This window comes from Panthera tigris, chromosome E1, assembly GCF_018350195.1.
Source record: "Panthera tigris isolate Pti1 chromosome E1, P.tigris_Pti1_mat1.1, whole genome shotgun sequence".
Classification (NCBI taxonomy): domain Eukaryota; kingdom Metazoa; phylum Chordata; class Mammalia; order Carnivora; family Felidae; genus Panthera; species Panthera tigris.
The window spans coordinates 35,822,908-35,949,662 of NC_056673.1; the positions used below are offsets into that span (position 1 = coordinate 35,822,908).

The 126,755-nt window shown below is 50.1% G+C and overlaps 4 protein-coding genes and 2 long non-coding RNA genes across 21 annotated transcripts; 3 read left to right on the plus strand and 3 right to left on the minus strand.

The window, feature by feature from the left end:
• The first annotated feature begins 7,861 nt into the window (after positions 1-7,861).
• ZNF652 (zinc finger protein 652) lies at positions 7,862-60,632 on the plus strand. Its single transcript, XM_042965774.1, has 6 exons — positions 7,862-8,088; positions 46,036-47,201; positions 49,662-49,809; positions 50,188-50,303; positions 50,669-50,813; positions 59,847-60,632. Exons 2-6 carry the CDS (start codon positions 46,293-46,295, stop codon positions 60,356-60,358), a joined length of 1,830 nt encoding a protein of 609 aa, XP_042821708.1. The 5' UTR covers positions 7,862-8,088; positions 46,036-46,292; the 3' UTR covers positions 60,359-60,632.
• Positions 60,633-77,243: 16,611 nt separating this feature from the next.
• On the minus strand, positions 77,244-88,101 carry LOC122233619. 2 transcript variants are annotated; one of them, XR_006211258.1, is made up of 3 exons: positions 87,675-88,101; positions 78,401-78,486; positions 77,244-78,306 (listed from the first exon to the last, which is right to left on the minus strand). It is a non-coding gene; the product is annotated as an uncharacterized LOC122233619 (long non-coding RNA). The 2 variants fall into 2 exon arrangements; XR_006211257.1 differs by lacking the exon at positions 87,675-88,101 and adding an exon at positions 79,665-80,090.
• A 6,097-nt stretch (positions 88,102-94,198) lies between these two features.
• LOC122233618 lies at positions 94,199-98,287 on the minus strand. 2 transcript variants are annotated; one of them, XR_006211256.1, is made up of 5 exons: positions 98,260-98,287; positions 97,382-98,020; positions 95,517-96,720; positions 95,215-95,354; positions 94,199-94,918 (listed from the first exon to the last, which is right to left on the minus strand). It is a non-coding gene; the product is annotated as an uncharacterized LOC122233618 (long non-coding RNA). The 2 variants fall into 2 exon arrangements; XR_006211255.1 differs by lacking the exon at positions 98,260-98,287 and having other exon boundaries at positions 97,382-98,219.
• A 197-nt stretch (positions 98,288-98,484) lies between these two features.
• PHOSPHO1 (phosphoethanolamine/phosphocholine phosphatase 1) lies at positions 98,485-105,349 on the plus strand. 10 transcript variants are annotated; one of them, XM_042966242.1, is made up of 7 exons: positions 98,485-98,613; positions 99,101-99,234; positions 99,888-99,986; positions 101,377-101,503; positions 101,754-101,884; positions 102,717-102,838; positions 103,530-105,349. In XM_042966242.1, exons 5-7 carry the CDS (start codon positions 101,840-101,842, stop codon positions 104,416-104,418), a joined length of 1,056 nt encoding a protein of 351 aa, XP_042822176.1. In that variant the 5' UTR covers positions 98,485-98,613; positions 99,101-99,234; positions 99,888-99,986; positions 101,377-101,503; positions 101,754-101,839; the 3' UTR covers positions 104,419-105,349. The 10 variants fall into 10 exon arrangements, with proteins under 10 accessions (XP_042822176.1, XP_042822174.1, XP_042822182.1 ...); XM_042966240.1 differs by having other exon boundaries at positions 101,772-101,884; XM_042966244.1 differs by lacking the exon at positions 98,485-98,613 and adding an exon at positions 98,620-98,724 and having other exon boundaries at positions 101,772-101,884.
• A 299-nt stretch (positions 105,350-105,648) lies between these two features.
• Positions 105,649-115,615, minus strand: ABI3 (ABI family member 3). Of its 3 annotated transcripts, none has more exons than XM_042966239.1 (8): positions 115,421-115,615; positions 110,459-110,626; positions 109,192-109,368; positions 107,724-107,809; positions 107,501-107,596; positions 107,154-107,239; positions 106,532-106,663; positions 105,649-106,159 (listed from the first exon to the last, which is right to left on the minus strand). In XM_042966239.1, the coding sequence occupies exons 1-8, from the start codon at positions 115,535-115,537 to the stop codon at positions 105,996-105,998; spliced, it is 1,026 nt and encodes a 341-aa protein (XP_042822173.1). In that variant the 5' UTR covers positions 115,538-115,615; the 3' UTR covers positions 105,649-105,995. The 3 variants fall into 3 exon arrangements, with proteins under 3 accessions (XP_042822173.1, XP_042822172.1, XP_042822170.1); XM_042966238.1 differs by having other exon boundaries at positions 107,154-107,308; XM_042966236.1 differs by having other exon boundaries at positions 107,154-107,311.
• A 45-nt stretch (positions 115,616-115,660) lies between these two features.
• On the plus strand, positions 115,661-118,894 carry GNGT2 (G protein subunit gamma transducin 2). 3 transcript variants are annotated; one of them, XM_042966251.1, is made up of 6 exons: positions 115,661-115,711; positions 116,089-116,380; positions 116,892-116,976; positions 117,271-117,374; positions 117,754-117,854; positions 118,232-118,894. In XM_042966251.1, exons 5-6 carry the CDS (start codon positions 117,771-117,773, stop codon positions 118,355-118,357), a joined length of 210 nt encoding a protein of 69 aa, XP_042822185.1. In that variant the 5' UTR covers positions 115,661-115,711; positions 116,089-116,380; positions 116,892-116,976; positions 117,271-117,374; positions 117,754-117,770; the 3' UTR covers positions 118,358-118,894. The 3 variants fall into 3 exon arrangements, with proteins under 3 accessions (XP_042822185.1, XP_042822184.1, XP_007085777.1); XM_042966250.1 differs by lacking the exon at positions 115,661-115,711 and adding an exon at positions 115,719-115,826; XM_007085715.3 differs by lacking the exons at positions 115,661-115,711; positions 116,892-116,976 and having other exon boundaries at positions 115,985-116,380.
• The last annotated feature ends 7,861 nt before the right edge of the window (positions 118,895-126,755 follow it).

The window sequence follows — 126,755 nt, forward strand, 5'->3', positions numbered from 1 at the left end:
TCCTACCACTCCATGACGGAAGGACCCCCAGGATACCTTGCTTAAATAACTTGAGATTTTTTGTGTTTAAAACGTGCTTCTGTGTCCTGCTCACACTCTGTCTCTCTCTCTCTCAAAAATAAACATTAAATTTTTTGTTTAAAAAGGTGGGGGCGCCTGGGTGGCTCAGTTGGTTAAGCGTCGGACTTCAGCTTAAGTCATGATCTCATGGTACGTGAGTTCCAGCCCCATGTTGGGTCTGTGCTGATGGCTCAGAGCCTGGAGCCTGCTTTGGATTCTGTGTCTCCCTCTCTCTCTCTGCCCCTCCCCTGCTCGCACTGTGTGTGTCTCTCTCTAAAAAATAAACATTAAAAAAAGTTTTTTTAATGTGCCATACATTGCATGCTCTATATCCTTATCTTTGATCTTGACTAGGATAAGGAGGAGGACTCTCACCATCTATGGGATGCGATCGAAAGCTTGTCATTGCATTGGGTGCATAAAATCTGTGGTGCTCACTGTTATGGGAAACACACAAACAACGTGAAACAACAGTTGAAATCTACAAAGCTGGTCAGGGATGGCACTCAGGTTTGCTCAAGGCTTTTGGCGCCCAGGCTCCATCCCACGTGATTTCCGCAACGTAGAATAATCCTCCTCCTCTTACTTGCCTTGAGTCTTCACTCTAAATTCCCCTCCTCGGCCTGAAGTCCTCCGATTTACCTCGTTTGCAGCAGACGCTCAGCCTTGCCACTAGCTAGGGCTACACAGATGGTGGCTGTTCACTTCCAAGTCACTTCCGGGTCACCCCCAGGTCACTCTCCACTGTAGCACATTGTTCAACCTGGTGCTCTTTTGGGGCGGGGGGGGGGGGGTGACTGGAGCTTCCGCATCAAAGTTGTTCGGGCATCTGTGGTGACCGATTTCTACATTCCCCTACTCATCCCGTTTAAACATCACTTGTAAAGAAATGCAACAGCGTATAACAGTTTATGAAACCTTGAAGAACCTTGCGTGTTCTCCCTCCGTAAATGAACCAACCCTCCCAGCCACCAGCAGCGGGCCTCACTGCCCAAGGATCGTCTGCGTCCTCTTGCACCCGCGTTACTTCCAGAAAAAGGTGGCCCGAGGGGCCGGGGGAATTAATGACTTAATGCCTACAAAGCTCTAGGAACAACTTGCTGCAGATAAGGTCTCATTATCCGTTAATTGTTATTATTATTGTTATTATTGTTATTAGCTCGACTCATATGAAAAGCTGCCCTGGCTTTGCTCACCACCTCAGGTCAGGGGTTTAATTAATACCTCCTCTGAATGCCAGAGGCCCCAGGCGCCCTGCTCCCGCCCCCACATCCGGGCTCCACCTCCTGTGAGCTCCACCCACAGGGTCCTCTCCACCCCCAATCTCCGTGGTCCTTACCTGAGCAGGTCTGTCTTGCTTGGTTCCTGCCAACAGTTCCCCCTCACATCCCCCCCCCCCAGCCCCAAGCATCCTCTTGCCCCTTGACTGCCGCGCCCCCAAATCTCACATACCTCCTTGGACCTTGCCTTCCCTCTCCTGCAATTTCCTAGCGCCCAACACACTTCTATGGTACCCAACAGTTCTCAAGAGCCAAGATTCTGGGGTGTTAGGAAAGTTAAGAGAGCGTCCCCTGACCACCCCCCCCTCCCAACTTCCCCGTTGCAGCCCTCCCTTTCTGCTTCTGCACTGAGTCCTGGGTCTCCCAACCCACCTCCGTGAGAACCTCAGGATTGTTCCTCAGGTGGTGAGGCCGGTTGGGTGGGTTGGCTGGTTTAGGGTTACGGAGTTTGGCACTAACTCACAGCCCAGGACAGCTGCCTTCTTTAATTAATTAATTCCAATTTAAACAAACAAACAAACAAAAAAAAAACCCATCACTTTCAGTTGGACCTCAGTGTGTGCCTCCAAGGCATATGTCACATCAATTACAGACAACAATTAAGCGTGCTGCCTAAAAGAATCTGTGAGCCTCTTTAAAGACTCTAACACAATTTGGACCTAACTGCCTTAGATCACTCTGCTGGAGATAGTCCTCCAGGCAGAACCCCCAGGGGAGGAAGCAGGCTGCTACCAACTATTGGAGATAGGAGGACGTTCTCCTGCTGGATCCCTGCCCTCAGCTGTCCACGTTGTTCCCTAACGCTAGGGTCGCCTCTGCCTTTGCTCAGGATACACAGGAACTGAGCTGTTGTAGGTGGGGCCTGGCCTCGCTTCTCTGATACCAATGTCCCTCAAATTCCAAGCCCACTGCTGCACTGTCCTAACTGGCCGTCTTGCGTGGATAAGGATGAATCTCAGGCCCTGTGACAATAGGACGGCCACGGAGTTGATCTGTCCTTTTCCTCTCAGCAGAGATGGTGGAGGCGGGGTGCATCGAAGCTTGGACAGCAGTTAGCTTTAGGAAAATGGTTGAAGACGTTGCTCAAGGGCAGACGTGATTTCATGATGGTTCTTGATTCCCACCTTGGGTGACACTTGGTAGATGTTCACAGAAAGTTGATACAATGTTGACGACAAAGAGGGGAAACAGTGTGGAAACACCCACAGTATTTTTCCATATACAAAGCAAGTAGGCAAAGAGGGGACTGGCTAAGACCTTAGCCTCATTAACAATGTCCTCTTTACCTTCTCTACTAATAAATGGGGGGGGGGGACCAACAATATATTTTTTTTAACGTTTATTTATGAGGCAGGGAGAGACACAGCATGAACAGGGGAGGGTCAGAGAGAGGGAGACACAGAATCTGAAGCAGGCTCCAGGCTCCGAGCTGTCAGCACAGAGCCCAACGCGGGGCTAGAACTCACGGACCGCGCGATCATGACCTGAGCCGAAGTCGCCCGCTTAACCGACTGAGCCACCCAGGCGCCCCCAACAATATTAATAGAGCAGGTAAACATGGCTTTCCTTATCGATTTAACTCATTTATTTATTGGCAGATGCGGGTTGGCTGTAATCACTTTGTCCTTTTATGTTTGCCAGAATTGTCCACCTGAGTCCAAACTTCCAGAGAGCAGAGACCACATCTGTCCATTTTGCTTTGTAGGGTATCCAGCAAAGGGCTGCAGCGCAGTATCACAGAGAAGTCCCGGACTTGAATCCTGGAGACCCACATTGTAGCTCTGGCCGTGTGGCCCTTCAAATCCAGGCCTCGTTTTTATTTGCTGTTGGAAAAAAAAAAAAAATGAAAACAGCATTTTCTGCCCTTCCTACCTGCCAACGACGAGGGAAGGATGAAACGATGTGATGTAGACTACAGATTTGTAGAAATTGTCACATGAACATGAACATGAACATGAACACATGTCACATTTTTTTTTAAATTATAAAATGCATTTTCATGTACAGAGACCATGGCTTCGGGGGGTGGGGGGACTGTAAGCCAGATGATGACCCAAGGCCATGTTGCAGCCGGAAACCAAGCTTTGACCGAAGGGACACTGACCATCCCCATAGCTTCCCTCATCTCTGCCCCCAACGCAAAACAAATGTATTCGTGGGTCTGGCCTTTGAGGGTATCCTCTCTTCTTCTTCTAGGACACCCTGGCATTTAGCTTACCTTTTTTTTTTAATAATTTTTTTTTAATTTATTTTTGAAGGAGAGAGAGACAGAGCATGAGCCGGGGAGGAACAGAGAGAGAGAGGGAGACACAGAATTTGAACCAGGCTCCAGGCTCTAAGCTGTCAGCATAGAGCCCGATGCGGGGCTCGAACTCACGAACTGCGAGATCATGACCTGAGCCGAAGTCGGACACTTAACCGACTGAGCCCCCAGGTGCCCCTAGCTTACCTTTTTAAAACAAGTAGGGGTGGGGGGAGGTGAGGGGGCACTGAGTGAAAGTGCCCTTGGCTCACATCCCTGTAAGATTGGACATAAACACAGACCTGTGCGCGACACCTCCTACACACGCAAGCCTTATGGCAGAAACGCAAAAGCCCAGCTTTCTGACTTGTCTCTAAACACCGTCACTTGGAGATACAAGAAAAAGTGAGTAAAAAAAGGAGAGCCCGGGCCAGCTTTATCCATTCTGCAAAGGGGGCAGCTTCTTGTACCGAGGGCTTCGAGATAGGAACCGGATAGTGCTTCTCAGCAAAGGAAGGGCATTGTAAGATATTAACGAACAAAGTCAACTTTCTCGAATAGAATTCCGGGCATCACATCTGGAAGACTCGTAAGAACCGGGTAACGGCCGGCTGTTACAAAGCCTATTTGTAGGCTTTTACAAAGTCTAATAGGTGAAAGGATTGAGCGAGGGTTGCGGCACCACGAGAATGAGAATCTAAGGGACTATGACCAGGCCCCCGGTTCCAAGTCTGGTAGAACCGTCAAAGTGTGCAGAACTTCATACTAAAACCTTTTATTGTTTATTTATCGTCGGAGTAGAGTCGACATGCAACCCACGTTCCTTTCAGTGCCACGACAGGGATTCAGCCTCTACCGTATGCTGGGCTCACCTCCAGCGTGGTCACCACCCGCCACCATATCATGCTATTACCGTATCATTAACTATACGATTCTCTATGCTGCGCCTTTCATTCCTGCGATATATTCATCCCGGGACAGGAAATCTGCATCTCCCACTCCCCTCCTTCCCTTTCGCCCAACCCCACACTTTTTTCCGCTCTGGCCACCACCACTGTGTTCTGTGCCTTCGTAGGTCTGATTCTGCTTTTGCTCGGTCAACTCATTGTTTTGCTTTGTAGATTCCACTTCTAAGTGACAGCATATGTTATTTGTCTTTCTCTTAGTTCACTTAGCATAGTGCCCTCCAGATCCATCCCTGTTTATTGTAAGTGGCAAGATCTCATCTGCTTTTATGGCTAATATTCCTGTGTGTGTGTGTGTGTGTGTGTGTGTGTGTGTATGTGTGTGTGTGTGTGTACTAAACTTTTTTTTGTTTTTGTTTTTGTTTTTTTAGTGGCTTGTACTGGGTTTTGTCCACTCTCCCACTCTCTTTTTTTTTTATTCCTAATTTATTTTATTATGGAAGTATAATTGGTATACAATGTTATGTTAGTTTCAGGTATACAGGATTGATTCAATACTTCTTTTTTTTAAGATGAAATTTATTGTCACATTGGTTTCCATACAACACCCAGTGCTCATCTGCACAGGTGCCCTCCTCAAGGCCCATCACCCACTTTCCCCTCCCTCTCACCCCCCATCAGCCCTCAGTTTACTTTCAGTTTTTAAGAGTCTCTTACGGTTTGCCTTTGTCCACTCTCTTAATGAAGAAATTAGTGAAGGACTATCCAAGGCCAGGAAACCAGGGTGAAAGAAGCCTGATCTTCCAGTAAGGCCAGATGTGGGTGCTAAATGTTGTCTGTAATGCCTGCTGAGCTATAATGCCAGCAGCTGAAGAAGGGAGGCATGGAATGAGGGAGTCTGGCTGAGAGCAAATGCTCCTTCTTGTGACATGTTGAGCGAGGACACTGGTCGGTAGCCCTCTTCTGTGGGTCGATGCATGAAAGGGAAAAGTTAAGGGACAGCAGAGAAACCGGGATCTCCTTGCTAGCCCAAGACCCAACGCCTTCCAAAGTACCAGTCACCAAGGCCTCGAATACACGGGGACGAGTCCTAGGGTCCTGGATTGAAAAAAGGGGGGTGAGGGAAGGAAATGTGAAATAAAGGAGATGCTAATGTAGAATTGAATATTAAAATTATTCTCTCTCACTTGCCAAGGCTACCTGTTTTTACTCCACAGGAACATGTAGCAGTTTTTCGGAGTCAAACCCTCCATTGTTTTCTGGGGTGAGTGATTGACTGAGCCATTAAACATTCCTTGGCCCAAATTTCCTTCACTGGGAATAATTCCTGTCTTGCCTGCCTCACAGGATTGTTGGAAGATCTGATGAGATAATGGACGTAACCTCTCTGCAGAAACCATAAAGCACTCCTCAAATAGAAAGTAATAATATGACTATTCTAACTACTAGGAGCCCTTCAGAGGGTTGGCCTGTGAGTGGAGAGTCATAGAAGCTTGGAAGGTTACCTCTCTAGCCTTTGCTCTGCACTTCCCTCTTCCAAGCTGGATTGCCCTGATCGGCAGAGTAGGGCATTGATCAAATGTCCTAGAAGGCAAAACTAGACCTCCCAGTCAGATATTCTGGGCTCACCACCCCCCATGGATGCCAAGTTCTTTTTTACATTAAATCTGAGTCTTCCCTTTTTTTTTTTTTTTTTAAGATTTTCTTTTTTTAAGTAATCTCCACACCCAGCACGGGGCTTGAACTGACAACCCGAGATCAAGAGTCGCACGCTCCACCAACTAAGCCAACCAGGTGCCCCTAAGTCTAACGCATGGTTATTTCCTCCTGCTCTGCCCTGAAGATTTTCTCTCTACCTGCTGAATTAGGACATCATTTTTTCGTGTTTATCCACTGAAGACACTCACTACTGAGGAACACGACCCAAAGGTGCCAAATTACACTCTCTGGAGTGTGGAGTCCAAGTGTAATAAAAAAAACCTGTTTTCAGAAGGGCCCAAGGACAGAGCTAGGCCTTGTGTATCAAGTTTCAATCTCTTCCCTAACCCTATGCCAGATTCGGGTCCTTTCACTTGCTGTAGGACTAGTTTTGAGGGGCGCGGGTGGCTATTTTGGCGCGAAGTAGCTGCACCATGTTGAAAATGTATAGAGAGGTAGGTCTTAATGCCAGGACATTTGTTAAGCGTGCTTTTCATAACGGAAGTTGGATGAGGAGTTCCAATGGAGGGAAGATTTGGGAAACATCAGGGGGGTTTGGTTTATGGTGGGGAAAGGTCAACCTCCCCCTCCAAGCTGCCCTCTTGGGTCCTCTCCTCCTTGGGCCTTCGCCTCACCTGCTTTACTCCCCCTCTCTGTACTCCAAGCACTTGTAATTATGATCACCCGCTCTTGGCTCTGAACTTGGATAAATGCTACCTTGTTAGCTAATAGTACCATTAATTATATTAATGATTAATAGCTAATTAGTCATAATGCTGTAATCCTTTCAATGGAGGGCTCCTTTCTTATAGCAGTTCTATGCCTCAAGCACACATGCATCCCCTTCCCTATTCCTGGCCGCAGAACAAACGTGGCTCTAAGTTGGTGTTTCTGACCACTCCGGCAATCTCTAAATTTCTCCAGTGTTTACTAGCTGTCCCATCTATCTAGTGAACGACCACTACTGCTTATATTTTTACCTGCTTTATTTCTGTCCTCTGTCACTCACACTACCCTCCAGGAACAGAGGCCGCAGTCAAGATTTTTTTTTTTTTTTTTTTTAATTTCATAAGCCAAGGGCTCTCTTACTTCCGAGTCTCCCTTGGGCCCGCTTTCCTACTTTGGTCCCCCTTCTTCACTTTACCTTCCCCTGAATCCTCACCCGCCCCTACTTCAGGGAGGCTCCCACCCTCTGCCCCAAGCTCCCTCCCACTCTGCGACTTGGCTTCCTTTCAGCAACCACGCCCCCAGACCCCGGGAGGGCGGCGCGCACGCGCAGTCCACGCCTTTACCTGGGCGCTCGGCAGTGGGCGGAGTGGGGGAGGGCGGGGGTGGAGCGGGAGCCGGCGGTTATCTGGGCGGCGGGGCGCTCACATTGTGGCAGCGGGGAGAAAAGGTGCGCCGGGGCCGGCCCGAGGGGGCTGCGCATGCGCGCCGCCGCGCCCAGCGGCCGGGATGCCAGGGGGGCGGGCGGAGGGAGGTGTCGGCTCCCCGTTGGGCGGGGGGGCGGGCGAGGGACGGGGCCGCGGGCGCGCGCGCGCTCTCGCCGCCGCTCGCCCTCCCTCCCTGCCCCCGGCTCCGCACACACAACCACACACGCACACCCCCTCCCCTGCCTCCCTCCCCGCGCGCCGCCCGCCCCGCCGGCCCCGCTCGCCCTCGCGCGCTCGGAAGGGAGTCGCGAGACGTCGGAGCGGCGGCCACGTAGCGCTGCGGCGGCGGCGGCGGCGGCGGCGGCCGAGGCCGGGTCTGCGGAGCGGCCCTGAGGACAGACGTTGGGCGGGGGGGAGGGGCCGGCCCGGCCGGCGGTTGTTACTCGAGCGCCGCGGCTACAGGCCCCCCGCCGCAGGATGGACCGCCGAGGCGGCGGTCGGGGCGGCGGAGGCGGAGGCGGCCGGCCAGGGTGAGTAGGGGCCCCTGCCCCCCACGCACACGCCACAGTCGCGGCTGCGCCCCTTGCAGCAGCCCTTCCTCTCCGCCGCCCGCCGGGCCGGCCGGGGCTCGGGCGCCGGGTTAACCCTTCGCCGAGGCAGCTGCGTGCGCTAGGCCGGAGCAGCCCCCATCCGGCGGGGAGGCCCGGGGCGCTGCGCTCCTCCGGCCGCGAGCTCGGGCCGGGGGCGCCCGCTCCTGCTCCTTCGCCCCCTCGCTCCCGGACCCGGGCCGGGCTCCAGTTTTGCAGAGAGCCCGCTCGCCCCGAGGCCCGAGGGGAGGCTGGGGTTGCCTGGGTTAGCGGGCCGAGGGAGGTTTGCACCGGTCCTCCTGCGAGCCTTCCCCTGCCCTGCAGCTGGTGGCTTGCACCCACTGCCTCCCCGGCCCTGCGGCTGCGCCCAAACCTCCAACCCCCGGAGTATTGTGCCGCCTGAGATAAAATGCATCCAGTGTATACCCGCCCAGCACTCACCCCAGAGGGTAATGCAGACCTTTCTCCTCCCCCACCTCCTCCACCCCTCCAATCAGGCTCTACTTAAGATTCTTAGATGGGAGACAGTAAAGGTAGTGACACCCCCGTTACATCTGCGCCGAACATGTTCATTGTCGAGGGATGTCTCCTGTAGAAATGATAAATGCCCCTGCCTCACCCTCGAAGTCTGTCTTCACGATTTGAGATCCCATATGCTGTTCTTTGAAGAGGGCCAGTCTTTGATCACATCTAGTACATCCCTCCCCCACAACACACACACACACACACATACACACACACACACGCGCGCGCACACACACACTTCCTGATTGCCAGAGCAGCCCCTGTCATCGCGGATCCATTGTCAGGAATGGCTTGTGCCAATCAAAGGAATGTGCTCTTGCCTTTGGAAAAGGATTCTTTCCACAACCATGTCCTCAGGATGTTCCTGCGTGAGTCTGTCTCTGATTGTCCCCATGTTCAAGCGTCGTTATCAGAGTGTTTTGCTGATAGGCATCTCCTGTGTACCCTCAGTAATCACTGAGTGGTGCTTTTTTCCTCAGTTGATGAGATACATAGGGTGTGTGGGTATTTCGTTTATTTTGTGATGAGGTTTAACATCAGTCGTCAAGGTGCAGTAAATAAATAGGGTAATAATTTGGGGAAGAATGTGTATTTTTTTCCAGAGATGGCCAGGCCTGTATTGTTCTGGGAATGGCAACTAGCACATGCTTTGTTGACAACATGTGTATGTGTAAGGAATGAGGGGCTGGCGTGTGTGTGTGTGTGTGTGTGTGTGTGTGTGTGTGTGTGTGTTGAATGCAGGTGATGTTCCCGCCTCGGGCTGATTTGAGAGTGGTCAACTGAACCGTGATGGTCGGGACTGGCAGGGCATCTTGGTTGTCTGTATCAGGACTGTGCACATGTATTCAGATAGATACTACCTTTAGTATACTTTTGTTTAAAATGTGCACCTCTGAGTTGTAGGGATTCTGGAAATGTCTGCTTCAGCGGTTCTTAACCTTTCTGTGGGGTCACCGAAGCCTTTAGGGGCTGTCTTCTTAGTGAAAGAGACACGCACAATTTTGTATGCAATTACAGTCCCCTTGAAGCTAGTGCTGGGACCTCAGGTTAAGATCTATATTATGCAAAAGTGAAAGGAACTTGAGTTCTGTGTTTTGTTTCCCAAGGTTTGGCATTACAGTACTTTGGTTCTGAGCAGCAAGCTCAGATAACAAAGTGGATTATATATGTATCCTTGTGTTTTGTTCCTTGATTACAGTGGGTCACGTATTTGTAAGGCATCATTCCCTGTCTTCCTGTAAGAAGGAGATGTGCGAATTTCAGAAAAAGTTAAAACTGGACTCAAAACAATTTGTCCCAATTTGACCAATGGATGATGCATGCTCCTTGCACCGTATTCTAAATGCAGCACATTTCAGCATCAAAGTCGGTGGTCTGTTTCATGATGACTATCCGGAATGTTTATGTGTTGATTGAGGTTGATTTGGTTTCTTAAAAGAAGGCTTTATCATTCCCATAATAGAGCACCTTCTCCGTGCAGAGTTTTTCCACCTTTATTAAATATGATTTCATGTCTTCATTCAGGGTGGCACTGCCATCAGAATCATCTTCTTTTCAAGTTTTGGTTTAATGGAAAGATCTGAACTGCAGTTAGGGAATTCGGTCTCCATGTTTAGAACTTAGAACTGGACAGTAACGTTGCACCATCCTGGGATAAATATCAGCTATTCTTGTTTAAATCACTCTGCATCCAGCTTTTGCCTTCTGATTATATTTCAACCAAGAGAGATTTATTCCAGCTTGTGATGGTGCTGTGATGGGCAGTGACATTAAAGAAACACAGGCCCCGGCTTTCTGGGAGCTTACATTTCCAACAATATTTTTTCCATAAAGAATCCTTTGAGACCTTCATATTTTTTGCGTTTTTTTGGGGGGTTCTGAGAGGCCGAGGAATTCATGGTATTAACAGCTTTTTGGAAGGCAAGGGAGCCTTGGAATCTTGCAAAGAACCTGTTCCACACACCTAAAGAATAGCATTTATTCTAATAATTATGCCGTGTACCCTATGAAGTTTGAAAGCATGCTGAGATTGCAAATATTGCACTTTTTATTATCTCATAAACATGCTTGAAGTGGCTTGTATTACAGGCTTGTTTTATATTTTTTTGTTCATGTCATGCCTGAAGTTTTACTGTCGGAAATTATTTGCCTATCCTAAGCCCAGACCATCTCAGAGTTGCAAATATGTTACTTTTCTTTGTCAGCCTAGTGTGGTGCCAGATCGTTAAAATCTCAGGGGGGCAGTGTGCTTCCTTGATTGAATATTGCTGCACAGCTTCTAACTAGTCGCTTACCTAGTTAAACACCCACACACCGCAGAGCAGCTGATCCTGTAACACCTATGGCTGTGAGACCAGAGTTCTGACTGCCAGATTCAGAGCTTGGAAGGGTGGAAAACAGTCGCCTAGCAGTGGAACACTTAAGGAGTAGTAGCGCCAGCAGGTCACTCATTAATACAAACAGCTTGCTTTAGCTTCTTTAACACCCTTCTTCAGACACCCTTCCCTTAGGACGTTTCAGATCAGCAGCTCCTACTCAAGGGAGACAGCACCTACTTTCCGCAACTGTGGCCTCAAGATCCGAGTCGCGACGCCCAGAGCTGTTTCCATTTCTGCTCTGAGTATGGGAAGTAATCTTGTAGTGTGGTAAGACGATACTTTTCAAGTCTGTAGAAAAAAGTTGATCAGCAGCGCTACTGATGGGATTTTGCTTTTGAATTGTCTGGAGCCTGTTGAAGAAGTAAACTGTGAAAGCGAACGGTTTAAAAAAAAAAAAAATCACCCTTCACTCCAGGGTTTTAGCAGTTACTGGCTGTATGGCAACGGGCGTATCACCTTGATCTCTCTGGCCTCAGTTACCTCACCAGGAGAATGGGATTTGTTATGAAGATTAGAGATGCTGTGTGCAAGCTTCTGGCAGTTCCTGGCACATGTACCTGTTAAGGAGGCAGTAAATGGCAGGAATGGCTGATGTGGGAAAATGCAGATCATTCTGGTTTGCAAGAGGTCCGGTGTTTCACTTGTGCAGATTTGGGAGGGAAAAATTGCAAATATTTGACTTGGAGCGCACCGAAGTCTTGCAGGTGCAGTGTGCTTATTGGAACTTTGATTAGTTGCTCTATGGCTGGCTGAATGTGGTGGAGACCGTAAGACTTAGCTCCAGTTCCTACAGCGCTTACCCGCAGGCTGTGCTTGTTTTAAGCGTGTTCAGAGCTTCTGTGGTGAAAGGGGTGTTTCGGGACGTTAACGTATCTCGGTGCGTTCTGTGTCCAGAGCTGAATCATGTGCAAAGCCTTGTGTAAATTGTCACGGCTAACGTAAGCCATAAAGTGCTCGGTAGAATCAGTGAAGACATCAGACGCTTATTTTAGTTAATCTGTTTGTTTATAGAGCAGTTAGGTTTGATTTTAAGAAACACTTAGGGACATTCTCGCCTAAAGAATTCCCACTGCTCATCTGAGGTTTTGATCATAAACTGTCATTAGGGTTATAAGTCTGACTGCCTTAGGCATTTTTGCTTCGGTGGGTGAAGGAAAGAACAGTCAAGTCGCCTTACCTGGCAGATTTTATCAACTCTCTACTTTTGGCCTGTACCTACAGATTGTGTGTGTGTATCCCTAGCCTTGTTTTTAGCCCCAAAGGTGGTTTTGTAAAAATATGACATTTTTTTTTCCTCTTTAAAACATAGGGTAAGAGATTGATTACTTCGAAAAGTAGATTCGAGGGCATGTGTACGGTTCTATTCAGTGCATGGAGCTTTTAAAATAGAATTTCTTGGGTTCCATAGAATTAAATTATTCTGTCATTTTTGCCGGATATCGTTGTGATAAGCCAGCGAACCCGCAAGAGTTACGTAGAGACTTTTCAGATAAGGTAGACACATCAGTAATGCATTAGGATTTACCTCAAGGGAATCTGTTAATCCCTGTTTTCTTGTATTATTGAGCCACCTAGGGGCTTTCCCATCAATGGAAATCAGTCACTAGTATTGGATTGCTGATAAAGAGGGATTGGCAAATAATGGCCTTAGATTTGCCTTAGGTTTTGCAGAACACTTGAAAAAATTTAATCTTGGCCAGATGTATCATAAAAATAAGAGGACTTGAGCCAGGTGAGCCCAGACTGACTAAACAAATAAAATTGGGATGATTGAGCTACGTGTTTTTTTCTCAACCAGACTACATTTTGCTAAGTAAACTTTCTCTGGGGACGAGGGTGCTATTTTTCTTTTTTTCTTTTTAGTTGTTTTAAATGTTCTATTTGATTTTTTAAGAGACAGAGAGGGACAGTTCATGAGCAGGGGAGGGGCAGAGAGAGAGAGAGAGGGAGACACAGAATCAGAAGCAGGCTCCAGGCCCTGAGCTGTCAGCACAGAGCCCGACGCGGGGCTCGAACTCGTGAACTGGGAGATCGTGACCTGAGCTGAAGTTGGACGCTCGACCGACTGAGCCACCCCAGGCGCGCCTGTTTTTCTTTTAACTGTTATTTTTTCTGGTGTACTGGCGTCACGGGGCCTAGTGGAGAGCGAGGTGCTTCTGAATGTTTCTTGGTAAACCAGTCCGTGTGGTGAGAAGGGATTGTTGGAACAGAAATAGAAACGAGGCAGGGTGCGGCTCCATTGCCTGACTTCGGGGCCTTGCTCTGCATGTGGCATCCGAGGGTCAGTACTCTCAGCCGGATTTGTTTCATAAGGGTAAACCGTGTTGGGTGATTCCCTTTTGTCTTGGATGCTAGTCGTGGATATAGTCGTGAAGAGCTTTGGCATTTAGACTTTTTCAGCTTTGGAATTTTGATTCGGTTTTGGGGATTCAGTGGCATATAACTTCTTAATTACCCTGTGTGGCCTACGAAATGAGTATAAGTAGGCCCTCATGAATTGTTTTCGTCCTTTCAAATGTGCCATTTTAACGTGTCTCAAGTCACATCAGTGGCCTGTGGACATTGACACATATGATAAAGTGTTGGGTTTTTGGAGGGGGTGAGGAGTGTGTGTGTGTGTGTGTGTGTGTATGTGTGTGTGTGTGTGAGAGATGTTTCAGTTGTACGGATAAATCTGTGTTTTTTTTTACCCAGTTCCTCCTAAGAGGAGGGGATTTGAAGTTCCCTTGCCTGAAAGATCCTTATTAGAGAGCCGGGCAGTTTTCTTTGTAGCCTCCAGAGCAGACAGAGTCCTCCAGATAAACTCAACAAAAGTTTGGAAAAAACCTAAATGTCCATCTGTATAGAAATTGGGTAAATAAACTAGGGTATGTTCACGCAGCAGGATAAATTTTATAGCCGTAAAAAAGAATGAGAAAACCACGTATGGCTGTGGAAAATCTCTAAGCGGTGTATAAGTGGAGTACAGGATTGCTCATTTGATTTGTGTGTGGTGTCTTTCACTCAAAATTATGTTTATAACATTCACTCTTACTTTCGCGTGTAATAACTCATTTTGCCTCATGTAATATTCAGTTGCATATACTGTAATAATTTATTTGTCCATTCTCCCATTGATGGGCATTTGGGTTATTTCTGGTCTTGGCTGTCGTGAGTAGTGGTGCTCTATCCGCTATACTTTCTTCTTAAAATGTTTGATCCATGTGGATGTATACCTAATAATAATTTTTTTTTTTTTTTAATTTAGAAAAGTGTCCCTCACCTCTCCGGAGGGAAATGATAATGCCCTATTTTAAATTACATTTTGAAATATTTAGTGGGAATGATTTCAAACCATTTTTTAAATGGTTTGAAATTTTCAAACCTAGCTTGGAGTTGTACCATATTAAGAGAATTCTGAAGTCAATCTACAAGCAAACCCTATGTATTTTCATCCCAAAAGAGGGGCTTAATGTGACAGAATAGGTCTTAAAAATAGTTACATCTCTTGAAAGGTTTGTCTTTGTAACTGCTAAATATTTCTTTTACTGCTTCATTTCAGAATATTCATATAATAATCCTTCTTGCATTGGTAGTTATTAAAAGCGTTTAGTTAATATTTTTATAACCGTGGTATAATTGAACTTTTTGGAAACTCGGGGTTTTAAACACATAGCAACAGGAGAAATTTACTGAAACACAGTCAACCTGGTGTTGAATATTTTGAAATTTGGTCGCCCTGCCGGGTTGGTCGGTGGAATGTAATTGTATGTGCCCACGAACCATAATAACTGCTGAGGCGTCGTCATTTCCATTGAAAACTGCATTTGATCACATTTTTTTTTTTGCTGTAATTGCAGTATTGCCATTTTCTCCCTCTTACTGCCCAAACGTGGAAATCGCGATTAAAATACAAATTTATAAAGCAGTAGTTCAACCAAGGGCGATTTTACCTCCGGGAGATAGTCGGCAAGGTCTGGAGATAGCTCTGATTTGACACAAGGAGGCCCTGGGCCGGGGGGGGGGCGGGGGGGTGTGGTGGGGCTACCGGCCAGAGATGTGGCTAAACATGCTACAGGGCCCAGGACGGCCCCTCATAACAAAGGATGATCTCTCTGCTCTAACACGTCAGCCGCGCTGAAGTTGAGAAACACTGCTATGAGGCACCTCACTGGGCTGATGCTACGAGGCAGGTAGCAATTGTAGCATTGACTTTGTTGGATTTAGCACACTGAAGTCACATTTAGTTTATTTAGTCTACAGAAGAAATAAGCTAGGTAGTTTTCTAAACTGTAATAAGGTTTTATTATTTATTTATTTATTTGTTTGTTTATTTATTTATTTATTTTTAGTTTATTATTTTGAGAGACCGTGCACGCGCGCATGAGCAGGGGAGAGGCAGAGAGAGAATCCCAAGCAGGCTCCGAGCTGTCAGCCTGGAGTCCAGTGCAGGGCTTGAACTTAGGAGCCTTGAGACCATTGACCTGAGCCGAAATCCAAGAGTGCCACGCGTCACCAATTGAACCACCCAGGCGCCCCCAAGGCAGACACATTTTAACTTTTCTGATCCTAATGGGCATCTCCTTCTGCTCCAAAAGAAAATATTTGCTTGTTTGACATAAGGTATTTAAAAAAAATTTTTTTTCAATGTTTATTTATTTTGGAGAGAGAGTGAGAGCGTGAGAGAGGGAGACCCAGAATCCACAGCAGGCTCCAGGCTCTGAGCTGTCAGCGCAGAGCCCGACGCGGGGCTTGAACTCACAGACCGCGAGATCACGACCTGAGCCGAAGTCGGACGCCTAACCGACTGGGCCACCCAGGCGCCCCTACATAAAATATATTTAAATCTTGTAAGTTAAACTTAATGTTGCTCAGTGACAACAATGTTCAAATTAAATTTGGAAAATACATGCATAGTATAAAAATTTTCTACTTCCATGTGGCTGGTTTCTTCCTGTCAGGTCGTGGTAAAGGACGTATACACTCGTGCCCCTGTTCCACCTTGTCGGGTATTGTAACGATGTCCAAGAGGTAGTTTGTTCTGCCTCCCATTCTCTCTCTGACCTTTTCATCAGCTCCAGTGGAAAGTTAGATTTTTTTCTTTGAGGATGACTTCTAAGGTCAGGTGGTGAACAGGTTTTAGTGAACACTAAAAAGATTTGTCCACAGAGGCCAGATGTTGCAGAATGGGACCGTTCTCCGTCTAAAACTGTTTATTGAGTTCTCCATAGCGCTCTTTCTCAAACTTTCTGACCGTGACCCACAGTAAAAAGCAGCGCATGTGTGGTCATGGGTGTTCTCTCACATCAAGTACCCCTACCCGCAGCTGAGGCAAGACTTCATGAAACAGTGCTCACCTTGCCCTTACCATTTGTGAAGCATTCTGTTGTGTTTTGGTTTTTTTTTTTAAATTCTATTTCATTTAAAAAAATTGGGTTGGGTCGGGCAGTTTGAAAATCACCTCCCTATATCATCCTTAACAAAAAGCATTTTTTTTTAAATGTTTACTTATTATTGACAGACCGAGCATGAGCAGGGGAGGGGCAGAGAGAGGGGGAGACACAGAATCAGAGGAAGCAGGCTCCAGGCTCGAACTGTCTGCACAGAGCCCGACGCGGGGCTCGAACCCCCAAACTGCGAGATCGTGACCTGAGCCGAAGTCAGACACTTGACCCACTGAGCCCCCCCCAGGCGCCCCATATAGAAAGATATTTTTAACTGTATAGTATAACTTTCTTTAACACAGAGCCTGGTTTAGACAATCATTTGCTTATGTAGAATGAGTACAGAATAAACGTATAGCAAGGACTCAGTGGTGAATGTTTACTTCTGTGTGAAAATCAGACTCCAGGGTCGAACTGTGTTTCAGAGACCGCCCTATCAGAAAAGCACTTATCAGAACCTCGTTCTCCAGAAGGATAAAAACTTAAAAGTTACATGGTTGGCATTGTCTTTCACTTCTGTACCCAAAGTTATATATAGTGTCTGTATTTTTGCTACTTATCAACCTGTACAAAGCACTTGCCATTTAATCCTCATATAACCCTTTGAGGTAGTGTATTATTACCCCATTTTACCAGCAGGGAAATTGAGACAAAGTGAGGTTATGTAACTTGCCAAGTTAAATATGTTCTTTTCTTGGCAATGAGATTTTATAAGAAAGGACCCATTAAATCATTTTATTTTGCTAATTAAAAACTGAAGTTTAAAAAAACCGAATTTAAAAGCCCAGAAATATTTCTGACTTTCAGAACCCAGAGACTGCGTAAGGCATTCGTTTTAATTTTTAAGTTAATGTACAGTGAAATTGACACTTTGGTACGTGTGCAGTTCTGTGAACATCAGTACATGTTACGGACTCGTGTAACCGCCGCCACAGTCAGGAGACAGAACGGTTCCATTGTCTGGAAACACTCCTGCCACAGTGCACTCCCCCACCCTCCGAACCTGGCAGCCGTTGATCCGTTGTTCATCATGAGTGTTTTCTCTTGTGGAGAATGTTACCTAAATGGGATCATACCGCGTGTAACCCTTTGAGACTGCTTTCAGCATAATACCTTTGAGATTCGTCCTAGTTTTTGTAGGTATCAACATTGTGTTCCTTTTTATTGCCAAGTAATATTCTGTCCTATTCTGTGGATGGATCGCACTGTTTTTCCATTCACCTGTTGAAGGCCATTTGGATTGTTTCCAGTTTTTGGTGATTCTAAGCAAAGCCTCCGTAAATGCTCACGGACGGCTTTCAGAGCGACTGTAAGTTTTCATTTCTCTAGAGTGCATACCTAGGAACAGGGTTGCTGGGTCATGTAGTGTGTATGTCAGGTGTGTTTTCCAGGGTCAACGTGCTCCTTTGCATCCCCACCAGAAACCTGAGAGTTCCAGTTCTGCATCTCTGTCAGCACCTAATAATGGTCAACATTTTTTTGATTTTAGTCATCATTTGGAGCCTTATGACCAGAATCTGGGTGGTAGGCCCAGCTCTACCGTCAACCAGCTGTTGACCTTTAAAGGAGCCATTTAACTTTTCTGAGCCTCTGTTTCCTTGTCTCTCTTATAACCGAGAATATCGAATGTGTTGTAAGTTCTCCTGCAGTTCCCAAATCCATTGATTTGGAATGAGAAGTCCTTGACAAGAGGACAGATTTGTGTTTGCTTGTGCAGAAAAAGCCTACTGACCCGTCTTCTAAGCTAAAGTAAGAACACTGTAAGCAGTATACATATTTATAAATAGAATCCATATGAAATTACTTGATATTTATAACTATAGTTAGTCGTTTGGAGCTAAACGTGACATTGTGATGGTGTGTGTCACATCTATAAGCAACAGTCATGCAGCTAATGTTACAGTTAACGTTGGCAGCCTATAATCTTTTGGCTAATGTTGGATATTTTTATATTGTAATTATTCCTTAGCTCTCTAGGGTTACAGTTTGCGAAATTTAATAGCAAATACTTTGCCATTTTCTTTTTCTTTTCTTTTTTTTTTTTTGAGAGAGCATGTGAGTGTGAGCAGGGCTGGGGCAGAGGGAGAGGAAGAGAGGCAGGGAAGGAGAGAATCTTAAGCAGGCCCCATGCCCAGCGCAGAGCCCAACTCGGGGCTCGATCCCAGGAAGATGAGATCATGACTTGAGCTGAAATCAAGAGTCAGGCACTTAACCAGCTGAGCCACCCAGGTGCCCAGAGGATCACATTTTAAAAAAGATTACGTATTTAGCTACTTGTCCTTAATGACTTTTTTTGAGTAGCAGACAAGTTGCCTCAATATAGCATTAAAAAAATAGCTTTATTATTTTTCTAAAGAATTATACATGCTTATTTAAAACTAGGTAAGGATTTCCGAAAAATACAAAGAAAAGTATCTCCTTCCCCATCCTTACTCTATCCTGAGACATCTCTCGGTATGACTGTACAAGACATACTTGTAAGGACATGGTTTTACATTAATGAGATGACATGAGCTGGCTATTTAGTCTTTTTTTTTTTTTTTCCTGATGTGGACATACTTCAGTGTTAAATAATATAAATCCATATCACATCTGGATGGCTACGTAGTATGCTGGTGTCTGTGTGTACCATTATTTATGTTTCAAGTTTTTTGTTATAATAAATAATGCTACAGTGAATGCCCTTGTATACACATCTTTTTATGCTTGTGGCATTATCTTCTCCTGGTGAATTCCTTGATGGCTAGGTCCAAAAGAATGCACACTTCACACTTAGGAAAATAGCACTGAACCCCTCTAAGGAAGGTTACTCCCTACTTAGATAATCTGTGTGCCAGGCAATGTCATACATCAGGCTATTTTGGCATTAGCCAGTTTGGGATTAAAGCCATAAAACATATGTACACATGTTTGTACATGGGTCCTGCTGAAAAAAACCAGCCCATTCGCTAATTGATAGTCTTTGCCAAGTAAACCCGAGAATGTGTAAAAACATCAAAGCCTTAAAAAACAAAGTTTAAAAATTACTTTGGAGAAAAGTTAACTGATAAAGCAACCTGCTTCTTTAATTCAAAGGGAATCTTTTAATTAAAGTGATTATAAATAATTCAATTTGTGTTATTCCAATAAGTTCTGTTAAACATTTTTTTTAAATAATTTTTAAATTTTGGAATAATTTTAGGCTTTCAGAAAAATTGTAGAAAGAGTATTTGTCTACTCCTCATCCAGTTCCCCTTACTGTTAAGTTCTTACATAACCTTGTTAAAGTCTTACATAAACTAAGGAAACAACATTGGTATATTACTATCAACTCCATATTTAACCCAGAGTTCACTAGTTCATCAACAACTATCCTTTCTCTATTTGGAAACATCCTAAATCAGGCTTTTAAACTCCGTGCTTAAATGAACTTGAATATCTGTTCATAGATTAATTTTAGTCATACATTGTATGTACCATATGTAATGTGTCTGGGTCTGTATTTAGACAAATATAACTCGTCTTTAGCACTAGTATCTCTGAAAGTTATCTTTTGACATTTACAGGCAGTTTTGCCCAAGGCCATTTTAGGGTAAACTTGAAGATTTTTTTCTCTACCCGTCTGTGTTCCATATAGAAATACGGGGTGTCTGGGTGGCTCAGTTGGTTAAGCATCTGACTCTTGATTTCGGCTCAGGTCATGATCATGCGGTTCGTGAGTTCGAGCCCCACTTCGGGCTTGCACTAACGGTGTGGATCCTGTTGGGGATTCTCTCTCTCCCTCTCTGCTCTTACCCCACTCATGCTTTCTCTGTCTCTCTGTCTCTCTGTCTCTCTCTCTCTCTAACTTTTAAAATAAAAGTAAGAAAAATACAATCTATAACATGGATGAGTGTAACTTGCACAGGGGCACCCTTTCCCATATAGTTACGAGTTGCTGTCTCCAGGACCACGTGAAAAATAGCCATCTTTTATTTACTGGGAAATTAACTTGTCTCTTAATCACAGGTAGTGGTCACCAGTCTACTCTGCCTATAACGTCTGTAATGACTGGCTCTGAGAGAATTTTAAGTATTAGGTGGTTCTTTAAAAGTTTTTTTTTTTTTAATGTTGATTTATTTTTGAGAGAGACAGAGACAGAATGCGAGTGGGGTAGGGGCAGAGAGAGAGGGAGACACGGACACAGAAGCAGGCTCCAGGCTCTGAGCTGTCAGTACAGAGCCCGACGCGGGGCTCGAACTCGAGGACTGTGAGATCATGACCTGAGCCAAAGTCGGACGCTCAACTGACTGAGGCACCCAGGCACTCCAAGTATTAGGTGGTTCTTGAGGGAGAAACAGGTGCTGGCCTTGAGAAAGAACACCATTATACTTGGGTGTCTTTGACTCTACGCTTTCTAATGCAGAGAATCCTTCCCGAGGTAAACCATGGCATCTAAACTCATATTAATTTGAATCACTCCTGGAAACTGTTTGGTTTATGGGAGAGGAGGAAGGAATTGGGAACATTAAAATAGATGTGGATTTATTATTTTTTTAATATGTATTTTTGAGAGAGAGAGAGACAGAGTGCGAGCAGGAGAGGGGCAGAGAGAGGGGGAGACAGAATCTGAAGTGAGCTCCAGGCTCTGAGCTGTCAGCGCAGAGCCCGACGTGGGGCTTGAACTCACAAACCACGAGATCATGACCTGAGCCGCAGTCGGTCGCTTAACCGACTGAGCCACCCAGGCACCCCAAAATAGATGTGGATTTTAAAAAAATCACTTTTCTTCCTGAATAAGTGGGACTCCTTGAGTGTTCCCTCCATCAACACGCCACATTTTTTTTTTTTTTAATGAAAAAAAAATCCTCTTAAGCATTCTAGGAAACAAAAATGTGATCCAGAAAAGCTTCAAGAAGAAGGTGCATTTGAGCTAGGTCTTAAGACATGGCCAGGATTTTATAATTGGATGATGGGGGAGCAGCCATGTTTTAGGTAGATGGAAAAAATGGCATAGTCAAAGATTTCGAGGTAGAAACAGTCAAGGTGTGTTTGAGAGAGGGCACAAGGATGTTAGACGGGAGAGGAGGCCCTTGGGAGCTAAAACTGAAAACGTCAGTTTGGCTCAAAACTTTTGGAATGCTCTGCTGAGGAGTGGTAGCTTATTCCAAGGCTTTAGAAACCAATAAAGATTTTGTAGCTGGGGAGTTACATGATCCACATTCTTTAGGAAACTGGGGTTTAGAAGATCTGTGTGTAATGTGGTTTGAAAGAGGGAGTCAGACAGACCGTTACAACCTGTGTACGAGGTGATTAGGGCCTGAACCGGGAGGTCGTGTTAGCAGTCGGAACAGAGAGGACAGGGCACTTGGTTAAACGAGCACTTGCCGGCTCGTGAGAGAGAGGAGTGAGGCGGAGGGAAGAGCCAAAAAGGAACACGAGGTTTGGAGCCTCGGTCAGAGGCTGCAGCTGATTCACTGGGACCTTCGGCGGACTTGACCGTAAAATAAAAACCAAGAGGCAATAGCGTCCTGGAATCGGGGTCAGACACGTAGCGTTGTGCTTTTCGAAACAGAAAACAAACGTGCCGCGTAGACTTGAGGACACGTGGTATTTGCTGACCTAGGACGGAGGGAGCACACCAGGAATGGAAGGAGGTAGGTTTTTATGTAACGGCTGAGAGCCGCGGTTCTCTCCCGACCGGCTTTTGTGCGGTGAAATGCTTCAGACCGTTGTGCCCGCGGTAACCCCACCACCGCCACGCTGACTGAACAAGAAGAGAATCCTGGTCCCCTCACAGGACACCAAGTTTTACGCAACGGTCTTTCCGTTGGACCCGTGTATGCAAAGTGACAGGCCCTGCTATGTCGTGTATCAGCCAGAGAATGCGCAGGAGGCCGTTTGAACGCCAGTCCCTACGGAAACCTCGGCTGTGGCCTTGAGCAGTGTAGGTCTGAAACCTTACCTGCAGCCAGATGTCCATAGTTCCACGTAAAGGCAAAAGAAGGTTGTGGTGTTACCGTTCTGTCCTTGAAAACTTTAAAAGCAAAACCCAGCAGCGGCTGCTGCCTAGAAGGTTGGATTCCAGTCTTGACCGAGCGGTGACCTTCCCAGGCAGTTGTTTTACTCCTATCACGTTTAATTTTTCCTTTATTTTTGATCATTGTGTGTGAACGTATTCGGGATTATAGTCTTATTAAGGCAGAAATACACCGTATTGCCCACATTATAGTTTTTAGAGATAACGAGTTTTGAGTTGGATAAAGAGAAAATGAAGTAGTGGTCCTAATGTGAAGGAATTTTCACACAATATTTTACTTTCTCTTTAATTCCGTAGATCAGAATGTCAATTTAGATTTAATTGTAGTTGTTGTTATATTTTTTCTACGTTGTCAGATTAGGGTTCTGTATGTTTCTAAGTTATGATCCTGGTTTTTGGTCTTTTTAAAAGGAGGTAAGGCTGCTTTTGAGTAAAGCCTTTTTATGTTACAGAAATTCTCCAATATAGGGACGCCTGAGTGGTTCAGTCCGTTGAGCATCCGACTTCGGCTCAGGTCATGATCTCACAGTTCGTGGGTTCAAGCCCCGCGTCGGGCTCTGTGCTGACAGCTCAGAGCCTGGAGTCTGCTTTGGATTCTGTGTCTCCCTCCCCTGCTCTCTCGCTCTCTCTCTCTCAAAAATAAATAAAAAATTAAAAAAAGAAACTCTCAAATATAAAAAAGAAAAAAGAGAGAAATGTGATAAATCTAATATGTCCATCTCCCAGCTTCAACAGTTATCTCTACATGGCCAATTTTGTTTCATGCATATATATATTTGCCCTCACTATACTCCCTTTTCCAGTTCCTTTGAAGCAACTCTAGGGGCATCTGGCTGACTCAGTTGGCAGAGCATCTAACTCTTGATCTCTAGTTTGTGAGTTCGAGCCCCATGTTGGGTACGGAGATTACTTTAAAAAAATTCTAGACATCATATCTTATTATTTATAAATCTAAGAATTCTTTCTGAAAAAGACAACTGCAATACCATTATTACATTTAAAAACTTTCTGAACATCATTAAGTATTCAATCGGCGTTTATATTTTTCAATGAACTCATAATTGTTTTTCCAATTTGTTTTTTCAACAGACATAGGCTAGAATGTTGAATTAGGGTCCAAAGAAGAGTGATTAGTTAATTATGTCTGTTAAGTCTCTTTAATCTATAGGTGTGATCCTTCCTTCCTTTCTTTTTTTTTTTTCTTTTTTTTTCTTTTTCTTTTTTTTTCTTTGCAGTTTTAGTTGAAGGATCTGGATCATTTGTTGTGTAGTTTCTCATAGTCTGGATTTTGCTAATTGCATCCATGTGGTGTCATTTAACATGTTCCCCAGTCCCTTTTACCTTTTATAAATTTGTTCTTAGATCTACAAGCTTTCTTTTTCCTTTTCTTTTTTTATTAAGAAATTTTTTCATGTTTCTTTACTTTTGAAGGAGAGAGAGAAGGAGTATGAGCAGGGGAGGGGCAGAGAGAGAGGGAGACACAGAATCTGAAGCAGGCTCCAGGCTCTGAGCCATCAGCACAGAGCCCAACGCGGGGCTCGAACTCATGGACCGCGAGATCATGACCTTAGCCGAAGTCGGACGCCCAACTGACTGAGCCACCCAGGCGCCCCTCACCTACCAGTTTTCAAAAGAATGAGTTGGTTCTCTTAGCAAGCTCTAAATGTGACTTTAAATGGATTTAAGCATATTTGATGTGTGTCAGTCCACTAATGTTGTCAATCCTCGTTGATACTGAATTGCCTCTGACTTTGTCCATTAGGTGCTTATCAGGCTGTCTCCTGAGTCTTTTGACCCAGCCCTGGTAGCCTTTGATAGTTTCCTTGCTTTTCATTATGACAAGAAGTTCCAGATTTATGCATTTCCTGTCCTCTTTCCTTTTAGTAGGAAATACCTCAAAACCACAGTGGCTTCTTAGTACTGAGTTCAACACAGGTTAGAATGTTGAAGTAGTGTTTCGAGAAGAACTGCCTGCCCTCAAGGGGTTTATAGTCTTTAAAGGTTTTTTTTTTTTTTTTTCATTTTACTTACTTGCATACATTTTTTGAGGTGATAAAATCAGATTTTGATTTCTTCTTACTTGATTAAAGCAAGTTGTGGATTTCATTGTATACCAGGTGAAATCATACAGCAAAGCGAGATGAATGTCTAAAACAAGTTACATTTTATCATTTAAGAAAATGCAAACTAAAAAGGAATGAAATGAATTTAAAAAGCGAAAACCTTGAAATGATCTACATTTTACAGACCTGTTGCCCTGTAGGAAGAATCGTTTTGTTTTTGCATAAATAGGCAACCGTATAATTTATTGGCCAGCCTGGGAGATGTGTGAGAGGGGCATTATTAACAATTACTTTGAGAGAAACAAGTAAACCAGGGCTTTGCCCAGCAAAGTAGAATATAAACAAATTGACAGTATCCATAAGCCTCCTGAGATCAGGGAACATACCTGTTATGTTCACAGTTATGTCTGTGGCACCTGACGCGTAGTTGGTGCTCAGTAAGTATTTGTTGACTGGTAGTAAAAGCCTGCTCATATTTGGAGGGGTGGTGTAGATTTTAAGTGTTTGTTAGGCTTAGTTAAATTATGATTGCGCCTTTTCCCCAACTTTCTCTCATTAACACTTGCATCTGAATGATCCGACACGTTGAATCTGAATGGGTGTGGTGAATTCATTCATTTATTTGTTAAAATTTTTTTTTAATGTGTGTGTATTTTTGAGAGAGAGAGCGAGAGCGGGGGAGACACAGAATCTGAAGCAGGCTCCAGGCTCCAAGCAGTCTGCACAGAGTCGGACTTGGAGCTCGAACTCACAAACCGTGAGCTCATGACCTGAGCCGAAGCCGGACGCTCAACAGACTGAGCCCCCCAGGAGCCCCAAATTCATTTATTTTTTTTTAAGTTTGGAACTAGTTGTTTTGTTTATTATAGAATTAATCCATGTTCATTATAAAAATATCAGAAAATCTAGATAATCTGCTTACCACCACCCCTCGCCTCTTAAAAAAAAAAAAAAAAGTCATCTGGCTTCTGGTTGGATTTTAAAGGGAGAAGAGAGCCTAGCAGTTATATATTCAACTAGTTCTTGCTCTTTCAGAATCCCTCGGACTCACCTTTTAGCCACTGGGCCTTAGTTTTTTCCATTTATGAGAGACGAGTAATTATCTGACAGGAACTTTGTCGAGGCTTAGATAAATGTGGTTTTTAGTGGGGAGGAGCTGAGGAAGGAGGGAGTGATTACTTGAACAACGTTTCTGTGATCAGAACTATCTTGGGTCTCTCTAGCCACATGTCTTAAAGATATTGCCAAAAGCAGTGCCAGAAAATTTGCATTGATGTGAACTTCTGTGAAAATTCTTTGATGGTGGTAAAGGAAGTCTATGTGCAAAGTCCACCTTACTAACTAAGATCTTTTCCTTCCACATAAACAGATGAAGGGGAATTACATGCAGTCCTGTGTCCTCAGGCCTCTGACTGGGCACCCTGCTCGGTCCCGTTGGCTTGGTTATCTTGACCACTCAAGACAAAAGTTATTTAAAAAAACCAAAGAAGCAGGCAAATACAGATTTATTCAGTTTTTTATTAACATCTATTTATAGTACACGTGTTGTGAAGAGCTGCGGTTTTCTTTAGGTTAAGAAACATTGTATAAAAAAAAAAAATCACTTGAATGTTCCCTCCACCTACTCATTTGTCTGCAAAGCCAGGAGTCTGTTCACTTCCTCTTGAGCTCTGGGCCTTTGCTCATAGGCTCATGTTTTTAAGACATTCCAGTGCAGTTAAAATATAAATCTCAAAAGTGTGTATTGTTACTAATTAATTTATTTTATACCTTAAAAGTAACTTCTCTGGAGCTCCAGAGCAAATCGTGTCTTAAAATAGGCTGTTCATTCAGAAACTTGGACATTTGGGATTTTTGTCCTCCTGAAACATGTGTAGTCATTACCAGTTCAATGTGGAGAATCCTATTCTGGGAAAAGGTAATTAAGACTTCCATGTGGAAAAATAACTTTTGTATTTGAACATCTCCCATCTGCTTTCCCTGCTCAGGTTGTTACTGACCAGTTGTTGGGCCAGGGAGCAAAGAGCTGAGAGCAATTTTGTGTGTTGCTGAGGGCTCCCCCCGCCAAGTAGATTGTTAAATTACTAGCTGTTCTATAGCTTAGCCTAGAGTTAAAATCTTAGTGTTATGTCACCAGTAACTAACAGAGGTTTGTCAATTTTGTGTGTGTGTGTGTGTGTGTGTGTGTGTGCGCGCGCGCGCACGCGCGCATAACGATTGGGTCTTTCTTTCCTTAACCTGAAGAGTTGAGATGTGTTGAAGCCTGAAGATGTGTTGAAAAAATTCCCCCTACACTTTACCTTTTATCTGGCATTTAATGAAAAAATCTTGCTCGAAAGTTGCAGGTCCCTTGAGGGCAGCAAACGCTATACTCAAAATGAAACTAGGTTACTGTTTCTGTAACATGCAGTGGTTTGTATCAAAAGCTGTTTTGGTCTTAACTTTGAGATTATCCCTTCTTCTTTGAAGTGGTCCTATTTTAACTTGGAGTGGTTTTAAATTTTCGAAATCTCCTGAAGTGAACATAAAAATGTTTTAATATTTTCTTATGTGGTTGTTGTACACAAGCTTATAGAAAGCTTATCTCGAGACGACGTATTTCTTCAGTAAGACCAAAAGAAAAAAAAAATACTTAGGATTTGAGAAAGGATGGCAGACGGACAGCGTTTTAGGTGGGTATTCCAAACGGGTTTTTGGTAGCTCTGTTACAGGTGTCCTTAGCTTTTAGCTGTCAGGACTTTCATGGTTTAGTATTTTGAGTTTGGGTTTCAGGGTGCGGACCGTCTTTATGGCGGGAACCAAGAGAACTGAGCACTTTTCATGTGCTGTTTACTCTTACTGCTTTTTATAAGGCGCCGTCTTTTTTCTTCTGTTGACACGTTCTGAAGGGAGGCGGAGCTCAGCGCTTGAGGCTTTATCCTATTTTTCTCCTGTGTCTAATGTTTGAAAGCTTAACGAACTAACCTCCCACTGTAATGAATTGCAAGATGGTTTCTTGTAATGGATCCTTTGCGGTGAGAGGTGTTCCTTCCCACTGGCGTTCGGACACAGTCAGGTCTCCCCCACCCTTAAAAACCCAACTCAGACCTTCTCCCCGGGCCCACTCCCACCCCCAGCTTCCGTTCCTCAGCCCCCATGCCCCTCGCATCACACCTTAGCCAGCTGGTTGAGGAGGCCCCACGGCCAGGGGGTGAGAGCTCCAGAACCCAGCCCAAGCCTCAGCCCTGAGCCAGTATACTCATTAACTCAACACTGCTGTTTGTCCAGGGAGGAGGGGGGAGGCTCGCGGAAGGACGGGGGGCCCTTTGGCTTAGGGAATGACTTCAGCCCCTAAATTTGGTGGTCAGTTTTCTCTCCTACTCCGTGCTTTAGCCGCACTGGATACAGCTGACCAGTCCTTTCTTGAGGAAAATGTGTTTATCTCGTGGCTTCGGTGCTCTGCACTTTTTAGTGTTTCCTTTCACCTCCGCGTGAGTTTTTCCTCCCCTCTTGGTTGGCTCTTTCTCCTCTGCCCCGAGGTGCCGCGGTGTTTTCTTTTCTCTGTTTATCCCGTCTTCCCAGCCCCCAAATTTAAATTCTTTCTGTGTGCTGATGTCTCCCAAATGTTCAGCCCCAGGCCTGACACCACCCCGCCCCCCACCGCCCATCCCCACACTCTTTTGGCCAGCTGGCCACTTGACTTGTGTCCTTAGTTGTCTCGTTTGCATCTTAAACATGACTGTGTCAGGTAGGGTGCTTTGGGTTTCAACTGATAGAAAATCTAATTCAAAGTGATTTTAAAATAGGGAAAATGCATCATTACAAGTAACAAGATGCCTCAGCCTCGGATCGGTTTAGGACTGTGGTTCAGAGACATCATCAAGGACCCACATTCTTTCCGTCTTTCTGCTCTGCCGTCTCGGAAATGTCTTTGTCCCTCATCCATCTCCCACCGTGGGTGCAAGATGGGCACCTCCGCTCCAGGCATCATATCCAGACAAGAGAACATCGAGCAAGGGGTGGTTAATACTTTCTTTCGCTTTTTAAGAGCTTGGCAGTCTTTCTCAGAAGCCGCCCAGCTGGCCCTTCACTCACAGCTCACTAATCAAAACTTGGCCATGGGCCTGCCCCTAAACCAGCCACTGGCAATGGGAATGTGGACATATAAGCAATTTTTGGACAAAATAGAATGAATAAGTATGTTAGAAGTGGTAGTGGTAGAGTATAGATACAGGGGAAGTGATGGGGCTGGGGAATTTCAGGAAGAGTAAGTGGTGTTTGAACCGAATACTAAAAAATTCGCAAGATTCGGTTGTTAGGGAGGGAGATAAGGCGCTCTTGGCTGAGGCGGCAGGATACACTGATGCCTGGCCTGGAGAAATTCTGCGATGCTCAGGGAACGTTGGACCCTGAAGCTGATGCATAGGTTTGTGGAGGGACGTGGAGGGAAGTGAGAGTCGCGCAGTAAGGTGAGGGGTCTGATCTGGAGGGAAGTTTGGACGTAATTTTTTGGCAGTGGTTGTCACCGTAAAAGAATTTTAGCGATATGCCACGAACGACTTCTCTAGTTACTGTGTGAGAGAGATGCCCTCTCTGAATTTGAGGCTGATGATCTTACTTACATTTTTTATTTTGCCTCTCCCACCTGTGTTTTCCTGTTAGCTGTAAAGGATGGACATTCACACTGTCTGAATCATCTTTGATCGTGTTCTTTCTTTATCCATCACGCCTGATCAGCATATTCTGTTGATTTCTCCCTTTTCAGCCCTCTCTGCCACCTTTGGTCATGCATGTATTTCCCAGCTCTGCAATCAGAACCCTCCGTGTTCTGTCCCTGCTCCTGTATTTATTAACCCCATCACTTCTTGGTTCCCAGCAAGACTCCTTTGGCTAGGTCTGTGTCTTCATCGCCTCTGGAATATACTGTTCTTATTCCTGATGGCAGCTTCACTTGCATAGCCCTCTCCTCCACCTGTCTTTTCATTTCCTCTCTGCCTTTTCATGCCCCTCCCATTTGTCAGGACCTGGCTCAGATCTCATGCTCTGCACAGGGCCCTCCATAGCCCATGCATTCTACATCTTTCTTGCCCTTTTAAATAATTGTATGGCACCTCTAAAAGAAATACCATCGGGACACCTGGGTGGCTCAGTCAGTTAAGCATCCGACTCTTGATTTGGGTTCAGGGTATGATCTCACGGTTTGTGGGTTCGAGCTCCACCCTGGGTTCTGTGCTGACGGCTCGGAGCCTGCTTGGGATTCTCTTTGTCTCCCTCTCTCCCTGCCCCCCCCCCCCACATGCTCATGTTCTCTCTCTCTATCTCAAAGTAAATAAACTCAAAAAAAGAAAATACCATTTGTTTTCTTTGGCAATTGTGACTTATTTTTTGTGTATAGTTCTTGCTCTCAAACAAATTTTAAGCTTGTGATGGTTAGGGCCAACACAGTAATTATTTGAAGGAATGAGTAAAAAATATATCTTCACCTTATATTAGGCTCTTCGCGCTTTGCATGTAGATGATAGTCACAGCTTGTAAACAGAGTAGAGTGAGAATTGCACAGAAAATGCTTAGTGTGTAAACCCTTTTGAACTATAAACGTCACCTTTTTAATCAGAAAAAAAATCAAAAAGCTATTTCTCTCTTTGGAGGAAAAAAAGGAGATCTGGGCACCTATAAATAAACCTGTGTTTGAGTAACAGTTGTAGTAAACAGAGTCCCATCTCTTCCAAGCCTGTGATATGCTGGGTACACTGTCTTGTGAAGATTCAAAACCATAACTCAGTGTGGCGAGGGTAGAAACCCGAATCGAACCCTAGTAATCCACTTCTCTGTGTTCAACCGTGCTTCCCCAGAGGGAGGGAAGATCTCTTGGGTCAGTGTGCCAGCCTCCAATGTAGAAACACCTCTACCAAGTCAAGTTGTACTGTCCTTTACCTCTGGAGTGGTTGGGCCCTTTTGCCTTTAATTTTGACATAGTCGTGGCATTGTTACCTGGTTTTGTTTCACTCAGCCTACAACTTACGTTGAAAAACAAACACCGGGGCGCCTGGGTGGCTCAGTCGGTTGAGGGTCCGACTTCAGCTCAGGTCACGATCTCACGGTTCGTGAGTTCGAGCCCCGCGTCAGACTCTGGGCTGACGGCTCAGAGCCTGGAGCCTGCTTCCGATTCTGTGTTTCCCTCTCTCTCTGCCCCTCCCCCATTCATGCTCTGTCTCTCTCTGTCTCAAAAATAAATAAACATTAAAGAAAAAAATTAAAAAAAAAGAAAAACAAATACCAACAAAAGGGACCATTAACATAAAGGAAAAAGGCTTCTGAATTTCTGAGGTATCTGAGGCTTCCTGGATTCCTTCCACAACCTGTTTGGCATACTGCCTTAAATGCTTTCTTACTAAGGCAGAGGACTGAATAGAATAATCCAAGGAAGGGTGTTAAGTGTGGTCGTGACTGTTTCCACACTGAGAAAGCGTGGTGGACCCAGTTTTGGAAAAACCTAACCTATACCACAGGCCAGCTTGTGGGCTTGATCTCATTTAGTATCATACTTATTTCAAGACCATAGATAATATATTCCCTTAACAGGTGTCCCCAACCTGAGATTCGTAAGCCAATTTTAACGTTCAAAACTCAAATGGAAATTACGGTAAAGCTGGACAGTCCGACCGAGAAATTATGATAGGCTCTTTTTTTATATTTGGTTGTTAAGACATTTTTTAAAAAGTACGATCTAAATGCAGATTCTGAGACACAATATTTAAAAAGCAGTGCTCTGTGGGAACGTGGCTGGGGAACGGGGGGTGGAGAGAGGAGCGTACGACAGCCCTTCATGTTCAAACGGTTGGGAGTGACGTGGCAGTGGGCGACCAGAGGAATTAGGCAAAAGAATGGAAACACGTGATCAACACAATGTGAGTGAATGTGAGTGTTGGAAGGGAATCCCTTATTTTCATGGTTGAGGAAACTGAGGGCTGGAAAGGCAGAGTAGCCTGCCCAGCGGTACGGAAGAACCCGGCAGAGCCCTGCCTTAATTTCCCCGGTCTCACTGCACTCTGCTGTCCGAGCCCGGCTCTTAGCTGATGGCCCAGCCACTCATCCAGCAGTGTCATTTTTATGTAAGCTGTCATAATTTTCAGGTAATCTTATTTTCTCAGACCACCTTTGGACTATTCGTGTCCAGGTAGCCTGTTTCATTTTATTTATTTTTATGGAGATAATAATTCGTCCACCATGTATAACTCGCCGTTTAAACATGTACGGTCTCAGTGGTTTCCGGTATATTCACAAGGTTGTGCAGCCGTCACTAGTATCGGACTCCCGAACATTTGCATCACCCGAAAAGAAACCTGGAACCCGTGCGCAGTCCTCCCTGCTCCTCCCTACCCCCAAGCTCCTGTCAGTCACTCATTTACTTTCCGTCTCCCTGGATTTGCTTACTCTGACCACTTCATGTAAACGGAATCCTATGGTGATTCCCTTTTGTGTGAGGCGTCTTTCGCTTAGCGTAACCTTTTCAGGATTCGTCCATGTTCCACTGTGTCTCAGTATTCCATTCCTTGCTTTGATAATAGTCCACCGTGCGGATGTGCATTTTCTTCGTGCATTCATCAGTTCATATATCTGTGGATGGTTTGCGCTTTGGGGCTACTCGGAGTAATGCCGTGAACATTTATGTGCAAGTTTTTATATGAACATTCATTTTCAGTTCTCTCGAGCATATACCTAAGAGTGAAATTGCCGGGTCATACGGTAACTCTGGTGTTCAGCTTTCTGAGGAACCGTCCAACTGTTTTCCAAAGTGGCTGCTGCACTTTGTATTCCCGTCAACAGCACATGAGGGTTCTTTTCACTCCACACCCTCACCGACCCTTGTTGCTGCCGGTGGGTTTTGGTTTTGTTTTTTGGTTTGTTTTTTTTTTTTTAGTTTTTTTGTTTGTTTGTTTTTGTTTGCTTTTTGCTTGTTTTTTAGGATTACAGATTTTATTCTAAATTTGCCACTTTGTAAATTTTTTGCATTTTCAAAGTTCATACAGTGCTACACATCTATATTATATTGTATTCTGTTATTATATTTAACACCAAAACATCATAGTTCTTGACTTTAGTCCTTTTGACAGGTGTGAGATGGGAGCTCATTGTAGTTTTGATTTGCCTTTTTCTGATGATGAGTATCTTTTCTTTCATGGGTCTGCTTAGCCCATTTCGTTTTTTGGTTTTTGTTGAGTTTATTTATTTATAACATTTTAGTCAGTTAACATACAGCGCAATATTGGTTTCAGGAGTAGAATTCAGTGGTTCATCACTTACATTCAAAACCCAGGGCTCATCACAACAGGTGCATCACCCGTCTAGGCCATCCCCCGCCCACCTCCCTCCATCAACCCGTAGTTTGTTCTCTGTCATTAAGAGTCTCTTGTGGTTTGTTTCCCTTCTCTCCCCACCCCCTTCCATATGTTCATTTGTTTTGTTTCTTAAATTCCACGTATGAGTGAAATCCTATAGTATTTTTCTTTCTGATTGACTTATTTCACTTAGCATAATACATTCTAGCTCCATCCACATCATTGCAAATGGTAAGGTTTCATTTTTCTTGATAGCTAATATTCCATTGTGTGTGTGGGGGGGTCTGTGTGTGTGTGTGTGTGTGTGTGTGTATAATATATATATATATATATTATATATATATACCACATTCTTTATCCATTCATCAGTCGATGGACATTTGAACTCTATCCATAGTTTGGTTATTGTTGATAATTAGCCCATTTCGTTTTTGAACCTTACTTTCCCTTCCCTATCTTTTGCATTTTTTTTCATCTTCATTACCTCATGTTCACTATGGAAAAATGTGTGCAACAAACTCTAAAATTACATAAATCTCTACTCTGTCACCTATAGTTTATAACTTCTTTGAGAAAGAGTTTCTCAACTGAGAAGGAGAAAGGAGCCAGCACTGAAAGCCCCCCATGTACTGGGAACTTTGCCTGTGTTACCAGATTATGTAGGTGTAGGCGCTCTTATTCTAGTCTTACGGGGGGATGCAGTGAGATTGAGTGACATCAGTTGCCTCGTCCAAAGTCACATGCCTGGTTAAGTAGTATATCGGTGTTCATACAAGATCTTTTATTCTATACTTAATGATGTCACTCATCAGTGTTCTTTCGTTCAGCTGTTAATTCGCTTCTGATCGTGGATACACTGTAGAGATGGAGAGAAAGGGTAGGAAGAGGAGAAAACATTAATTTATAAGCCTCACTACATATATGTTACAAAATCAGGAAAAGTAAAATCTGCTTATGATACGAGGTCTCTGCTTGGGGGTTTTGGACCTCTGAGGGTTCCGTGGATGGGTTTCTGGAAATGGGCAAACTCCTTGAAATGGCATGTGAAATTTTGTGTGTTCATTTTTCTCGGGGAGAAGATTTTTAATTTTCCAAAGATTCTCAGAAGTGTAAAAATTGCTGTGCCAACTAGAGCAACATACAGACCTTATGGGAGGGAAAAAGCAGGCAGTGTGAGAGCAGTTGTCTCTTCCCATTGGCCATGTTTTGGGTATGTTAGGGTTGGGTTAAACCTTCCCATCTGTCATCAGATATCTTTGTGTGAGACTGTTTATACCTGTTGGTTTAAGACTATTTCAGTTCAACTTTTTTTCCAAGTGTTAACTTTTTGAAGTGTGAACAGTTAATGAGAAAACAGTTAAGAGTCATTTGTCTTTTGGTAAATTCCAGCATTTCCTTGTTTACACGTCTGGAATATCTGCGATTTTTATTTCTGTGAAATATAGGAATGTAATGAGGGCCTTTCTCCATTATTTTCATTTTCTGAGTGAGTTTTTCATTCAAGTTCACAATGGTCTAGTCAGTTGACATACGTCTAAGCCTCTCATAATGGCTTACATTACAGGCAGCCACAGTGAGAACAAGAAAGATTTATAAGACCTTCTAAGTCTCTGAATTTTATATTGATCAGTGTACCGGGGCAACTGCGTGATTCAGTCAGTTAAGCGTCCAACTGTTGATTTTGGCTCAGGTAATCATCTCACAGTTCATGAGATTGAGCCCCGTGTAGGGCTCTCGGATGACAGCACAGAACCCGCTTAGGATTCTCTCCCCCTCTCTCTCTGCACCACCCCCTCAAAAATGAGAGAAATAAACTTTTAAAAAAATGATCAGGTCCTCACACAGATGGCCATTTTGAAAATGGACCAGTGCATTAAGTAGCTTCCTTCCATAAAGCAATTTGGGTCAAGGCTAGCCTGAGACTTTCCAAGATTCTGTATCTCGTGGATACGTTCTGGTTGTTTTTAAGGGCACAGAATTTTACTTGAGTATTCCTGCAGCCGGGACTTGGTCGGGTTTTAACGGAAGAGATAGCAGGAATACAAAAACTCTTACTCTTCTTTTTGAAAGAGCTCCTTCGTGGGGCACCTGGGTGGCTCAGTCGGTTAAGCGTCAGACTTCGGGTCAGGTCATGATCTCACGGTTTGTGGGTTCGAGTCCTGCGTCGGGCTCTGTGCTGACAGCTCAGAACCTGGAGCCTGTTTCAGATTCTGTGTCTCCCTCTCTCTGCCCCTCCCCCGCCCCGACCCCCACTCACACTCTGTCTCTCTCTCCTTCAAAAATAAATAAACTTTAAAAATTTTTTTAAAAAGAGCTCCTTCGTTTAAATTATATTCTCCTGTCTGTAGATGATGTTTGGGAGTTGAATAATGGAAAGATGTTTTGAATATAACTGTGATCATCCAGGCCCTACAGCGTAGCCTGCTTAGTATTTGATTTCTCCTTTGGCCCTCAGGGGTTATTGGTAAAAGTTAAGGTTGCCTAAGCCACCGTGATGAGTAATGCACGTAATGCACGTTAGTTTTTATTGTCTTGGATGGAAATGTGGAGACTGTGGATGTTTCGAAGGTAATTAGGGAGTCCCTTAGGAGGAGTACCTCCTCTTTGTCCTCTTTTTCCTAGCTTCTCCTGTGTGTTATTGAGGAAGCACAGTGGCAGTCTCATTTAAATGTAGGTGTAAAAAACTTCAGTGAAGTTTTATTTTTTGCAAAAGCTTTGTCTACAACTAAAGGTGACAAGCATTTCTCAATTCCGTTTCTTACGGACAACGGATTAGACGGACTGCTTAAAAAAGAATTGACATATGAAATCTTATTAGGTGAGATTACATTAAAATTAGTTGTAGGGACACCTGGGCGGCTCAGTTAAGCGTCTGACCCTTGGTTTCGGCTCAGGTCATAGTCTCACGGTTCGTGAGTTCAAACCTCCACCTCAGGCTCTGCTCTGACAGTGGGGAGCCTGCTTGGGATTCGCTGTCTCTCTCTCTCTCTCTCTCCATGTCTCTCTCTGCCCTTTCTCTGTTCGCTCTCACGTGTTCTCTCTCAAAATAAATGAACAGTAAAAAAATTTTAAATTAGTTGTATTTTTCACCTATATGAAATACAGGCATCTGAGAACACTTTATAATATTGATCTAAAATATGGCCCAGTAATCTATGTCATTTGAGGTTTTGCTTATTGTAAAGCTGATTTTTACATGTTGTGTCGGTAGCTTTTCTAGTGCGTCCCAGGTTTGTTCTGTGCCTACCCTTGGAAATGAAGGACATTTACAACGTGCTACTGATCTTGTGACTCAGAACGTTTTTTACTGTCAGTTTTGTATCTGTAACTCCCACTTTACACACCCAAGTTTAAAGTCTACAGATTTCTTAAGGTTTCATCTGCTGAAAACTTAACAGTATTGTTGCGAGAGAACGAACTGAACCACATTAAATTTTTACCTTGTCAGATTGGTCCCTGTGGAACACCCAGTGCAGGCGAGGCGTGCTGAGACCTGAGATGTGTCCCTGGGAAGTGACCCAACACTCGGGGCCTCGGGCAGGGAGGTGGGCATTCACTAGCGAAGGTTCACACTTGGACCCTTGAATAACATTTTATTTCTTTTACTTTGTCTCATTAGAGACTTTTTTGTTGTTGTTCAAGGCCTAGATACATCTTTTGGAATAATTGTCATAGCGCAACGAGAGGCCGTTGGTAAACGGGACTAGGAGTTAGAACACCAGAACTCCAGCCCTTGTTCCATCACGTATCCGGCAACCATAATGGGAAAGTTATCAAACTGAGCCTCAGCTGTGAAATAGGAACTTGCAGTCCAAGCCACTGCAGGGCAACGCTGCTTAACTAAGACAAACAAAACCCTATGTGGTTTCATTCCTGTCTTTTTCATGTGAGTTTCTTGCCTGTAACTTTGCCTACTTCCCTTCTCCATCTCTCTGACTTCTGCTTGTCCTTCAGAACCAGCTCCAGCTTTATCTCATCTCTGAAACTTCCCCTAACAGGTGACCCCCCCCCCTTTACACCAGTCAGTCACCTCCTTTTCCTGCACTGCCTCTGTACATTATAGGTATAGGTGAGTGTGTTTATTCAGGAAACACTTATAATAGTGCTTACTGTGGCTAAGTCCTCTCGTAAGCGTTTATATTTATTAACTCATTTAATCCCAGTAACATACCATGAGGTACACACAATAATTGTCTTCATTCTGCAGATGCAAAAACTGAGGCATAGAGAGGTTAAGTAATTTGACCAAAGCCACTTAGCTCTGGAATGTGTCAGGGCCAGATTTCTAATGCCTCGGAGTTTGTGCTCTTAACCACTGGGCTGTGCTGTCTTTTGCAATTGTCCTTATCACGCTGTACTGCGATGACTGGTTTTCACGTCCATCTCCCTGGTTAGACCTTTGCACACCTTGACGGCTCCAACGCCTGCAGCGCCTAACACATAGTAGGCACTTAATAAATGTGTAGCAAATGTATGATAAATATGCTATGTGCACATTGTAAAACATCGTATAAATGCAAATTATCACCACTCCCGTATGCGTTTTGTAAATCAGGGAGTAGACCTTACCGAGCTTTCCAGGTTTGCAGCTTGTTCTTGGTTCCCACTTTACAGGTCGACAGACTGAGGTACATAGACTGATCAAGTTTTAGACAGTACCAAAACTTGGGTTAAAAATGAACTGTAGTTATTGGTCCCATCATCAACCCTGTTGGGTCACGCATTCTTTGCCATAATAGTATAGCTTGTTTTGTATAAAATAACAAGATCAGAGAGGTCTCAATGACTCTTACCGCACTTGTTAAAATTACTTGGCAATTTAGGATCTGAAGTAGTCAGACTTCCAGTGTCCACCACAGGTATCTTGAAAGTTGTCTTACTCTTAGAGATTATTTTTAAGAAAAAAACAAGGACAGGAGCACCTGGCTGGCTCAGTCAGTTAAGTGTCTGACTCTTGATTTCGGCTCAGGTCACGATCTCACAGTTTGTGAGATCGAGCCTCACGTCAGGCTCTGTGCTGACAGTGTGGAGGCAGCTTGGGATGGCCTCTCTCCCTCTCTGTCTCTGCCCACCCCCCCTTCTCTCTCTCAAAAAGTAAATAAACATTAAAAAGAAAGAAAAAGACAAGGACTTGGTGAGATTTCTTTCATTTCAGACGAGTAGAACCTACTGTATTAAAAAAAAAATCAGCTTTTAGTGTGGACATGAATTTTAAACTCTACTTAATTACCAGGTAGAGAGATTAAATAATTATTTCATAAGGAACACATTCTTGTAAAACAGTATTTTGAATTGCAGTTCAGATATTTAAATTTTTATTTTTGTCAATACTGATAATTAGTATAAGGCGGTTTTTGCTTTTATTTTATCCTAATTCCAGGTATTATCTTTCCTACTTTTATTTTTTTCTACTTCAGCTTTTTAACTTTTTTTAAAACTTACTCTATCTTGCTTAACTGTGTATTGTTTTGTTATATGTAATATATAATAGAATATGCATATATATACCTGCCATTCAAACTTTTCCGAAATATATTATCCTTCACAGACTTTTCCAGTTTCTCCAACTTGGAGAAATCTTTCTCTCTTCTAAACTTTCAGATTTCTGCTTTTTTTTTTTTTTTTAACTCCAGTGTATATAGTAGTTGTTAAATAATTACTTGACTGTCCAGAGACTTCGAGATTAGTTGTTACTTGGCAAATGCATCACTAGCATACTTTCCTAATAAGAAAGAAGTGAATGGCCTTCTGCAAAAGCCACAGAGCTTTGAATAAAGTATCAGACAGTTATTGTCACAGACCCAGTTGTCATCCTGTCCCTTCTTCCTGGTGGACCTTTATTTGTTTGTTTGTTTGTTTGTTTGTTTGTTTGTTTGGAAGGATTTTGCCAATACACATTTCTCTTTCCCTCCTTGTTCCTTTCCATTTCTTGGTTGTTGTGGTCTTGGCCTTCTCCTCAATCGGTGTAGGTTCTGGAAACCTCCATCCAGCGGGACCACGGTTGGGCACCAGGTAGTTTGGCCTTGGAAACAGGCTGGAGGAAGCGGTTCCGCAAGAGGAGTCAGGGCGGGTGGCAGAGTGATACGCTTTACAAAGTTGCCCTTTCAACTTGCAGCGACTCGCCCCAAGTACACGTGAGGAGGATGTATAGTTGCGTATTTTAATAGGAAAAAAAAAAAAAACCTGTTGGGTTTGTCAAAAATTAACTATTAAAACTTTTCAGGGGACAAAGTGGTTTTTCTTTTAAAACTACATGTAAATACTCTCGAAGACTACGTAAGTGTGTTTTGTAATCCACTTGGGGGGAACATGGCATTGAGAAGCGTGCATGCTGGAAGTTGTACTTTGCTGTTTATAATAGGCTATCGCGTTCTCTAGTTTTTCTTTTAAAATTGTGTTTTCTTCCCAGTGGCTGGTCAAGCTCATAGAGTGCCAGGACTGCTTGCTTCTCAGTTTGTTTACCCCTTAGCGTACGTACCACATTTTTGCCCAAGTTGTGTACGTTAATTATGGCAGGACACGAAGGAATGACCTGCTTTAGTTTGGAATCTAAGAAGCAGTAGAAAACGATGTCTAAGAACTTGTGTTGTTGTAACACCAAAGAGAGATGAACTTAAACGGCTTTAAATATCAATGAGAGTTACTTCTTCGTTGCTGTTTCTGTCTACTTTCAGGTTCTTAGAGCTCCGTGTATTCACCTCGAGACCCTTCTAAAAAATGAAGCTAAGATGATTTGTAATAAGTGAGTTAGAACTGAGGATACACAGTAAGAGTTGGATAACGAAACATGGAATGTTCCGTTTCCCTCGTGTGCTTCTGGTCTTGCAAAGGTTACTCAGTTGTGCTCTCAGGACATAGTTTAAGTCTTCTGGAAAGAGAATAAAGGAAGATTATTACCAAAATTGAGTGAAGGGTAAAGGTGCCAAAATCAAATGAAGCAAGTAAAATGCGGGCAGAGAGCCCGTGTGTGTTTCAAAGCGGACAGTTACACTGCATCTTCCGATGCGACCGTGTGGTTTGTTGATGTTTCTGTGAGTGTCCCTGATTTTACGTAATAGTGGTGAGATGCCCCTCTCAGGTTCACGTGGGAAGGCGTTTATGCGTGTGTCATTTAAAATAGAATAAAGCGCTCTAACTAATTTTTTTTTTTAAAGAAAGAATAGTCTCATTTTCTAACCTACTAAGGAAAGAATTCCCCTGTGTATTAAGCCCTTTGTCTTTCGGATTTAACTTTTCACTTAGTAATTCTACTGTCTGTGCTGTCTAGCTGAGGACTGAGATAGCTGATCCGTGTGATATGTATAAGCGTACATATAAAGAACTACATTAGCTAGGTTATGCTGCCATAACAGATCACTGCCCACCCTTGGCTGAAATCAGTGAAGGGCTTCGCTCTCGCTGCGTGGCCATGGTAAATGAGCAGGGAAGCTCCGCTCACATCACTCAGGGATGCAGATTGATGGAGCAACCATCTTCTTGTACATTACTGGTCACCATGCCTAAGAGGGAAAAGCGGTCTGGAGGGCCTCTTCTTGGCAATGAACTACAGTAGCTCAGAAGTGATGCACAGGTCTTATTTCACACGATGCCCACAACTAGTCAGGTAGTCCCCGCATGGCTATGGTAGGGGCAGGAATTCAGCCCTGCCAGGGAGCCAGCTGAAAATACTTCATAAACAGCACCATGCTTTTGCTCATCAGATACTGTCTGGTCTCTCTCATAGGCAAATACACTCACTTCCTCTGCAAGGTAGGGAACCCCAAGGTCTAGCCAGTCATGGTGATGCGGTTTTGAAGTGGTGGGGGGGAGTTCTGGGGCCAATGGCCAAGAAAGAATTCTTGGTGCAAAAAAGGTGATTGACTTGTTAAAGTGCGGGGAGAGGACCCGCGGGCAGGAAGAGCTGCACTGGGTTGTGAGGAGTGGATTATATACTAGGGAGTTGGGGGGTGGGTGGGTAAGGAAGAATGGACATTTCCAAAAGGACTTTTATTGGCCAAAGAGGACTCATAAGATACTGGAGGCCTTGCTATTGTTGAGCTAAAGTTCTTTTTCCCTCCAGCAAAGCACTAACACTAAGACCGTAGGGGCTTCCTAGAGGACTATTATTCTCTGTATTTGCCTCAAGTATTTGTCAGTGGGCTGCAGGTTATAAAGAATTTTATCTACATTTTCTTCTTGCCGTTGTGCCCCGCATCACTGTGGAGGGGAGTGCCACACTCTAGGGCTCCAGGAAATTGAGTCTGTGCGTTTCTGGAGGCTAGGCTATTGATAAGATTGCCTTTCTTGCAATTTGCTGAGACATTTGTAAACTGATGGAGACTCACGTCCTGCATGACTGTGATCTCTATCAGTTAACCATTTGTTTTTCCCTTTCCTTTGTTCCGGGGCAGCCAGGAGTGCCTGAGGAATGTCACACGTATCCCATGGGGAGAAGGGGGGGAGCACTTGGGGAGGGAGGGCTGCAGGGTGTTAGCTTGTGCTTTGTCCTGAGCTTGCCTTTGGCCCCCTCGTCAAGGGCATCAAGCTTCAAGTCCAGGACCTCAGAGTGACTCAAGGGTATGATGATTGGTGGTCTCTTTGTGAGGAGATGACGCACAGTAGTCTCTACATTGGATCTAGATGTTGCCTTTCTTGATCTAGAGACTTGTGTGAAAGAAACTGACAGATGGTCACTGCCCCGACATACAAAGTGCAGCCATGACTATCTACTGGTCTCCCATTTGAAAGGGGGCAAGAATAGAACTGTAGCAGTCAGTGCACTATAGCAGATTCTAAAATCTCGGAGCAGTCATGGAGCGGGCCTCCTCCGGATGGGAGAATGTTCTTGAATAGACTCTGATTGGCTCCTTAGGAGTAACTCGAAGGTCTGTTTTCTCCTTGCTCCCTCGCTTCATCCTCTTTTTTTTTTTTAATTGTTAATTTTTATTTTTTTACATTTTGTTTATCTTTGAGAGAGAGGGAGAAGGAGACACAGAATCCAAAGCTGGCTCCAGGCTCTGAGCTGTTAGCACAGAGCCTGACGCAGGGCTCGAACCCACAAACCTGAGATCATGACCTGAGCTGAAGTCGGATGCTTAATCGACCGGGCCACCCAGGTGCCCCTTCTTTTCCTGTAGTCTTCTTAATTGTGTGTGGAGTGGACTCATGAAGAAGATGCCCCCTTAGGGGAATGATCAGCTTTCTTGGCCTGCCTCCTCCCATAGACGCCTGAGGACCCAGAGAGCATTTTAAGTCTTGAACAGTCATGGTCTCTTTTAATCCAGTCTGGAGGTTCTTTTGGCTGTATAACTCTTAAAAACTTAATTGGCTTTTTTAAAAAAGTTTATTTCCAGTCAGCCCTGTGGGCCTTAGCCACATCCACAGTTCTTTTCTAATCCTACTTAAATTTGCTACAGAGCTCTGTCTTATTGATCCCATACTTCTTCCTGGACTTAATTTTGAGGATAGGTATTTCTGCTATAATGCCATATATGTCTTCCTGGATTTTGCAGAATCATACATTAAAATGAATGAGGCTTATGGGAGAAATCAGTTCGGGGCAGACCACTCAAAATCTGTGAAACACTGTAACCGGTGTACCAATAAAAACAATAATTAAATGTATTATAATAAATATATTAAAAGATATGTTCCAAATGTAACTATACTAAATCGCCATAGGCATGTGCATCCAGCATCAGTCAGTCGAACCTCTACAAGACTTAATCCCCTGGGTAGTGGTTTCTTCCCCAGAGACTGGGGTCTTGAAGACATTCGCTTACGGTAGAGACCAGTTTCATTACAATTAAAATTTTGGTGTATGAGATGGGGTAGGCTTTGGCGCTCCAAAAAAAAAAAATTTTGTAACCCGGGAGGGGAACACATGCCTCAACTTGACGAGACATAAAGTGGAAAGTGTGGTGGTTCATGAAGCAGCTGAACCAGCCGCTCCTAGCATTCAAGGAAGGCACGGAAGTCGGATGCTCAGCTTTTTTCTTAAGGTCTTCGTAGGTTGCTAAGGCTCTGTCTTTAATTGTGAGAAAGCTTTCTCTTGATCACTTGAAACAGGAACTCGCAGGGGAACATCTCATAGAAACCAGCAGAAGAACCTGGGTGTTACACTGACATCATTTCCCCCATTTACTAATAGCATTTCAACTGATTCGCATTAGAGAACTAGGCTTTGTAGCTACGTACCCTAAGAAACTGCTTTCCTCATTAGTCTCTTTTTTTTTTTTTTTGCTGGGCCCCGCCTTAATCCAGTGGGAGGTTTTATCAGTAAGTAGTTCTTGATCCCGCCTCAGGACTGAATTCTAATCAGCGTCTGTGGCTCGAAGACTTTCCCTGTTTTTATTAAGCATCTGCTTCTTCTAACCTATAAACCGCTGGCTTTCTGGACTCCTTTAATCCTGACTGCAAACCGATCAATGCTTTTCTGCGTTCATCCTTTTCATGTCATGATTTGTCACGGACAGCCGATAGTAAGCAGCACACTCTCTGGACAGTCCCATTCTCCTGGTGGAGCGGTGAGTGCTCTCTCTTCGGAGACAAATCGGTGATAAGCCTCACCAGTAATTTCACCACTGCGTAATAAGAGTTGCTGTCCTTGTCGCCTCCCATAACCTCCCGTGCCCCCTTTCACCCGCTCCTGAGCCTTTGCCCTACGTGTTCGTTTTTATGGATGAGGCAGTACCCCGCTTGCGGATTCCGTCTGTAGCAGCTAGGCCAGGCCAGATGATGCGTGCAATAGTACTAAACAACACAAGATCTCAGAGGTCTTAAAAACCCACCCTGTGTAAAAGTAAATAAAAAATGAAAGTAAAATCCCCTGCGCCGCGCCTATCCTGTAGGTCATTCTAGTCACTCGGGGTCCCAGGTTGATACCAGTGATGGCAGTTGCCATCTTGAAGGTTGGTGGTCCCTGAGGCAGAGAGAAAAGGGGTGTGTGTGGGGGGGGGGGGGATGTCTCATTGGTCAGAAAATGCCCCATCCTGCATGTCACCTGTGCTCACGATGTGCGGTCCAGAAGTAGTCACAGTACCGCACCCACCGACAGGGGAGGGGGGGGCGGTTAGAACACGTGGTCCTGCCACACGCCTCCAAGGTTGAGGACCCACAGGTCTTTGGGAAGAACACATTAACGATGACCGCAGAGGATTTCCCCGCAATTATTGTTCTTTGTCTTCCCGGTTTTTGTTCAATTCTTAGCGTTTGCTGGTTAACTGAATTTTACTGTCTCTCCTCCCTTGCTAAATTTGAGATAATTAGCATAAGTTTAACGTGATTTGTAGTAGCTTACATTATTTCCCTGGGTCAGAAGTTTTGGCACATGCAAAATAAAGCTAAGTAGAATTAAAAGCTACTGGGATCTTCCTGCTTACCTTATGAGGTATGAAATTTTGAAATGGGCAAAAGGTACGCGGTTTTATAGGGACAACTGAGTTGAAATTATTTTGGAGCGTCATTTGTCCATGAGCCGTGGGGTCAGGCAGGCCTGGGTCAAACACTGCTTCTCTAATGTAATGGGTATGTGATCTTAGATTACTTAGCCTCTCACAGGCATAACTTCCTCATTTATAACTATAAAAACGTACAAATATATCTGTTCAGATGTCAAGTAAAACATTAGTGGTGTTTATCGCCAGGCGTTTCTGAAATTCCACTGAAATGAAAGTAAAATCACTTTTTTTAAAAGAATACTTCCATAAGGTCAAAGAAGACAGAAGATAGTCACAGAAGAATGACAGTAGTAGTTATGAGCCGCATATTATAGTCGTAATAACGTAAGAACAAATACTGATTTAACAAGCGGTGATCCAACTATTATTGATTGGGAAGATGGAGGGAAGGTTGGGAGCAATAAGGTAAGAAAACTATAGTGAGAGACAAATAGTAATGTCTCAAACTGAAAAAAATCAAAGAAATAGAAATCCAGTCATATTTACAAATACGGAAGCACATCCTGGGGGGAGGAGGGGCTAATGAAGTAGTTGAATGGTTTCGTCTGTGGGGGATGGGTTTCAGAGAGGACAGAGTAGGCAGAGGGCTGCTCTTTCCGTCATAAACCTTGCCATGTATTTGACTTGGGCAGCTGTGCGTGCTTTTCCTTTTTTAGTGATTTGATTTAAAAAAAAAAAAAAATTAAAAGCGAGTTTCAAAACCAGCCCCAAAGTCTTGTGGTGGCTTTCAAATAGAAATAATAACAAGCACCTTTACCTGCCGGCGCACAGAGGAGGCGAGGCGTTCAGCAAAGGCTAGTTTCCTTCCTTGTGTCGACTGGACAGGGTATGTGTTTGCAGTAATATTCATGATTCAGAGATTAGGTGGTTGACTAAACAGCAATGTGAGGTATGTCACAAAGCAAATTCTGTGCCCTTCTAATTTTTTTTTTTTTTTAATGGACGGTTTTATTTTTCTTGGAACCATATCAACCTGATGGTTACTGTTTCTTAGAATTTAGACCTCCGTGCAACTGACACAGGAAAAATTACCCAGCTCTTGAGCGCATCTAGTCCGTTCACCTAGAGGAGACTTAAAAATACGTAGCGACTTGGAAGTGGCTCCAGCAAACCTGAATCCAGTAACGTCTGTGCCTAGATTAGGCCGTATTGAAGGCCGAGGACATTTTCTGTCTCTTCTGGAGTTATGTCACTTAGCTGTTCTATCCTCCTAGCTCACTGCCAGCTTTGTTCTTTGAGCCCTCGCCGTGGTGGATGGTGGTGACCGAGGTTGTAAAGAAAGCCAGCCAGCATAAAGCTCTTGTGTGTTTCGCGTATGACACGTATTCTATAACAAGACTAAACGCCCTGTGGACAGAGACCGTATGTTCTGCCGTACCGTTATGTGCCGTAGCACCTAGCATAATGAACGCCATGCAAGCGTAGACACCCAGTTCGTCGTCCAACGTATACCCAACACCTACTAAGCGCCGGGCCCTGTGCGAAGCTCTAAAAATATCTCCGTGTACCGGACAGATGATGCCTCCCGCTGTCGTGGACTTTCCACTCTGACAAAATACGTGTCGGATTTAGTAAACCAGTAGCCCAGTAAAATAATGGCGCACGCGGAACCACTTAAGCAGGGTAAAGAATTGTATATATAAAGAGTCTAATCCTTTTCAGCTGTGTTTGTGGTATGATGTAAGCTCATGCTGTAAGAAGGAAATAGTGGTATCTGACCTTTTTTCCTCTTTGCTTTTCTTTGTAGATAAGATGCGCCAAGTCACTTGCAGCTGTCTGCAGAAGAAAATCCCTAGTGCTCTGCTCTTGCCATAATACCAAACCTTTCGACTTCTGCTTTGGTGCTGCGACACTGGAAGAATTGCACACGGGTCCCAGGAATACCCTTTTGCCATTTGAGTGGTTCTTCGTGGATGGAAAATTATTTGAGGCTTAACAGTTACCCTGTTTGAGCGCTCTCTCTCTCTCTAGTCTGAACTGCGTAATAAATCGGGCCACGTACCCATGAGCCACACAGCCAGTTCTGGTCAGGAGCTGGCTGAAAACTGTGCTGCGCGTGTAGCAGGAATGGCACAAGAAGAGAGCCGTCGTGGTCAAGCGCCATCTACCTTCTATCACGGTGCCAACCAAGAACTTGACCTGTCCACCAAAGTGTACAAAAGGGAAACAGGAAGTCCTTATTCTGTGTTAGTGGACACCAAGATGAGCAAACCACATCTCCACGAAACAGAGGAACAGCCGTATTTCAGGGAGACAAGGGCAGTGTCTGACGTGCATGCTGTTAAAGAAGACCGGGAGAATTCTGATGACACAGACGAGGAGGAGGAGGAGGAGGAGGAAGTCTCTTACAAAAGGGAGCAGATCATAGTGGAGGTAAACCTTAATAATCAAACATTAAATGTGTCTAAAGGGGAAAAGGGTGTCTCTTCCCAGTCCAAAGAGACTCCTGTTCTGAAGACAAGCAGTGAGGAGGAAGAGGAAGAGAGTGAGGAGGAGGCCACCGATGACAGCAATGACTACGGAGAGAACGGAAGGCAGAAGAAGAAGGAGAAGACGGTGGAGAAGGCCAGCGTCACACAAAGGAGAACCAGGAGGGCCAGCTCCGTGGCCGCAGCTACCGCTTCCCCGACCCCCAGGACTACCAGAGGGCGTAGGAAGAGTGGAGAGCCACCTAAGCGGAAGAAGCGGGCCGCGAGGGAGCCCAAAGCCCCAGTCCAGAAAGCTAAGTGCGAGGAGAAAGAGACTCTGACCTGTGAGAAGTGCCCCAGGGTGTTTAATACTCGCTGGTACCTGGAGAAGCACATGAACGTTACTCATAGGCGCATGCAGATCTGTGATAAGTGTGGCAAGAAGTTTGTCCTGGAAAGTGAGCTGTCCCTTCACCAGCAAACAGACTGTGAAAAAAATATTCAGGTAGGTTTCATCACCGAGAGGGCAAACCTTTCAGGATACAACCTGGCTGTTCAGACTCACCTGGTATCTGCCCAAGAGAATAAATACAGTAGAGGCTGAAGGGACAGTGGTCACCGATTTCTCTTTTTAAAAGCTCCTTCCTGCTTTGGTCTTTTCAAAACCCAGGCTTAACGTTTTCTTTCAAAAGCATTGCATTTAACTGACGCTGGACTAGTGGGAAGCCAGGTACGTGGAAGGGGGATCTGTTGTAGGTGATTGCCCAGGAGGTAGAGTCAACACCGACTTGGCACTGAGATTCGCTGTTGTAAGACATACGTAATGTGTCATTCGTTCTGGCATCTTCTCGGTCAAGGTGGGAGACACTGAGTCAAGGTCAGGAATAGAGAGAGGTCCCCTTCTGGGTTTGAAAGGATGCCAGATTCTAGTGCAGCTGATGGGGACAAAAGCCGTAATGACTCAGACCGGTGAAAATGGAAGATCTCCAGGAGTGAGTTTGCTTTTACCAGTGGAGAGATGACAACATTAAATTTATCAAGAGGCTGAGCCCATGGGAATATGCAAACTTTAAACAGAGGCTGAGCTGGTTGAAAGTGTCGCCCGCCTGGCCGTAGGGTTACATAATGCTCCCGTACGGTATCATTAAGGTAACAGAGTGTGGTATCCAAACCAGGCTGGTGTCTTGAAAGGACGGTATTGTGACAGGTTAAGAGGTATGCTGATTATATTATGTTGAGCCGTATATTGGTTTGTACATGTGAATGCATATCGATGAATATTCATAAAAGGTAAGTCTGTTAACGTCTCCGCAAGATATGTAAAATACACATAAGTGCTGTGCTGCATTCAAGCTAAACTTCTTTTGAAAAGTGAAATTGTTCTGTTTTGGTTTGTTTCTTGGAGCGTGCTTGATCTGGAGCCCTCCTTCGTCTTCACTTTCCCGCTTGCTTTTGATCAACAGTTGAGATCATTGCTTTACTCTCAACAGGTTTTTAAAATATAAGTTACATTTGCTAGACATTCACTGCTTTTGATTCGTCGGCTGTGACGTCACCTGTTTCGCGCTTGCGCTTGGTAATGAAAGAAGGCTGAGTGGTGGCGCCCCTGCCCTCCCGTAGCTACCGTTGCCGTTGCCCTTGCTGGGTTGTCAACTGGTTCAGACCAAAAGGGAGCGCGACGCGATGCTGCACCCTAGGGGTCGGACTTCGGCTCTGTGATGACCCTTGCTGAAAGGTGTATCTTGATGTTTATGCAGTTGTGGTTTTTTTGTCGCTACTCAAATTTTCTCTACGAAGTTACAGAAAGAAAGCATTTAGTACATCCTCCTTCTGTGACTTTCCTCGCTGTTGCTGACCATAAGGCATTTAAACTTGTGTTCAGGTTTTCTGGAATCCGCCGGAAGAGTTCTATTCACATTCCTGAAGGACACTGCTTCGTTCATACGTGTAGATCCTAATAATCCTGGCGACCCAGGAAGAAGTAAAAATCGAAACCCTGCCCTGCATGATGGCTTGGGGGTGGGGGGGGTCTGCCCTTTTCTCAAGCAGGTCCAAGCACAGGCTTATTTTTTACACTCAGAGTTCTTGTTTCCCGAAGTGATCGTGATGCTCAAGATCTTCATTTACAGTGAATAACTACTTGTTCCCTTAAATATCCCAGAGTCTGGTGGTTACCTAGAACATTCTAGGATTGTTTTGCTTTAACCAGAAATATTTTATTTTGATACGCTTTATGCGTGGTATTCTAGACTATCCATGATTCGTAATACGAGGAACTGAGCACTGTCGGCGCGTGTGTTTCCTATAGATGCGTGTACGAGAGATCTGGAGCTGGCCCTAAGGGGGAAGGAGGTTTAGGAGTTACAGAAAATTCTGCCAGAGGGAAATGTTTAGTAGAGTAAATGAGGTAATGGGAAGATACAATAAAATCTCAATAAATTGTGTGAATGGAGGCTCCAAATGCATTCTTTAAGGTACAGAAACATTGTTACGCTTCCACAGATCTATAACCTTTAATGTGTGTTTTATCTTGCTTTTATCTGTGCTGCTTTAAAATTAGTTTGTAATCTCTGGGAAGCACCTGTTACCTGCATGCTGACTTACGTGTAGGAGACAGATGCTCTTCGTAATTCATTTATTTTTAAAAACTTGGTTCTTCTCGTTGGTACTGTACTAATTTGCTAAAAGCAGTCGAGTCTTCTGTATGAGTGGAACTTCCCATTTCTTTCCGTCTTCCTTTTTGCCATTGTTTTTGTACTCCCGACGTGTGTCTAAAAGATGCGTCTTGGAGAATAGGACATACAGAGGTTGGTGTTGGCATCTGGACTCCTCGGAGGACTGGCTTCGGTTTGGACTCGGGCCCTGTGCCCCGAGTCTAAGGCACGGCTGTTTCGCGGGCCGGTAGGCAGCTATGGCTTTCTGCAGGCCCCCGTAAATAAAGATTATTTCTATTTATCCTGCTCAGTGTGTTTCCTGTAACAAGTCCTTCAAGAAACTCTGGTCCCTTCATGAACACATCAAGATCGTCCATGGGTATGCAGAAAAGAAGTTTTCCTGTGAAATTTGCGAGAAGAAATTCTACACCATGGCTCACGTGCGGAAACACATGGTTGGTAAGTTCTTCCTGCTGCTTTTCTCGCCACCCCCGTCATTTTCCCTCGTTCTTTGGTGTGTTTGACGCGTCGGATTGGGCAGGATCTGAGGAACGGCCTTGCCGTAATCGAAATCGGTTCTGACTCGCTGAAACTAAACGCGCCGTGTCCCCCATGAGCCCCCGCGGCGCAGCGTGCTCGGGGTAGGTAGCCTTCCGCACCCGGGCTTCTTTCCAACGTCGTGGCCTCTTCCTCTCTTGAGAACGTTGCTGCGAAGGCCTCACTAATTAAAGCGTGGAAGGTTAAGATGGCACGATTACCTCGCAGTAGGAGCGGGGCCTGGGCCACTTTGAGCGGCTTGGCGGGCCCGTCGTGAGTCCGGCGCCTTCTGTGTTCCAGCACACACGAAAGACATGCCGTTTACATGCGAAACCTGTGGAAAGTCGTTCAAACGCAGCATGTCCCTCAAGGTGCACTCCTTGCAGCATTCTGGAGAGAAGCCCTTCAGATGCGAGGTAAGGGCTGTGCTGGGCCCCGGCCCTGGGGCGGGGGGGGGGGGAGGCGGGGGGGGGAGGGGGGGGCGCGGTGAGGGAGGGGAGCGGGGGCCGCGGGCGCCAGGTGCCGCTTCTGACACCCCCGTAGCTCTCCCAGACTAGGGCAGCCCCGGGACTGACACAGAGCGAGTTGTTTCTCTTTCCTCAGTCATCCCGACAAGTCGGGTGTGCTTCGGGGATCATTCTGCAGAAGCCCTCCCTCTTGCTAATAACCGAGCTGCAGACATATAGCAGCGGCCGCAGAGGGAGCCTCAGCGACCTCGTGGGCTGGGCCCCAGCGAGGCCAGCGAGCGCGGCTCTCACGCGTCTCCCCGTGTCCGCTGCAGAACTGTGACGAGAGGTTCCAGTACAAGTACCAGCTGCGCTCGCACATGAGCATCCACATCGGGCACAAGCAGTTCATGTGCCAGTGGTGCGGCAAGGACTTCAACATGAAGCAGTACTTTGACGAGCACATGAAAACACACACTGGTAAGAGTTCCCGGGGACCGGTGGGTCACCACCTGGGCGTCTGTGCACGTAAAACCCGAGAGCACACGTTCGCGTTCTGAGTGCAGATCCTCCTTGAGATAAGCCCGGCACGTGGAAACACAGACGTGTGGTCCTGGGAGACTGGGCTCTCATTAACTCCGTTCGTTTAAAAAGGGAGTGTCTGCCAGTGCCTTTTACCCGTGGGTCCCTCCGAGGCATCGGACGCTTAGGGCACAGGATTCCTGAAATTGTACGCCACTTATTTTGTGTACGTGCGTTTGTGCTTTTTTAAGGAAAGGGTTCCGGACCCTTAAAACACGAAGGCCGCCAACTGCTTTAGATCGAATACTCTCTCAGCTCGCTTAAAGTCTGATTGGATTGGATTTCCCTAAACTGACCGCTTTTCAGGAACCTCTCCCGTCAAATGAGCTTAAGTCTTACTTTAACCATTCCGTGTTTCTAGGGGTGTATGCTTCCTAGCACGGATGTGAATCTTATAAGCACTTGACCACCCAGCCCGCAGGGACGCACGGCATCCGTGTATCTCAGCCTTGACCGGGTATTCTGGGGTTAGCAGTCTTTGCACCGATTGAACAGTGTGAACCACTTTCCGGGTTTCTAAATAGAATCTAGTCACAGGTTTCTCCGTTCTGTTAGTACAAAGTGACAGAGCTAGAAGGAACCACGGGATTAACTTGCTTAGCGCCCTGCTCGTTTGGCTCGGCCAGTGGTGAGGAAACTGTCCTGGCCGGATCACTGTAGTGCGCATTTTTCTGTCAAAGTCCGGAGAAGAATGCCTGCCTGGCTTCTTTCCCATTCAGAGCGACGCCTTCTGCGATTTTAAGGATTAGTCTAGATGAAGAGTCACGAGAGGATTTTCGTTAAATAAGTTACACCCCAAAGAGTAACTTTGAAGCCCAAGCGAATGGGTGGCAGGGTATATCAGAGTAGTTAACAAATTCTCCTCTTCTAATTTGGTGGCTCTCAGATAGGCTCCTAGTTGTAACTGAGTCACTTTTAGGATTCAGTTTTTTGTTGGAAAGCAGGAAACTGTGGAACTACGTGGAAAATAAGCTCTTGGGAAGGCAGAAGCTGTGTCACATTCACACACGATGCCTGGGACATAGCGGGGGCCCCATAAATGTCCCACGATTGGAAGGAACCTGGAGCCACCAGTGCCCTCTGCCTCGCGCCCCTGCTCTTCTCTTCGTGTCTTCTGGGCCCCTCTGTCCCGGTTCCGGACTCGCTCCTCCTTCTGCGGTTCTTCCTCTTTCTTCCTTCCCCTCCGTCCTTCCTCCTCTAGGCCCTTAAATGTCCGCAACACGAAACAGAGTGTGTATTTTGTGATTAACTTATTTGTTGAATAAAATTTTATGTTGAATGTTCTTTGACCAAATAGGCAAGTTCAACATTTCCTGTTTCTTCTAAAAAAAAAAAAAAATACAGCCACCTAAATTCACTTAAATTTTTATCCCTCTCATTAAAAGAGTAGTACATACTTCTTAAAGTGTATTAGAAAATGTGAAAGTTGAAAACAAAACAAAAATGATCATCACTGAAAGACCATGACTGTTAACATTTTGGCATACATTTAAAAAAATTCTTTACTTTCTTAACACACGTGTAGATAGATCCTGCGCATAAGTATTTATGTGTTCGTGTGTATAGTCATAAAACAAAAGTTGGGTCTTTATTGTAACCTACTTTGCCTTTTTACTGTGTTATGTCGTTACCAGTCATATCGTTTTAATGGTTGTGTAATATTCCTCCTGGTAAATTTGCTGTAATAATAGCCATCATTTGCTATGCACATATATGTCAGGCACCGTCTAAAGTGCTTTACATACGTTACCTCATACAATAAATACAACTTTTAACAATAGTCCCATAAAGTAAAAGATGTTGTTTTCTGTTTTTTTTAGCCAGTTCCCTATTGGACATTTAGATGATTTCTGTTTCCAACTTTTCTACTCTTCTAAATAATACAGTGATAAACAACTTTGTGGTTAACACATCCATGATTATTCACTTAGGGTAAATTCCCAGAAATGGGATTATCAGGGCAAAGAGACGTGCACGGTCTTAAGACGTGGTATGTGTTGGAAAATAGCCATCCACATACACTCTCACTGGCTGCGCCTGAAAACACCCATTTCCCCAACGCTTTCCAACGCTAAATAAAATCATCACTGATTTGATAGGTGGAAAATGGTTTCTTATTGTAATAATTTGCGTGTAATTAATTGCTAAGTAAGAGTGGACATTTTTTCATGCACTTGTTGAGAGTCAGTTTATTTTCTTTCCTGAATTGCTTGTGCCTCTTCTGTATTCACCTTTCCATTGCAGAGTTTGACTTTTTTTTTAATTGTTTATAATAGCCCTTTATATATATTTACATATACTGGACCTCGTTTAACACTAATATTAAAATACTCTTCCCTGGTTTGTCATCTGCCTTTTAATGTTGTTCGTGATACCCGAGCTGGGAGAGTAGCTGGTTGGTGGGGTGGGACAAACCTGGCTGTGCCGTTCACTCCCGTGGGGCCTTCCATGAATTATGCAACCTCAGTGGGTCTCTGCTTCCTTGGTATTAAGTAAGGATGACAGGAGTACCTGGAAAATACAAGGAGAAGGGTTAGCACTCAAGAAGAAAAGGGGTAGCTCTTTTAAGGCTGGGCAAAACCACATTTAGAGTGTGTTTTATTGGGGATTAAGGCCATTGCAGGCACGGACATTGCTTGGGCTGTTTCTTTGCAGTTAATGAGACTTGAGGCAGATCTTATCTAGGGAAGCTGGCCAGCCCTCAGGCAGGGTTTCCTAGGGTGGTGTGGACATGGGGTGATTTCAACATGGAATAATTGCTGATTCTCCTCGTACCAGGCGCAGCACTAAGTGCCTGGCGACACAGGGATGAGTTGAGACCCGGTTTGTGCCCTCAAGGAACTTCCAGTCCAGGGACAGTGCTGATGATTGTGGTGTAGTAGTAATAGTCGTAATAACAATATAATAGTAATAATAACAGTCCTAATGTGGCACTAAAACGCGTGGAGCGTCTGCTACGTGCTGGAGACTGTTCTAAGCTCTTTCCTTGTATTTCCAACTTATCTCAGTAACCTACTATTGTTACCTTCAGTTTTCAGATGAGGAAACTGAGGCTCGGAGATCACATAACTTGTCCAAGGCAGTCTGACTCCAGAGCCACATATTTAACGGTTCTGATATAATTTAACGTAGCAAGTGATCAAATGGGGGGGGGGGGTGTGCAGGGCCTCGTGAGGGCACACAGCACCATCCCAGAGTCTGGTTCTCAGCTTCCAGAATGTGCCCGTGTACTCCAGCAGATCAGGATCAGAGGAACTGATAGGTGCTAAATAGTGTTAATGATCTATAAACAAAACCGCTGATTTATTAATTCACAGTGAAAAAGCTGAGCGGCAGGTGGCTCAGAGCTCTTATTTCTTTGGCCGTCATGTTCTTTGCCTAAATAAAAATCTATATCGGAAGCTAAATTATCAGAAGATTGGTAGGGATGGGGAATTACAGGAGAGGAAGGTAATTGAAAGATCTTAATAGTGAGTACCATATGTCATTGAACCTGATTGCAGCCATCCCTCGTAAGACAGACTTCATTTGCACACTGCTAAGAAAATGTTGCCAAGTAAAAATGCCACACCGTTGATTGTCGGGTGTGTGTCCGTTTCTGAGATGCTGACATGCCAGGGCACGCATGTCTTAATGTCTTAAAGTAACACATAGTTGTTCATAAACATCAGTCAAGAACCAACCAGGGGCGCCTGGGGGGCTCAGTCGGTTAAGCGTCCGACTTCAGCTCAGGTCATGATCTCACGGTCTGTGAGTTCGAGCCCCACGTCGGGCTCTGTGCTGACAGCTCGGAGCCTGGAGCCTGCTTCGGATTCTGTGTCTCATTCTCTCTCTGCCCCTCCCCCACTTGTGCTCTGCCTCTCTCTGTCTCTCAAAAATAAATAAATATACAAAAAATTTAAAAAAAAGAACCAACCGAATTGTGGGGGGGCACCTGGGTGGCCCAGTCAGTTAAGTATCCAACTCTTGATCTCAGTTCAGGTCTTGATCTCAAGGTCCTGAGTTCAAGCCCCGCGTTGGGCTCTGTGCTGGGCATGAAGCCTACTTAAAAAGAAATAAATAAAAATTAAAAAAAAAAAAAACAGAACCTACCAAATTGGGCTCCTGTAGTGAACAGGACTGAAACATCCCTGGGTTCACAGGGCTTGCAGTGAGTCTAGGGGGCAGACACACGAGGCACCACACTGGTTCGCTGATGAGAGCACAGCAAGTACGCGGAACTAAATGAGGTTGGCTAGAATTTGGGGGACAGGCACGGCCTGGTGTGGAGTGTGATGAGACGTGTTACTGGAGACCAGGTGCCAGGTCTCACTCACACACACACACACACACACACACACACACACCCATAAGACGTGTAAAAACGTTTGGACTTTATTCTAACGACGGTGGGAAGTTCTTGAATGGCTTTGAGCAGATTGTGACACAGCTCTTGAAAGTTCTCTCTGGCTGCCTGTGGAGATTGGGCTGGAGGGCGGGGAGCGAGAAAAGGGATGGCGAAACCAGTCAGGTGGCTATTGCAGATAATCTAGGGGAATGAGGGTGAGGATACGGACTGTGGTAATGGCAGTGGGTGAAATGAAAGTGATGCACCAGGGAGGTGAACTTGGTGACTGATTGGATAAAGGTGGTGTGCGAGGGAAGAATCAAGGGGTAGTCCCAGGTTTGGGTCTTGAATGCCATTTGTCAAGACAGAGAACGGTGGATGGAGGGGCACGTTTGCTAGGCAAGATAATGAATTTAATTTTGCACTTGTTAGGTTGTTTTGTTTTGTTTTTTTTTTTTTAGCCTTTATTTATTTTTGAGAGAGACAGAGCGCATGAGCGAGGGAGGAACAGAGGGAGAAACAGAACTTGAAGCAGGCTCCAGGCTCTGAGCTGGCAGCACAGAGCCCAACATGGGGCTCGAACCCACGAGTCGTGAGATTATGACCCGAGCCGAAGTCAGACGCTTAACCGACTGAGCCACCTAGGCACCCCTTGCACCTGTTAGTTGTGAGACCTCCGTGGGACGTGCAAGTGGAAATACCCAGTAGGCAGTCTGTAAAAAAATGGGTTTAAAGCTGAAGAGAGAGATTTTAGGCCACACACATCGATCTGCGGGTTTCTGCTGCTGCTCAAGGGTATTCATACTAAGCAGACTGGAAACCAAGATCGCTTATCCCTTTGAACAGTGCAAAAGGCAACCAACTAGCCAGCCCAATTCTTGTTCTTTCCTATCTTCCATGTAGATTCTCTGCCTTCATTTCTAACGCTCTTCCTTCACACTCATTACAACACTGCTTCCTCCAGTCGGGCTTAGCTTTTTATGTAATAGGCCTTCTGTCTAGATGTATTTGTGTTGAGATACTTTTCTGTTTGCCGTGATGGACTTCGCTTTAGCGTGTCTTCCGGTCACCCATCTACCAGCTCTTCTGCAAAGTGGGACGTTGTGCAGGTGGCCGCGCACACATAGTACATTTTGATTCTCCCTTATTTCAGCCTCATTTTCATCTTACCCCGAGGTCTTCAGGAGACCTTCCCATCACTCATTAGCACAGTTAGTTGGGGCCGGATGAGTAATGAGAGTTAGAGGCAAGGGGGATTGTAGACTCACGTCTGGAACAACAAATGTGGAAAATGTGGTAGGACTTCAAGAAATGAATAGAAGATTACTAAGCAATGAAAAGGACCCATTGAAATGTGATCCCATAGATTTGTGGGAGGCGGGTCCTAAGAGTTGTGGGCCCTTTCTATGGCAAACCATTACAGCCTAGAGGACTACACGTGAGAGATGGCTAGAGAGGTCCAGGATTCGATCCGGAATGGAGCACACAACAGAAAGTAAGCTTACAGTGAGGATATGCTGTTTGTGGCGCAGGGTCTAGTGTGCCTAAAATGTGGTCCGTGAGTCAGGTGGACAGCGTTTGCTCAGGGTAGACTAATAATTCAAAGAGTAAGTCCTTTGGCTTTGTTTCCAACCAGCTTTTGGGAGCGAGGACTAGTTCTGGAGAGTCCAGGAGGGAGGGAGGGGCCCAGGGGGGTTGAAAGGTTATCAAACAGGTGTGCTTTTAAAACATTATATTATGGGGCGCCTGAGTGGCGCAGTCGGTTAAGCGTCCGACTTCAGCCAGGTCACGATCTCGCGGCCCGTGAGTTCGAGCCCCGCGTCAGGCTCTGGGCTGATGGCTCGGAGCCTGGAGCCTGTTTCCGATTCTGTGTCTCCCTCTCTCTCTGCCCCTCCCCCGTTCATGCTCTGTCTCTCTCTGTCCCAAAAATAAATAAAAAACGTTGAAAAAAAAATTAAAAAAAAATAAAACATTATATTATGTAAGTAAGTGGCGTTTATTTAAGAGAAACAGAATGTACACATAAGCATAAAAAACAAAACATCACTCATCAGCCCATCGCCTCCGGGTAATCACCGACATTTGTTGTGGTTCTTTCCATATTTTTTCTACAGATGTTTTTCACCAAAAGAGGGTAATACCGTGTGTGCATTCTCATTTAAGTTGATTGTTTTACTTAATAGAGTGTGGATTCTCACGTTAGGAATTTGAATTCTACAGCTTTATAGTATTTGTTAATGGTGCTGTCCACTCAGATGGGTGCGCCATATTGATGTAATGAACCCCATTTAACAGAGAATTTGAAGTCTTTAAGGTAGTCGGAGGAAATGGGTTAAAATGAAAGAAAACAAGTTGGGCTCCGAACTTACCCAGAAAGTTGAATGTGGATCACAGAGAAGAGCCTAGCAGTGGCAGCAATTGGATAACGAAAAGCTGAAAGATAAGAGGAGTATGACGTCAGAAACTAGTGCTGGTCATTAGAGACAAAACTGATCCCCCCTGACTGCACAGCCCGGTCTCTTGAGGAAGCAAGGAGAGTTCTGGCTTTCACAGAAGGAGGGTAATGGGAGAGGTCAGTTCTCAAAGGCAAAGATAAGAAATAAGGACTACAGGGGCGCCTGGGTGGCTCAGTCGGTTGAGTGTCCGACTTCGGCTCAGGTTGTGATCTCACGGTTGGTGAGTTCGAGCCCCGCGTCGGGCTCTGTGCTGACAGCTCAGAGCCTGGAGCCTGCTTCGAGTTCTGTGTCTCCCTCTCTCTCTGCCCCAACCCCGCTCATGCTCTGTCTCTCTCAAACATAAATAAACATTAAAAAAAAAACACTTTTTTAAAAAAAAAGAAATAAGGACTCCGATACGGGTACAGAGGTGTTCCCTCCTTGTGTACGGAGGGGTCCCCAAGCGGAGAATGGTAGGAAAATAACATTCCTCCGTGTGTGCAGGGATGCCCAAAGCTCCGTCACATGAAGGGCTGTGTTTTATGTGTCGAAAGCACACTCTGGAACCAGACTGCAGGGTTTTAAATCCTGGCTCTCCTCTAGCTGTAGAACCCCGGGCAGCTTTCTTAATTTCCTTATCAGTAAAACAGGGACGATAACATAGCTGCCTCCTACCCAGGTCTGTCCCTGGGAGGATCACCGAAGTTCACAGACGTGAAGTGATGGGAACGGTATCAGGCACACAGGAAGGGTCCGTACACCACAGCTATTTATACTGAGTAGGGCGAGGACGCTGTTGGAAACGAAAGGGAGCCGACCTGAGCTGAGAACAGACTCTTGTAGCAGGAGTTACAGTAAAGGCACAAGCTCTGTCTGTACTCTGAGAATTGGTGAAGGAATTAATAAATACAAGCATATGTCCGCTGAAGGGCACGCACACAGGTTCTCAGCACGGCATCCGCATGAAGTGATTGATGGATGTATGCGTTCAAAACCTGTTCTGTTTCCCCCTATGGCTTGGGTAGAAGGGTGGGCTGGCAGCATGGAACTGTGTCGTCATCCAGAGGAAGTGAGGAACCCTAAAAATCAAGCCCTTATTTCTCCCCTAAGTGCCTTGACAGGGAATTTTGTTTCCTTTTTTAAAAATGTTTATTTATTTTTGAGAGAGAGACAGAGAGAGAGTGTGAGAGGTGGAGGGGCAGAGAGAGAAGGAGTCACAGAATCCGAAGCAGGCTCCATGCTCTGAGCTGTCAGCGCAGAGCCCGACGCGGGGCTCGAACCCACGGACTGTGAGATCATGACCCGAGCTGAAGTCAACCCGGTTGAAGCTCAACCGACTGAGCCACCCAGGTGCCCCAATTTTGTTTCCTTTTTGACTCATCGGCCCCATGCTTCTCATCCAGGGCCAGGACCCCCTCTCAGCACCCCCACACCCCCACACACACACGCATGGACATTTGGAAATGATGTAGGGACAGTTTTCATAGAATCTCTTGGGAGCATTTAGTGGGCTGGCACCGGGAACGCCGTGGGCTCTTCGGGTGGGCCAGGCGGTCCCACATGATGAAGAAGTTGTCTGCGAAAATGCCAGGAGCTCTCCCCCGGGAGCCACGGCAGCGGGGGTTCCCCGGGGTGGGGCGAGCCACCCAGTATTTTCCAAGTCCAATACCAAAAAGTAAGCCATATGCTAAGGATCCCGCGCGAGTAGACACGAAGCGACTTCTGCGCTCCCCAGGATGTTGTCAGCAGCCTTTCTTCTGGTTGGAATTCAGAAATTGCTAACAGATTAACTTGCCTAAATGTAAGAGGCAGAGACGCGTCCGCGGCCTTAGCTGCTTTGAGCACAGGAAAACGATTTAAACGGTTCTTCACGTCGGATGTGAAGGATCACTACCGTAGATTTTTTTTTTTTTGGGGGGGGGGGATTTGTTGTCGTTTTTGTTTTTTTAACCAAGCCCAGATGGTAGGTTGCATGTAAGTTTTCCTCCTATCCGCTCTTACTTGTGAAGCCCCAACTTTGGGAGACCCTCTTAACGCCTCTTAGGCTATAATAACATGCCGTACGGGAGCGATGTGGTGGTGATCTCCTCGTTGAGTACGAGGACTAGCGTGAGCACGTAATTACCGCCTAGTATGTTAATCGTTTTCTTGTGTCTGTGTTCATCTCAGGAGAGAAACCCTTTATCTGTGAAATCTGTGGCAAAAGCTTCACCAGCCGCCCCAACATGAAGAGGCACCGCAGAACGCACACAGGCGAGAAGCCCTATCCGTGTGATGTGTGTGGCCAGCGGTTCCGCTTCTCCAACATGCTTAAGGCCCACAAGGAGAAGTGCTTTCGGGTGACCAGCCCCGTGAACGTGCCGCCTGCTGTCCAGATCCCACTTACGACCTCCCCGGCCACCCCAGTTCCTTGTGTGGCGAACACCCCCACAACGCCCACGCCCCCGATCAGTATGAGCCCCGCGAGCACTCTCCCGCCGCGGCCCATCCCGCACCCCTTCTCACACCTCCACATCCACCCACACCCTCACCACCCGCACCACCTTCCCATCCCTCCGGTCCCGCACCTCCCGCCGCCCCCAGCTCTCTTTAAGAGCGAGCCTTTAAATCACCGAGGCCAGGGTGAGGACAACTTTCTGCGGCACCTGGCAGAAAAGAACAGTTCAGCACAGCATCACTAACATCCGTCTCCTTAAGTGTGTTCTCCACGAGCTGTGTGCCCGTGTGTGAGTTTGCAGAAAGGGAGCTGGTGGGCATTTCTGTAGCTGCCAGACTCTCCTCAGCCTCCACCAAGAGCTGTGTCATTGTCTTGGGGAATCGACACATCCAAGGGAATGAACGAGAAGACCGCCTTGCGCTCCCGGAGGGAACTGTCATCTAAACCAGGGGAACCACCGAACTAAAGCCCAATTCGCTTGCATTTTCTGGTGGACTTTTATAAATTTCGAATACTCAGACTTGTGGAATTTTATAATTTCATATCAGCTGATGAGGTATGCTTGCTTTTCTATCCCGGGCTTCTCCTCAAAGAGGGGACAGGCCCGGCTTCCTTTGTACTAATCGGGAAGGCTGTGAGATTAATCCAGAGCATTAATTGTATCACTGTGTATCGTAACCAATTCTTTTCAGCTTTTGGCGCTGGCCTCCGAATCGAGCCGGCCGCGTTTCACAGTATATCAAGCATTATAGAGAAAGACAGAAATTTTCTTCTTTGTGTAGCTCTCCTAACGCACTCTTTATTTTACTACAGAAATTATTTTAGAGTTTTTGTATAGACTTCTTTAGTAGTCTGTTTCTAAAATGAAATGTATTTCAATAAGCGGTGTAATTTTTTCAGTGTAGCTGGGCCTATGTTGTAAAATAGAAAAAAAATTTTTATAATCATCAAAATGTGATTCTTAAAGACGCATATAACTTCTATAGTTCAAAGTTATTCTTACATCCGTACAACTCAAAGGTGCTTCAGAGACTAGATGCATCCGGGAGGGTCTCCAGACACCAGGTCACTGCAGAATGAGGTCTTGCTTTCAGAACTTGGCGTAAGTCCTTGGCAGTTTTTAGATCTCTGCTTCACCCTCAAGCATCCGTCTGTCGGGCTCGTTGACACGCTCCTGTCCTCCGTGTTTCGTTTCGTTTGGTTACCGCGTGAAGTGGGATGATTTCATTTGGTCACTGCGCTAAGTGGGGTGATTTGCAGGGAGCTGGACCCTTTCCAGGGACGTCCCCTCACGCTTGCGTGTTCGAGAAATCGGAGTCCAGCTGTTCGCCGTCAGGAGGAGGAAGTGATGGAGAATCATTCTCCCTCACGTCTGCGTCTCACTTTCCCCAGGGCTTGTTTGTGTCCAGCCGATGGCACAACCAAATGGAAGTCTCACGAGACACTGCTCGTTTCGAGGCTGCTGTATTTTTCTAGAATTGTTAGGAAAATACGAAATAGTACACTAAAATCACAAGCACGAATGATGTTGCTGACAGTAGCTGAGAAGTTTGGATGAGGACAGATTTGACTATGAGTTTTTAAAATGTCTGTTCAGCTATGGATCCAGCCACAACTTTGAGCTGTCCTAACACAGTTTAAATCGTAGCGAGGGAAAGAAAACTGCCTATGTTTTGCTGCCCTGTTCTCTGCAGATAATTATGCGACAGACAGCGGTGCTCCCAGGTGGTGAGGGGAACATCTCTCACCACCTTTAAGATGGGTTACTTTTTCGAGTTTGGGAAGTTTCGAAAGAGCACGTTCATTCAGGAACTTATATAGGAAAGTCTGAATAGAAGGGCTAACATACTGCTCATACTTAACTGATCAAATTTCTTCAGACTCCGTACAGCTAAAACTTTTATATATATATATATATATATATATATATATATATATATATATATATATATATATATATCTCAGAGAACTGAGTTCCAAAGCTGGGTCTGCTTTCTTTCTCTCTCTCCCTCTATTTTTTAATCTTGACATTTCTTCAGTTCCTCCCCCACCCCCCACACTGCCTCGGGCTCTTAGATCATTGCCTAAATAAGAACCCTGGCTTTTATTTATTTTTTAACTTTTAATATTAAATGTGCAGATATACTTCAAGCACTTTTCTGGCTGATTAGCTCTGTGGTAGGAAAATTTGGAACTCTTGATGGAGGTCAAGTCCCTCTTTTTAAAATATCACATTCTCTGGTAGCTTTTTGGTTTAAAATTTCCTCATTTTTTTCCTTCTGATTATTGCCTTTTGCCTTCTGTAATGAGCATAGGAAGATTTTGGAACGGGGCAGAAAAGTATCTCAAGATCTACTTTTCTTCCTGTTTTTGGATGTAATTTCTAAAGAATGTTATTTTAAATATTTGCGTGCATTTTTCGGGCACCCAGGTACCCAGACCATTAAGGAAAATTAATTTCTTGTTTGTGATTGTCATTTCTTTCGTCGCTGCGTCCCCTTACTTACTCCACAGTCTCCTTTACCTCCCATGACAAGTTTCTGGGTGGATCTACACCTTTATGTGGACATACCGTTATTTAATGGCCAAGCCTATGATATTAAGAAGGTTTTTTAAAAGATGTAAATCGCAGCTTAATTGGTTCTAGTACCTTATTTTATTCTAAACAAATTTACGGCATTCGGTAGCGATTCTGAATTCTAGACTTGAGACCATTAAATCAACCATTTTATGAAGTGTACTATAATGAGACACTGGAAAATTCAGGTCGTCATATTTGATTTTTCATTCAAGTGAATATAGCCATAAGAAAATACCTACTTACATAGGAAAACCAGTATGAAGCAAATAATCACCACCACCCTTAACAGAAGCAAAAAAGGATTTGTTTTTGTTTTGTCTTTTGAATCAGCACTGTCACACGACACCGTTCCTAGTGAAATGTATTGTGGAACAATCTGGAAACTTCTGATTGTTTTTCCCCCTAGATGGGTATACCTTCCTTGACCCGGGATTTGTAGTCTTCAGGAAAACTGCTCAGCACATAACGATTCCTTATCAGTGTCATATTACACATAAACAATGAGATGCATTAAATAATATTCACGACGTTAACGCTTCTGAATATGAGAACTGCAGGATTAAGCCTTAAACATATATGTGCGTCAGGTTTAACATGCTTCAGACTCCAACTCAGGGTTGGAAATTTGATTGGGGTCCTTCACTAAGGTAAAAGTTGCATCCTGTGTGTTCCCTCCAGCCTACAGTACAGCACCCCGTGACTTCTTCAGAACTTCATGCCCGTTTGCTATCTGTTTACGAAGAAAAGAACCACGGAGGAGTTTGAGCCCTTAGCCCTCATCCCGTCCTTAGTCTGCTAAGACAACAAAGGCCACCTTTCAGCGTCCTAGCGATACCCAATTGAGGTTGTTTCCCATTACTTAATTTCACTGTCTTCAAAGGCTTGTTTCTTTCTTTGGTAGGGTTAAGGCTTACTTGAAGAAACTTCCCAAGGACTTTCTTGAGTTGACATTGCCTTCCCCCCCCATTCTTATCTCATAGATTTATCATTCAGATATAAACTCTTCCTTAGCCTTAATGAAAGGCTGCTTGCTGCTTTCTCAAATGGAGTCAGGGAGACTCAGACTGAGTTAGACGTTTTAATTTGAAGAAAACAAGGGGAGCAGTTTAAAGGCACGTGGCTTCATTTCCACATCTATTTGTGATTTGATTCTTATTTGTAGCGAGCAGGGAGTCTCCCATCTAAGACTTTACCGTAGTTCAAAGAAATCTTCGCAAATCAGCCACGTGTCTTTTCACGGTCTATCACTTACATTCATTGTTCTAAATTAATGACGGAGGATGGCATTACCATGGTTGTCTTTTTAAAAACTACATTTGCTGAGGGGCGCCTGGGTGGCTCAGTCGGTTGAGTGACCGACTTCGGCTCAGGTCATGATCTCACGGTTTGTGAGTTCGAGCCTTGCATCGGGCTCTGTGCTGACGGCTCGGAGCCTGGAGCCTGCTTCCGGTTCTGTGTCTCCCTCTCTCTCTGCCCCTTCCCCACTCATGCTCTGTCTCTCTCTGTCTCAGAAATAGACAAACATTTTAAAAAGATTTTTTTTAAATAAAAATTTAAAAAAAACTACATCTGCTGGAAGCACCTTTTCATTGTGGCCAGAATGCTCCCTGTACCTCGACTGCCCCTAGTGTACTGACCGAAGGCGAAACACGCTAAAGAGATGCTTGTCAACTTCGAATTTTCTACTTCTCGACATTTTTTTCAGTCCTTACGTTTGTTACGTGGATATGTGCGTTTCGTTTAATTTTTTATCTCCCTGGAAGTTTGAAATTTTGAGAAGATTGAGCAGAAATAACAATCTGTTGCCGATGATATTTATTTACCCTACCTTGTGGATTTCAGTCAGTGAAGCAGAATGGTGGGTCGGATTTTATTGTACCAAAAAAAAAAAAAAAAAAGGATTAAAAAGTTAGAGAAACTTCTGTGTGAGCTACTGCCTAGAAGAGACAACTCGTACTACATCGCCGATCCACACGATGCACATTTTCCATGCTGTTCTAGACTGTGGGAAGTACTTAGTGGAAAAGGGGATACGTTCCATTTAAGAAGTGTATCAGCTGTTGTACCACGACAAAACCCAGCTCGCTTGGAATTCCTCAGACTATACGATTGAACAAGTAAATACCGGGTTTTAATTGCCCGTTGCCTAAGTCCGGATAGGAAATTCCCCCCCAAAAGATCATTTTTTTTCAGGAATGAAAGGTCATTAGCCACTGGAGTTAGTGGCATTCTTATGCAATAGGAACATTACCACCCTGCTTCGGTCATCTGTAGCATTTGTACTAAATGATGATGGCCTTCCAGCCCTGGACGCTACCTCGATAAAGCAAACCAGAGATCCTCTCTCCACTTTCTATGGAAGCCATAAAAGTTGCCATCAGTATGTCCACTTTCATAACACTGTACTTTTATACTCTCCCGACCTTTTATAGACTTTGTGACCGGACCTTTTTGTCCCAGAGGATCGGTTTTGCAAGATTCAAAGGAAAAGCAGACTCCTCGGTCGTCCCAGCTTTGAAGCCTTAGCTTCAGGGAACTCGTTTAAAGAACCAGATCGCGTACCACTTACCGAATTCTTGATCTCGGTCAAAACTGTTCGGCCGAGAGGCAGCTCCAGAAAACAGACTTCTCTCTCTGACTCCCTGTGTAGAAGCTATCTTGTTGTAAGAAACTACTTAACAAAGTGGATCTCTACTACCTTGTTACTCTGTGTGTGACTCGATGGAATATGTATTGTCACAGTGTTCCTGCGGTGGTTTTTATTTCCTTGTGACAGATCAGTGAGTGCACACCTCTCCCGGATCCCCCGTTGTCTCTCTGAAGCTTCTTCACGCTCTCTCACTCCGTTCCCGAGTGCCTTCAAAAAAGCCAGCATCCTGGAACATTCTTTTCCTGGTCTGAATCCTACCTCTGAATATCTCCTTCTGCTGAGTGTCGGAAGCCACCCTTGCCCTAGTTGGTTTGGCCCTGCAAACTAGCTGAAACCTTGGATGTGAACTTTGAACCTCTCCCTGTTCTGTTTCCCTAGGTCGCTTTTAGATCCCACTTCACGCTTTCGCTTCTGTCTTACGTCTTGACGCATTAACATCTCTAATGATGGAAGGTTTTACCCCTACCCCTCATTCGCTTTTCCTCTCACCGGAAACTAGATGTTCCTTTAGAAGTAAAGGTCACCGAGCACCTCTTTTGAACAGCTCCTTCTCATCATGGTCTTGCCAAACGGCACCCTCCCCCCCCTCCCCTTTCTGATTAAGGGACCCCGAGTGCTGCTGTTGCTGCGTCCTGCTCCTGCGTTGCCCTCTCTGTCTTCCAGGAACATTCCGGAAGATCGTACCCATCATTTTAGTGTAGTCCAATTACTTTAAACTTGCTCTCTGGGTTTATCAGCGGCCCTTCATGGATGCCTGTCTCATCCGCCTGTCCCTCAGAAACGTCCAGTTCCTTTCTTTTCCACTGGCTCTCATCTAATTAACTCCTAAAGTATGACTGATGCATAACATATGAAGGATGGAATAAAAAGCGGGTTGCAGTACGTTCTCCGTGTGATCCGAGCACCTTATCGATAAACCGTTGTTAACAACGGGCCGATCTTTCCCAGTCAAAGCTGACGTGCGCGGTGTCGTGCGGGTCTCTTTCCCTGTTCAGTTCTCCTCCCACACCGAAAACAAATAGAACTCTGTACGACGAGGGAACTCGGTTGCATTTTCTTTTCTCTTTTTGTAAGGGAACAAAATCTGCTAAGTGGAGTTATTTTGGTCTTAGTCAAAACTTTTCCTCTCTGACCTAAGTTGCCATGGCCCTTTCCTGAAAGCTAATCATACTAATAACTCAGGTTTTCAAGACTAAGAGCCACACAAAGTGGGAGTCTGTGAAGGCAGCTGTTAATAAACTCCTCACCCTTTTTTGTCTGGCGACCGTATGTCGTTGGTGAGACGGTGCAAACTTGTGGGGATTGGTTGCGTTTGAAAATGAAGAAATTCAAGACCTCTGAAGGCCTCCCAGGCCGTTTGGAATTGGAAGGCCAGCTCACAGAATGCAAAAAGTAGATTTCTATGGAATTAAGTATCAAGGGTTTTCTCGTTTCAAGGGCTTTTCGCTTAACGTTTTCCTCGATGGTCCCCACGATTGACCTAGAAGTTGGCCTCTTGTATTGTAACTGGCTCCCTAAAGTAACCACTTCGACATGCGTGGCTTCCCTTGGGAGTCACAGGCCACACATACCACAGGTTGGGGAGAGCCGCGGCGGGTTCCCACGCGGAGCAGCCACATCCCTGAGACGGACCGCCGGCTCGGTCATGTCTTCAGTGTTAGGAGACGTTTGGCGCAAGTTATCGAAGGGCCCTTGTCCCTGAGAAGCGTCCCCTCCACCTTCTGGTCGCAGGTTTTCCTTTCACGCTATTTGAGCTTCTCTGGTGAAATCAGGGATGTTACAAGTTACTTGAAAGCACCCTGGGGTACAAGTGGAAAGTGGGGACGTGGCAAGAAGGGGTAGGGGCGGTGAATTTCGCTTCACGTCGGAAGGAAATGGAGTACTTGCATTTGTTGGTTTTGACCAGCCAGGGAGCCTCTCTGACGGGGATGTGCCAAAGAATCAGGTGGTTTCTGAATATCCAGCTCCGCTGAACGAACGCAGCTTCCTCCCTGCCTGTCTTTTTCCAGGTGAAAAGGGACCGTGTGCTCAGAAAGGCAGAGACAGAGACGTCACATCACAGCCTGCGTAGGACTCGAGGCTGTGTGTAATTGCATTTGAAAGTCGGTGGGAAATAGCTGATCCTTTCAGAATCTCTTAACAGTCTTAGAAATAGCCTTTCTGTCCTTGGTTAGCCAACTCACTAGGTCTTTCCAAAAGTGGGAAAGAAAGAGACTGTGTAGCATAATTTTGGTGTTTCCTTCTAATGTTGTATCCCAAAGGATAGGTCTGCAGCCTCTGAAAATCCGACGGATTCTTCTCAATCTCCCATAAGTTCAAATATGCATTGTATTCATGCCTCGGCAAGGGCTGTGTGATTCTACCCCATGAGCAGTACCGGCTCTGTCCACAAGGGAGCAACAAAGTACTTCGGCGTCTTTATTCACCTTCGGAAGAAAGAGCGTGCTTTTAAGTCTCTTGCAGAATGTCCTCTCTTGGCTCAGTGCTTATTTATAGATCTTTGTTTTTAAGACATTTTCCCTTATTACAAAGTCCAGTAGTTACGCCTTCAGGATGCAAACCAAGATTGAAGAGTGGGGTCAGGCAGCTTAATTAGCCGCTTCAAACAATGGTGCCCGGAGATTGAAAGCTAGGACCATCCCATGGGGGCCCGGTTGTGCAGAGCAGGAAGGCAGCCCTCCTCACTTCTTCCTTACAAATGCCACCACCAGCACAGGGCCATCACATCTCTGAGAGGCACAAGAGCAGCGGGGTGGGGGTAGGGGGAGACTCTGGAGTACGAACGAGGAAATGCTTCTCTGCTGGGCTCCAGTGGATGTCTGTTACACCAGCGAGCAAGTCCTCGGCCTTGGACCCTGCATCCTGACCCCTGGGAGGTCCCTCTCCAGGTTAGGATTCAGTCCGTGTTCCCTCTGTCAGTGACTTGGCCCAGGGCTGCTGACCCCCTTCCGCTCTCTGACCAGGAGTTTCGTACTCATGGCGGCATCTGCCCCACCGTGGGCCGGTCAGTGACAGCCCAGGGCAAAGCCCCGCACGGCACTGTTTACCCCGTAGAGCTGGGGGCACCTGCGCCTAGAGCCGCCTTCCCTTCTGACCAGATCTCTGCCTGGATCCTGCCCCGAACCCCGGCCCAGGCTGACCCACTCCTACACTTGACAAAAGGCGAAACTGGAGCTGTGATTGATTGGTGTAGGTAACAGGTGGCCAGAAGTAACTTGTTGGGTTTTATTTTTGTTACCCCCCACCCCCGCCCCGCCCCGCCAGTACTGAAATCACTTGCACTTTTCCTCGTTTCTTAAAAGAAAATCCAGTTTGCTTGCCAGGAGTTGTTTAGCATTAGGTTTACAAAGTTGAATGTTGAACATTTGTCCAAAGGAGTTTGACAAAACAGAAGCTGCTTGGTCCCTGTTCCGCCCGCCAGCTCCCGAGGCTCAAGGCCACGCGGCTGGGGTACTTGTGTCAAGTTCAGAAGGGGGCAGTGGCCCTCTCCTACCTCTGCGAAGACGCAATTGAAGGTCAAGTTGGACTCACGTAGGGCAGGTACCTCTCTTGCTGCAAAGAAGTTTAGAGAAGTCTTTCAGTCGGGGTGGTGACAGGTCGGTGGGACAGGATCCCTTCAGATGGGAAAGAGCCTGCAGAGAGGAGGGCTCTTGGCCCCGGGGTGCTGCAGCGAGGCGGAACCCAACTCCCCCCCTGAACCTCCAAGCTAGCCCAGCTTCCCTGAGTCGTCTCCTTTCCGGCATCCTGTCACATCCCTCAATGTACTGATTTCCCACCCCCCCTCCCCCCACCTTGTGTGAACTCTACCAATATTATTTTTTTAGCAATTGAAATGCACTTTTTAATTTCCACTCAATCATGATTTTAAGTATAAAAAATTTATAGACTGTTAAAACTACTTTTTGCGTGTGTATTTTTAACCACTCGATGTAGCATTGTCTATTTTATTCTTTGCGAGACTCTGGTATAAGGTGTGCCACTTCATGATATTTCCGACATGCTGGGCCTTTGGATGTGTACGGTAACAAACTTAATGCTAATGTTCAAAGTAAAAAAAAAAAAAAAAAAAAAAAAGTAGCCACATCCGTTGTGTGTCTTTCATTCCTTCCTCCTCCTCAGTCAGCAACATCCTGAGGTCTCCTTGTCCAGTGAATTCTTTTTTTTTTTTTTTTCTGTGAAATGAACAGCCCTGACCTGCTGTCATCAGTGGTCAGTCCCGCCCAGCTCACAAACTCTACAACCGCCGCCCCCCCGCCCATGAGGGATGATGCGTTTTCAAGGCCCATGGCCAGAGTTAAAGTGATTCATTCTCATCCTCGTCTGCCAGCCCCTCCCCCACCGCCCCGACTCCTTGCTGATCGGTTTCAGTAACACTTATTCTGTCCAGCTGAACAATAATCTGATCGTATCCTCGAACGCAGTTATTTGAGGAAAGAATCGTGGCCAAGATCTGAACCAGTCTGGGGAAAACCAAGCCCGGATGGAAACAGCTTACGAAGTACCTTCAGGGAAAAGCAAGGATTTAAAATATGGCGCTCGGGATGAGGGCCCTCTTCAGGCCCCTCCCCTTCATTCATTCATTCATTCACCCATTTGTTTATCCCGCAGATGTTTATTGAGTGCCTAGTCTGTGCTGGGCGCTAATCTAGCCACTGGGAATTCAAGCAGTGAGCAGGACAGGGTCCCTGCTCTCGTGGACCCTGTCCCAAGTGGAGGACACTCAAGAGACCAGTAATTATCAAAGACCATGTCAGGCGGTGAGATGCTGGGTGAGGCTGGTCCTCAGAACTGTTTTCCACTGTCAGCCGGAAGATCACCTGTTTGTTTGTTTTTGGTTTTTTTTCAACGTTTTTTATTTATTTTTGGGACAGAGAGAGACAGAGCATGAACGGGGGAGGGGCAGAGAGAGAGGGAGACACAGAATCGGAAACAGGCTCCAGGCTCCGAGCCATCAGCCCAGAGCCTGATGCGGGGCTCGAACTCACGGACCGCGAGATCGTGACCTGGCTGAAGTCGGACGCTTAACCGACTGCGCCATCCAGGCGCCCCGGAAGATCACCTGTTTTCTGTCACATTCCTTTCCAGCTCAGGGTCCACCCGGTTTGGTTCCTTTCAAGGACTGCAGCGAGGGAGCTAAGGAGGTAGAAAAGAAATCCCCTTGTTCTGGGGCGCCCGGGTGGCTCAGTCGGTTAAGCGTCCGACTTCAGCTCAGGTCATGATCTCACAGTTCGTGAGTTCAAGCCCCGCGTCCGGCTCTGTGCTGACAGCTCGGAGGCTGGAGCCTGCTTCGGATTCTGTGTCTCCCTCTCTCTCTGCTCCTCCCCTGCTCACACGCTCTCTCTCTCTGAAAAATAAGACTAAAAAAAAAAAATTAAAAAAAAAATCTCCTTGTTCAAGTCCCCTCTATTTAATACCTCTCAGAATGGAACAAAACTGTCCAAATCATAGAATTACCATACTTGCTTTCTAGCATGTAACTCTGACGAGAGACTGAGGTTAACACACATTTTTTTCATGGATATAGAGTAGCTACTCCCCTGCCTCAATATATACTAACTCAGCAGCTTTCACCCTTTGGGACCCTTAATAAAAAATGTATGTTCTCATTACCTAGCTAATCCAACAGAAGGAAATTAAAAATTCAAGAAAAATATCTTTGTATGTGCTGTACTTTGATGTTTTCTATTTTTTAAATGCCAGTCATAAACAGCTTAATTAACTTTAAGACCCATGAATAAGTCCTACCTGTAGTCCAAAGGATCTTGTTCTAAAGCAGCGTATATGTATATTCTTTCATTCCAACAGCCTGAATTCACTTTCATGTAGAATCAGGTTGTGGTCGCTGAAAGTTCCAGCATTTTAAGTCTAACGTGTTTCTATTTCTGACTACGTCCCAACTCTGATGCTCCCTACACAGATTACTCGTTCCAGTGCCCTGCGGTGGAGATAGTTCACATCACAGGCACATTGCGGTCCTTTCTCATGGGGCCTGTAACCCACTGCGAGGACCAGGGCAACTAGAACCCTCAAACAGATGACCCTCAAACAACATGGGGTTTATGGGTGCTGACCCCCCTGTGCAGTCGAAAATCCAGGTGTAACTCTGGACTCCCCCCAAACTTAACTACTAACAGCCTTGTGTTTTACTGGAAGCCTTACCAATAACAGAAACAGCCGATTAACACGTATTTTGTATGTTCTGTGTATTTTTTACTGTATTCTTACAATGAAGTAAGCTAGAGGAAAAAGTTGATTAGGAAAATCATAAGAGGAAAATACATGGACAGTCCTGTGCTGTTTCAAAAACACCCACATTATGAGTGGACACCCGCAGTTCAAACCCACGTTCGAGGGTCAACTGTACCTCCCCGCAATTTAAACATAAACTCCCTTTCAAGACGTCCGTTATCACTGTGAATAATAACGACCCCGGATGCGTCTCACACCCGTGCGTCCCCCGACCTTCCTCCCAGTAAGCTCCCAGTAAGTGGCGTGGCCATTCCCACCACTCTCCGGTCTGGGCTTGTCACTGCTTCGACCAGTAGAATGGCAAAAAAGGTGTGCGAGTCCCGGAGCCTATGCTTCGAGAAGTCTTGCGGCGTCTGCCTTTATTTTCTTGGAACCCGACCACCCCCATGAGGAAGCTTGGGTTGTACCACCCAGTGGTGGCTGTGTGGAGACAGAGGTCCCAGCCCGCTCTGCCAAGGCTCCAGACCCGCGGGCGGGGACATCGCAGACCCTTCAACTCAGCTGCCCTTCTAGTGAAAGTGAAATGCACGCTTAGGAGCAGGGTAACTGCCCAGCCAACCCAAAGCATCACTAGAAGTGAATTACTGTTACAATCAGCCACTAAGATTTGGGGTGGTTGGTTACAGAGCAGTCGATAACTTGGAACAGCCCTCAGATTTAGGTCAAGCAGTTACTAAGAGCTTGTTGCTTTGCCTAGTCCCTTATGCAAGAAGCTTAACCTTTTTTGGCCATGGCTGAATAATGGTTTTAGCTCATTTGTTTTTCGATTCCTGCTGTCTCTATTTCCAGTCCATACTTAGCAGCTACGAACCGGGAAGGAAGGAGGGTTTCCTCATGTCCACAACTGATTTCACCGACATTTCAGAATTCCCCTCCGGCCGGTCTTCTGGCCTGCTGCTGGTCTGTGTTCCCAGCTTCATTCTTGAACTCCCCGAGTGAGGGAACGCTCGGCTTTAGAGCCCTGACTGGTACATCTCAGCCTCGGTCCCTGCAACAACTTGGATCCTTCTGGAGATGTTACTGAGGGAGACCTTGTAGTAAAAGGGCCACACAGGCTTGTTCACAGGAGACCCTGGGCTCAATCTTTTCTCGCCCACGCAGTGATCCGTGTGGCCGTGAGCAAGTTATTTAACCACTCTGAGCCCGGTTCCACGTCTGCGAATGAGGACATTCGTAACGTCTCCCTTAAGGTGATGGTGAGATTCAATAAAGCGGTGCAGGTAGAAGGCTCAGCTCAGTGCTTGGCAGCTCCGAGGTGGCCCCAGTGACCCCCACCTCCAGGTATTCACGCCCAGTGTAGTCCTCTCCCCTTTGGTGGGGCTGGATTTGGTGACTTACTTCTACAGAGTAGAAGATGAGCACGGGGATGTGAGGTCACTTCCAAGATTAGTTACAAAAAGACTGGGCGTGGCCTCTCTCCAACCACCAGCTGCTACGTCGTGAAAACACAGGCAGCCTATGGAGGACGTGGCCAGGAACGGGAAGCTTACTAGCAACCATGTGAATGAACTTGGAAGTGGTCTTCTGGGGCCTGCCAACAGCCACACGAGTGAGCTTAGAAGTGGGCTCGCCAGCCACGGCAATCTCCAGGTGACCGTAGCCCAAGCCAGCAGCCTGATGACCTCATGACAGCCCCTGAGCCAGAGATGCTCATCTAAGCCGAGCTCAGTTTCGTGACCCACAGAGACTACGGGCTGACAAATTGCTGCTTTACGTTACGAAGTTTGGGAGTCGTTTATTATGCAGCAATAGACAATACAAAGCACACATATTAGCTATGAGGAGATACGGAAGATAAGAACTGAAGTGGATGCTGTGGCCTGCCACCCAGATGCTCCCCCCTTTCAGGGTTGAGGCTCGAGAGTGTTTGTGCCAATAGTTCTCATCTGAAGGCCTCCCCAGGAACTGTTCTCAACTGAAGAGAGCCACCTCCCCAAAAGTCATTCGTCCTCCCCTTCCCCAAGGGCAGTCCACATCCAGGGACTGGTTGGTTCGGAGGTATGTTAAAGATCCGACCCGGGGCGCCTGGGTGGCTCAGTCGGTTAAGCATCTGACTCTTGATTTCATGGGTCATGACCTCACGATCTCGTGATCTCAGGTCATGGTCTCATGAGTTTGTGAGTTCAAGCCCCATGTCAGGCTCTGCACTGACAGTGCGGAGCCTGCTTGGGATTCTCCCTCTCTCTGCCCCTCCCCTGCTCGCCCTCTCTCTGTCTCTCTCGAAACAGTTAAACAACAAAAAATAAAATAAAACAGTGCCGCAATAAATATCTGTTCCTCATTTGTGCTTTTATAGGGGATGGTTTCAAGATCGGGGTGCCAGAGTCCAAGGGTAGGTCTCTCGAGTATAGCTACCACCGGTCCCCACGCAAGGCTCTCGGAATACCGTTCACGATGTTTCCCGGGCTGCACCCTGAAGCCTGGACTTGAAGACACTGCTGGTCAGGACTCAGAAGGAAGTGAGGGACACACGATTGGCACTGGAGGCAGGGCAGAAAAAAGTTCGGCATATGTCTCTGCAATGTTTTTGCTGAGACTTGAGAAAGATCCAGAGTCACAGGAGATCAAGGGTTGTACCAGCTGGCTAGGGTTTCCATCACAAAGTGTTGCAAACTGGATGGCTTATACGGTAAAAATGTACCATCTCGGCTACTAAACCGAGATCAAAGTGTCAGTGAGATTGAAGCCAAGCATCTGTTCCGAGCCTCTCTTCTGGCTTCAGGTGGGTTGCCGGCAGTCTTTGGCATTCCTTGGCTTGTGGAAGCATCACCCACCTCTGTGTCCGTCACACGGCGTTCCCCTGTGTGGGTTTGGGTCCAGCTTTCCCGCTTTTGTGAGGACACCTGGCATATTGGATTAGGAGTCCACCCTACGCCAGGTTGACCTCATCTTAACTAATCACTTCTGCAGCAACCCCGTTTCCAAATAAAGTCACATTCTGGGGGGCCAGGAGGCAGGATTTCAACATGTGAATTTCAGGGGTGGGAGGACACAATTCAGTCTATATCAGGGGTATTCTTCATAGCCGCAGTCAAACCAGGGGGGCTCTAGGAAGCTTAGGTTGTGTACTGTTCCTTACTCATCCCAGCAGAAGGCAGATATAGAGAAGGGACTGTCCCCGAAAGACCCGTGGGAGAGCCTTTTGGCTAATGGAGTGGATCCCCGTGCATGCCGTGCAAAGCCCACAAGTTCTTGAAAACTTTGTGTCTGGAGAAACCTCACGAGGATGGATTGAAAGAGACGGTAGAAAATGAAAGAAGCTTTTGGGTTCCCCAAGTGTTACTGACAGGAAGCAGGTTGATAGCACTTCTCAGCTGCAAACTTGTGCTATCTTTCACGAGAAAGGCAGAGTGACTCAGAGGGGACATCAGAGTGACTCAGAGAGCCCAGAGGCAGAGTCCAGAGCCTTGGAAGGGTTAATCCCATGGCCTTGAAACCTGTAAGAGTTTGCTCGCCTTGATTTTAAAATTCCGTTGGACCGGCGACATTTCCCCGTTTCGAACCAGAACAGAACGGTCGTTTTTTTGCCTGTCTCGCCACGTATGCTGGGAGCGTTGGGGGCACGTAACCTAAATTCCTTAGGTTCACGGGTCCGTAGGCAGAGAGGAATGGCGCCCAGAAGCTGTCCCGAATGAGCTGTACTCGGAGAATCCATGTGTATTTCATTTCGATGATGCAAGTTTGGACTTTGGAGCCGATGATACTTACATGGCGTTTTGGACTTTGAACTGATGCTACGATAGGACGAGACTCTTGGAAACCTGGAAGGGGGTGAATGTATTTTGCCTTTGGGAGAGCTGTGAATCTGCAGACCGTGGGTAGGCAGAATTCTAAAACAGCCCCCTGCCCCCGATTCTACACCCCGATCCCTGAAACCGTTAGTATGAGGAATTTCTGCTCCCATGATCATGTTATGTTCCCTGGCACAGTTGACCCTGAGAAGACCCCAGTCCAGCCCTGTCCAGACTCCTAACCTACGGAAGCGAGTGTTAATAAGTGGGTGGTGTTTTAAGCAGCTGCTTGTGGTGTCAGCAGTCGGGCACGAACTGCCTTGGCAACAACATAAGGACCAACTCTCATCTCCTGCAGCCTGAAAGCAGAAAACCTGAAGATCAGGCCCAAGACTTAAGTCTAAAAGTAGCAGAGCTCCAGGGCCACCTGGGTGGCTCAGTCGGTTAAGCGTCAGACTTTGGCTCGGGTCACGATCGCACAGTTTGTGAGTTCGAGCCCCGCGGTGGGCTCTGAGCTGACAGCTTGGGATTCTCTTTCTCCCTCTCTCTCTCTCTCTCTCTCTCTCTGCTCCTCCCCGCCTGTCTTAAAATAAATAATAAATAAACTTTAAGAAAAGGGCTCCAGATAAAGTTGAATTCTTATCCACTGAGACACCATCCTCATCAGGGGCCTGGTTGGGAAGGGTGGGACCCCTGAGGTTTGTAATGGAGACATCGGGGTCCTATAAGTTCCAGATCCCCTTTAACCCTCTGGGACTGCAGAAGTGCCCCCTGCCTCCCAGTAAGAGGCCAGTGCTCCCCTCTTGCTTAAAGAAGATGCGGAGGCCTCTGCCTCATCCCTCTCTGGGTCTACCCCACCCCTTCTCCTGGCCACCAGGCCGGTCACAGCCTAGCTAGGGAAGTGCCGGCCTTGCTAACGGAAGAAAAGGACGATGCCCGTTGTCACCTTGTGACCTCTTAGCGCCAAGTCTGCAGTTCATTCCCCGCTCTGTAAAAATGAATCTGAACCCTTTACACAGGTCACCTTTGCCGGTTGGCGCAAGGTCAAGCTTTGTCACTTGAGGGCCGTGGAGAAACTTTGCAGGGGAAGCGGGGTTCTCCTTCCCAGTTCTACGGTGGAACTTCTGGCAGGTTCCTGCAGCTTCTCCAGCTCTGGCTTCTGGGGCGTGGGCAGCTGGTCCATTGTCTGGTCCTAGGACCCTGCCGTCAGCAGCTCCCGGAGGCCAGCAGCCTTCCCCAGCACTCCCCCCGAGGCACTTTTAGAGTGGACCACCTCCTGTGACATACCTCCTCGTGCACAGATTTCCCAGGCACCCGAGAGGACAGATTTTGGCGAGTTCCGCCGGACAAATTTCCAGTGAGACCCGTTGCCCAGCCCAACGACTTTCCTGCCATCCGATGAGCCATGACTGCGTCCTCTTAATGAGATCTAGGTCCCCGCCGCAGGGAAGCCTCTTGAGGGCCCTGTCTCGGCATTAGGGGTGGCGGCTGGTCCTTACATCTGCTAGTCCCATACACCTCTGAGTTCTCGTTGTGTTTTACCGGCCAACACTTCGTTACTCCAGTTCCCTGTCATACGTCCTTATTTGCGTATTAAACGTGCCCTGTTCAAATCACTGTGTGGCTTCCGTCTCCTGATTGGACCCCGCCTGGTGTGGGCTCTGTATCCTGAAGTTGCATAGACCCGGCCAACATGTACTGATAGGAGCCGGGACGGGGTGATGGGGCTTGGATTGAGGGATGTGGGGTCCCATGGGGTTGGAGGCGACTCCCGAACAGCGATGGGGATGACGGGATCCTTGCATAATAGAGGCCAGATGGTAGTAAACATCAGCAGCAAGTGAGTTCAGTTATCATAATGAGTGGCCGCGTCAGATTTGGGGCCGGAGGTGGGGGGTGGGGGGTGGGGGGTGGGATGGCAGAGCTGTGGAGGTGACTGATTAGCACAACATGCCAGGAGCGGTGATCTCCATTACAGCCCCGTTAAATTCCCCAGTCTGGCCCCTGCGAAAACCAGACAGAGCCTCGGAGACCCGACTGGACCACTACAAACTCAACAAGTCGTAGGTCCACTGAAAGTGCCATGCAGCTGTGGCATCTGGGCGAACGCTGAATGACACGGCCACCGATCTGGCGAATGCTTCCTTTTCCCTCCCTGCCAGGCGAATCAGGAAAAATCCACATCCATTTAGAGGGGTACAAGTATATATGTCGTGCTCTAATTCCCCCCACCCTCCTCCTGTGTTGCCTCCCCCCCACCTCCAAAGGGACCTTTGTGACATCCCGAAGAGTATCACCGTGTTCCACGACAATGGTGACATCCCGTTCGTCAGACGGCGTGGGCGACAAGTGGCAAGTATTTGGAGGCTTTGCTGAGACACATGTACTCAAGAGGGGGGGAAATAACCGTTGAGAAGATTCAAGCACCTGCCACGACCCACCGTGAAATGCGTAGAGGTCCCGTGATCCCGGGCCTCCGAAATAAAGGACGCGTTGTTTCATTCTGCACTTCCCACCCCAAGGAGAGAAGTCCAGTGCCCGGCAGGCCTTTCTGGATTCCGAAGGCATCTTTCCTCGCTTTAGGAATGCTGCTCCGACTCACGTAACTGATGGCACCGAAGGCCGCCAACCTTGGGTGGGGTGCCGAACAGGAAAGCGTTCTTCAGCAGGTCCAGGCCATGGTACAGGCAGGTAAGGGCCAGACAACGATGACATTAGAAGTTTCGATGAAGAAACCGTGTGGAGGTCATGGAAGGCTGCATCGGGAGAATGATGCAGGCCGTGGCCCATGCTATCTGTGTAAGATCATCATAAACCACTTGCGAAACAGCTTCTGGAATGCTGGATCCTGGTAGGCACAGAACACCTGACCATGGCCATCAAGATTCACGCAGCCAGAACTTTCCCTCGTGAGCTCCGTGTGTCATGTCCCGTGGGCCTAAGCAGCACTCTGAGATGCAAAGAATACACCCAGGAGTGCACTTGAGCAAAAGAAAGGGGGCACAAGTAAGACATACGAGGAAGCTGCCCACACATGTGGCCCGGCCCCCTCTCCGTGCGATTCACCACTCTTACCCTGGTGCCTCTCCTCTGGCTGGGGTGTATGGCGGCCACAAGGGAGCAGGGGTGGGGGGCGCTGGTGGAGGGTCCTTTACGATCATCTGAAGGCAGAGGGGAAAAACGCAGAGCTTGGTTCACAGATGGATCGTCTTGCTGGATGCCAGCTGGGAACAGACTTTGGCTGCACTACAGTCCTACTCTGGGGCAGGGGGGGGTCCCGAAAAACAGCCGTGAGGGAAAACCCCCCCAGTGGGCAGAGCTCTGGCAGTGTCCCTGCACATTCGCTACGTGTGGAAAGAAAAGTGGCCCAAGGTAAGAATATACCAGAGACATGGACAGCAGCGAATGGCTTGACTGGTTGGCCAGGGGGTTGAGAAATAAAGTTTGGAAGGTCAGGGACAAGGAGGCATGGTGAAGAGACACGGGGACGGGCCTGTGGCAATGGGCATAAGATGTGAGATGAATTACACATGAATGCCCCCCAGAGGGCATCCGCCATGGAAGATGCCCTTAGGCAACGGTGTAGACTGAATAACGGGGCCGCTTGACATTAACCAGCCTCTGCCATTGGTCAGCCCAGTGCTCGCTCAATGGATGCGCGAGTGGAGATCCATGGGAGTAACTCACGAAAGCTATTAACTGGGTCAAATAGCACGAGCATCCACTCACCAAGATTCATCTAGCGGCTACCAACCAGTCTGCCGGTAAGAGACCGGTGCCATGCCCCTAATACGGCACCACCTCAAAAAGATCAAGGTGATTAGATTGGATCCCTTCCACTCTGGACGAAGCAACAGTTCATCCTGACTGGAATCAACACATATTCCGAGTTTGGGTTTGCCTTTCCTAGAGTTTCTCCTCCTGGTGAGTTTCTCTGGTAGAGCCCTGAATGATACAGGGCCTGTGCCAACATCACTTTCTGAGGGTTTTTTTTTTTTTTAAGTCTTATTTTTACTTAATTTTTGAGACCGAGAGAGAGCAAACAGGGGAGGGACAGAGAGAGAGGGAGACAGAATCCCAAGCAGGTTCCGGGCCGTCAGCGCAGAAGCTGATGTGGGGCTCGAACTCACAAACCGTGAGATCATGACCTCAGCTGAAATCGAGTCGGAGGCTTAACCGACTGAGCCACCCAGTCGCCCCACTCCCTGAGGGTTTATTTAAAAAAACAAACCAAAAAAAAGAAAAACGAAAAACAAACAAAAAGGAGTCATGGAGTGGGCAGTAAGCCTCGTCCCAAATCACCAGTTTCCGGGGAACCCAACTTAAGAGCACAGCTAACCTGTCCCAAGCACCTGTTGTGTGCCGTCCGTTAACATGAACTTGACGTCGCAGCTGAGACCAGGCAAGAAGGAAACTATTCAGGGCCACAACTCCGCAGCCTAGCATTCTGTGCTGATGCGCAGGGTTAATCACCACAAATGATGGTAAAGTCACATTTTGTAGTGTTGTCAGTGGATAACAGGAACGGTAACCACGGAGTGTGGCCGACCTGAGTGGGTGGGCACAGATCAAGCCAAAGAAGACTTTTGCTAGGCAGTTCCCCCAGCCCCTGGGGAAACGGGCAGGTGTTGACGCTGGGGGTGGGGGGGGGTCAGGGGTCCCCAGGGGATGACTGCAGGAGAACAGTCCCCAGCAACCCCTCGTGTGTGAAGTGACCACACCAAGGGGGTCAGAAGCAGAGGAGTGATAGACTGACCAGTCAGAGTCCTCGGGGTCAGGAATATTGAACCGAGAAATGGAAACAGTGGGTATTCAGCATGTGGAAATCACTTTTCTTGCTCTCCGGTTGTGGCTTTGTGAAAATCAGTTTAGGAAGGCACTGAGCGGCTTTGACCGGTGTGCTGATTTCACGGCTGGGTTCGTGCTTGGTCACCCGCCGGGCCCCGGGTGGGAGGATATGCGTTGCTGGAGGCCAGCGCGGTGGTGGACGAAAGTCTAGTGACCTCATCGGGGAAAATGCCCGCCCGAGGCAGGCCCCGGGGCAGCAGAACTTTTATAAAGAACAGGCATGTAGGCCAGCTGAGGTGAATGATGGTGGCTTGGGTTAGCAAATAATATCCCAGACAATCTTAGACCACAAAATAATGCTCAGCCTGGAAATCTACAAAATTAGAACGTCAAACATTAGCCAGTTACAAATTAAGACTCCTTTATATACCTCCCTCGCTGTGGGGAGCCCCATCTTGCTGCCCAGATCCCTACCACAAGGAGAATGAATGCCATTATGTATTTGGGGATGATGTGACATGTTTGGGTTGGCTCTATCGGGACTCACACCCACTGTCTTGAATGAAAGAACAGGACCCTTTTCAAAGGATTTGGGTTTTTCCACTTCTTTCTGATCCAGGATTTTAGACCCTAGGGACAGGTCAGGGAGGGAGCTGGGGACTTGGGCTCAGGAGACCGTGGATGGAGAATCTGAAACCCCCACGGACCTGGGGGAGCCCACTCTGGCGAATCCCAAGATCACGGCCTCGCTGCGGCTCCTTCCCTCAGGAAGTCAGTCCCAGGACCTCCGTCTGGCACCCCTTTCTCGTCCCTTTGCTTGCATAGTAGTGTTTCTCTTATTCCAGTCTTTAAAAATAATACAAAAATCCGAATTTCTGCATATTTTAAAGGAAGGGAAGCAATATACAGACGGACCCCCAAAAAGCAGTAAGTGCCCACCTCATTTTTGTCGGAAAGTTATTCCTCAGTTGCATGTTTAACACAGCAAGTTGCCTTGTATTAAGGCATTTGCCTCCTCCGAGCACCCCATGCCGGATGGCAGGGACCGGGGAGTCTGGGCACCAATTTCTCCACCAGTGGAGAAGCCACACACAGATAATCAAGACCCCAATGCTCGGGTTCGCCAGGCTATACTTCCGGTGCCTACGAGGGGAGAAAGAAATGGAAACTGCCTTTCCTAACTCAGCCTCTATCCCAACCCGCCTGCCTGGGCCAACCATTCATCCCTCAAAACCCAGCTCAAGTATCTCCCCCTCTGCGTATGGGGGTCTTCCCCAAGCTTGTCCCTCCTACGCTCTGCCCACGACTGTCACACTTCTCACATTATTTATAATTAGCGTCTGACCTGTTTGTCTCCTAGTCTGACTGCAAGGCTGAGTGAAGAGAACACTCTCTAGCTGTAACCCATGGCAGGTATTCGATATGCAAAGTAATTACGACGAAATTGCTTCAGGATGAGAAGGATGGGATCTTGAAGGTGGCTTCCCCATTTAAGAGTCTGCGACGACCACAGTCTTACTCCCAAGACTGGGCCCTAATGGCTGAGAGGCATTAGGTGAGAGACCCAGGATTCGTAAACCCTCAAGCCGGTCTCTGGGACGCAGAACTAGATTTATACATTATACACACAGGTATGACAAGGATTTGGGGGTTCAGGCATGCCTCTCTTCCTTCCGCGAGTATAGATCGGTCATCTGAAAGCATTTTTGAGGTCAGTCATCACACTCTGAGACGAGATGGCGTTTCTCTAACAGGTGAGAAGACGGAGTGGTTCTCCAAGACCGTGGGGATGAAGGCAAAGAATGTCTTAGAAGGGTCGAGTGATTTCCTCAACCACATGCACGTTGAGGGTGATCTAGTTTTTTTTTTTTTAATATTTATTTATTTTTGAGACAACGCGAGAGACAGAATGCAAGCAGCGGAGGGGCAGAGGGAGACACAGAATCCGAAGCAGGCTCCAGGCTCCGAGCTGTCAGCCCAGAGCCCGACGCGGGGCTCGAACTCACCAACCGCAAGATCATGACCTGAGCCGAAGTCGGACGCTTAACCAAATGAGCCACTCAGGCGCCCCGAGGGTGATCTAGATTTTGAGCAGCATTCGCAGTCCCCCCTGTGGGGTTGACCCTTGATCGGGGTTGACCAAGGAAGTCTTGACATGGGCAGCTGTCCATTTCCTCACTGCACTGTCAGGGGGCAGGGCGGGGATCTGGGAGGCGCTAGTTTTGATGTGGGCCTTTTAAGTAGAGGGTCATCCTTGGTGTGGTTTGAAACTGTGCCTTCTGGCTGTGCTTGGACAATAGCTAAATTAGCCCTCTATGAAGATGAGGAAAGAAGGGAGGTCTAAATATAGTCATGGGACACAGTTTGAGATTCGCCGTGGGTAGAATGCAAAAGAGCCCTAAGCTGAGGTATAAGATAGTAGGAGATTCAAATCCATTTCCTATCCCCACTTTCCCAGCCCTGGCCAGTTTTTTGTTTTTTTTTTTTTTTAACGTTTATTTATTTTTGAGACAGAGAGAGACAGAGCACGAACGGGGGAGGGGCAGAGAGAGGGAGACACAGAATCTGAAACAGGCTCCGGGCTCCGAGCTGTCAGCCCAGAGCCCGACGCGGGGCTCGAACTCACCAACCGCGAGATCATGACCTGAGCCGAAGTCGGCCGCTTAACCGACCGAGCCACCCAGGCGCCCCCCTGGCCAGTTTTTAAAGGTAGAGAAAAAAAACACGGGCAACACCGGGCAAACCAGGTCACTGCGCATTTCTGCCCCTTCCAGGTACCAGAGAAGAAAATGCCATTGTGTGTGTGTGGCAGGGGCGGGGGGCCTCAAGAAAGGAGGGGGTGCCGTGTGCCTGTTGCTGCCAGGCTGCAAATGTCAAACAAGGTTGTGCAGGTGATTTGCGGAACCAGAGGGTGAGCCCCTATAACACTCCTGCCCCGCCGGTGGAGACAGATTTTATTAGAAACCTTCCATTCTGTTTTCCTGGCATTTGACTAATTTAGCCAAACCACACTTTGGCAAAAAGTCTGGCTGTCCTTAGCCCAAGGGTGGATTTGATTTCATTTGAAGTAGGGTACGGGGTGTTGGAGAAAGGGCCCTGGGCTGGGCAACAAAAACGTGGGCTAGGCGCTGACTTACAGTGGGGGGCCTTGAACACGTCGGGGGGGCCCCACTCTGGGCCTGGGTTTTCGCATCCGTCAAACCACAGGGTTGACCCGTACGTAGGCTCGGTCCCCACCTTCCTCTGCCATAGGATGTCATCCTATAGCTCTAGGGCTGGCTCTGGTCCTAGATCAGGGGCAGGGGCAGCGGAACCGAGTGCAGGAGCGGAGGAGGGGACCCAGCTCAGGCGGTTGGCGCCCCCTCTTCCGCGTTGGCTTTGCTTTCGGGCGCCCGAGTTGCCAGCTCTCCGTTGACCAAGCGGCGGGGGCTGTAAAAGAGGCTCCAGGAGGCGCCCCCTCTCGCGGGGCGGGGCCGCTGCAGGCGCTGGGCTCCTCTCCCCCCACCCCTGCTCCCCGTCCGCCCTGGGACCGCACCCGCGCCGGGACGTGGCGCCCGCAGAGGCGTGCCCGGGGCTGGGCGGGGGCCGCTGCCCGCCGGACGCCGGGTCCCCGCCGCGGCCCGGCTCGTCCTTCCTGGACGTGACACGCTCCGGGCTCCCGGCCACAAATAGGAAGCGGGGGGGGGGGGGGGGGGGGGACGCCCGGGCCCGGGGCCGACACGGCGGCGGGTCGCGGGCATGCGGAGCCCCGGGAGGAGGGGCGTCCGCGGGTGTAGACCGCGGGGAGGGGGTGCGGTGACACGCGGCCGTCTCCACTTCGCGCGTCTGGGCCGGGTCACCGCCCCCCGCCGCGGTCTCAGTAGCTGTTCTGTGTCGGCGGCGTCGGGGCTGCTGATTGTCTCGCGCCCAGACTGGCTGGCTCTGTGCAACTTCCAGACGCCTCTTTGGGGCAGGTCCGGGGGGAGCGGGGAGGAATCTGATTGCCAGCAGCCAGGCACACAACCTTGCCTCCGTGCTCCCCTCTTTTGATCCCCTTAAGGCATCCTGGCCGCGCGCACTGTGGGGCAGGGTCGGTGACCCCATTTTACGGATGGCAAAACTGAGGGGAGAAGCGACTCGGCCAAAGGCACATCTCAAGATACAAGTAACGGAAATGAGAGAACTCCCATCCCTCACTGCCGTCCCCCCCTCCCCCCGGGGTGAGGTCCTGGGCTCAGAAATCTCCCTCTTTGTCCGTCTGCGACCTCTGGTAAGGAACTGGCCATCAGCAAGGATTTCCAAGTCCCGAGGGAGGGAAGACTGAGGGCTCCCATCCTGTGTCGGGCTCCCGGCCTTCCTTTTGTGGGATGACACCACCCTCCCCCTCCTATCTGTCTTCCAGGCTCCACCTTTTACCAGCTTCAGTCCGTCAGGACTGGAGGCTGAGAACCAACTCTCCAACTTTCTCATTCATAAATCCGATTAAAGACCACTCGAGTGTTCTAACCTGTGGAACTTAGGCAAGCCCCTAGCCCATTTTGGGCCTCAGTTTTCCCACCTATATAAGAGAGGCTATGTTACCCCCTAAGAAGCCTTCCAGCCCTCATGTTCCAGGATACTTGGATACTTTCGCTGCAGGCACCAGCCCGCCGTGAGGAATGAAACTTCCTTCCTTTTCTCTGTATCTTAATTACAGTTGCCTTCCCAGTGCCTGTGCAGGTAAGGGTGTTCCGCAAAGGCGATTGAATAAGTATAAAGGTCTGCCTTTGCCTGTCCCTGTCTCCTAACAAATGCCTGACGATGACCAAAGCAACGAGAGAAAATAGCTGTGCTTAACTGCCCTTCCGAGGAATCTCCGCATCCCCTCGTGGGACAAGGAACAGACGCGGCCACCTCCCGAGGCTGATGGGTCAGCAGTAATACTTTGGTTCAGAAGCCGGTGTGAATTCGATCTTCTCCCCTCGCTTACTGCTTTGGGCCACATCGCCTCTTGGAGCCCCTGCATCCTGAGGTGTTCCCGGGCCCGCGGATAAGTCAGAAACCGTGGCTCCCGTTTTTACAGATGACCAAACCAAAGGAGTGAAGGGACTCAGCCCAGAACGCGCCGCAAAACACGAGAGGGTGGGCACAAGACCGTTTTCTCTTTTTTTTGGATGGAGATAATAGTAACGCCTGCCCTACAGGATTCTGGGAAACCCAGCTGGAACAGAAGAGGCTATTAAGCTGTCAGCTGCTGGGTGGCAGGTCCTGTGGCAGCAACGGTGCCCCTGATTTCCCGGTGTGGGGCGACGGGGAGCTTTCTCAGCCACGTGCATCCGGGCGCGGGCCCAGGACACACAGAATGAACGAGACTCGGTCTTTGCCTTGGAGGAATTGAGACTAGAACTAGAGAACAGCCCAGGCCACCGATTCGCACGACACCTCAAGGCAGTTTTTATAAAGCAGACAGCCGTGCGGCACGAGCACCGCCTCCCCGCCGGGTGTACTGGGTTTATTTTGGTGTGTGTGTGTGTGTGTGTGTGTGTTTTAAGTGCATTTATTTTGAGAGAGAGAGAGAGGGAGAGAGTCCCAAGCAGGCTCTATGCCCAGCACTGAGCCCCACGCGGGGCTCGATCTCACAACCGTGAGATCGTGACCTGAGCCGAAATCAAGAGGCAGTCACGTCGGCTGGCTGAGCCACCCAAGCGCCCCTGTTCTGTTGTTTCAACACCCCTGCCATCATTAGCAGCTCCCTCAAGGGAAACACGCACAGCTCAGGGCTTGCCACGCCTCGCTCACTTCGGGTGCCACACCCGAGGGAGAGCTTGGCTGGGTGACTCCCCCCCTCCCCCTTCTCTCAAGGTCTCTGGGTCGCTCTGTCACCCCAAAGGCCTTGGGAACAAGTCTGCTGGCTTTCCCTGCGGTTCAGCTTCAGTCCACGGTGGGAACAAGGCAAGGGTTATATTTGGCGTGTTGCTTTTTTATTTTTTACCTCGTGCTTGAGTGGTGCTTTAAACGTTTACAATGTCTTTTTCAAATAAACCGACGTTTATTTACGCGGGTATGCGGGTTCGGCTACCTACGCGTGCGCTACGAAATTCACAAGGTACAACCGAGAATACAGTGGTGGGTATGTCTCCGTGCCTCCCCTGCCTTCAGGCCTCCCAGCTCTCCTCCCAGGAGGTAACCACCCTTACTAGCTTCTTAGATGTCCTTCCTAGAAGGAAATCCCCTTTTGAAACGAAACCATCCCTGGAAACATACGTGTAAAATAAATAAAAGCAAAGCCCCTCCCCTGCTGCAGCATGGGAGGGGGGGCAGAGGGAATTTACTGAAACACCCCCCCCCCCCGCCTTTTGGCAGACCCAGTGGCTGCCTCCTTGGAACCCAGGGGTTGAAAGACCACAGTCTCTGGGGCGCCTGGGTGGCTCAGTCGGTTGGGCAGCCGACTTTGGCTCAGGTCATGATCTCGTGGTCCGTGGGTTCGAGCCCCGCGTCAGGCTCTGTGCTGACGGCTCAGAGCCTGGAGCCTGTTTCAGATTCTGTGTCTCCCTCTCTCTGACCCTCCCCCGTTCATGCTTTGTCTCTCTGTCTCAAAAATAAATAAACGTTAATTTAAAAAAAAAAAAAAAAGACCACAGTCTCAACTCATCTTCGGGGGCGGGGGGGGGGGGTGGAACATCCTAGTGGCGACAGGAAGTTAGCATCCCGATGGTCAAGTTCAAGGTGGGAGAAGGCGTTCCAGCTCAACTCTCCCAATGGGGGCCCCTGATACCCCCAGTGCTTGGTAAACTCCAGCCGCTCCCGCCCCCATCCCTCAAGTCCGTGGGAAGCCTGCTGTGCACAGAAGTCTGCTTGGAGCCCTTGTGTCCCCTTTGAACATCCGCGTCCTGATCAGTTCGAGCGTATTTATGGAGACCTCTGAGGTGCCCGGCGCAAGAAGCTCCAAGCAGTTTAACACTAGTCCCGCCCACCCGTGCTCTCGGTATAGCTGGAGAGAAGAGACACAGAAGAAGCGGTAAGGACATAAGGCAGGCGTGTGCTGGGTGAGGGGTCAAGGCAGGTGGGCAGGCAGGTAGGCCATCCTTGGATGCCAGGGAGCGGGACAGGGCGGGGATGGAGAGACAGAAGGAAGAGCGGATCAGGGAAGGAATTCAGGAGGCACTGCCTTCCAAGGAAGCGCGGCCACGCTCCCTGGAGATTCGACATGAGGTCAGAGTCTTAGGAGCAGCAAATCAGGCCCTGAACGCCTAACCCAGCTTCATTAAACCCACTGGCTTGAGGGGCTTGAGTTAGAGTTTAGGAAAATCTTTACAGCACTAAACGTCCCTCCTTCAAACCTAGAGACCCCCCCCTCCCTCCCCAGAGGGAGAATACCTCCTCCCTAGGGAATACCTACCTCCATCCTTCCACCTGCCTCACTCACCTCCAAGCCCACACTGGCTTCCCGCTACTGGAAGGCTCTTCTCCAGATATCCGCACAGCTGAATCCCTCACTGGGCCCCACAGCTCATCAGTAAGGCTTCCAACTGCCCTTGATTAAGTATCACCCCTCCCTCCCGCTCAGTACCCTTCCCTGCTCTACGTTGCCCATAACACCTACCGTCATCTGGCACTCAATATGTTTACTTGTTGGCTGCCTCTCCCATCAGATGTGAGCTACAACAGTCCCAGATACGCAGTAGGTAAGCAGCAAGCAAACGTTGAATGAATGAGTGCATGAACGGTCTGTCTTAGTGAATCTCCAGAGAATCCTCCCTAGGATAGAGCGGGTGCTCCTGTTGGCCAAGAGCTTGGGTTTCGCGGACGGCGGCGGGAGGCAGCTACATCCCGGTGGGATTTCACCGTGTCGTGAGCAGCGGTAACCAGCTCGATCACACATCCCACCAGGAGGTACAGGTGCCACATTGAACCAGCTCCTCACGTGGACGGTGAGGCTCCCTGGGGGGGAGGGGAAGACCGGCCCTGGAAAGGCTGGGGATGAGCGAGTGCAAGGCGTGGTTCCCTGCTCCCTGCTGCCTGCACGCTGCCTGGTCACCCCAGACACACACACAGAGAGAGAGAGAGAGAGAGAGAGAGAGAGAGAGAGGAGGCAGTCAGGCAGGAGGAGAGTGATGGTGAGGCTGCCTGACGGGTGTCGCCTCCTTTCCCGGGACTCAATGCCCTTAACCTGCCCTTGGTTCCCCTGATGAGTCAGCAAGTTCCGGTCTCTGAGGTTCATTGCAGCACTTCCCCCCCCCCTCCCCCCCCGGGGCGGGCCAGAGGATCTTGAACAACATTAAGTAACACACCTAGGAAGGCAGGAGGCTCAGAGAGCCAGCGGCGCAAGAGTCATCCTGTCCAAACCTATGTCTCTGTACCAAGACCCACCCCCCAGCCCAGGAAACAGCTGGTGTTGGGGACTTGGGGATGGGGCAGGGGGTGGTCCTCAGTCTCAGCTGAAAATCAGCACCTTAGGTACAGCAGTTGAAGAAATACAGTTTCAAGGCAGCAAATCCTCACCAAAAAAAAAAAAAAAAAAAAAAAAAAAAGAATGTAGATGTGTTTTGCTTTAACTTTACAGGAAAACTGAATATCTACCAAGTATGGTCAAAGGGATGCTTCCTCATTTTATTTTATTTTTTTAATTAAAAACATTTTTTTTAACATTTATTTATTTTTGGAGAGACTGAGAGAGACAGAGCACGAGCAGGGGAGGGGCAGAGAAAGAGGGAGAGACAGAATCCAAAGCGGGCTCCAGGCTCCGAGCGGTCAGCCCAGAGCCCGACACGGGGCTCGAACCCACGGACCGCGAGATCGTGACCTGAGCCGAAGTCGGACGCTCAACCGACCGAGCCGCCCAGGCGCCCCTGAAATGTGGCACTTTCTAATTTACAATCTGCCCTCAAAGATGTGAGTACTTTCACACATATATATTCCCATTAGAGTCTCAGAAGACCCTGTGGGTTACCTATGATGATCCCCATTTTCCAGAGGAGGAAACAGAGGCCTACAGTGGGCATGGCACAGACTCCAGCCAAGCCTCCCGCCTTGAAGCTCTTCCCAGCGCACCACACTGTCCCCATGTGATCCCTACAGCTCTGGGAGGCTGACCCGGAGCAAGAGGCCGTGATGCACGTCATAGGTGAGAAAACCGACTCCGGGAGGCGAAGGTTTCGAACGGATTCCCTGGCTCAGAAGCCTGGTCTTTGAAGTCAGACAAACCTGGGCTCACACACCTTCGTTTTTCACTCCCTAGCTCCACTTGGCACATAGTGGGCCTCAGTGGGCCTCAGTGTCCTCATCTATAAAATGGGGCCAATGATACCTACGTCACAGGGAGCCGGGAGGGGGAACTGACGCGCATTATTGCTTAGAGCAGTTCCTGGCCCATAGCGGCTATGAGGATGCCCGCCGTTCTCGTTAATTTCGCCGTATCGCACACTCGGGTGAAATATCCACGGAGGGGTGTGACGGTGAGTCTCTTCCAGGGGCAGGCAAGCGGGCGCCTCCCCGCCTCCCCCCTCCCCTCACCACCCTCACTATTCCAGAAGGTCATCCCAGGCTGGTTCTCTCCCAACCCCCAGGAGCCTCCGCGCCACCGCCTGGCTCCACCTCGCGGCCACCGGGCCCGTGGCCACCCCACCTCTGCCTGCGGCAGGGCCCGGAGCCTGGACATGGCTGGCAGGACGCCAGCTCCCTTGGTAGGATGCCCCACCACTCCCTCTGGGCCCCTCTATTCTGGGAGCTGTAATTTAGACGGCCTTCCCCGCCCCAGTTGCTATATCTATGGCAGCAGTCACTGTGCCCGCGGGCCCTGCCCACCCCCTACGACGCTGCCTTTTCATAAACAGCTCCCAGGCTGCCCTGTTATCTTGGGTTCCTTGCCTCTGGGGAGGAGGCCCTGCCACCCTGAAGATACAAATAACCCCTCAATCCTGGGGGAAGCTGGCCTGATGTGGCCAGAGGCGGGATGGAAGCCTCACCCACGGGAGCCCAATATAGCAGATCTCAGAACCTGACCCTGAAGTCGGCCGGGGCGGGGTAGGGGGGACAGGAAAGAGAAGAGCCTGCCATCATCCTCCCGACACTCTGAGAACTGGGCTGGCCTGGGCTGTGGTCTCCCCAAAGGCCACCCTGCTCAGCCACAGGGCCATGAAAAGAAGGAGGGGCAGCCAGTAACAGCAACACAAGTGATCTTCCTAAAACACAGATGTGATTGTGTCAGCCCCTCGCTCCAAACCTGCAGCGGTTCCCCATGGCCCTTAGGGAAGAAGCTCACAAGACCCTCTGTCTTCTGCCCTTTCTACCACCTCTCGGACCTCAGGACCTTTGCACGAGCTCTCCCTCTTTAAAGTTTTCCTCTTTATCCAACTCCTATGCATCCTGCAGGTCTTGGCTTAGAAAGCACTTCTCATGGAATCTTCCCCTGACATCACCACACGTATACACGCCTCTGGTCCTCCCCCTTGAACTGGGTTGGATGTCCCTCCCATGTTCACCAGAATCACTAGGCCCCTGCTGATGCGCCTTGTCTGTCTCCCTAGCAGACTGTAAGCACTCCCAGGGCAGGAACTCTGTCTTGCTTATATTGTTCCTCCAGAACCAAGGCCAGTCCTGGTTCATGAAAAATTTGTTGAAAGAATACATGAGTAAGTAAATAAACAATTCCTCTGTCCCCTGGGATGAGTGGGTCTCTTGGAGAAAGACTTGCTACTTTGTGCCCTTGATTGTCCCAGGAAACCCCGTCTTCAGGCTCTGTCCCTTCGCCCTCTGTATGTAACTTCAGGCTTCCTGCACTGATCTGTCCATCCTGATCTGGAAAATACGGTGGCTATGGCCATGGGCCTGCTTGTGGGGAGCCCTGAGGGATTCTGAGGACGCAGAAAGGACATGGCAGGCATCCCTGGGTTGAGGAGGAGGAGGGCACAGAAAGAGGGAGTCCTCAGGCCATGGGTCACTTACAAGCAACATCTGTCACTGAGAAGGAGGGCGAGTGTGCATATCAAATGGGCGGTTTGGGGCACTTTCTGCTATGACACGGAGACGCTTTGTATTTTGCTTGCTTCAAAAAAGGAAAATGGCAAAGAATAACCTACAACTATAGCAGTAGGATTGGAGTTAGATTTTTCTACCAGTCAGCCCCATAAATTAGTGGAGGGCCTCTGAAATTTGAGTATCTGTGTGTCCAAATCGCATTTCCTCTGTCATTTCTCTTGTCCTGCCGTCTCGCTTGGATTTGCCCCAGGTCACCCGCCCTGCCTGGAGGCTGGGAAGATCTGCCTGTGCGGCCACTTCCACGTCCTGAGAACCTGAGACCCACTCCCAGGACCACCGCCATGGAGCCAAGGTCAAGGGAGAGAAGAAGAGAGCAGTGGGGGCTCAGCAGGCCACCTCCCCACTCCTGGAGGCCGCAGGATGAGATGGCCCAAGACAGGCCTGGTGAGGACAATCAATCCAGTGGCAAAATATACGAAGTTGGTGCCCTGGGCGGGTCACGTGATCTAGACATGATCCCACCCCAGGGCCTTTGCACGTGCTGTTCGTGCTGCCTGATTCTCTTTTCCCCTCAGATTTCTATAGCGCTCACTCTCTCGGGTCTTTGCTTAACTGACCCCTTCTCCGTCAGACTTTCCTTAGGCACCCTATTTAAATCGAAGCTCCCCCCACCCCCCGCCACCATTTCCCTGCTTTATTTTTTTCCACAGCACTTCCTGCTATCTGACATACTGGGTTCTTTCCCTCTCTCCCCCCGCCCTTCCTTCCTTCCTTCCACGGTCTGCCTCCTTTAATAGAACGTGAGAACCATAGCAATTGTGTTTACAGGTGTATTTCTGGTTCTCTATTGCTGAGTCACGGATCACCCCAAAGAGTCAGCAGCTGAAAACCAGCATTTAGTTCTCCAAGTGCCCCGACGAGATGGCCGAGTCACCTCGAAGCCTGACTGGGGCTGGAAGGGCTGCGCCCAAACTCACTCATGGGGTTGTCGCCGGGTCTGCCCTGGCTGCTGGCCCGAGGCTGAATTCAGTTCCTCACCTTGGGAGCGTCCCCCGTGGGGAAGCCTGGCGGCCGAGCGAGCGATCCAGAAAGAGGGGAGAGCAAGAGAGTGAGAGAGAGCGCCTAAGATAAAGCGTCGTCTGTCCTGACCCGCACCGGCTGAGCCGGGCCTTGGCTTCTGCCCAGCGCCACTGGTCACTCAGACCGACTCTGGTACAGTGTGGGAGGCGCGGGCATGACGGCGTGGACACCAGGGTGTGGGCTCAGCCCCGAAGGATCATGAACACCTGCTGCTCTCCTCGGCCCCCGCACCCCCACCCCCACCTCTCCCCTGACGTGTGACCTTGCGCAAGTTCCTAGACGCGGAGGCCTGCCGTGGGGATGTAAAAAGAGGCGCTAGGCATCACAGTGTTTGACACACACACGCCCTCAGTATATGTCACCATCGTGGGCAGCTGTTGCTCATACGGGAGGGAAAAACCAAAGTATTTTCCTGGAGTCAGGAGCCGTTTTAGAGCTGGGGGTGGCGCGCGCGTGCGCGCATGTGTGTGTGTGTGTGTGTGTGTGTTTCTATATGGTTCTCTTCCCAGAGCGCTGGCTGAGAGCAGCTGTCCCAGGTCGGCAGCGCCTTGGGTGAGTCATGCGGGCCAGACAGCAGGTTTATCACTTGGACCAGACGTGGTCATGTGTTGGGGCCTTCGTCACCCAAACAGGCGGGACGGACTGACGAGCACAGGGGCTGCTGTCCTTTTATACCGAGTTAGCCGGTGATTCTTAAACGTTTTGCAGAGCGGGGAGGGAAGGACGGCTGGAGTCGTGGAAGCTTTTTGAAAGTTTACGTGAAAAATGGACAGTTATACGTAAACACGCAAAAATTATCTATGATAAGCTCAGGCCAATCACAGATGGACCCCAGATTCCCAAGGCCAGCACTGGACTATGGCCTTCTCAAAGGCAGCGGTCGACTGGAGCATGTGTCTCCCGAACCGATGAATGAATGCACGCCTACCTGAACGAATAAAAAACCCCAGAAAGAGTCAAAAATAATGGCCCGAAGGCCAGAATCTTGGAATCTTTGCTGGCTGGCAACGCATCCTCTCCCCTTGTACACTTGGCCTCGGCAAAGCTGGCTGGGTTCAAAAGACCTGCATTCGGGTGTTGCCTTCGCCACCTTGGACTCACCTAACCTCTCCCGGACCCATTTCCGGCATCAGGAGAATAATGTGAATTGCAGAGAGTGTGTTGTAAGTTACAAAGCTTGCTGGTAAAACAAGGGGCTCTCGTTTTGGCTGGACCTGATTCTGGACGGTGCCTCTTCTCCAGCACAGACCTGCCTTGAGGGTGGACAGATTCCTCCCTGGAGCCCTTAGCTGCTGGTCCTTCCTTTTGTGAGCACATCCCCCGCCCCTCCCAGTCAGACGACCCAGCCTTGGGTCATTCCAGGCCTGGATTGGGAATCCTGCAGTCATTCAGGCCACAAATATATTTTTTTGAGCAGCTACTCCAGATCAAGGCGTGCACGGGGTGCTCCCCAGCACCTAACCACCATGGGAGCAAACCCATTATGGTGCCTGTCCCCGTGGAGCTGACAGTCTAATGGAAGCAGATATTAACCAGCCAGGAGAGGCCAGGGTGCTGTGGAGGTGTGTGATCAGAGGTCCTTATCTCCGGGGGAGAGGGAGGGTGTCTGGGGAGGCCCAGTTTCCTTTTAGAAGTGACAGATGAGGGGCGCCTGGGTGGCTCAGTCGGTTAAGCGTCCGACTTCAGCTCAGGTCACGATCTCGCCATCCGTGAGTTCGAGCCCCGCGTTGGGCTCTGGGCTGATGGCTCAGAGCCTGGAGCCTGCTTCCGATTCTGTGTCTCCCTCTCTCTCTGCCCCTCCCCCGTTCATGCTCTGTCTCTCTCTGTCTCAAAAATAAATAAACATTAAAAAAAAATTAAAAAAAAAAAAAAAAAGAAGTGACAGATGAGCTGAGCCCTGAACTCAGTGGGAGCCCATCAATGGGCTAGGAAGTCCTCTGGAAAGAGGCTACAGCAAGTGCAAAGGGCCTGCGGTAGCACATTTGTAAGTCCAAAAGAAGGTTATCACACAGAGGGAGGGGGACAAGGATGCAAGAAGTAACCAAGGACGTGAAGCAGGCAGAGGCGAAATCACCTTGTTCACTTTAATGTGACATTTGCAAAAATGAAGGAATTGGAGTGGCGTATTTCAAGTCTCCGATAGCCGTTACCCCGAGGGAAGGTGTCTTAGAGGCCAAATGAGAGGAAGTGCCCTAGCAGGTGGGATTTGAGTCAGACTGCAAGGACTTCCTGGCCCAGAGGGGACCCTGGGGGGTTACTCTCTCACTCCACCTGCTGTGTGTGTGTCCCAGGTAGCAGAATGGGTGTTTGCACTCTCACTGTCTCCTGATGCCCTATCCTCGCTGCTTACTGAGCGGGGACAGCGAACAGCCCTGTAGGGGTGAGTCTGTTGTGGGAGAGGGACTGCCTGGGGTGGGGAGAAGGTTGCCCTGGAGTGTCTCCAGGCTGCTTGGGGAGGGGGACGTGGGGAAAGACAGGAGGGGAAGCCAGCAGCCACAGCAAGGGCAGGAGTTGGGGTGGGACAGGGAAGGAGAGTGGTCAGAAGGGGGCACCCCTGGGGGAACTGAGCCCTGGATTATGAGTCTCCTCCTTCTCCCGGAGGCACCTCAGGTCCCAGCTGCTTTACCTGCTGAAGTCCGCGACAGAATCGCCCTGGTGGTCACAGGTAGAACAGATCTGTTCTCCGCCACTCTTTCGGGAAGGCCTGTTGGCTGGTCTCCGTCTCCTCTCTCGACTGTAAGCTCCTTGAGGGCAGGGTCCACGTCTCCTCAGTGTCTGATCTCCCAGTGCCTGGTACAGTTAATACTCGCGGAATGAATGCACGCACCCACCGGGAGCGCCTGGGTGGCTCAGTCGGTTGAGCATTGGACTCGATTTCAGTTTAGGTCGTGATCTCACTGTTCATGAGACGGAGCCCCGTTCTCACTCTCTCTCTCTCTGCCCTGCCCTCCCCTCTCTAAACAAACAAACAAATTAATTAATTAACTAACTTAAAAAAAAAAAAAAGGAACCCTGCAGCTGACTGCCTGAGCTCAAATCCTGCTTTCGCCACTGCCTAGCTCTGTGACCTTCGACAAATTACATACCACTCTGTGCCTCATTTGTCTCCGTCTGTAAAATGGCCGGGCTAACAGGTCCTAGGTTGATGCGAGCAGGAAGAGAGCTGAGGCTTCTAGAACACCGCTTGGCGCACAGCGAGCGCTCCATCAATGCTAGTGATTGCTGGCTAGGAAGAAAAGAGACCTGAAAGAGGATGTATTCGGCTCTGGTCCCTAAGCGCCCCCCCCGCCCACCCCCAGCACAACGCCTTAGACCCAAGGGACCCACAACAGAACTCGCAGAACTGCCTGAAGGGGGCGCTCCCGGGGGCCTCTTGCGCTAAGCCCACCTGCGTCCGGCGCCAGGTCAGTGAAGGCCCTCCGCCTTCTACAGAGAAGTGCAGACCTGAACATCTGGGCTGACCGCCGCTTGCCACACAGCGTCCTTGGGCAAGGCGCTTTCTTAATGTCCCCAAGCTTCCGCTTTTTCACTTGTATTACGGAGAATATTAAAAACCCATCTTGCCAGGGTTGTTGTGGGGATTGATTACGTGCCCAGCACAAAATCCTCCTTCCCGCAGGTGGAGTGTAGGATCGGCCCCTCCCTCTAGCCCTGGCCCCTCCCCCCACCAGGTCTATTGCAGAGCTGGAGTCCCTGGTCCTGGATTCCTGGCCTCTCTGGCTGTGACACCAAAACCTGAGGCGAGAGTCACGCCCTCTTCAGCTCCCTGGAAGAGATCTATTGCAAGTCAGACACGAGAGTTTGAAAGACACAAGAGTTTGAATTAAGGGGGAAAAAAAAAAGAGTCACACCCTCTTTGTGAAGGCCACCTGGAAAGCCCCATACCTGGCCACCTGAATCAGGGTTCACCAGAGTCCCCTGTCCCCACAAGCTCTCTCTGCCAGAGTGACTGACCGGAGAGTTCTAAGGTGAATCCCACGGGAGGTTTGTCCAATTGCCCAACTGTGTTCATTGGCACAACGAGGGGGGAAAGTTTAAGAGAGGCAGGATTGTGTCCGGAAAAGTTCCGTGTAGGGGGAACTGGGAGTTTCTAGATTTATTCCACAAAGGCGCCTTGCACGTGGCTCCTGTGAGTTTTGGTGCTCCCGTGGCTGGCAGGCAGAGGTGGGCAGTAAGAACTCGCTTAGGCAGCACCAGAAAAGTTACCTGCCCACCCCACCCCCAGCCCCAGCCCCAGCCCCAGCAGTGAATCTGGAAATAGCTGAGAGGGCTGCTAATTACATCAGGATCAGGGTTTGAATCCGGTACCTCCTTGGGGCATGTGACCCTGGGCAAGCCATTTGACCTCTCTGAGTGTCAATTTCCCCGTTGTGAAATGGGGATGATACTGGAGGGACTTGGTAGTGAGGAGATTCACCAATCGAGCAGACACAAACGAGGCACTAGGTAGAACCAATAATACAAATGTGGTCTCCGCCTTCCTGTTGCTTACAGGCCAGAAGGTGTGGGGTAATGGTTGAGACAACCAGGCTGGAAGACCACCTCCAGCGTTCCCCGGCTGGGTCAGCTCCACTCTTCCTGCCTTGATCTCCCTACAGCGAAAGGAGCGGTTTCACAGAGTGGTGAGGATCACACGAACTGACACATGGAAACATACTGACGGCATTAACCACAAGTTCTGGAAGCACACAAGTCAGTTTCAGGAGGAGCTTCAGGGGGCGCCTGGGTGGCTCAGTCATTTGAGCGCCTGACATGGGTGCAGGTCGTGATCTCACGGTTCGTGAGTTCGAGCCCCGCATCAGGCTGTCTGCTGTCCGCACAGAGCCTGCTTCCCGTCATTCTCTGTCTCCCTCTCTCTCTCTGCCCCCCCCCCACCCCCGCCACGCTTTCTCTCACTCTCAAAAATAAACAAACATTAAAAAAAAAAAAAAGAAGGAGCTCCAGAAGAGGCTGGACTTGCCCAGCAAATGGGGCAGGAGCGTACTTGAGGACAGAGGTCCCCAGGAAAGATCAGGTGTGCCGGAGTGCTGGAAGAAAGGGTGGGCAGTGAGGACAGAGGCATGAGCAGCAAGCCAGGGACAGAGTTGGGACACTAGAAGTCACTGTCGAGGGTTTTAAGCAGCTGTAAAGCATTCGTTCTCCTTTGTGTATGTGGAAACATGGCACACATCTGTCCGCTTCTTTCATGTACCCCCCAGCTCCCCCCCCCTTCCCCCCCCCCCCGCCCCCGACACAGGGTAATTCCTTGCTGACCCGCATTCCCTCTCTGGTTTCCAGCGCCATCGGATGCCACATCACACAGGGCCTTTGCATCTGCTGGCTCTCTTGGAGGAGTGGAGCAGGGGCGGGGTGGGGGTGGGGGAGGGGGGGCGGTTAGACCCAGGCAGCGCCTAATCTCTGCATCCACACATTTCCTTTGTGACCCCATGAGCCAGGTGTGCCTGGGTCTGAACCGGGGCAAATAATTTCCCCTGTTGTGAATATTCAACCGTAAGTGCAGCGACCTAGTACAGCGTCTGGTTCAGAGCACGTTCTCAGTATATACAAGTTTCAGCTCTCTGCTCTCAAAACAGAATCTTCTCTTCAACCATCCGGCTGCAGGGCAGTCGGGGGTAGGGGAGCAGGGGAGCGTGGCTAGGCACGGACTCTCGAAAGCGGGTTTTTTTATTTACAACATCACTTGCAAAGGGCGAACAGTTGGGTCCTTAAATCAGGGTTTATGGGGTAGGGGGAGTGGGAGAGTCCCTCTCCCGGCCATCCCCCGTAACCTGTAACGGGGGAAGGGTCCCAGGAGGCGAGGTGCTGGGACTCCGCGCGCGGAGGACAGAGCGACGCGCACGTGGGAGAGGAACTGCTTTCCCCGGGCTGGGTCGAGCCGTACCTACCGCCAGGCTTCGGAGAGAAGAAGGGAACGAGGGCTGGGCGTGGGGGTGCATTTCTGCAAAGCTCAGGGCTCAGCGCCCTGGAGGCACAGCCCTGCCACTTCTGGGTGTACGGGCGGGGCTTCACGTAGAGCCCCGCAGCCGCTCCAGCGAGGGTGTCCCCCACCCACGCTCCTCGGGAGGGACGCGCTCCGTCCCGCCTCCCCTGCCCTCTCCCCTGCCCTCTCCCCGCCCCGCGCGCAATCCCACCTTCGCTCCGGCTCCGGGAGCCTCCCGGGCAGCCGGGAGGCGTGGCCCGCGGGCGGCCCGCCCCTTTGATGTGCGCCGGCACCGCTGTGATTGGACAGTCGCTTGTGACGTGAGGGGACTGCGGTGGGCCCGGGTGCTGCGGCAGCCGCAGCGCCAGCCGCGGCTCGGGCTCCGGCTCCCGGGCATTTAAAGGGGACGCGGCGGCAGCCCGTGGAGGGGGGGGGGGGGATGGGGGGCAGGTGGAGGGGACGGCCCAGACGCACATCATCCACGGCCCCTCGGGACTGGAGGGACTCGTGAGCCGGAGCCCAGAAATCCGGGGGTGGACAAGACACCGCGTCCCCTCCAATTCCCGTAAGCACCCCTTAGCCCATCCTGCGCCCAGATACCTCAGCTAGCCCCTCTCCCCCACTCTTTGCACTCCAAACTAAGCCGGGACAGACCTCTGCCGCCGCCGCTCCCCGCGTGAGTCCCGCGCTCCCGGAGGTATAGGGGAGGGCTGGGGTCCCAGTGCGGGGTGGGGGCTGTGTGGAGTTTGAGGGCGTTCCTTCACGCGTGTCAGTGGGGGGAGCCCCTGGAGCGGAGAAATGAGTCCTCCTTCTTCCTGCTACCCCGGGAACCTCGTGCCCGGGTAGCCCTCTGTCCCCTACTCGGGCAAAGCGAAGGAATCTGTGCCCCCCCCCCTTGCTCCCCGCCACCCACGAGCCCCCCTGGGCTCCCCGAGCTGCGCACCACCCCCCCCGCCCCGCATTGGAGCGAAGCACCCGCCAGCTGGGGGTGTGCCAGAGTGCCTGCTTTCCAGCCACCTCTAAAAATATCTCTCCCCCCACTCCACCCGCAGCTGCCACCTCCCTGTCCACGGAGGATCCCCTTCCAGCTTGTCCACCCAGGCAGGGTGAGCCCAGAGGAGGCTCCTGGTCTCAGCTTCTGCACCGACACCGGGGCTACAGGTCATCACGCCAGCTAGCCAGAACAGTAAGCTCACAGCTCAAGGGGGTCTCCGGGGCGATAGGGGACGCTCTCTGGCTGCCGCTGTCCCAAGAGCCACCAGGGACTCCTAAGTTCTAATCCTGAATCTGACGCTGTGCGACCTCCAGGATGTTAGCTTGACCTCTCTGGGCCTCGGGTTTTTTCCTATTTGCTGCTGGTGGTAGCGAGAAGGAAGAGACCATGGTGACGTTGGGAATACTGCCCGGGAAAGGGAGAAAACCTCAGCTTAGTTGTGACATCCAATTCCTAGTGATTGATACCAGAAGGTTCGGTCTTGGGCAGGGGGCTTGTCACTATGATATCTCCAGGGTCCTCACTCCCCACCCCCATCCCTCTCCGGCACATTTCCTGGGGGAAACTGTCCCCAAAGCCTGTCCTGTGAGCTCCACCCATTCATTTAGAGGGGACTTTCAAACTTAGGGCCCATGCCAAAGAGGGGCCTGTTTCCCTGCCCCATCTGCCACCCCATTCCCACAAATGTCATCTATAAGCATTTGTTGTAAAAGGCAGGAGGGAGCAAGGAGGAATCCGGCGATCTGATACGGAATCGGGTAGGCAGGCGCCGCTTTTCGAGGGGACTAGAATGTGGACCCCCTGCCACCCTTAACGAAACCCCCTCTCTCCTCTCTCTGCTCTAGCCATCTGGAGAAGCTCAGAGACCCCGTCTCCCTTTTCTCTGAGGGACTCTTTTTGGTGACCACGAAAGAATTTGGTCACTTAGGACAAAGCTGCCAGAGGTGAGTTCGCTTTTTGAACGTCATGAGAATGAGATCCCAGGAGGGCCTGGGACCCTCTGCTTGCTGTGGGGGTAAGGGTTGGGGGTTGGGGGGTGGCTGCCTGGCCCTGCTCAGCTTCCGGGGGAAGAAACCCAGGATGCCTGGCTTTCTGCTCTGGGGAACGAAAAGAAACGGAGGCAGTTCACCAAACAGTAAATATTCAACTCATTTTCCCTGAATAGATGAAATGTATCGTTTGCTCTGATGCATAAGTTTTGTACACAACTGAAAATCGGTAGAATATTCTACCAAAAAAAATTTTTTTTTTTGAAGAAAGAGAAACAAGGGGCAACCGACACAAGGAGACCCTTTTCTATGGGATGAAAGTTGCTCTCTGCTTGAGCGGCCTGTGTTCTCTTTGTATCTTTGTATTTCCCGCTCACTTGTCTCCCCGTGCCCGGCGCGGCACGTGTCTGTGTCTGACCCTGCTTGTTTCTACCACGGGAGGGGTATCCCTTGACCTTTCTCCACCAATGCACTAGGCCTGGGGACGGACACGGGATATCAGGCAGGCTTCTGGAAGGTTGGAACTCCCTCCAGATAGGGCCTGGGGACACCCCTCCCATCCTCCAAAACATGCCATTCCAACGTCCCCATGCCTCCCTCCCCTTCCCCCCCCCATCTTCTTGATCCCTCCCCCCCAACTGCTTCCCTTTTTTGCCCCCTGCCCCATCCGGCTTCGGCTGCCTTTCCCAATTCCTAGATTAAAAGTTCTTAAGGGAAAGGCTGAGACCCACATCCATCCCTGTCATAAGGGCTCAGTGCACGTACGGTTCAGGAATGGGGGGGTGGGATTGGGGTGGCTCGAGGTGATACGGCCTGTCCCTCTGACCTGTGTCCTGTTGCTGGGATGTCCCAGTCTCTGTCTTGGGGGCAAGAGGTTCTCCCTGATGTTCTGGGATGATCTGGGGTGAGTGTCACCTTGACAAAGTCAGGGGTTTCCAGTGTCATCCGCTGTCACCACCAGAGGGCAGCAACCAGCCAGACACTTGTTCTTTTGCGCGGCTAGTGGTGGGTTCTCAATATTTTTCCAGATCTGGCCCAGCTTCTTCTAGTCGCTCATTCAACCCCAGGGGCAGAGCGGAGGGATGGGGCATGGGGAGGCAGTGGGAGCTGTAGGTGGCATCCTCTGTAGCCGAGTTGGTGAAACCCCCACAAAGCTAAACCGTGTCCCCAGAGCCACACAGCAAAGCCCCGCAGAAATTCCAAACTGACTCCCGGCCGATGGCCAAGCTCTGAAGGCACCAGGGAGGCCAGTCTCTGATCACCTGTGATGCCCAGGGGTCCTGTTGCCCCACCCCCGGCCACCTGTGGTACAATGAGCCTGGTCACCTGCCCCTCCCCCTTTAAGGGCAGAGAGCACGCAAGGCTGTGGCCAGCAGTTCGTGAACCAGGCTCCCCGTGGAAACAGCACAGCCTGGGGCACGTTCACCTCAGACGCCAAGTTCTCGTTTCGCGATCTGTCTTTGCCACTTACAGTGAGTGACCTTTATGTCGGTTAACCTCTCTCTGGGTCTCCGATAATGTCACCTTTAACCTCTCGAATGTTGCCGGGGGGGGGGGGGTTGTGAAGACGATGTCTCGCAAGGGCTTGGCCGCCTGGGAGAACTGTGTCTATTTGAGGGGTTTTTACGGAGCCCCTGGGGGTGGTTCATCCTCAGCAGAGGAGACGGAAGCAGGCCATCATTCATGGTGGAAACAAAGCTAGCTGCGGGCACCCTCCAACAGACCTTGTGTGGTTGTCAGGAGCTCTGGACGACGGCTGGAGGCCCCACAGAGTCCCTGCAGGCGGTGCCCAGGGTGATGTACCAACGATGAGTGGGTGTTTTCCAGTTGCTGGCCTCCGATGCCTGTCTAGGGTAAGTGGGTCCCTCTGGGGATTTCTCAGGATGAGGCCTCAGCCCCCTTCCCCTGCTGCGGTGGAAGCAGCCCTATCCAGCCCCTTTCTGGCCTATCCTCGTCTCTCCTGGGCCTCCACTAATCCCTGGAAATTTCCATCCCAGGTGTGGGGGCCTGAGGCTTTATTTACATCGTCAACTCCAGGGATCCGGGGCCCCTGAGACTCCCAGATGGAAGTCAGTGAGACCAGAGGGTGACCCCAGGGACGAGTTCAAAGGGACAGTTCTATTAGGGAGGCAGAGAGCTAGGTTCACATCCCAGCTCCGAAACTGAGACCTTGGACTTCTGTTTCACAAGGCGGGCCGGGCCAGAAGCATCCCAGGAATATCAGAGAGCGACTTAGGAAGAAACCAGAAGGAAGAGTGGGCCCGTCTGGACTAACTGGGGTGGGAGGCCAGGCGGGAGAAAGGCAGCGTGGGGGATATTCTGAAGCTGCACGCGATTTGCTCTCTGCCATCCGGTCATGTACCGCGGCGGGCAGGCAAGGTGGCGGGGACAGGCCTCTGAGGGCTTCTGCGGTCTCCATCTGCTTGCCTTTCTTTGTGCCTCACACATGCCCTGTTGTCCCCTATCCTCTCCCATGTCCTCTGGAGGTGGGGGACGCTGGCCCGAGGCCCCCACTTCCTGGAGCCCCCATCCCCACTCTGTCTCCCTGTCCGGTCCGCCTCTAGGCTCCCCTGGCACGACCTCCTCCTAGCCTTCTCCTTCCCTGCCAGGCGCCCGCCCCCTTCTCCCTCCCCTCTGCCTTTTCAGCCACGCTGCTCTCTTTCCTCTCCCTCACCTGTCTCCCAGGTATGTCGCAGCCTGGCTCGGGAAGCTCCTACCTCCCCAGGCCCCACTGCTTCTCCCGGTGCCCACTTCCTTCGGACTCTGGCAGAAACCCCACCCGCTGACGTGTTCCTCCCAGGGAATTGGCAAGTGATTAGTGACGATGAGCTGTCAGCACAGGGCCCTAGAAACTCCCTGGAGAAGCAGTGTCCCATCCTTGGACCCCCGCTAGCCACAGCGCCCAGAGAGCCGTCCTGGGTCACCTCGCCGGCCTGGTTATTCCAAGAGCTAAACTTCAGTTCTCTGGCAGCCCTTAGCTCCTATGGAGGCTCAAGGACCTGGCATTCGCAATCCACATGCCTTGGATGATACCAACAGTGTTCCCTGGCGCCTGGCTCCTTATTGTCCACAGTCCCATCGAGGGGGCACGGCCCAAAAAGGGAAGGAGGAGGCTGCTTCAGTGGGATGAGCGCCCAGCCTCCCTTGCCTGTGTTTGTCAGGGAAGAAGGGTGCGGAGAGGACTCCACACCACCAACCGGGGTCCCTGGGAGCCTCCAGAACGGCCTCGTCCAGAAACCTCCCCAAAGGAGTGACCCGTTGGAAGCTGCTCTTCCCCTCTTTTAAGCTGACCCCGTTAAGTCTCAGTGGCCCCAGATGAGAGTAGCAGAGACAGGTGCCAAGGACGCCCTCCTGGGGTCCGGAGGAGGATGGTCTTCTGAGGCCAGACGCCCGGCACAGTTCGCAGAGAGGTGCCGACGGGGTGGGCAGGGAAGGCTGGGGAGAGGGCGGCGGCGTTGGGGACTCCGCCCAGCTTAACCAGCCTTGGGTCCTCCTCAGGTCTTGGATGTGCCAGCGCCTCTGGCCGTGGCCCGCTAACCAGCCTCTCCCCGGCCGGCTCGCGCCGCGCCCCCTCTCGCTTGCTCCCTCCTCCTCCTCCTCCTCCTGCTCCTCTCCCCCCTGCTCCCAGGACGGCGGGATGGCGGCGCAGGGCGCGCCGCGCTTCCTCCTGACCTTCGACTTCGACGAGACGATCGTGGACGAAAACAGCGACGACTCGATCGTGCGCGCCGCGCCGGGCCAGCGGCTGCCCGAGAGCCTGCGGGCCACCTACCGCGAGGGCTTCTACAACGAGTACATGCAGCGCGTCTTCCAGTACCTGGGCGAGCAGGGCGTGCGGCCGCGGGACCTGCGCGCCATCTACGAGGCCCTGCCCCTGTCGCCCGGCATGAGCGACCTGCTGCAGTTTGTGGCCAAGCAGGGCTCCTGCTTCGAGGTCATTCTCATCTCGGATGCCAACACCTTCGGCGTGGAGAGCGCGCTGCGCGCCGCCGGCCACCACGGCCTGTTCCGCCGCATCCTCAGCAACCCGTCGGGGCCCGACGCGCGGGGGCTGCTGGCGCTGCGGCCCTTCCACACGCACAGCTGCGCGCGCTGCCCCGCCAACATGTGCAAGCACAAGGTGCTCAGCGACTACCTGCGCGAGCGGGCCCACGACGGCGTGCACTTCGAGCGCCTCTTCTACGTGGGCGACGGCGCCAACGACTTCTGCCCCATGGGGCTGCTGGCGGGCGGCGACGTGGCCTTCCCGCGCCGCGGCTACCCCATGCACCGCCTGATCCAAGAGGCGCAGAAGGCCGAGCCCAGCGCCTTCCGCGCCGGCGTGGTGCCCTGGGAGACGGCCACCGACGTGCGCCTCCACCTCCAACAGGTGCTGAAGACGTGCTGAGGACCGCGGCCTGCAGGGGGCGCCCGGGCGGAGAAGGGGGCGGGGTGGGGGCGGGGAGATCGGGAAGTACAAAACCTAGTTTTCCTACTCCCTTTTCCCTTTCGCTTTGGTATGTCCCTCCGGGAATTTCGGGAACTCCGGGCTCGTCACCTGGGGGCCGGGGGAGAGAGTTCGGAGCCGTCCCTATCTATGCAGTTAACCCGGCTCGGCCGCCCCCCGCCCCGACCCAGTTCCACTGCAATGTTAAATTCTGGAGTCGGGCCCCCCACCGGGGTGGTGCGCATGCCTGGAAGGCAGCCGTGTTTTCCAAAAAGACCTCGCCCTCCGAACGGAGAGGCAGGGGTTCCCTGGCGGGGTGGGGGAAAGGAACATCTCCCACTGCTTTCACTGCTGCCTTGGGCCGCGAAACCTTCCCTCTCCCCCAGTCTTCTGTCAAGGGGACCCCGGTCCCGAAATCCTCCCGGCCGCGCCGCAGTCCCGGCGGGGAGAGAGGAAGCCCTCTGCCGAGGGCCTCAGGCCTAGATCTCGCTTCACCTATTGCGTCCCCACACTACACCCTTTTTCCTTTTTGCCCCCCTTCCCGCGCCCGCCCTGCCAGCCTCCCCAAAGGGGGAAGGAAAAAAAAAAAAAAAAAAAAGCCGGAGGGAACAGTCGCCTCCTGGTGGTGGAACGAGGTAGCGCACAGTCCGGCTCGGGTCCTTCCAGCCAGGGACCTCGCCGCGCGCGACGGTGTCTCCTCCTCTCACCCCAGCCTCGTCTATGCAGCAAAAGACCAGGGACTTTACCAAAGTCGCCCCGCGGGCTGAGCCCTCTGCGCCCCCCTCCTCCCGTATGGAACAGAAAGCCATGATGTTTTCAAGCAGAGCCAGCGAAAGCCAAGCCCCTCCTCCCTCTTTGGTGTTCTACCGCTATAAAGGAGGTGAAGGGCAAAGAGCTGACTGAGGTCTCTCGCGCCGGTGTCCGGAGGGTGAGGGTGAGGCGACCCCTGCTCCCAGAGAGCCCCACGTCAGCGGGGGAATTGGTCCCCACTCTGGGAAGAGCGCCCGGCTCGGGCAGCCCAACCCGAACAGTAACACAGCGAGCAACGGGCCAAAAAAGGAGATTCAGTCAATGCAGAGGGGGCACCAGGGGGCTGGCGTAGGGGCCACCTCACGAGGACGAGGACGGAAGAGACGGGGACAGACTGCTGCCAGCGGCAGCAGAGGGGGGGCTCAGTAATGAGCAGGAGCCTTTAACTCCCTCCTCTCTGGCCCCCCAGCCCTGCGGGGCAATCACCAGGAGGTCATCAGAGTTTTATTCAAAGTTGGCACTCAGTGCTGCATGGAGGGGTGGGTCTTCTGTGGACAAGATCACCAAAGTCCTTGGCTTCCGGTTCTTTCCTGTCTGCGGCAGGCCTTCGGATACATCCCTTCTCTCCCCAGGACCCCTTCCCACCACCGAAAGGAGGGGGAAGGGGCGGGCACAGCTCACAGGTGGGCAGGCCGGGTCCCGCCTTGACTCTGGAGCTGACTTTGCACTGGAGCTCAAGAGGCTCGCAGCGCAGTGCTCCGGGCGGGAGCTCAGAAAGCCCCAGGCTGTCAGCAGCTGGGCTCCACGTAGTTCCCTGGGAAGAATCCAGTCCCCTCCGAGCTGACGCCCTCACACCAGCCATCGGAGTAGCGGCGTGTGATGCAGATGACGGTGCCCTTAGAGAAGGAGAGTTCGTTGTCCTTCTGGCGGGTGTATGGGTACAGCGTCACCACTGCAGGGCGGGAGGAGAGGGTGCCGTGAGACGCGCCTCTTGCCTTACCATGGGGGGTGCAGGGGCCCCTGGACGGGATTCCAGGCAACGTCTAGGGGAGGCGGCTGCAGGGAGTGGGATGGGGGCGGGGGGGAGTGTCTTCTCCAAAACTCTTGGGACCCCTCCCCAGCCGGATTACTATTCAGTGCCGGGCCAGCTGCCTGTCTGTCCAGCTTGGTTCACCACTCCTGGGTGAACGTTCGGTCAGCTCATCAGAAAATAGGGTGTGTGTGTGTGTGTGTGTGTGTGTGTGTGTGTGTGTAGCAGGCTCACACCCTTGAAGATTCTAGAGTATTAGGGGTGGGGGGATCCCTAGTCCCGGGAGTCAGGTACCTTTCTCCAGGTATGCGGCAGGGACCCAGCTGGGCTCCTCTGGCCCGAAGCCTGGTGGGGGCAGATGTGGCAGTCCCAGCTCATGGACGTCCAGGGGTGGAGGAGGGGGCAGGTCCAGGGGCAGCTCTGGTGCTGGGAGGGGAAAGCAGAAAGCCTGCAAATATGCACCGGGAACCCCCTCCACTGGCCCCAGAAAACTTCACTGTTCGGAAGCAAGGCTCCAGGATCTACCCATCGGAGGTCATCTTTCTGCAGCCTTCCACCACCACGGTCCCCCCCACCGGGTCTCTAGAATGCAGTCGGCGCTCAGCAAACACAAAAATACTGAGCAGTGTAGCTCTGCCACTGAGCTGGGTGACCCTGGGGCAAGCGACTTAATTTAACCTGTCAGCCCCGACTGCACCTGTTAAGTCAGAGTGTGAACACCCTCGTAGGGCTGTTAAGGTCAAGCGAGAAAATGGAGGGGAAGCTTGAACACAGAGCCCGGTAGATAGCAGGCACGGAGTTGAGGCGAGCCAATTCCAGGCAGAGGGATAGGGGTGGGGTGGGGTGTTGGGAGGTGAGAAGAGACCCCCCCACCCCGCCCCCGACAGTGGAGCCAGGAGAGAGCGGGGCTCCTTACCCAGCAGGGGCAGGGACACTTCCTCCAGCGGAGGGGGCGGCAGGAAGACTTCCGTGGTGGCCGGTGGAGGAGGTGGAGCCACGGGGCTGGGGAGAGGTGGGGGTGGGGGTGCTGCCTGCCCCTTGGTCGCGGACACCCCACCCACACCTTCGGCGCTGCTGAAGTCCAGAGAAAGCGGGGCTCGGCTAGGTTGGGGGACACCTCCCCTAACAGCATCCCCCAGCTGGCCCCGCCCCTCCAGTCGTTAGCCCCGGGGCCTGTGATGAGAGTCCTCTGGACCCTAGTAGTCCCCCTGACAACCGGTAGGGGGCCCCCTCAACCCCCTCACTTGGACTTGTGGGGCTCACCCTGCAGAGGCCAGGGAAGAGGCAGACGAGGCGGCGGAGAGCTTGCCGTCGGGCACCACAGGGAGCTGCACCGGCTCCGGGATCCGCGGTGGCCTCCTGGCGGCGGAGGGGAGGGGTGCCGTCAGGGGAGCCGGGAAGGCTCCGGGGCGAGCGGGGGTCGGGTACGGGGAGGAGGAGGGGGGCAGCTGGCGGAGGAGGAAGTTTGAGGATGGCGAGGCCTCACCCCAGGGTGGCGGAGGCGGGCGTCGCAGGCGCCTTGATGCTCTTTCGAGAGAGGGTCCCCGTCCGCGACAGCTGCGTGCTCAGATCCTGCGGGGGGGGGGGGGGGGGAGGAGGGGAGGAGGAAGCAGGGGACAGGGCTGACGTCTATGGGAACCCCTCCCCAGTACCCTCCCTGGTCCCAGAAAGGAAATGAGGGAGAGGCACCGAGAACTGGGAGGGAGAGCGCATTCACAGCAAGTTCCCACTTCCACTTCCCAGCCCCCTCTCCCACCCACCCCCACCCACCCCCCCCCCCACCCCCCGCCCGGCTCGCTGTTGCCTGGGCCCCAGGCCTCTAGTCGGGCCGCAGGCCCGACGGAAGCCTGAGCAGACGCGGTCTGACGGCCACTTCCTCCACCCAGCCTAGCATCCGCACCTCGCTCCTCGCTCCCCAAAGCATCTCCGTGGCCAGCTTGGTGGTCTCGAATTCTGATAGATCCTAACCCGGCAGGCGCGCGCGCGCGGGGCTCAGGAGGTGGGGTGGGGGCGGAGGGGACCATCACACTTAGCAATGTCCCACCCGTCATTTGGATGGGCCTGCAGAGCTGGCTTTGGGCAGCTCAGGACAGAGAGGGGCAGGGCGTTTAAAGTGCACACAGGGCAAGGGCGAGCCCACACGTTACTGGTGGGGTGTCGCCAAGTCCGCGGACCTGGGGAACGCTGCCCTCTGCTGTACTCCGCGAGGCACGAGACAAAAAGGACCCGAGCTGAGGCGCAAAGAAAGAATCGAAGCTGGACAATGAGGAGAGCTCACTGGTGGGGAGGCCCGGTGGCTGGAGGAGGGAGTGCCCTCTCGAGACCCCTTTTGGGGGAGACGGGCCGTTAAGGGTGTTAAGAGGTCCTTTAGATCCAGGGGAGCCTTAAGCTGGCCTGGCATGTTGACGAAATGGACCGTGTGTGTTCTCCCCCCTCTCAGGAGATGAGCCAAGCAGAAAATGTCAGTGGCCGTGCTCCCCTGGCTTCGCAGGTCCCCTCTGAGTGGCCACATCCCTGCCCCTTCCCACCCCCACAGCAGCCCCCGGGGTGAGTGCTCTGCACGGTGACCTCAAACCTCCAGACAGAGGAAGTTGCTGTTCTCTGTGTGTGGCTGGGGAACGATTCTCATGCACGCCCCTGACATCCTCCCTTCCCCTCTTCCCCTTCACACCCACCCAGCCCCCACGGAAGGGGGTTGCTCGGACCCCACCCTCAGCAGACCATCTGGGGACAGGGTTAAAGGCGGCCATGGAGGGAGGGGCCGGGAAGGAGGGGGAGGGGGCTCGGAGAGTAGGGGTCCATCTAAGGTGATGGCTGCAGAGAGTGACGGGAAAAAAAGGGCTGCGGGTTGGGACAAGAACATGGTCGTGGAAGAGAACTGGGGGCCCGGGGAGAAGGGAGACACGGAACAGGAGAGGGTGGGTTGTGGGGAAGAGGAGGGGCCCTCTCTCTACCTTGATCCCATGGCCAATGTCATCCAGGCAGCCAAAGTTGAGAGGTCTCCGGTAGTAAGGCGTGAGGGGAGGGAGGCTGTCGGGGGCGATGACTTTCTGGCCAGGGGGCAGCCGCTGGACAGTGGCTAAGGTGCCGATCTCCCTTCGGGCCACCTTCTCCATATGCATACTCACCATCTGCCACGACAGGGGTTGAGGTGACAGAGGGGGGAGGTGGCCTCCGCCCCAGTGCCCTTCCTCTGAAGGGAGGAGGAGGCTAGAGACTTGGGGTGGGGGTGGGGACCATGGGAGGCCGAGAGATCCAGAGAAAGAGTACATTTTCTCCCCCCCCGCAGGCCACGCAGCATTTGGGAAAAGAGTTGCCAGGGGAGGAAGGAGCCACTTTGGAGAGACTTCCTGCTGGAAGAGCATGAGGGTTATTATTAGCTGGAGCAGGATCCAGCGGAAAAGAGAAAACCCGGCATCCCTGCAGATGCTGGGAGGAGACCGGAGCCCCGGGTTGGCTCGGTAGCGGAGGTGGACGGTGTGGACCACGTGGAGGGGGCGGAGAATCGAGGCTGTATCAGCTGACTCTCTTGGGGGGACGGATAAGTGAATTCGCTTCCTCTTGGAATGTTCTGTGGGGCAACTCACAGCATCCAGAGGGTGGGAACTCCGGTCCGCGGGGGGGGGGGGGGGGGGGGGGGGAGAGGAAAAGACACACCCCGCCGCGAACACGTGGGTGATGGGCAAGCCAGGCTGATGTGCCAGTGGATCTGAGCGTGTTGTTGATGGGGCAATTCCTCCGCCAGGGATCCAGGAAGGAAGGAGGAGGGTGAGTGTGCTAGATGGGCGGGGGGCCACTGTCTCGTGGTGGCATTGTCTTCAGGGCTGAAGACGGCCTTGCCCGGCAAACACTTCGGGTCTAGGACAACTTAGCCCGTTACCACCCCGGGGTCGAGATGCAAACGAGGCCCCTCTTCCTCTTTCTTGTCCTGTACGGCCAACCGGGGTTGGTCAGGCCTGCTGCCTACGGCGCCGGCGAGAATTCAGAGCAGGAAAAGGCTCTGCCTTCAAGGAGTTCCTAGTCTGGGAGGGCGGCAAGGCCCAGCACGGAGACATAACCAGAGAGGAGGAGGCTCAAAATGCTTGGGAAGCGCCAGGCTTCTGTGGTGGAGGAAGGCGTTTGGAGGAAGGCGAGAAAAAGTATTCGCCGGAGGCAGTGGCCGAGCAGGGGGGGCTGAAGAATGGGGGGCCGGTGCAAGAGGCCCTCCGAAACGCCCCTTACCTGGCCCAGCGTGTTCACACGGGCTTCGACCTGCCGCAGGGAGGCCGCCTGTAGGTCCAGCATCCGCAGAGTGTGTCCGGCCAGGTTGCCCACTTGATAGGCCACACTGGCCAGAGCCTGGGTGGTGAAGGCCATGGTCTCCTCCAGCGCCCTCCGCTTGTCTGTGGCCTGAAACACACACGGCCCCGGTCTGAGGCCAGCCCAAGGATTCCGCTGGATCCTTGGCTGGGCGGGTAGGGTGGGAGAGGGTGGAGGGAATGTGGGGGCTGAACTGGGAGAAAGCGGGAACGCTGGAGGTTTGCCGTGGTTTCCGTAAGAATGATGGTGTAGGAAGAGGGGCTCGGGGACATTAGGGGAGCGAACGTGCAGCCCTGAGGAATGGGTGCAAGGGGAGGGAAAGATATCCCTCCTGGAAGAGACGGGCTGAAGATGGACCCCACCACCTCCTGAGGACCTTTGGGGATAAAGGGGGAAATGGAGAAAGGAAAGGGGAGGCTAGTACTGGCTGGAAGAGACGGTCTCAAACTTAAGAAGCAACCAACTGACATCAGGCCCCACCCCAGACCTTCCTTTCTTTCTTTTTGAAAGAGAGAGAGAGACAGAATGTGAGAGACAGGGAGGGGCAGAGAGAGAGGGAGACACAGAATCCGCAGCAGCCTCCAGGCTCCGAGCTGTCAGCCCAGAGCCCGACGCGGGGCTCGAACCCACAAACCGTGAGATCATGACCTGAGCCGAAGTGGGAAGCTTAACCGACTGAGCCACCCGGGTGCCCCAATCCCAGCCGTTCTAACCAGAAGCCCTGGAAATGCGGTCAATGAGTCTGTGCCTTTAAAAGCTCCCCAGGTGACTCTCGGGTTTCTTGTTTTTCTCCAGTCCGCGGGGTGGTGTTTGGGAACCAGTGACCTAGTCCATTTTATAGACAAGGAAACTGAGGCCCAGAGACGAGTGACTTCATTCATTCATTCCCTCAGCGTATTGGGAACAATACACTGATAATCCGGTAAATCTAGACTTCCAACCATGGCCTATATAGGGCCCCACAGGGTGGGCTCTGCTTTTCTGTCCCCCCTCATCCCTTGCCACCCCCTCTCACGCACCGCCCCCCTCCATGCACATTGGCCATTAGGTTCCTGTTCCTGATCAAGCTAAGATTGTTTCTACCTCAGGGCCTTTGCACTTACTGTACTTATTTCCAGGACCCTTATTGTTAAGTCTCAGCTCCTTAGAGACATATTTTGTTACCACCTTAAGATTCTCCTAGCCTATTTCTGTATTGGCTCTCTTCCCTGTTTCCCCTGTAGCCTTTTCCTCATAGCACCTAGCACTGTCAGAAATGATTGATCTATTTACTTTATTACCTGACTCCCCCTCCCATCCGCCCTCCCATACACTAACACGTAAGCACGGTGAAGGCAGAGAGCCTGTCTGTTTTATTCTGTACCCTACCCCGGAATAGTGCCCAACGCACAGACGAGATTTAATAAATACGCGTTTGTGAGTTAAGTAATGAATTGACTGTGACCCCAAACGCTTTCTGGGCATCTCCTTAGTGCATGGCAGGCGCTGTGCCAGGTGCTGGCCGGAGTCATACTGCCAGTCAGCCGTGGAACGGTGGGCAGGGAATGGCCGAAGACAGAAGAGGGTTTTGCTTGTTTGTTTGTTTGTTTTGTCTTGCTTGTTTTGTTTTGTTTTCAGTGCCCAGTCAGACCACGGGCACTGGAGCAAAACTTCTCTGGTTACTTGGTTCCCCACGCAGCTTCCTCATCTCAGGTCAGATCATGACACTGCTGTGATTTAGCCTGTCCCCCTCTCTAGGGGGTAGGGGTGAGTCCAGGGCAAGTCTGGGCCAGGCCCGAGCACTGACGGACAAGGACGCACCATGCTGCCCCCTTGCTAAAGGCCCTTGCGTGCTCCTCAGGGCCCGACGGCGGAGAGAAGGCGTAGAACCCATTAGAGCAGGACGCCTCCAGGGTGGCCTGAGCCAGGCTGGAGTCAAAGGGCAGGCCCAGATCCTTGTGGGCGGCCCTTCCCTGCCTTTCTGTTCCAGCAGCTAGATACTCATTTGCCCAGAGTTTATACCTCATCAGCGTATGTAACCAAGAGCCTTGAAAAGGCGAAGAAATCAACCTGAAATCAACCTGGGGTGTTTAAACCAGAAAGGATAGCAGGTCTAGTTTCTAGTGCAAGACCTTTCTTTAACAGGTGAGGACACAAAGGCCCAGAATGGGGCAATGACGACTCCTCCTTGGTCCCCACCCAGATTCCTCCCCCCAGGTCCCCTGCTAGGACCGATGTGTGGAACGGTTAGCCCAGATAGCACAGTGTCTGCTTGGGCCCAGCTCTGGGAGGCTGGGGCCTGGATACCTGCTGACCCCTGGTTTGGGCTTGGCCCACAGTCGGGCCTGGAGGTACGCAGGTGTGAGATCCACCTTCATGGCCCGCTGCTTATTCATGATGCAAATTACCTTGTCTGTAAACTCAGTGGACTCTGACCGAGAACTCTGCAGTTGACCCCAGCCTGCCCTCCCCCATTCCCCACGGGTTTCCTGACACCTGGTTGGGGCCTTGGGGCTGAGGGAGGCCCAAGGGCATGGGAACCAGGCCTGGTTTAAGAGCACTTCTGAGGGGCGCCTGGGTGGCTCAGTCGGTTGAGCGTCCGACTTCAGCTCAGGTCACGATCTCACGGTCCGTGAGTTCGAGCCCCACGTCAGGCTCTGGGCTGATGGCTCGGAGCCTGGAGCCTGCTTCCAATTCTGTGTCTCCCTCTCTCTCGGCCCCTCCCCCGTTCATGCTCTGTCTCTCTCTGTCTCAAAAATAAATAAATGTTAAAAAAAAAAAAAAAGAGCAGTTCTGAGAAGTTGCCCAAGCCCCTCATAGGCATTTGCTCCCCAGACGGAGATGCTCAAAGAGGCCGGGTAAGGTAACCGAGGTCAACTAGTTAGTGAAGGAAGCAGGGGTCCGGGGTCTCTGACCTGGGTCAGGGCTCTCGATGCCCTCGGTATTTTTACAAGGGCCGCTTCACCTCGCTGGAATTGACTTTCATTATCTGCCTGTGCCTTTCATCGTTCCGATGAATGATGATGATGGCAGCAATGGTAATCGTTTCCATTTATCACCCCCCGCCCCCACTAAGGGCCAGGTGCCGGGCTACCTGCTTTGACCATGATCACAACTGAACCCGTGTGACCTTCCCGAAGAAAGGGGTGAGAATCAGAGGGTATCTTGCCACGGGTCCTGCCGCTGGTAGGCGGCGGAGTTAGAAACCGGACTCAGGTCGGGGCGCCTGGGTGGCTCAGGCGGTTGAGCGCCCAACTTCAGCTCAGGGCATGATCTCGCGGTTGGTGAGTTTGAGCCCCGCATCGGGCTCTGTGCTGACGGCTCAGAGCCTGGAGCCTGCTTCGGATTCTGTGTCTCCCTCGCTCTCTGCCCCTCCCCCCACTCATGCCCTGTGTCTCTCTGTCTCTCAAAAATGAATAAACACTAAAAAAAGAAAAGAAAAAAATTGGGACTCGGGTCTCGGTGACCCCTAAATCCCCTGTGCGCGTGGTGAATAGAAGCGAGAACCCATCCGAAAGGTCCTGGGGGTGCACAGAGGCTACGGACAGAACTCCTTCTGCCCTCGTCCAGAAGAGAATGCCCTCCAGCACCACGAGAACCCGGCTGCCTTCCGAGCCACACGGTCCGTGTCCTCCACAAACGGGTCACTCAACATCTCCGCAAACCGATTATTTCTCAGGGTCGCACATTCACCTAGAGGTTTGGGGATGGGCTCTGGAGTCAGAGTTCTGGGTTCGCATCCGGATTCGGCCACCGGCTTGGAGACCTCCGGAAAGCGAGCTCGGCTTTCTGAGGCTCAGCCTCCTGGCTGTAAAGTGAGAGCCCCTCTCCCCTCTCAGGACGGGGGGGTGAGGACCCACAGAGGCCATGCGGGCCACATGCCTGCGCAAAGGAAGGGTGCAGAGCGTTTTGACTGCTGTTATCATCGACCCTCTTTAATCTGCCATTTTCCCCTAAGTACTTGCTACTTTCATTATTTTTTTTTTTTTCCAACACTTCGACCCCGCCGGGAGGTCCCGTCCCTGGGCCTTCCAGTGCGAATGAGCTGGCTTTGCCTCATAGGGCATGTCAGGGAAGGGGAAAGGGGGAAAGGAGAGAGCCCGGTTTCAGAAGTCGGGAGGCCGAGGCCGAGCTCTGTCACATCCGAGCTGTGTGACCCTGGACAAATCACCTTGCCTCCCTGAGCTGCTGGCTCTTCACCTACGAAAGAGGAATGACACTACTTGTCTCATAAGGTGCTTACGAGCATTAATGAAAACACAGAGGTGCTCAGTCATTGCCAAGTTTCCCTCGGCCCTCTTCCCTCGATCCACGAATCTACGTTGAGGGTCTCGGAACAACTATACAATGTAGGGAACTGTTCTAAAACGCCACGATGGTCGTCTTTTGCCGGGAGACGGCTCCCAGCCATCACGTTGTCCTTCCCCTGCCTCTGCGTCAGACCCCGTCTCTTTAACCCAGCCTGGTCTTGAGGTCTGTCTCCTCTCACTCAGATACCGGGGAGAGGCTTCTCTCCCCGGTCTCTCTCAAGTTCACTGTTTGGAGAGTTCTGAGGTCTCACCTGGAGACAGCCTGCGAAAGGAAGGACGACGGCAGCATTTGCATGTGGACGCGGCTTTGGGCCTCTGGGTGCGAGCGGGACCCAGGAAGGAGACGAGTGGCCTGTCCCGGGGCGTCTCTGAGGCTCCCGGAGAGAGGAGGGACCTGGGGGGGGTGGGGTGGGCGCAGGCTGGGTAGCACAGCACCAGGGCTGAAGTTTCGGGGGCCTGGAAAGAAGCCGGGGCCTGGGGTGGAGTATTTCCCAGCCGGGGCCCAGGACGCGCCAGCACCTGTCAGAATGGCTCCCGTGGTCCTGCCTTGGAGGTGGGCTCCGGGCCCCTCGGGGCCTGTGCCCCGTCTGCCTACCTGCACGTAGTTGTCCACGCAGTAATCGGCGACACGCAGCAGGGCGCTGTGGTTGCCCCGCAGGGCCTCCCGGCCCGTGGGGATCTCAAGTTCCTGCAGTTGCTGTAGCTCGGCCATGGCCCCCCAGCCTCTGGCTGGCTCCCCTGGGAGCCGCCGGTTTTGCGCCTCACCCTGTCCTTGATTGGTCGCTCTCCCTTCCCCGCCCCCCCCCCACCGCTTTTGGTTTCCTCTGCGTGAGAGACCCAAACCTGCTTGCAAAGGGCAGGCGGGCTCATTCCGGGACAAGAGGAAGTGAGTCCCTGTTCCCTGGGCCTGAGACTCTCTGCCCCCTGCCCAGAGGAAGGGGGAAGCCAGGGGCCCCTCTGGGAGCCCAGCCCCCCAATCCCTCCCAGCAGAGGAAGCCAAGGTCGGGGCGCTGTGATTGCTCCCTGGGCCTGGAGAGGAAACTGCTAGGCGGGTGGGGGGTGGGGGTGGGGTGGGAGACGGAGGAGGAAGGGGGCTGGCCTGCTCTGGGGGGATTGGGGAGTGGAGGTGGATTTTCCACTCATGGAAGGGGAGGAAAGGGCAGAGGGTGGGGGTTTCCTTGGGAAGCTCAGGGATGAGTCACCAAGGGCCTGGGGAGTGGAGGGTGGTGAGGCTATGGAGACCAGTCGTGCTGGGGGCCGTAGGGTGTTGAGCAACAGTGGAACACAGCCAGCACAAGAGGAGTCGGCTCAGACACGGGGAAGACACAGCCAGAGGCCCCCTGAGAAGCATTCCCAAGCCTCTGAAGGCTTATGTGTGAAGGAGACCTGGGGCCCATGCCCTGTGCCTGATGGAGGTAAGACGAGATGACGCGGGAGGGACTCCGATTAGACAACAGGAAGGAGTTGGCTTTGAGAAGCACCAGGTGTAAGATCCAGATTAGCCTGTGGATTTCAGGAAGCATCGGCGGACAGAGCAGCGAGCTGGTCTCAAGAGGTGCGTGCTTTCCATCCTGCGTGGACAGGGTGGTTGTACTGGAGGCCTGCAGGGCCCTGGCCTGCCCTTAAATTCTTAGCACTCGCAGCTGGGGGTGGGGCTCGGCGTCTGGAGCCGGTGGGGGGGGAGTCAGGGTGGACTCCAGCCTCCTCCCAGCCCCTTCCAGCGTCCCTTGCGTCAACCCAGAGGGAGGAGAAGAAGATCCCTTACTGGCCATATTGGTGTCTCCGGCATCTGCTTCTCGACAGGGTCCCTTTGTCGTGGGACAGGTGTCGGCCTGAGCCGGAGCTCAGGATCTACGAAACAGCATAGCCCTTAGGTGGTTCAGGAAGGAGGCCGAGAGAAATATCAGGATGTGGGCCCCGTGCTCAGCGATTGGAGAGGGAGACCCGCACTCAGGGCTCAGAGGGACACGTGAAGGCCAAGAAGCACGGACCCGGACGTTAGAGGTGGCCGTGGCCCCAAGTGCTGGCAGGCACAGCCTCCTAAGTGAGGAGTCTGTTGTTTGCAGTAAGCAAAGGAAGGACTGGACGAGCTGCAAGGAACTTGTGAGGTGTCATCGCAGGGCTCCAGGGGGAGACACCACCGTTTCTTGGGTGAGGGACGTTAGGAGCTGGTCTAGGACTTGCTTCACCGAGAGGAAAAGGCTCAGAGGAGGCTCAGAGGGAGGGGAAGGGAGGGCTTGGGAGAGAAGGCACGGGGAGGGGAGTGTGTTGGGCCGGAGGGTGAGGACTGGCTGTAAGCCAGGAGGGTCACTAAGGGACCAGGGCGGGTGCACAGGGCAGGGTATCTGCTCCAGGGGCAGTGAGGGCTTGGAGGCTCAGGCCAGTGGATGGGCTTAGAACCCTGAGCCCCTGATCAGCTTAGGCATCAGAGGTTTTGGCTTCCAGACCATCTGCTTTATCTGAAGACTTCCAGCCGATAAGAAGCGGGGGAAGCTCAAACACCGTCTTGTCTGAGTCGGGGACTTGAAGTGCACATTCTTTCCGGGCAGGTGAGAGGGGCTGAGGTTGCGCTGGGCTGGGCTTTAGTCTTAGAATTATTCAAGTGAGGCACCTGGCAGGCCTTCCCGATGACCCTGTCGTGATGGTGCTGATTGTAGCAACTATCGTCATCATAATAAATGCATTTACGATTCATTATGCGCCAGCCAGAGTGTTAAAAATATTTGAGATGCGTTTATTTTCCTAGGACTCGCAAAAATCATACAAGGAGGGCGGGTACCATCATTATACCCATTTTGCAGATGGGGAGGGGGTGGGAGGGAGTCTAGGGTGTGAATACACAGGGCCTGAGGTGAGGGGCAGGGCAGGGCAGGGAAGAGGGCTCACGGGGACTGCGATCCCAGCTGCGAAATCCTTTCCGGGACCCAGGTGTCCCGGGGGGCAGGATGGCCCAGGAGCTCAGCGAGAAGGACCTGTTGAAGATGAACGTTGAACAGCTCAAGAAGGAAGTGAAGAACACAAGAGTTCCGGTAAGCCTCGTCTTCCCTCCCCTGCCCCTCTTCTCTTCTCCACCACAGCCCGGTCCTTTCGGAGCCGGGACCCCAGGAAGAAGGGACAGACGGTGGGGTGGATGGTGCAGGAGAGGTAGGACGCAGAGGGAGGCTGGGGGTCAGCCCCATGGGGGTGGCCAGGAGCGAGGCCCGCGGCCTGGCGGGCCTCCCCAGCTCCGGCCAGCACCCCTCAGAGGCAAGAACTCACCCCCCCTCAGCCCCTGCCTGTCCCTTTGGTCTTTTTCCTCTGCAGCCTCTGTCCCCACCCTGCCCAGGACCTGTTTTCTTGGACCGAGCGAATCATGGATCCCGACAGACAAACAAGGGCTCTAGGGCCACACTTTGTTTCCTCACAGATTTCCAAGACGGGAAAGGAAATCAAGGATTTTGTGGAGGCTGAAGCAGGAAATGACCCTCTTCTCAAAGGCGTCCCCGAGGACAAGAATCCCTTCAAGGAGAAAGGGGGTTGTGTGATAAGCTGACGGCCCTGGGGCCCCCTTGCCCTGAACATCAGTCCCTCCTCAGCCCCACTCTCCACCAGGACGCGAGTGTCCCCGGACGCCCAGGGAGCCAGGCAGTTTTCACCATCTCTGGGCCACAGCATGAGTAAAGACAACTGGCCGTGCACTTGGGGGTCCGTTCCCCAACCCCTTCGACTCTCCCCTCCTCCACCTGCTGGGTCACTGCTGGTCCCGCCTGGAGACCCTCTGAGGAGAGCCTCCTTGGCTCAGCAGCTGGCACCTTGTGCGGTGGGGGTCTGAAGAGCGTGCGACACCCTGAGACCCGAGACGGGAATCCTTAGAGACATTTACTCCTCCACAGGGCCGTCCTGTCTTCCCCTCCACTGTCTTCCGCAAACCGGCATTCCTATTCAGAGTAGTTTGGGTTGAGGGCCGGAGTAGGGGGTGGGAGGGGGGGGGTCCTTCTTCTCTGTCATGTGTCCGATCCCTTGGTCCTCCCCCTAGTCACTTTAGATCGCCCCAGAAGGGCTTGAGGACAAAAAGAGCTTGGCAACTCATGATGTCATGATTTCTTTCATATTCCTTTTTTTATGTTTACTTATTTATTTATTTTGGAGAGAGAGAGAACAAGCAAGGGAGGGGCAGAGAGACAGAGACAGAGACCCAGAATCCGAAGCAGGCTCCAGGCCCCGAGCTGTCAGCCCAGAGCCCGATGCGGGGCTCGAACTCACGAACCTGTGAGATCACGGCCGGAGCGCAAAGTCGAACACTTAACCGACTTGAGCCACCCAGGCGCCCCTGTAGTTGAGATTCTTGAGTGTCTCTTCCGTGCTGGGCACGAGGGGGGAAGAATGACGACGCTCACGTGGCTCCTATTTTCACGGAGTTTAGCGGAGAAGGTGTGCAATTAGGTGCACCTGAGCGGGAGGGGACGTCAAGGGGTCAAGGGCGGTGTAGGGAGGAGCACAGCGCAGACACTCAGGCCTGTGGGCAAGGTCAGCTTGAACTGTTGCGGGCCGGTGGGCAGCGGGGCGGAACCGGGCAGACAGAGGCCCAAGAGGGAGAAGGGGGTCAAGCCTTCAAGAACCTTCTGCGAGCGCAGTCAAGAACTTTGTTCTTCACTCTCATTGCAGCAGAAGGCCTGCGAAGGCATTAAGCAGCCAAGGGACAGGAACTGACTCGCAGAAGGGAGGCTGGACCCCACGAAGGAGGATGCTGATTCCTGGGCCTTGTTAGCAAAGAGATTACGGTCTTAGGGAGCCACAGGCGGACTCACGTGATACAGGGCGCTCAGTGCAACGTGTGGGGGCAGCGGGGGGGATGGATGAGGGGACCCAGAGGAGGACAGCCTAATCCAGCTGAATGAGTGAGTTGCATCCTGGGAGGGAAAACAAGGAAAGGCCTCTAGAAGGAGGTGATAGCCTCATGATGTCATGGTTTATTTCATATTCTTTTTTTTTTTTATGTCTATTTATTTATTTTGGAGAGAGAGAACAAGCAAGGGAGGGGCAGAGAGAGAGAGACAGAGACAGAGACAGAGACAGAGACACAGAATCCGAAGCAGGGTCCAGGGGGGAACAAGAGAGGGGCCTAGAGCTTTGGAGTTCACGGCTAGAGATGTGGGCTTGGAGGTGAGCAGAGGGGTCTTGGTGTAACCCACCTTCGTCTGCCGGGAGCGGGTTGGCGGGTGTTTGCAGTTAGAAGAAAACGTGTTTGGCAAGATTGAAGGCGGGAAAGCACGGAGACAGAGAGACAATGAAGGAGATGATCACTGGATCCGGGGCGTTGGCCGTCGTAGGTCTAGAGCGGGCAGATGGGGGTGAGGAGTTCTTTGGGTAAAATAAGGTTTTCAGGTCCTGACACCTCGCTGAGTGGTGGCCGAGGGAGAGGGAGCTGTCGAGGAGGACGAGTTCCTGGCTTGGGAGACGACCAGATATGACTGAACGGTCACCCACGGGAAAACAAACCCAGCGTGACACAGTGATCCCGCTGGGGCTGCCCGCTCTCTTAGCACCCAGGGCCTGCTGGTGAGGTCATGGCCGCTGGTCAGAATCCGGGACCTCCTGGGAAGGGTCCACTGCTTTCCCCAGGCCATCCTGAAAATTCCCTCCCGACCCCACCTCGCCATTCTGCGATTCAGCCTCGAATAAATTCAGCCACTCGCAACATACCCGGCCTGGGAGAAGGAAAAGAGGGACAAGAAAGGGCAAAGACGTAAATACGAGAATTCTTGGTGGTTTTTTTTTTTAATTTTTTAAAAATGTTTACTTGTTTTGAGAGGGAGAGAGAAAGCTAGAGCACGAGGCGGGGGGAGGGGCCGGGGAGGGGGGTGGGTAGAGAATCCCAAACAGACTCTGCACCATCAGCGCAGCGCCCGATGTGGGGCCTGAACCCACACCTTGAACCCAAACAACCGTGAGAGCACGACTTGAGTCGAAACAAGAGTCAGACGCTTAACCGGCTGAGCCACCCAGGAGCCCCAAGAACTCTTCTTTTTTTAAGGCGGGGGGGAGGGTGAACACTCCAGAAGGTTCTAGCGGTAGGAAAGGAAAAGCAGGTGGGGGCTACGGCGATAGGGCCACAGGCCCCGTGGCTGCGGCTTCCTTCTTCCACCCGCCCGGTCCTTGCTCTGCTACCGCCAGGCGGAATCTCACTGATTGGCGTCTTCGGTCGAGGGGGTGACTCTAACCGTTATTCCTGGGGCGTTTGAACCCTGGACGGGGCTCTGCACAAAGTAGCAGCTTCTTCTGCGCACCTGCTCTCAGGGCACACTGCCCAGGTGCCCCGGGTGTGCTCTTGGCTCCTCCCACACCCGTCCCGTCCACCCCGAGGTGTGGGGGCAACCAGAAGATCCCTAAGCCATCCGCTCCGAGCCCCGCTTCTGTCTGTTTTCCCGGTGCCAGAAGGGGCCTCAAAGGGCCGAGGAGTTATCAGCCTCAAAGGAATTATTAGTTGGTGCCCTGGTGGCCGCATGCCCAAACCTTCACGAGGTCAGCGATGAGCATGATGATGAGCTGGGGGGGGAGGCCTGGGTGTCATCTAAGCCCCCCTGTCCCCACCTCAGTCCCGTAGATCCGGGGGGTTCACACCCATGAGAGAAAAGCCCCGTGCGTCGTGACTGGTTCACTTCAGAGCGCAAGCAGCCGTCTTGTGACGGCCCCTCGTCTTTGCCAAGTGTCTCCCAGCTGGCACCAAGCCCGGGCTTCGCCGGACCCCTCCTTCGCTTTATAAAGCCGGCGGGGTCCAGAGGACGGACAGACGGACACACGGTGAGATCAGCAAATCCTGAGAGCATTCGCCCCTTGCCTGAGATTTACAGAACACTTGCACAGGTGGTACAGAAGGTTCCCGTGTCCCCCTCCCCCAGCTTCGCCTGATGTTAGCATCTTCCAGAGCCACGGCACGTGCAACACAGCCTCTATTCCTGCCTCTCTGGCTGCTTTGTTTCATGAGCCCCCGTCGGCCCAGGGGTCCCCCCGTCTGTGGGGTTATAAAGAGCCTCTTCTGCAGGGGCGGCCTTCTGGTAAATCTCATGCCACTTGAACTCAGTCTAAGTGGACCAACCACACGGCCCTCCCCAGATACCGTTGTCTTCAGTCCCTCCATTGGGCTCTAAGACCTTGATCATCGGACCAGAACCTTGATTGCTCCCCAGGAATCAGAGAGGAAGGAGTTTCCTTTCCCTGCTGATTTTTGGGCCACTCTGAGAAGGGCAGTTCCCAGAGAAAGGGGAACCACGGGGATCCAGGTACACAGACCTGCTCAGGACCTGAATTGGGGGATCGGAGTAAGAACGGAGAGGAGGTGATGAATTGGAATGATACTCGGGAGGTAACGTTTTCAGGGCTTGGAGGTCGCTCGACTCCCAGCAGGACGGCAAGGTAACTTTCACGGATGACGTCAAGTTTCTTTCTGGGATGACTGAGCGAGCGAATGGTGGGGTCACCAGTGGGAACGCCCTTCTCCCCAAATGATTCTAGGTGATTCCCCTCGGCTTCTCCTCCCTCCCCTCGTACCCTGTTGAGAACCACTGGGAGGTGGCGGCTGATTCTATGGAAAGAGGAGGTGAGTCCGTGCGGGATGGCTGCGTGGGGCAGGATGGGAAGAGGCCAACGATGGAGCTTGGAGAACATCAGCGACTCAGGAGGAGGAAGGGCTATGAAAAGGATCAAGAAGGGAAGGCCAAGGTGCGAGGAGGCCAAGCACAGAGCGGGCCACTGAAGTTCTGATGACCCTGAGCAGTAAAATGACACCAAGTCAGGAAAAGGGAGGCAGAGAGGGACTCGGACTCCTGATTTCCTGCTCAACGAATGTCAAGCTGAAGAATTCTTAAATTCTCTGTCTTCTTCCTTCCATAGTCCACGTTCACCAGAGACTCCCAGGGTGGGATCCCCAGGCCTTAGAAGCAGGGGGGGTGGGGTGGGGAGCAGAGTTTAACATAGGGTTCAAAATAGCACCCTCACCGTCCTCCTCCCTGTCCTCCTCCTCCTCCACCATCTCTGAGGTTAGAAGCTGGGGGAGGGGAGGTGACTCTGAAGTCGTTTCTCAGCATCCCCTGGGCCCCTCTGGCTTTGCTATTCCCTGGTTGGATTTCACTGACCTTTGTGTCCACATTTACTCCCCGGCCTGTTCCTTTTCATGTCACACTCTCGTCCTCAGTGTCTCCGCTCAGCTTTCAAGCACCCTGAGGGCAGAAGTCAAGTCTTTGCCTTTTGTATTCCCTGCACCCTGAACATCGCAGGCACACAACAATGGGTGTTAAATGACCGCGTGTGTCCCGGCATTTATAGACTTTCTAGGGGCCAGGCATTGTGAGAAGCGTTGGAGACACATCATGCCACGTGTAAACCAATAGCCAAAGACAGTAATAAACCGATCGCCCTGGGAATCTAGCACAAGGGGGAGGCCAGGCTAGGCACAGGCCTGGCTTCCCTGGTGGCCCTGGTCTCTGCCCGCTCCTGGTCTCTCTGGTCAAGGACAACATACTACAGTCACTACCTTCTGAAAAACGCTGCCTCTGGGGGCCCTTCGTGGGAATAAAATCCTTGCAAAGGGCTCCTCAGACTGTCGGAGGAGAGAGAGGCTCCGAGAAAGAAATGGGGAGAGGCTCTCAGAAAATCTGGAAGGACAGAGGGGGCTGGGGCGGGGCTGGGGAGCTAGTGTTTTACTAAGCGTAGGTTAAGAGCCATTAGTGAGTTGTGAAATCAAGACCCACTATTAGAAACCTTCCCACACCTCCAGGTGACAAAGACCTTCGAACGCGCCCGGGAGACTACCACGCATGAGAAGCTCAGAATTTCTCAAGCCTGTTCCATGGATGAACAGCTCAAATTGTTAGAAACTTCTTCCTCTTGTCCCTCTAACTTCCACCCGCACGTTCTCGTTCTCTGCCTCTATTGCTACCCTCCAAGTTTTGTTTTCCTCCCCATATAAGCCTGTGTTCTTTGCTCAAGGATCTGAGCTTCCGGAATCCTCACTATTCTGATAGTCTTTCTAGCAGTTACTATTATAGAGCCTGTCTTGGCTCAGAAGCAGAGAAAAGGGCTTTTGCTTACTATTTTACTAGTTCTTGCCACACTGCTATGCAAAAGGCACCGTCGTCCCTTTTCCTTTACAAGTGAGGCTCCGAATCTTTTTTCCCAGATAATTGACATGTAATCGACATCTATGATTGTGTCCATTTAAGGTGTACAACATCATGATTTGTTATCATTATGGATTGTGAGATGGCTACCTCAGTAAGCTTCATTAACACATCCATCACCTCACAGAGTTACAACTTCAGAGGATTTGAAATGCTTACGCAAATGCACTCAGCCAGTTAGTGGCAGGGGGAAATTCATCAATGTCTTCATGCAATGCCTAGAATTGAACCTGATCCTCTGAATGCCCTTAGGCTGGCTCAGTGGGAAGGATCGCTCTCGTGACTCCCCAAGCTTCCAGTCTGTGGACAGACTTTGGTATTTTTATTTATTTTTAATTTTTTTAACGTTTATTTATTATTGAGAGACAGAGAGACAGAGCATGAGCATGGGGTGGGGGGTGGGGGCAGAGAGAGGAGGAGACGGAATCGGAAGCAGGCTCCAGGCTCTGAGCTGTCAGCCGGCCCAGAGCCCGATGCGGGGCTCGAATCCACAAACCGAGAGATCATGACCCAAGCCGAAGTCTGACGCTTAACGGACTGAGCCACCCAGGCGCCCCTGTGGGCAAACTCTTGATCTCAGATTCCTCATCCGTGACCAGGGCAGAAACACGTCTCTAGATAAGTACTTTTTTGACTTTTTTTTTTTTTTAAGTTTGTTTATTTAGTGTGTGTGAGAGTGAAAGTTAGCAGGGGAGGGGCAGAGAGAGAGGGAGAGAATCCCAAGCAGGTGCCATGCTGTGAGCCCAGATCCCCACGCAGGGTTTGAGCTCACGAACCATGAACTCATAACCTGAGCCGAAATCAAGTCAGACACTTTAACCTACTGAGCCACCCAGGTACCCCCTTTTTTTTTTTTTGACTTTTTAAATGTCAAAATACAATACACATTCAGAACAATGAATAACTTATTGTGCATTTTAACAGATTTTTGTAGCGAACAGGCTGTGTAACCTCCGCCCAGGACAAGAAATAGAATAATACCAGTACCAGGGCACCTGGCTGACTCAGCTGGTAAAGCGTGTGACTCTTAATCTTGGGATCATAAGTTGAAGCCCCACACCGGGCATAGAGATTACTTAAAATAATAAAATAATAATAATAATACCAATAGCCCCAGAAGACTGTTGCTGGCCCCTTTCCAATCATGGCCCTCTCTCTTCCCCAGGGGTATCCTCACTTACGGGGGAATTTTTGCTTTGCTTAATCGTTTTCCCATCTAAGTTTGCAACTCTAAACAATATATGGTAGTTGTGTTTTACCTGTTTAGCACCTTTTTTTAATGGAGTCCTACATGACTTATTCTTTTAGATTGGCCTTCTTTCGCTCCATACTTTTTTTTTTTTAAAGACTCATCCGTTTTGTTGCTGGATAATATTCCATTGTATGGCCTGTCAATTACTTACCCATTCTACTGCCGGACATTTGCGTTCTTTCCAATTTTTCGCTATCATGTTGCCCAAACGCTCTTATACACGTTTCCAAGTACGCAAACGCGCCCATTTCGGTGGAGGTTATGTCCAAGACTGAAATTGCTCGATCACAGGATATTGGAGTATCTTCAGTGTCAGTAGCTAATGCCAAGTTCGTTTCTACCAGTTTACATTTCTCTGAGGGTTCACATTCCCTATCCTTACTAATATTCAGCATTGTCATTCGGGTGAGTGCGTAATGGTATCTCGTGGAGCTTTTAATCTGCCTTTTCCTGATGATTAATGATGTTTTGCAGCTTTTCATATATATATATATATATATATATATATATATATTAGTATTTTGTTATTTTTTTCATATATTTTTCATATATATATTAGTGAAATTTTTTTGGAAATTTTATATGAAAATTTTTTCATATATATATTAGTGAAATTTTTTCATATATTTTTCATATATATACATATATATTAGTATTTTGTTACTTTTTTTAAGATCTTATTTTGGTTTTTTTTTTAATATTTTTATTTATTTTTGAGACAGAGAGAGACAGAGCATGAGTGGGGAAGGGGCAGAGAGAGAGGGAGACACAGAATCTGAAGCAGCCTCCAGGCTCCGAGCTGTCAGCACAGAGCCTGATGCGGGGCTCGAACTCACAGACTGTGAGATCATGACCTGAGAGCTGAAGTCGGACGCTTAACCAACTGAGCCACCCAGGCGCCCCTAAGATTTTATTTTTAAGTAATCTCTACACCCAACTTGGGGCTCCAGCTCACAACCCCAAGGTCAAGAGTTACATGCTTTACCGACTGAGCCAGCCAGGAGCCCCTATAACAGTTATTTTGGCTTTCCTTCTTTTTTTTTTTTTTTTAAGTTTTTATTTATTTTTGAAGGAGAGAGAGACAGAGACAGAGAGACAGGGCCTGAGCGGGGGAGGAGCAGAGAGAGAGGGAGACACAGAATCTGAAGCAGGCTCCAGGCTCTGAGCTGTCAGCACAGAGCCCAATGTGGGGCTCGAACCCACGAACCGCGAGACCACGATCTAAGCCGAAGTCAGACACTTTACCAACTGAGCCACCCAGGTGCCCCTGGCTTTCCTTTTTTTGTGATGTGCCAGTTCAAGTATTTTGCTATTTTTCTATTAGGTTGTGTTTCTTCTTACAGATTTTTTTAAATTTTAATTTTATGTCCTTATTATGACAAGTTCTTTAAATAATTTAGATACAATTTCCTTGCCAGTTATGCATCACAAAGAGTCATACATGAGGGGGTCCTACAAGATCTCTTCTTATCCTGTGCTTTACCTTTTCAATTTCTTATTGGGGTCTTTTGACAGGGAGAACA

Excerpts from the sequence above, each read along its gene's own strand:
- ZNF652 (XM_042965774.1), top strand. The coding sequence starts at position 46,293 with ATGAGCCACACAGCCAGTTCTGGTCAGGAGCTGGCTGAAAACTGTGCT. Across the intron at positions 47,202-49,661 it reads ACTGTGAAAAAAATATTCAG|TGTGTTTCCTGTAACAAGTC; the intron begins GTAGGTTTCATC and ends TATCCTGCTCAG. Across the intron at positions 50,814-59,846 it reads GCACATGAAAACACACACTG|GAGAGAAACCCTTTATCTGT; the intron begins GTAAGAGTTCCC and ends TGTTCATCTCAG.
- ABI3 (XM_042966236.1), bottom strand. The coding sequence starts at position 115,537 with ATGGCCGAGCTACAGCAACTGCAGGAACTTGAGATCCCCACGGGCCGG. Across the intron at positions 109,369-110,458 it reads GTGTGAACACGCTGGGCCAG|ATGGTGAGTATGCATATGGA; the intron begins GTAAGGGGCGTT and ends CTGTCGTGGCAG. Across the intron at positions 106,160-106,531 it reads TGCCGCATACCTGGAGAAAG|TGGTGACGCTGTACCCATAC; the intron begins GTACCTGACTCC and ends CCCGCCCTGCAG.
- PHOSPHO1 (XM_042966242.1), top strand. The coding sequence starts at position 101,840 with ATGAGTGGGTGTTTTCCAGTTGCTGGCCTCCGATGCCTGTCTAGG. Across the intron at positions 101,885-102,716 it reads GCCTCCGATGCCTGTCTAGG|GTATGTCGCAGCCTGGCTCG; the intron begins GTAAGTGGGTCC and ends CCTGTCTCCCAG. Across the intron at positions 102,839-103,529 it reads GTGTTCCTCCCAGGGAATTG|GTCTTGGATGTGCCAGCGCC; the intron begins GCAAGTGATTAG and ends GGTCCTCCTCAG.
- GNGT2 (XM_042966251.1), top strand. The coding sequence starts at position 117,771 with ATGGCCCAGGAGCTCAGCGAGAAGGACCTGTTGAAGATGAACGTTGAA. Across the intron at positions 117,855-118,231 it reads TGAAGAACACAAGAGTTCCG|ATTTCCAAGACGGGAAAGGA; the intron begins GTAAGCCTCGTC and ends GTTTCCTCACAG.